Below are 144,179 nucleotides of genomic sequence, written 5' to 3'. Positions count from 1 at the left end.
GCTGGATTATCTACAAATTCGAGAGAAGTGCCATCTGATTTTAATGTGATGACTTATCAAGGCAAGGACAAGCATGGAAACCAATTAGAGGATATACAAGGGATAAAAAAGAAACGCGAGACACAAAAAATTAGGATGGAAGTCAAACCCACAAAAAGAAAACAAAAAAGAAATAGGTTGTGCAAAAATAGAAATTTCTAACCCAAGCAACAGTGAAGCCAGTGATTTTAAAATATGAATGATTATGTGAAAACATAGAGGAGGCGACACATTGGTCAATATCATCCTGAGGATAGTGGAGATCTCTGCATTGCCGTAATTTTGGGACATGGAAAGAGCCCCAAATTGATGGTTTTGAATTATCTACTTTGAAACTTCTTTTTGTGTTGATAAATATATTATAATTATTTTGAATTATAAGGCAAGAGAATCACATTGGGACATGCAGAAGATCGGGTTGTTACCCAATACGATGATGGAAATTAATAATCCTGATGAAACCCACAATTATTATTATATGGAATATAATTATAATGTCACTCGGGTGGTTGTTTTTACTTTTATATATATAAGAAGATGTTTACTACTGATGGGGGCAGATATGATTGGAGACCTTGAATAAACTGTTGCATCAGCAAGCTATGTTACCCTATTATGGATGTTGGTTCTAACAATCCAGTGGAAAGACTTCAAGAAGATATTATATGGACTATAAATTTAAAGTTATTGTCTTTTCTTTTTTTATTTAGATATAATGGAATATATATATATATATATATTTAAGTAGTGTGGGCAGTGAATTAAAGATATCAAGAATTGTTGTGTATGGTAAATTTGTAAGACAGTGGGTGAATAAGCTAGCTACAGATTGATTAGTTTAAGAAAAGGGATTTTTAAGTGATACATTTAGGGGAGTGGAGGAAATGGATAGAGTGGAATAAATGTTAAATTAGATTTTATGGGGAGCCCGCTTTGAAATGTTATTAAAGTAGGACTTATCGTATAGTTTTAAAGTGGAAGGTGGTTTTGAATTGTTGCAATAATGTATAGATATAAAACACTATTATGCTAAATTAGAAGTTATTTTATAATAGTTATAGTATAATGTGTTTGTTTTTTGTTTTGTTTTTTTCTCTTCTTCTTTTCTGAGATGTATGGATAAAGGGGGATTTATAATACTTTTAGTAAGTAAAGGTCAGTATTTTGAGGAGGGAGTAAGTAATCTGTTATGAATTAGGGTTTTTTTTTTTGTTACGAAGAAGTCACAGGGGGGGAAGGGTGGGGAGGGGGGGTTAGGGAGGGGGGGGGAGGGGGGGGGGGAAAGGGGGAAAAATTTGTATTTGAAAACTTTTTCAATAAAAAAAAAAAATGGGGGGTAACCTTCACTGAGAATTGAATGTGTGGAGTAAAACTTTTATAATTTTCTTAGAAAATAGGGAGGCTTCTCTTCTATTGACCAAGGTATCCTTTTGATGCTGTAATGCTGAATACTGTTGTAAGCTGATTCAGCTATATCCAAAATGAGATTTGGGTTAATTATTATTTAGGACAATAATCATTGCCATTTCATGTCTCTTCTTTATCATCATAAAACTGGTGACAGAGGGCCTCATATACTGAGGATTTTGATATTAATAGCTTCAGGTACACTAATTTCTTGACTTCAAATATCAAAGTTGAAGGCAATTCTGTTGACCAGGACCTGAGTTCAGCTTTGGTCTCAATCTGATAAAATGGAATCAAGACTGGATGGAAGTCCTCTTGGTCCCAATAGGAAATAAGCTTCATCTTGACCTGTTTGGAGTCAGGGGACTCCCAAAATTGCAGGTCAAGAGTCTACAATGTTTTAATCAGCTAAGACTATAGTTATACATGTCTCTCTTTAACCCCACTAGGATAGACCAGGAAGGTCAGTGGCACCATAGGGAAACCTTCTGAATTCATCCATCAAGTGGATATTTCCTTCCCACCTTTTCTTATCTTTCCAATTTGTGTTGTTGTTAAATATTGAGATAAAAACTGTTATAACACCAACAAAAAAAGGAATATATTTGTGGTTCTGAAAAGAAAAATATACTAACATACAGTGCTGGGATTAAAAGGAAGAGAAAGGAGGGGGAGAAGGAGAACTAATAAATGACCAATCTACAAATAGATACCAATGTTGAATTCATTCTCTCTTTAAAATTGTTGCCAAATTTAGAAAGGATGGAACTATATCGCTTCATCTTCTCATTTTTATTGGGTAAAAAGCCTTGGCAGATAACAAACTCAGTTCCCCTTTTGGAATTCCTTCATGAATTAATCTTCCTTAAGATCTCTTTCTTTTCAAATTTATATGGTTGTCTATTTCACACATAGGGACTTCTGGTGGCACACAATTAAATCACAAATTAAAAATTGAAACAATGAGAACTAAATGCTAAGAAAGCAAGAGAGGAGTACATCAAGATGCTACCTACCATGCAACCAGCACACAGGGCTCTGTTGTCAGGGGATCTCCAGGACTATTGGAAAATATTACATTTTAAGGGATTTGTAGAGACCCTCATAGTCTGGATATACTCTCAATTTCAGGATAGTTAATGATTTTTATCTGGAAGGGTCTGTACACTATCCCCTGAAGTAGGCAGTGTTGCAACCCTTCTCAAGAGGAATTCCATGGATCCAACCATGTTAGACAACTTTTATCCTGTGTCCAAACTTTTTAGAGCAGTTTATTGAGATCATGGTTGGTGGGTCAATCATCATTAACGGAGTTTAAACATTCTTGGGGTAAACATATGTCCATCATCTCACGAAAGATAAAAAAAATTAAATAATATAATAAATCAATAAAAACGAAGAACTCATGATAAGGTCAGTGAGAGATAAGTATCTGGTGGATAAGCTCAGAGAAGGGAGTTTGTGGCACCAGATGTTTCTTCTTTCAATTTTATTTTGTTGTTCTTGGTTTTTTTTTTTTAATAGTTGTACTGTATATATTGGGGATTTTTTTGCTGGAATGTATTTATATACAATACAATTTAATGAGGCTTTCCTGTCTTTCAGTATCAAATCTCATCTAAAGGCTTTCTTGAAATTTCAAAGATTATGAAAGAAATGTTACTTTGTTTTCTCAGATACTGAAAAATGCACCAGATGTGTAGATGAACAATATCCAACTAAGAACAGAGTCCGGTGTATCCCAAAAAGAATAACCTTCCTATCTTATGAAGAACATCTGGGTATAATCCTTGTCTTCTTTGCTCTACTCTTGTTCCTAACCACAAGGCTTGTTTTAATCACATTCCTTAAATACTTAAAAAAATCCCATTGTCAAAGCCAACAACCGAGACCTCTCCTTCATCCTCCTGATCTCCCTCCTGCTCTGTTTTTTGTCCTCCTTTCTCTTCATTGGCCAGCCAAGGAAAGCTACCTGTCTTCTCCGACAAACGGTGTTCAGCATTGTCTTCTCAGTAACTGTGTCTTCTGTGTTGTCCAAAACAGTCACGGTGGTGCTGGCCTTCCTGGCCTCAAAACCAGGAAAAAGGGTGAGAAGATGGTTGGGAAAGAGCTTGACCAACTCCATCATCCTTTCTTGTTCTAGTGTTCAAATTTTCATCTGTGTCATATGGCTGATAGTTTCTCCCCCATTCCCTGATTCCGACATGCACTCCCAGCCTGAAGAGATCATCCTTCAATGCAACGAAGGCTCTGTTACCATGTTTTATGTTGTCCTCGGCTACATGGGTTTCCTAGCTGCCGTTTGCTTCACGATGGCTTTCCTGGCCAGGAACCTGCCTGGGGCCTTCAATGAAGCCAAGCTAATCACCTTCAGCATGCTGGTCTTCTGCAGCGTCTGGGTCTCTTTCCTGCCCACCTACCTGAGCACCAAAGGGAAATACATGGTGGCCGTGCAGGTCTTCTCCATCTTGGCCTCCAGTGCTGGACTGCTGGGCTGCATCTTCATCCCCAAGTGCTACATTATTATCATGAGACCAGATCTAAACATGAAGGAACATCTAATGATAAAAGTAGGGAAGTAATAATGAAATTGTTTCTTAGACTCGTGACAATTAATTATTGATTGCAATTTGTTGTTGGTTTATATCTTTCATTTCCCTCTGTTTGACACAGAACATAGAACAATAGAGTTGGAAAGAACCTTAGAGGTCTTCTAGTCCAACCCCCTGCTTGAGCAGGAGACCCTGTACCATTTTTGAGACAAATGATTATCTAGTAACTTTTTTAGAGCCTCTAGTGCTGGAGCACCCACAACTTCTGGAGGCAAGCTATTCTACTGGTTTTGTGAGGTCCTCCATCATTGGCTTGGCACCTCACAAGCGTCCCGCCATCAAAGAATTGGGATTCGGAGTGGGGCAATTGGGTAATAAACCTATATGCTTCTATGGTAGGAATTTGGGAGGGAGGAATGTCAGTTGAAGGAGTTCCAAAGCAGTTTGGAACCAGTTCGTGCCAGGCATCTTCAAGGTCGTTCACCCTGAGTGTGGTATTTCACCAGCCCAAACACTTCAGCATTTCCCAAAACATCTCAGTGATATCCGATTGGCTAAAGACCGACTAGACATGGGGGAAGGATGGGAAACTAAGGGTTTGGTTTTTGTATTGTTTCATGGGAACTTCAGATTCCTCCTGACTTTACTGCAGCCAGCATTTTTAAATAAAAGTTATTTTCATTACAGACAAATGGAGTTGAGGGTTTTACTTTCCAAAGGGATCAGACTGGGCCAGGTCTGACATTAGGTGGAATCTGATATCGTGGTCAACCCAGAGAGGACATCATCTCTACCGTGGGGACCATGCACATGATATAGGCTCAAGGGAGCAATCAGGAGGAGATTGAATGCTGGGGGTGAGGCTTTGAAGAGGCCTCCTCCAGGACTGGATCTCTTTGAATGGACAGGGGAGGCAGAAAGCTGTGGCAATCTGCTGAGATCCAGGTGGTCTCTGGGCACTGGGCAAAAGGAGGAATGGAGGGGAAGCCCATGGTGATGACTTTCACTCATGGAAGCTGTGGCAGTTGCTGGCGGGAACAATGAGTGGAGCTGGAGGAGGAAGAAGAAGAGGGTGAAGAATTCAACCAAGATGACTGGATGATGGAGCAAGACATCAAGTTCATGTAGGGGGCTTTCAAGACCTCAAGGTGTGTGAACACCAGGCCCAGGCCATGCAATCTGATGACCAGCCATCTCCAGCCAAAACAGGAGGCTGAGTAATAACATCCACCACCACAGCCAGCACCTCAGCCAGTGTAATGGCAGCTGTGGCTATGGCTGGGTCAGCACCAGGAGCTGCCGCCTGTATCACCCCCTCTGCAGGGATAGCCCCAGGGAGGAGGACACCCACAGGACACAACAGCTGGGTGTGAAGTTTAACAGGAATCCCCTGTCAGTTTTGGAAGACAATTTTCTTTTTTGCTTCTTAACTGTCACATATTTTAGCTGGGGAAATTGGGAGGGGGCTGTTGTTTAAGCGGTAGAAAGTTAGTCATAACAACATTCCATATTCAAGGACTTTTGCCTGTGCCTGCTGGAGACTGCCTGAAGATTGTATTCAGTTGAGTGTGAGGAGTTGATTGGACAATGTGATGAACTTGTGGGTGTGGGGCAGGGCTGTGAACTGTCAACTGGGTGTGGAAAACCTGGAAGCTTTCAGATTTGGGTTTTTCCAGATGTGCCAATATGATATCTCTAATAAATTAGAACTTTGAGGAACCTCAGGCCTCAGAGCTTTATTTGACATTGCCAGCAACTGGGGTTCTTCCTGGCCCAGGTTTGGACCTACATGCAGGAGTATCATCTGGAGATAACCACTGAAGGTGCTAAGGTCAGATGTGTTACCAGGGAAGAGGCTGCAGCGCACTGGATGATCACCCTCGGAGTGGGTCAGAGGGGAGTGGCTGAGTACACAGAAGAACTTTGTGACCTAGTGTCAGGTTTCCAACCGATGCCCTAATTAAATCATGGGCCTTGAGCCAAACTTCAAAAGGAATCCAGTTATTTATTAGGAGCTTCATGTCGGCATATTCTAAGTGAAGCCAACTCTGACCTCACTTAATTTTCATCCCGGCTCTGACCCTGTTTCCCCCTCACCCCAAGGTGTGTCATCAGTCAAATCATCCGATGAAGCAATTGTTTCACTGCAATCCTGTAATCAAAGGATGGGGGGAGGGAGTGGGCAGATGGGCAATAAACCTGTATGCTTCTGTGGTGGGAATTTGGGAGGGGGGAATGACAGTTGAAGGAGTGCAAAGCAGTTTGGAAATAGTTTTTATTTTATTTTAATTTGATTTATATGCCGCCCTTCTCCGGAGACTCAGGGCGGCTTACAATGCGTTAAACAATAGCCTTCATACTTTTGTATATCTATACAAAGTCAGATTATTGCCCCCACAATCTGGGTCCTCATTTTATCTACCTTAGAAAGGATGGAGTCAACCTTGATCCTGGTGAGATTTGAACTTACAGTAATTGCAGACAGCTTGATGTTAATAAGAGTAATAACAGTGCGTTAGTCTGCTGAGCCACCAGACTCCTTATTCATGCCAGGAATCAATCAACCAACCAATCAATCAATCAATCACTAAAGATACATCAACACCAATAACAGCAATAGACCTAATCTTGAGGTAGTTGGGGCCATCTAGATCTCCAGGGAGGCTCTTCCACAAGGCAGCGGATGCCAGAGGGAAGGGCTGCTTTCTGGTCCAACAGGATGATATGGTTTCATAGAGGGGATGCTAAGAATGACCCTGTGCTAGACCTGCCCTGGGCCCTGTTGGATGCCAAAAAGTTATTCCCTTAACACATTCCACTTTCTGTTGAAGTCTTCACACACATTTAACCAAGGTGTCAAGTTCCCCCCTTCCTATCCTTCAGCTCCAGTGTGGCAACACTGAAGCCTCAAAAATGGCCTCGGTCAGGTCAGCTTCAGGATTGACACAAGCACTGTAGAGTATCCAACAAATTAGAAAAGTTTTAAAGATGGTGGATTTCATTAGGTTTACTTGCCTAGATCAGTTGAACAGGATTCATATGTTTTATATATACAAAAGTTATGCTATCCTAATTCTACCTATTTATTGATCTATCTCTAAACATGTCGATATTTTGCTGTATTTTCTCTCTCTCTTTACACACTGGTCCCCCAAAACCACCCTCTTCTGGTTTATTCTATTATTTAGTTCCACCTTTAAAGACAAATAATGGCTTTTCACCAATGTAGAAAAATGTCTAGTTTTTTTCAGAATTGAAATCTCCCAACAGTAGAACCCAAAGTCAAACTTTTGCTGACTATAATGACTAAAAGTGATTTTCAGGGATTTTGTTCTGGTCTGGAACTGTGTAAGAGAGAAGACGAAGTCCTATGAACAAAAACAGCCACCCATCTCTTAACAAAGGCAAACCAGAATCAGCTGTATCCATATTGAGGATTGACATTTCAGACTCAAGTCAAAATTCTCTCTTGAGACTGGAATGTATGGAGAGTTTTTCTAAGGGATGTGTCAGGGAAATACTTTAAGAGCTGACCAGCTGCCATGATGCTGTAATACTGTAATGCTGTAATAATGATGCAATGGTAGGAATGAGATGTTTGGGAGAAAGTTCTCCTGTCTCACTTCTGGTCTCGTTTTCAGAGTTTTCACCCCATTTGTGACTTCTCCCATTGGGCACCTGCCTGTTGACTCACTCAGAGTTTAGAGAGATGATGTCTATTCTTGTTGCCATTATCCAAATCATAGTGATTTATTTATTCTCTTGGTGCTAAATCTCAAAAGACATTTTGGATTGCTTGCAGATATCACACAAACACAGCCATAACAGGCTTCCACTTTGTCATCATATCAACAACTTGTTGGCTGATCTCTTTGTACTGGAAAATCCTGGAGGCATAAATGGCCTTGAAGAAATAGAGAACCTTGAAAGTTTTTATGACAGGCAGGGGCTGCAGATATGAAGGCTTGTATAGACTCTGTCACTATTAGGAAATCTTTGGAGCTTCTGTCTTGGAAGAAGACTTTGGTTTCTTCCACCTCTTCCTATCACTGTGTCTTCAAAGCAAGGCTGGAGACTCCATCAGGAACACAAGTCATATCGCTGCTTCTGCTGCTTCTGCTGCCCCAGGAAGTTCTGGCAAGTCTGAGAGCCAAATGTCTCCTGACTCTGAAGAGGGATGAGGTGCATCTAGAGAATTATTACAATCCAGGAGAGTTTCTCATTGGTGGCATTGTGTCTGCCACAAGGATGCTGCTTCTACCAATAAGCTTCAACAAATCTCCTTTGATTAAATCTCTGTACGTCAAATTTCGTGCAGACTTAGAGCCTCTCCATTTCACCCTAAGTTCTAAAATTTCAGCTACCTCTCTTACAATGAATCATCTCTTTGATCTGCTAGTTTTTCTCTCTTTCTGTCTTGTTTCATTCTTGGCTCGTCCTTTTTCAGCTGATGATCCTGATTTGAAATTCTCAAATAAGTAATCAGTAGAGATCTTCTTCTTTCTTGACTTCGAAGAAGAAGCATTTGCTTTTCTTGACATTCTCTCAGCAGAGTTGGACGGTGAATGGAGAAGAGAGGATAGTTCTTTTCTTCTACCACTCTCATGACCAATAAGGTCATCAGAATGCGTAGAAAAATGTAGAAATGTTGAATTTTCTCTGAAGTAAAAATGATAAAAGCTTGACAATTTTATTCTGTACCACCAATTAAATGAATGGATCCCAGTTCAGAATTGACTTTTCTTAAATGTTTGAATCTCATTTGAGTGGATGCCACCATCCCAATCATACAATGAGTTATTTGTCAGCTAAGTCTCTATGGCTAAGCTAAGTTTAGATATAGGCCATTTAAACACCTCCAGAAATTTAGCACTTACTGCACTTGTTAACAGTGATAGTTGCTCGTTTTATGTGTCATTCTGGGTGTATCTGTCTGTATGTGTCCTTTAATGATTCTATATTTCATGTGGAATAATAGGTGACACTTCTAATGATTAATTATTGGAGAAGATAAATAGGCAAATGGATAGAAAGAAATTGAAAGTTAGTCTGAAATCTTAATACAACAGCAAGAATAAGGACAATATGAAGAATAAGCCAAAACTGAATTTGAAACTGAATTATGTACAAATGGTGAACATGTAATAACAAAAATGGATAAAGTTTTAAGGATTTGAAAGAGAAGATGAAGAGGCTCAATTTGCATGACTAAATGCACTATTAAACTTGGATATTAGATAGAGATGCAACAAATTTGGGTAACTGGTATTCTGTTTATAGTCTGTCATAAATTAAGGTTTTTTAAAAAATAAAATGATGTATTCTTGGTATAGGACATCAGATAAATTATCAAAGATGTGAAACACATTTCAAAGCAAAGCAAGAATTGTGAAAAGAATAGGTAGACATGTGAGAAAGCTGTGAAATTTTGTATCAAATTAACACAACAACGCAAAGAATTAGAAAGGCTAAAAATTGTGAAGAAACCAGAATTCTTTTTTACTTGAACTTCTAAGCAAAGAATTACCGTATTTTTTGCACTATAAAATGCTCTGGGATTTAAGTTAACCTAACTTTGAGGCAGGAACACAATCTGCAATCCTTGCTATCTGGAATGGCCCAAAAATGGGATGCGCTGAGGCAAAAAATGAGGTTCATGGAGGATGAAAATGGGGCACGCAGAGGTGGTGAGAGGCAGCTGTGGTGATGGGTGGCGACAGTGGTGATGGGCAGTGGTGATCCCCACAATTGGAACAGCTGATCGGCAGTATTCTGGGAGGCCGATCCAACAGCCAATCAGCTGCTCATGCTGAATCAGGGTATGCTGAAGCTGACCGGGCTGTTTTCTGTTTGCTCCAAGGAGGCAAATTGCTGGGAGGCAGAGGCCAAAATGTGGGGGCCAGTGGGTTGGTGAGGCTTTAGCAACATTTGCTCTATAAGACACACAGACATTTCCACCCACTTCTTTGGAAGGGAAAAGTGCATTTTATAGTGCAAAAAATATGGTACATAACATTCATAGTGTTAATATAGGGTAACTGTGGCAAGATTCTTGTATGCTCAATGATGGAAGAATCAGGGAATCCTCACAGTGGAGGACTAGATGGTGAAAAATGTAGAATTTGCAGAAATGAAAAATTAAGTGTTGAAAAGAAGATGGGGAATCAGTTTCTTTTTCTTTTTTTAATTTTTTGGACCTTTTCTTCCTTTCTCTATTTTTTCATTCCTTTTTTTCTTTTGATTAATATTCCATTTTCTTAAACAATTTTTGACAAATATAAATTTAAAAAAGAATTAGAGAAAGCTAACATTTACTAGACTAACTCAGAAATAATATGCATTCGGTATCCAAAAATAAAAAGAAAAATGGAAAGTATCCCAGAAGTTCTATTCGATAGGTGAGATTTTTTTTTTGGGTGGATGGGGGGATTTTAAAATGACTCCAAGCCTCTGAGCCATAGGTGGATTAAAAATACAATTGTTAAATTTACCAGTTAAATAAAATGTTGCTTCCGCTGATTATGTCCTGATACATTCATACTTTCAGGAGACCAGGAACAGAGTACTGGAAAATGTTATCCTTCCTTTTCGCAATCCAAGCGATCAACAAGAATCCCAACATTTTGTTCAATGTCACCCTGGGATACAAAGTCTATGACGATTATTTCATATCACAAATGACCTCGGAGGGTTTGCTGGATCTGCTTTCGGAGGGGGAGGCCAACGTTCCCAACTACAGCTGTGGAAGGCAGAGAAACACCGTGGCTGTCCTCGAAGCAGCTGGTACTGACATCTCCATCCAGATTTCAACCATGTTGGGAACCTACAAAATCCCACAGGTGTGTCTTTGTTGGGAAGACCATTTTTAGACATGCAACTTACAGCCAGACATCCTCTCTTCTAAATGAAGAGCAAAGTTCTATTATAGCAATTTATGAAGTAAGGATGAAGGTTCTATCAAATGGTAGAGAAGGATCCCAGCAGACAATCCTCTCTCAGGTGCAATCATAATGCAGACTGTGCATCTCTGCTGGCGATTTGCAATAGCCAAATTCTTCACTGAAGAGCTGCAGTGGCTCAGTGGTTAGAAGGCAGTACTGCAGGCTATTTCTGCTGACTGCTACTGACTGCAATTTGGCAGTTCCAATCTCACCAACCTCAAGGTTGACTCAGCTTTCCATCCTTCCGAGGTGGGTAAAATGAGGACCCAGATGGTTGGGGGCAATATGCTGACTCTGTAAACCACTTAGAGAGGGCTCTAAAAGCACCGTGAAATGGAATAAAACTCTAAGTGCTTTTATATTTAAATTTATAAAGTTTATTGTCATTGTACGTATATACACAATATACCCATACAATGAAATTCACATAACACCAAGAGACCAAGCCCAACACACATGACAATTCCCAGACATATTTCTCCTGAAGTCTATTATATGTTATTTAGTTTTTTTGGTGTTAAGTATAAGATTATTTTCTTTACACCACAATGTCATCCCTTGTACTTCCTTTCTATAAGCAGACTCATTGTTCTTAATAATGAGCCCCACCACTGTCGTGTCATTTATTTTGTTTTGCTATTGAAGTGAGAAGAGAGGCAATGTAAACAGAATGACCAGGAATTGAAATAATAATAAAGTTAACTTTTTTTTTTCCTTTTCAGATCAGTCACGGTTTTGACTCCCAGGTTCTGAGTGATGAAAATCCTTTCTTCTACCCAATGCTCCCAGCTGAAGGAGCCCAGTACCCAGGGATGGTGAAGCTGGTCCTCCATTTCAGGTGGACCTTGGTGGGTCTCCTTGCTCCAGACACTGAGAACGGACAACGGTTCATGAGGACATTGACTTCCCTGCTGGTCAGGAATGGCATTTGCCCAGTTTTATCACAAACCTTTTGCCCAATTTCATGGGAAACGAAGATAGAGCGGCATTTATTCCTCAGTTGGAGAAAGATGAATGTCTTTATTTTTGGTGCAGACTTGAGTTCATTCAGTGTAGGAATTTTGCTTCTGAATCTAGTATTTGAAAGGCTTATGGAACCTCCTAGAGGAAAAGTCCTGCTATTCACAATCCGCTGGGACTTCACTTTTTATTTGTCAAAACGATCTTTTCCAGTCAAATACTTCCATAGCATATTTTCCTTTCGTATGCAGAAAAATCAATTTGCAAAGTATAGTAGGCATTTGAACCTTTATTCTTTTATGAGACACTATGTAGAGACCTCCTTCCTGTGTTCCTACACCAATGAAGCCTTTTCGGTGAAAGTCTGGAGATGGTGCAGGCAGAGAGAAGACCTGGAAGCTCTCAAGGAAGAGGAAATGGATCAAATCCTGACTCGGGACAGCTATTTAATTTACAACACAATCTGGGCTGTGGCAAGGGCCTTAAATGCAGCTTATTTATCCAGATCCAGGAACACGTTTAAAACTGGTAAAAAAGTGAAAATTCCAAAGATGAAGGCATGGCAGGTACTTATTTTCTATTGCAAAGCTCTCCACCACATCTGAGAATCTATCTTACAATTGTAAGAACCTGACAATAATTATACTGTATTCTGAATATAAAAATTACCTTAATTTGCAATTTTCCACCGCTCTCCTTTCTGCAATTCATTTCACCCTATTCATTTCTTTTCCAATTTCTTTTTATAAAATTCTTGGTAAAAATATTTTTCTTCCACCTCTTTCTTCTTTGACTCTTTTTTTTACAAGCAGGATAATTACCACGTCATACACTAAAAAGTGTGTTGTGTATATTAAGCTGTTTAACACCTCTGATCCTCTCACTTCCTGGGCTTTTCCCAGAGTGGGTCATTCCCACTCACTCACTCACTTCATTCCCACCCCACTCCAGGGGAAGGTTACTGAAAAATCCCCATTTCCTCCTGATCAGCTGGGACTTGGGAGGCAGAGAATAGATGTGGGTGGGGCCAGTCAGGGGTATTTACTGGTTCTCTGAACTACTCAAAATTTTTGCTATCGGTTCTGCAGAATTGCTCATAACCTGCTGAATGCCACCTCTGCTAAGAATCCCTTTGATTTTCCTTCCCCGGCTCAAAACTCCCAGTAGAAGACTCTTTGGGTCAAGAAGCTAAGCAGGCTAAGGTCACATTGTTTCTGTGTGGGGCATCTGATTTCATTTTGGCTTTATTGGCAAAATTCCTTCAGTGTTGTTGAGCACAACTTCCATATCCTTTAGGGTTTTAATTTTGGACCTCAATACTTCATACTGCATCTATCCTTTGCTTTGGTTACTTCCCATTGGTTTTCCAAACTCTGCAGTGACAACTACAAATGGAAGAGATAAAGAACATCCTTCACTCTCCTTATTTTCCATGTCGTTCTTGGTCCTTCTAACAAGATTTTTATTCCGTTTTCCTCATATAGATCTGTGAGATTTAAAAAAACAGCAAACCTCATAAAAACTAAAATGGAGATCATGAATAAGTAAAAAGTAGTTTTATTATACATACATAGATATGCACACACACACACACACACATTGTGTGTGTGTGTGTGTGTGTGTGTGTGTGTGTGTGTGTGATAAGCTTTTGCAAAAGGGTTCTCCCATGAAAGGGAGAGAACGAATACAGCCCCGAATACTGGTTTAAATACTTTTTCAGGCAATTAGCAAAACAATTGAAATGCCCCCGCTTATCATTGTTTTTCGGATGTTACATAACATTTTGGCTTTCTGAGCAACATTTGTTCCAACTTACAATTCTCTTTTGGAGGGGCATTTCCCCTCCAAAAATACCCTTTCAATATGTCCTTAACTAAGACAATTAATTGGAACAGGGTATCTTCCTTCCTTTTAATTTAGCTTAGGTCAGCCTGACCCAACTCAGAATGTACTAAAACATTATTTCCTCAGAAAAGGCATCATAAATACTTCCCCTTTCTACGTGTCTTACTCAGCTAAATAGCTTAGGGTTAACTCAGGTTATATGAAGGGTAAATATGGAATCACTTAGGCTATATTCTTTACAGGAATAATTCCGTTTCTCTCAAGATCCTTCATGCCAGCTGAGATGGAGGAGTCTTACCAAAGAACTTTCTGTGTCTCTATAACATTGCCCATTTTCTCTTCCACTCCAGTTTCATTCTTTCCTTCGAACTGCTGAGTTTTACAATAATTCCATCAATGGGGTATATTTGGATGAGAATGGAAAGCTGGTAGCAGACCTGGACATTTTGAACACGGTGGTTTTCCCCAATTACTCTGCTATCATAGTGAGACTTGGGAGGCTAGAAAGAGTGGGATCCTTGGATTTCAAGTTCATGATGAACCTGGATGCTATTGCAAAGATGGAGATGCTGAACAAGGTGGGGAAAAGACTTTATTCTGTTTTTTCTGAAGGTCTTTCCAAGACGATTGCAGAATTGGAGCAGGGACAGACTTGGGGTGTCATCTCAGTTCTCCCAGAGAGGAAACATCTTCTCATTAGATGTTCAGGTACCTATGAGAAAAATATCCCTAACTATTCCAGTTAACTGTTCATCAAACTTCTGCAAGGAAGCTTGATTTATATCATAGGACAAAGTGATTAAGTTTGTCAAAACAAAAATCCATTCTAGTTTCTTTTCAGTAGGTACATTGAGAATTTAATCTAAAATTGTAGTGGGAGAAAAATTAGAGGAGCTCTTAGTTTCTTGTAGTCTTCAAATTTAGCAAAGCTAAACCTTGAATTGGAGATCCCCAAACATTTTCTTTAATGTATTTTAGGAAAAAAAATAATTCATTTAATGGAGGTTATTTTCCCCCTCTTGCTGGCCAGCCCCAGCCTCCTTCCAGGTGTGTGGAAAGCTGTCCTCCTGGATTCATGAAGGTGGCTCAGGAAGGGAAGCTCATCTGCTGCTACAATTGTCATCCTTGTGCAGAAGGAACCATCTCCACCATGGAAGGTGGGTGACAGCAGGAGAAAGGGAGAGACTTTGTGGAGGATCATAAATCCTGAGATTCTCCATGAACATGCATTTTGGAAGGTGTGATGGGAGTGGATCCCACCTCTTGGAGTCTTGATCAAGATGTACATTTATGTCATAGTGAATTATTAGAAAATATCTTGGAGATTAATCTCATATATAGGTCAAGCAAACAGTTATACAGATCATGGATGAAGCTATGGGATAAGTGAGGGTTGAGGGTTGTGAGAGAGATGGCATCTTTTGCTCTTAATCTTTTACAACACATCTTCCATGTTTCAAATTACTATTTACTTTATTGCTCTGAATAGTGAGAGTTTCCGGATTCCAGAATATAATGATGGAACTTTGATTGGATTTTTATAGGAGGATCGATCAGATTCTTGCTAGTTTCCATGTCTCATGGCTATTTTGGGCTGCCACAGATTCACATTGTAGCTATTTGCCTTTAATCAAAAGATGTATTTCTTTGCTGAAGGAGTTGTCAGAGTTCCAAGTAATACATCCATAGCGAGCAAAACTCCGAGGCAGGTAGATTCCTCCAGGAATAGCTTCATTGGATATATCATATTGGCAAAATTCAGGAGAAAACCAACTCTGAAGGTTCCCATAGCTTGCACCTAATTAAAAATAAAAGGTTTCCCTGAAACCCCAATCAATCATGGTCCAATCAGGGCACTGTCTGGTTGCCTGGTGACATCACTCCTCCTTCCTCTGCCCAGGTGGTAGAATGTCCTTTGTTCCCAAGAGAAAGGATTTTATTTTGGCTACAAAACCCCAGCTATCTCTCATCCCCCCCTCCCTATACCTCAGCTCCAGTGTGGCAACATTGAAGCTCCAAGATGGCTGCGGTCAGGTCAGCTTCAGGGTTGACAGTTGGCCCATAGTGTGTCTTTGATGGGCTCTTCTTTCTACTTTCTGGGGAGGGGAGTTGGTAGCCTTATGTTATCATCCTTTGACTGCTCCATATGTTCAGGTGGTGCCTGTTTGGGTCTGCTTCCGGTGAATCCTCGGTTTATACTTCCTGAATCTGACATTGCAGAGTTTCTGCTGGAGACTCCTCTTAAAACAATTTTCAAAGTCATGGTCCATGAAGAGGAGGAGAGAGGAGGGGAGGGGAGGGGAGCAGAGGGGAGGAGAGGAATCATGAGATGGGGTTGAGCCAAACTTCCTTCTTGATCTTATTGGAAGATGTTGCTCTTTCTGATAATAAAAAAAAATGAGGAATGCATTTTGATGTCCTCACTCCAAATCTAACTCATGTTCAAGGGCCACTCCACCTGACTTTATTTTCTCCATGGCAAAATCAGTGTTTATCATTTTCAGCTAACATAAGCAACATTAAGCAATCCTTCACATGTACCTCATTCCACTATTGGCTGAACCTCATTGGTGCCTTAACACATTGACAAAAGGCTGGTCTCCAATTTTCAAGAGACTTAGCAGTGAAAAGATAAAATGGTGGAACTGCCTTCCTTCCTTCCTTCCTTCCTTCCTTCCTTCCTTCCTTCCTTCCTTCCTTCCTTCCTTCCTTCCTTCCTTCCTTCCTTCTTCCCTTCTTCTCTCTCAACAAGTTTGTTAATAAAATGGTAACAGTAAAAAACAAAGAATATTAAGATGTTCTAGCTGAAGGGAAATGAAGAAATATATTGATTTCACCTACACACAATCATTCACACCAAAAACAAGTTTACCCAAACAATGCAGTTTATTAAATGACATGTTAAAGGGAGTCCCTACTCTTGCTCTTTTTCAGATGCAGACAAATGTACCAAATGTCCAGAAGATCAACATCCAAACACCTATCGAGTTCACTGTATCCCCAAGATGAAAAGTTATCTTTCTTATAAGGAAAATCTGGGGATCATCCTGACTTCCATTGCCTTGTTCCTCTCTTTAACCACAGGCTTTGGCTTGGGGATCTTCATTAAATTCATGGAAACACCAATTGTCAAAGCCAACAACCAGGTCCTCTCCTACATCCTCCTGGTCTCCCTCCTACTTTCCATTTTGACTTCCTTCCTGTTCATTGGCCGGCCAAGGAAGGTGACCTGTCTCCTCAGACAAACAGCCTTCAGCATTGTCTTCTCACTTGCCATTTCTTCAATCTTGGCCAAAACCATCACAGTGGTGTTAGCCTTCTTGGCCACAAGACCAGGGAATAAAGTGCAGAGATGGTTGGGGAAGAGCTTGGCCAACTCCATTGTCTTTTCTTGTTCTGGCCTTCAAGTTGTCATCTGCAGCATCTGGTTGAGCACTTTCCCCCCATTCCCTGACTCTGACATGCACTCCCAACTTAGAGAAATCATCCTACAATGCAATGAAGGTTCTGTTGCCATGTTTTATGTTGCCCTTGGGTACATGGGCTTCCTCTCCTCTGTCTGCTTCACGGTGGCTTTTCTGGCCAGGAATCTCCCTGGGGCCTTCAACGAAGCCAAGCTGATCTCCTTCAGCATGCTGGTCTTCTGCAGTGTCTGGGTGTCCTTTGTGCCTGCCTACCTGAGCACCAAGGGAAAGTACATAGTGGCTGTTCAGGTCTTCTCCATCTTGGCCTCCAGTGCTGGACTGCTGGGCTGCCTTTTCATCCCTAAATGCTACATTATTATTTTTAGGCCAGATCTGAATACCAAAGAACATTTGATGTCAAAATAAAATACAAAAAATGACTTTTACAAATCTATTATTTTTCAAAAATGTTATTTAGTAGGCTTGATTAACGGGTTTTTATAGTTTAATTTATGTATGTTTGTTTGTTTAATTTACATGCTGCCCATCCTGGATAGGGATGACTCTAGGCAAGTTATATTCAAGTGAAAAGAAAATAAAAGATTAAAATAATAAATAGTAGCACTAACATTGGTTTAAGATTGACAGGTATGGGAAGGAATGGAGCAAGATCAAGGGTGAAATCCAGCAGGTTCTGACAGGTTCTGGAGAACCTGTAGTGGAAATTTTGAGTAGTTCGGAGAACCGGCAAATACCACCTCTGGTTGGCCCCAGACTGGGGTGGGAATGGAGATTTGGCAGTTTCCTTCCCCCAGGAGGGAATGGAGATTTTGCAGTATCCTTCCTCTGGAATGGGGAGGGAATGGAGATTTTGCAGTATCCTTCCCCTGCCATGCCCACCAAGCCACACCCACAGAACCGGTAGGGAAAAATTTTGAATTTCACCCCTGAGCAAGATGCACATGGGGAGGAGATATTCCTCTTATCTCTAAAGCTACCCATATTTATTTTCCTGTATATTCTTAAAGAAACCAATAACAATACACCAAGTCTCACTTGGAGTGACAATACTGTGGGTAAAATCAGATTCCGGATGAATGGGACTGTTTGATAGGGAAATGCAGACATAAGGAATGTGGCTTTGCAGCTCAGAGTGACCTGTGGGAAGTTTCATCATCACGTCCCTATAGCAACCCCTGAATAGGAAGATGCAAATCTTTCCTACATCTAAGACCATCTTTCTTTGCAGATAACGGGAAGGCGAGAAGCAAACTGAGGTTTATTATGCTATTGGTGGCCCCAAAATATCTCAGCCTGGTGCCAAAGCCAATCAGAGCCACATACGAGTGAGGAACTTTCCCAAAACTTTTAAAATAAAGCCACTTAGATAACTGAGATCCTGAACAACAGCATAGTACGATCTTTTATGCAGTAGATTTCTAAAAAAAAGAGAATTGAAGTTTCACAAAGCTATTACTTTTTTGGGAGTTCTATCTTGCTTTTAGTCAACGTGTCCATTTGTCTGTGGAATTGTGTCTTGTTTGAGCATACATGTTGTTTTGCCCCTGTAGAGTCCTCTCTTGGTTAAACTCCACCTCTCCTTTCGTCCCCAGTTGTGGCTTCTGCTATTTATCTTCATCTTGCCAAACCTTGCAACTTCCTATCTAATTTGAGTAGGTGTTGTAACATTTCCTTTATTTCAAACTGACATCTTTGTACAGTTAAATTCCTCTCAATTATCCCTCCCTCCCAAAATGGGGATATCTTGTTTCTTAGTAGGTGATTCATCGCTATTATTTATAAGTATGGACAGATGGATCATTTCCAGTGATAAAATTTTAAAAATTCCCCTACCGGTTCTATGGGTGTGGCTTGTTGGGGGGAGGTCATGTGACTGGGTGGGTGTGGCCAACTCAACATCACTCACATCGAGGGGCTCCTCACTGGCCCCTCCCCTCCCAGCCACTCCTTGTCACGAACTTTGAGGAACCTCAGGCCTCAGAGCTTTATTTGACATTGCCAGCAACTGGGGTTCTTCCTGCCCCAGGTTTGGACCTACATGCAGGAGTATCATCTGGAGATAACCACTGAAGGTGACAAGGTCAGATGTGTCACCAGGGATCTAGAAGGGGCTGCAGTGCAGTGGATGATCACCCTCGGAGTGGGTCAGAGGGGAGTGGCTGAGTATAAAGAAGAACTTTGTGACCTCATGTCAGGTTTCCAACCGATGCCCTAATTAAATCATGGCCCTTGAGCCAAACTTCAAAAGGAATCCAGTTATTTATTAGGAGCTTCATGTCAGCATATTCTAAGTGAAGCCAACTCTGACCTCACTTCATTTTCATCCCGGCTCTGACCCTGTTTCCCCCTCCCCCCAAGGTGTGTCATCAGTCACATTCTCCAATGAAGCAATTGTTTCACTGCAATCCTGTCATCAAAGGATGGGGGGAGGGAGGGGGACAGATGGGCAATAAACCAGGGGTGAAATGTTCCCGACTCAGACCGGCTCGGGTGAGTAGGTAGGGGAGATTGAGGCTAGTTCACCGAACTGGGAGCAATGGCTGTCTGGCCACGCCCCTGAACCGGTCCACGGCCCGCAGTCCTGCCATGCTTGCCTGCCTTCCATGCTGCCTTCCTGGTGTCCCAGTGGCCAGCTTGTGAAGGCAAGCAAGCAGAAGTCCATGTGGAAGGCAGGCCAGCATGGCAGGGCTGCGGGGAAGGAGTCACAGTCCAAGGGCAGCTGGAGCATCTCTCAATTTGCAAAGAATTGCAATTGTTCAAAAGACCAGTAAGCCTAAATATCAACAACAGAGACCGAGGCTGTGTGGGGATGGGGGTGTGTTAAGCACAAAGCCTTACAAAGCACTGGGCTACTCCTGACACCTTCCTTCCCATGTGTGTGGAAGGTTCAGGCAAGCGGGGAACAATAGCTAGCCCTCCCCCACTTTGCGCTCTGACATCCGTTCAAAGAGCAGCTTTCAAATGTTTGTTTGTGTATGTGTGTGAATTGCTGTGATTATGCTTTGATTTTATTTTTTTTCCCAATCAGGCTTTACAGCTATGCATCTCTATTGATGTGCGGGGGTGGGAAAAAAAAAAAGAAGGCTGGACACGTTTGGCTACAGGAGGAAGCCTGGATAGAAGGTGGCTTTTTCTGCAGCATCCCCCTCCCCTCTTTGGATCGCCCTACAAGGGGGAGGCTCTGCCTTTGCAGAAACGGGGTGGGCGGTTTGTATGGAGGATTGGCGGGGGGAATGTGCGGCCCTCTGGGATGAAGAGCAAGGCAAGAGATGGCTGGGAGGTTGACCTGGGCAGTCAAGCCAGAGGGAAACTCAAAGCCGTGGGGGCTTCAGAAAGGCAGAATGTGCTTCTGTGTCAGAATGTGGAGCTCCTGGCTCTAACAGTGAGTGACGTGAGTGACATCAAACTGGCCACGCCCACCCAGTCACATGACCACCAAGCCACGCCCACAGAACCGGTAGCAGAAGAATTTAGATTTCACCCCTGCAATCAATCTGTATGCTTCTATGGTGGGAATTTGGGACAGGAGAATAACAGTTGAAGGAGTGCAAAGCAGTTTGGAACCAGTTCATGCCAGGAATCAATCAATCAATCAATCAATCACTAAAGACACATCAACACCAATAACAGCAATAGACCTAATCTTGAGGTAGTTGGGGCCATCTAGATCTCCAGGGAGGCTCTTCCACAAGGCAGGGGATGCCCTTCTCTCTGGCATCCTTCTTTCTGGTCCAACAGGATGATATGGTTTCATAGAGGGGATGCTAAGGATGTCCCTGTGCTTTCCCTACCCTGGGCCATGTTGGATGCCAAAAAGTTATTCACTTAACACATTTCCTCTTTCTGATGAATTCTTCACACACATTTAATCAAGGTGTCAGGTTCCCCCCTCCCCCTTCAGCTCCAGTGTGGCAACACTGAAGCCTCAAAAATGGCCTCAGTCAGGTCAGCTGCAGGATTGACAGAAGGACTCTAGAGTATCAAACAAATTAGAAAAGTTTTTTTTTTTGAAATTTATTTAAATTTATTTTTAAACATAAAACATAAAATACATCTTTTTAGAGCAAATGTTTGATCCGGTATAAAATAGGTACAATTGTTCACACTCCCTTAACCAATTCAATTCCATATTTCATCTGACATTTGACATTCTACTGTATCACCCTAAATCTTTAACTCCAAATATACACAGCTCCTTCTTATATTCAATCATTTCCAAATGCACACCATTCTATTTTTTTTCCATTTTAACAATCAGTATTTCATATATATTCCTTAATCCTAAAACTGAATACATCAAATCTCTATTTTACCTCTCTTAAATGACCTCTAGCGTCCATAGTCTTAACATAAAATATTTTTTTCTCTCTTAAAGTCATTTCAAAGTCAATTCATTTTAACATTCATTCAACATTTCCATCTATTAGCTTATTATTAATTAGCTGTTTTCCAGCAATGCTTTTCTCTGCTCCTACCTTGATTTGTTGGCTGGTTCACATCTTTGCTTTAACTGTTCTCTAGCGTCATGCTTTCCTCCACTCCTAACTTCATTTATTTAGCTGGTTCATAGCATTTTATTTTAGCTATTATCCAGCTTTATGCTTTCCTCCACTCCTACATCTATTATTTGGCTATTAGTTTTAACTAATTCACAATATGTTACCGGTATTATTTTTCAACATATTCTCCTCCATGTCTCCTACTAATTTAAAATAGAAATGTAGTGTAACAAATATCTTCTAACCTGCTCTCTCCTAAGCTTTAAATTTTCTCTAAATTTCTCCCATTTCATGCTTATTTCTTATTTTCCTATGAAAGGCAACATTTTGAACCACTTTAAAATCAATTTTCTGTAATTGTTAAATCTATAAATAGTTCTTATTATTATTCAAAAATTCATTCATTTGCCATATTTTTTGTAATTTTTCTATAGAAATCACATTTTTCCCACCTTGAAAATCACTTTCCTCTAATTATTAAGTCTGTAAATAATACTTATTAAAAATTCAAAATTTAAATTAAGCATTAAAACATTCAAAAATCACAATCATTTATACTCTTGTTTCCTAATCAAATTAATATTTAAATGTTTATATAGTCAGCTTCAATTAAGGTAATTAAGGATAATAATAATAAGGAAACAGAAAGAGAGAGAAAAAAAGAATAAAGATATAACAGGAAAAATTATGAAGAAAATTAAAAAAGATAAGAGAGGGGAAAAGAAATAAAGGGGAAAAAAGAAAAAAAAGAAAGACCAAAGAGAAGGAGGAAGATATCTTCTAGCATTATTCAAACATCAAATACACAAAAAACGTTACATCCATTTTAATCAAACTGTAATATTTTTCTTATCTTTCTACACAATATATTCCATTTTTTCTTTCTCCAATCTGTCCAAAAATATTTATTTTCAGCTTCAATATCATCAAAATTATAAACTCTATAAGGTTAGTTCTTTTGTAATAACTTTTCCATATATAGTATCATCATGTCTTCTTCTCCTGCCATGCCCTTTCCTTTTGTTACTGCGCCCATTAGTTCAAATTTCATTGTTTCATTAAATTTCTTCTTTCTAGTCATCAATAAGTTCTCCAGTAGACAGATTAGATATCTCCAAAGTCAAACCTCCTAAGTTTTTTCTCAAAGTAATCCAGTTTGAGTAACAAGGCAAAAAGTTTCTCTTTCAAATAACAAACAATCCACAATTTGCACTTTCACTTCTCAGCTGATGACCATTTTGTCCATCTCCGTTTGTCTTTTCTCCTTGCATTGAAAAGTTCCTATTTACTTCCTCTTCTCTTTTTTCTCTCTTAAAAAGTAATCCATTCTCGTTAACGACAAGAAAAGGGGGAAAAAAAAAAAGCCAAACTTTGCAGTAGAGTCATTCCCAAACAATCAGTAATTACTATAGTCCATTAACGGGTCTTTTCCTTTTATTGTTTATTTTAAATCCTTTTGTCCCGATAGTTCTTAGCCGCTATAAAGGCTAGGGCACACTTGTTAACATCCATCATTTAAAGGCTGTTCCTGCCTGGGTTAAAATCCACTCCCCTGGCTTTCAAATGACTTGCTCTGTTCTCTGCTTCTCCTCCTGCACATCGCTTGTCCCAGTTGCCTCAATTTTGAGGCAGCCGCCATGACTGCCACTCCCACCGCCACCGGCGCAGAGGGCAATCCTCCGGTCCCGAGGAACCTGCCCGTTCCTCTCAGCCATCCGAGGGGGCCCTCTCTAACCCCCTGTCCCTCCAGGACAGGGTAGGTTCACAGACCTGCCGGCGTCAGCTTAACAGACGGGGTTTTCGCGGGGCTCCTAGGAGCCCCACAAATTCCACATCTGAATCGCTGCGGTGCCAACAAATTAGAAAAGTTTTATAGATGGTGGATTTTGTTAGGTTTACTTGCCTAGGTCAGTTCAACAGGTTTCATAGGTTCTATATCTACAAAAGTTATGCTATCCTAATTCTACCTATTTATTGATCTATCTCTAAACATGTAGATATTTTGCTGTATTTTTTCTCTCTCTTTACACAGTGGTCCCCGACAACCACCCTCTTCTGGTTTATTCTGTTATTTAGTTCCACCTTTATGAACAAATAATGGCTTTTTTTTTGATGAAGGAAATGTCTACTCTTTTTTAAAAATTGAAATGTCCCAGCAGTCGAACCCAAAGTCAAATTTTGTTGACTATAATTGATAAAAGTGATTTTCAGGGATTTTGTTCTGGTCTGGAACTGTGTAAGAGAGAAGAATGCCAAATTTATTTATTTATTTATTTGTTTAGATTTATATGCCGCCCTTTCTCACTCAGGGTGGCTCACAACAATAAAACAGAAAAATGAAACAAAAACTCCGGGTTAAAGATTACACATAAAATCCCTAAAATCAATTAAAATCCATTTAAAAAACCCCCATCAGTCCAGGCCGGCAAGGTGAAATAGCCACGTTTTTAGTTCATGGAAGAAAGAGCGAAGGTCAGGGGCCATCCGGAGCTACAGGGGGAGCTGATTCCAGAGGGTAGGTGTGCCCACACAGAAGGCCCGTTCCCTAGGGGTCCCCAGCCAACACTGTCTGGCTCACGGCACCCCGAGTAGGCCCTCTCTGTGGGAACGCACCAGGCGATGGCAAGCTGTTGCTGGCTGCAGAAGGTCCCCAAAATACCCCAGTCCTAAGCCATGTAGGGCTTTATAGGTAATAACCAGCACCTTGAATCGCACACGGAGGGCAACCGGTAACCAATGCAGGTCGCACAGGAGGGGTGTAACATGAGAGCGTCGGGACAAATGAACAAAAACAGCCACCCATCTCTTAACAAAGGCAAACCAGAATCAGCTGTATCAATATGGAGCATTAACATTTCAGACTGAAGCCAAAATTCTCTCTTGAGACTGGAATGTATGGAGAGTTTTTCTAAGGGATGTGTCAGGGAAATACTTTAAGATCGGACCAACCGCCATGATGCTGTAATACTGTAATGCTGTAATAATGATGCAATGATAGGAATGAGATGTTTGGGAAAGAGTTCTCCTGTCTCACTTCTTGTCCTGTTTTCAGAGTTTCACCCCATTTGTGATTCCTCCCATTGGGCACCTGCTTGTTGACTCACTCAGAGTTTAGAGAGATGATGTCTCTCCTTGTTGCTATTATCCAAATCATAGTGATTTATTTATTCTCTTGGTGCTAAATCTCAAAAGACATTTTGGATTGCTTGCAGATATCACACAAACACAGCCATAACAGGCTTCCACTTTGACATCATATCAACATCTTGTTGGCTGATCTCTTTGCACTGGAAAATCCTGGAGGCATAAATGGCCCTGAAGAAATAGAGAACCTTGAAAGCTTTTATGACAGGCAGGGGCTGCAGATACAAAGGCTTGTATAAACTCTGTCACTATTAGGAAATCTTTGGAGCTTCTGTCTTGGAAGAGGACTTTGGTTTCTTCCACCTCTTCCTATCACTGTGTCTTCAAAGCAAGGCTGGAGACTCCATCAGGAACACAAGTCATGTTGCTGCTTCTGCTGCTTCTGCTGCCCCAGGAAGTTCTGGCAAGTCCCAGAGCCAAATGTCTCCTGACTCTGAAGAGGGACCAGGTGAATCCAGAGAACTATTACAAGCCAGGAGAGTTTCTCATTGGTGGCATTGTCTCTGCAACGAGGATGAAATTTCTACCATTAAGCTTCAACAAATCTCCTTTGACTCAAATTTCTCTGTACGTCAAATTTTATGTACAGAATTAGAGCCTCTCCATTCCACCCTAAGTTCTAAAGTTTCAGCTGTCTCTCTTACAATGAATCATCTCTTTGATCTGCTAGTTTTTCTCTTGAGAGAAATTTCAAATCAGGATCATCAGCTGTAAAGAATGAGCCAAGAATGAAATGAGAATTTCTTTCTTGGCTCATTCTTTACAGCTGATGATCCTGATTTGAAATTCTCAAATAAATAATCAGTTGAGATCTTCTTCTTTCTTGACTTTGACGAAGAAGCATTTGCTTTTCTTGACATTCTCTCAGCAGAGGTGGACTGAGGATGGAGAAGAGAGGATAGTTCTTCTCTTCTACCACTCTCATGCCCAATAAGGTCATCAGAATGGGTAGAAAAATGTAGAAATATTGAATTTTCTCTGAAGTAAAAATGATAAAAGCTTGACAATTCTATTCTGTACCACCAATTAAATGAATGGATCCCAGTTCAGAATTGACTTTTCTTAAATGTGTGAACCTCATTTGAGTGGATGCCACCATCCCAATAATACAGTGAGTTATTTGTCAGCTAAGTCTCTATAGCTAAGCTAAGTTTAGATATAGGCCATTTAAACACCTCCAAAAATTAAGCACTTACTGCACTTGTTAACAGTGATAGTTGCTCATTTTATGTTTCATTCTGGGTGTATCTGTCTGTATGTGTCCTTTAATGATTCTATATTTCATGTGGAATAATAGGTCACACTTCCAATTACTAATTATTGGAGAAGATAAATAGGCAAAGATATAGAAAGAAATTGAACACCAGTCTGAAATCTTAATATAATATCAAGAATAAGGACAATGTGAAGAATAAGACAAAACTGAATTTGTAACTGAATTATGAAGAAATGGTGAACGTGTAATAACAAAAATGTATAAAGTTTTAAGGATTTGAAACAAAAGATGAAGAGGCTCAATTTGCATGACTAAATGCACTATTAAACTTGGATATTAAATAGAGATGCAGAGAATTTGGGTAACTGGCGTTCGGTTTATATTCTGTCATAAGTTAAGGGTTTTTTGTTTTTTTTTGAAATAAAATGATGTATTCTTGGTATAGGACATCAGATAAATTATCAAAGATGTGTAAACACATTTCAAAGCAAAGCAAGAATTGTGAAAAGAATGGGGAGACATTTTATCATGCAGGGTAGACATGTGAGAAAGCTCAGAAATTTTATATCAAATTAACACAACAATGCAAAGAATTAGAAAGGCTAAAAATTGTGAAGAAACCAGAAATCTTTTTTAATGGGACTTCTGAGCAAAAAATTACCGTATTTTTTGCACTATAAAATGTTCTGGAATTTAAGACACACCTAACTTTTAGGCAGGAAAACAACCTGCAATCCTTGCCACCTGGAACGGGCCAAAAATGAGGCAAAAAATGAGGCTCGTGGAGGACAAAAATGGGGCACACAGAGGTGGTGAGAGGCAGCTGTGGTGATTGGTGGCGACGGTGGCGATGGGCAGTGGTGATCCCCACAACCTGGAACAGCTGATCGGCAGTATTCCGGGAGGCCGATCCAACATCCAGTCAGTTGCTCGTGCTGAATCAGGATATGCTGAAGCTGACTAAGCTGTTTTCTGTTTGCTGCAAGGAGGCAAATTTCTGGGAGGCAGAGGCCGAAATGTGGGAGCCAGCGGGTGGGTGAGGCTTCAGCAAAATTTGCTCTATAAGACACACAGACATTTCCACCCACTTTTTTGGAAGGGAAAAGTGCATTTTACAGTGCAAAAAATGTGGTACATAACATTCATAGTGTTAATATAGGGTAACTGTGGCAAGATTCTTGTATGCTCAATGTTGGAAGAATCATGGAATCCTCACAGTGGAGGACTAGATTGTCAAAAATGTAGAATTTGCAGAAATGAAAAATTATGTTGAAAAGAAGGTGGGGAATCAGGTTTTTTCTTTTTCTTTTTTTTCTTTTTTTTAATTTTTTGGACCTTTTCTTCCTTTCTCTACTTTTTCATTCCTTTTTAAGTTTGATTAATATTTCATTTTCTTAAACAATTCTTTATAAATGTAATTTTTAAAAAGAATTAGAGAAAGCTAACAATTACTAGACTAACTCAGAAATAATATGCATTCGGTATCCAAAAATAAAAGAAAAATGGAAAGTATCCCAGAAGTTCTATTCGATAGGTGAGATTTTTTTGGGTGGTGGTGGTGGATTTTAAAATGACTCCCAACCTCGGAGCCTGAGGTGGATTAAAAATACAATTGTTACATTTACCAGTTAAATAAAATGTTGCTTCCATTGATTATGTCCTGATACATTCATACTTTCAGGAGACCAGGAACAGAGTACTGGAAAATGCTGTCCTTCCTTTTCGCAATCCAAGCGATCGATAACAATCCCAACATTTTGTTCAATGTCACCCTGGGATACAAAGTCTATGACAATTATTTCACACCACAAATGACCTCGGAGGCTTTGCTGGACCTGCTTTCGGAGGGGGAGGCCAATGTTCCCAACTACAGCTGTGGAAGGCAGAGAAATACGGTGGCTGTCCTCGAAGCAGCTGTTACTGATATCTCCATCCAGATTTCAACCATGTTGGGAACCTACAAAATCCCACAGGTGAGTCTTTGTTGGGAAGACCATTTTTAGATATGCAACTTATAGCCAGACATTCTCTGTTGTAAAGGAAGAGCAAAGTTCTAGTATAGGAATTGTATAAAGTAAGGATGAAGGTTCTATCAAATTGTAGAGAAGGATCCGAGCAGACAATCCTCTCTCTGGCACACTCCTAATGCAGACTGTGCATCTCTTCTGGCTATTTGCAATAGCCAAATGCTTCATTGAAGAGCTGCAGTGGCTCAGTGGTTAGATGGCAGTAATCATAATCATATCATAAGTTTATTTGTCAAGCATATATAAGATAACAGGTAACAGTATAAACATAATTTGAATTTGAACATGAAAAGAGTAAGTAAAAAGGAATATTAGGACAGGAACGGTAGGCACGTTGGTGTGCTTATGCATGCCCCTTACAGACCTCTTAGGAATGGGGTGAGGTCAACAGTAGACAGTTTTAGGTTAAAGTTTTGGGGGTTTGGGGAAGAAACTACAGAGTCAACTAGTGCATTCCAGGCATTGACCACTCTGTTGCTGAAGTCATATTTTCTGCAATCGAGTACTGCAGGCTGTTTTGCTGACTGCTGCTGATTGCAATTTGGCAGTTCCAATCTCACCAGCTCAAGGTTGACTCAGCCTTCCATCCTTCCGAGGAGGGTAAAATGAGGACCCAGATGGTTGGGTGCAATATGCTGACTCTGTAAACCACTTAGAGGGGGCTGTAAAAGCATTGTGAAGTGGAATATAAGTCTAAGTGCTTTCATATTTATATTTATAAAGTTTAATGTCATTGTATGTATATACACAGTATACCCATACAACGAAATTCACATAACACCAAGAGACCAGGTCGAACACACATGACAATTCCCAGACACACCCACACCCATCAAAAATTCCCCACCCCTAAACCACCCAAACATCCACACAGCAGACCAAGTAATGCTGTCCAACAGCTTACTGATGGTGGCCCTTTAGTTCATTGTTGTGTGCAATTATAGCTCTGGGATAAAAACTATTCAGAAAATGTGTGGTCTGCGTTTTAATTTTTCTGTATCTTCTGCCAGAAGGCAACAGTCCAAAAAGATTGTAAGCAGAATGGGAAGAGTCTCTGAGAATGTTGTGCAACTTCCTCAAACAGCAAGTACAGCCTATTCTGTGCCTTCTTAACAAGGATGTCAACATTCATAGTCCATGAGAGGTTTTCTGAGATATAAATGCCCAGAAATTTAAAACTACCAACCCTCTCCACCTCCTCACCATTTATGTAAAATGGTAAATGTACATCTCTCTTCCTCCTGAAGTCAATTATATGTTCTTTAGTTTTTTTGGTGTTAAGTATAAGGTTATTTTCTATACACCACAATATCATCCCTTGTACTTCCTTTCTGTAAGCAGACTCATTGTTCTTAATAATGAGCCCCACCACTGTCGTGTCATCTATTTTGTTTTGCTATTGAAGTGAGAAGAGAGGCAATGTAAACAGAATGACCAGGAGTCGAACAATTCCTCCATTTGGGCTTCATATTGTTTTTATGATCTCTCAAACAAAATAAAGTTAACTTTTTTTTCCTTTTCAGATCAGTCACGGTTTTGACTCCCAGGTTGTGAGTGATGAAAATCCTTTCTTCTACCCAATGCTCCCAGCCGAAGGAGCCCAGTACCCAGGGATGGTGAAGCTGGTCCTCCATTTCAGATGGACCTTGGTGGGTCTCCTTGCTCCAGACACTGAGAATGGACAACAGTTCATGAGGACGTTGACTTCCCTGCTAGTCAGGAATGGCATTTGCCCAGTTTTATCACAAACCTTTTTTCTGGCTACACGGGAAGCGAAGATAGACTGGCATTTATTCCTCAGTTGGAGAAAGATCAATGTCTTTATTTTTGGTGCAGACTTGAGTTCATACAGTGTAGGAATTTTGCTTCTGAATCTCGTATTTCAAAGGCTTATGGAACCTCCTAGAGGAAAAGTCCTGCTATTCACAATCCGCTGGGACTTCACTGTTGATTTGTCAAAACGATCTTTTCCAGTCGAATACTTCCATAGCATATTTTCCTTTCCTATGAAGAAAAATAAATTTGCAAAATATGGTAGGCCTTTGAACCTTTATTCTTTTATGAGATACTATGTAGAGACCTCCTTTCTGTGTTCCTACACCAATGATGCCTTTTCGGTGAAAGTCTGGATACAGTGCAGGCAGAGAGAAGATCTGGAAGCTCTCAAGGAAGAGGAGATGGATCTAATCCTGACTCGGGACAGCTATTTAATTTACAACACAGTCTGGGCTGTGGCAAGGGCCTTAAATGCAGCTTATTTATCGAGATCCAGGAACATGTTTAAAACTGGCAAAAACGTGAAAACTCCAAAGATGAAGGCATGGCAGGTACTTATTTTCTATTGCAAAGCTCTCCACCGCATCTGAGAATCTATGTTACAATTCTAAGAACCTGACAATAATTATACTGTATTCTGAATATAAAAATTACATTAAATTCCAATTTTCCCCTGGTCTCATTTCTGCTCATTTCTTTCCTTTCACCCTTTTACCTTTTCACTGTAAAATCTCCATTCCCTCCCCACTCCAGGGGAAGGTTACTGCAAAATTCCCATTTCCTCCTGATCAGCTGGGACTCGGGAGGCAGAGAATAGATGTGGGTGGGGCCAGTCAGAGATATTTACTGGTTCTCTGAACTACTCAAATTTTTTGCTACCAGTTCTGCAGAACTGCTCATAACCTGCTGAATGCCACCTCTGCTAAGAATCCCTATGATTTTCCTTCCCTGGCTGAAAACTCCCAGTAGAAGACTCTTTGGGCCAAGAAGCTAAGCAGGTTAAGGTCAGGTGAGAAGATGAAGGGTTGGGCTGGGAAAAGTCAGGAAGCAACAAGAGTCAAGAATATTCCACAAAATATTCCAAAGATGTTCCGTAAAATTGAAGGAGGTGACCTTAACTGGTACCAGAGATCATCTTTCACCATGAAGATATTGGGATCTCTGCTCCATGGCCAGTTGCCCACCTGTCACCTCAGAGTTTCATAACCACAACTTACTAGTAGAGCAAAGGTCCCACATTCATCCTCAAACTCAGCAAAAAATTTTCTCTTCCTAGCTTCCGATTGAACTGTAAACCAGTTTTTTTATAACATTGTTTCTGTGTAGGGCATCTGATTTCATTTTGGCTTTATTGGCAAAATTCCTTCTGTGTTGTTGAGCACAACTTCCATATCCTTTAGGGTTTTAATTTTGGACCTCAATAGTTCATACTGCATCTATCTTTTGATTTGGTTACTTCCCATTGGTTTTCCAAACTCTGCAGTGACAACTACAAATGGAAGCGATAAAGAACATCCTTCACTCTCCTTATTTTCCATGTCGTTCTTGGTCCTTCTAACAAGATTTTTATTCCATTTTCCTCATACAGATCTGTGAGATTTAAAAAAACAGCAAACCTCATAAAAAGTAAAATGGAGACCATGAACAAGTAAAAAGTAGTTTTATTACACACACACACACACACACACACACAATATACATACATACATACATACATACATACATACATACATACATACATATATATATATATATATATATATATATATATATATATATATATATGATATTTTTCCAATCAGGGTTTTTCCCTATGTTGAAAAAAGATGTTAAATGGCCATGGTGGGATGAAATCTCTATTCATCGCTTTCAGGCCTGTCAGACATTTTATGTTGTTTCTTCTGAGACTTATGGGAGACTGGGATAGCACTATTTCGGCCTTCTTGGACCTCTTCAGCCAGACACACCCATATTTTATGACTCCTCCCTGTAGAGGTCAAATATTTATTTCTTTTAATTCATAGGTATAAATGTGTGATATTTTTGCAATCAGGATTTTTTCCTATGTTGAAAAAAGATGTTAAATGGCCATGGTAAAAAAGATGTTAAATGGCCATAAGTCTCAGAAGAAACAACATAAAATGTCTGACAGGCCTGAAAGCGATGAATAGAGATTTCATCCCACCATGGCCATTTAACATCTTTTTTCAACATAGGAAAAAAACCCTGATTGCAAAAATATCACATATTTATACCTATGAATTAATATATATATATATGTACCAAATTTATATTTTGCTGATAAAGAAATAAAGAGAGACTAGTATAGATCTATTTCAAGCATTTTAGCTTTCATCAGCTAGCCATACCCTTACTTGGATTTGAACTTGGGCTTCCTGCATGTTAGGCAATTGAATTAACCTTCTGAGCCACAAGTTCTCCTCCCTTCATCAGCTTGATACACTTATACGTGTGTGTGTGTGTGTGTGTGTGTGTGTGTGTGTGTGTGTGTGTGTGTGTGTGTGTGATAAGCTTTTGCAAAAGGGTTCTTTCATGAAAGAGAGAGAACGTATTACAGCTCCGAACACATTGTTCAAATTCATTTTCAGGCAATTAGCAAAACAATTGAAATGCCCCCGCTTATCATTGTTTTTTGGAGGTTACATAACATTTTGACTTTCTCAGCAACATTTGTGCCAACTTAGAATTCCCTTTTGGAGGGGCATTTCCCCTCCAAAAATACCCTTTCAATATGTCCTTAACTAAGACAATTAATTGGAACAGGGTATCTTCCTTCCTTCTAATTTAGCTTAGGTCAGCCTGACCAAACTCAGAATGTACTAAAACATTATTTCCTCAGAAAAGGCATCATACATACTTCCCCTTTCTAAGTGTCTTACTCAGCTAAATAGCTTAGGGTTAACTCAGGTTATATGAAATGTAAATATGGAATCACTTAGGCTATATTCTTTACAGGAATAATTCCATTTCTCTCAAGATCCTTCATGCCAGCTGAGATGGAGGAATCTTACCGAAGAACTTTCTGTGTCTATATAACATTGCCCATTTTCTCTTCCATTCCAGTTTCATTCTTTCCTTCGAACTGCTGAGTTTTATAATAATTCCATCAATGGGGTATATTTGGATGAGAATGGAAAGCTGGTAGCAGACCTGGACATTGGGAACACGGTGATTTTCCCCAATTACTCTGCTATCACAGTGACACTTGGGAGGCTAGAAAGAGTGGGATCCTTGGATTTCAAGTTCATGATGAATCAGAATGCTATTGCAAAGATGGAGGAGATAAACAAGGTGGGGAAAAGACTTTATTCTGTTTTTTCTGAAGGTCTTTCCAAGATGATTGCAGAATTGGAGCAGGGACAGACTTGGGGTGTCATCTCAGTTCTCCCAGAGAGGAAACATCTTTCCATTAGATGTTCAGGTGTCTATGAGAAAAATCTCCCTAACTATTCCAGTTAACTCTTCATCAAACTTCTGCAAGGAAGCTGGATTTATATCATGGGACAAAGTGATAGATTTGTCAATCACTTGAATTGGAGATCCCCAAACATTTCCTTTTATGTATTTTAGAAAATAAAATAATTCATTTAATGGAGGTTATATTCCCCCTCTTGCTGGCCAGCCCCAGCCTCCTTCCAGGTGTGTAGAAAGCTGTCCTCCTGGATTCATGAAGGTGCCTCAGGAAGGGAAGCCCATCTGCTGCTACAATTGTCGTCCTTGTGCAGAAGGAACCATCTCCACCATGGAAGGTGGGTGACAGCAGGAGAAAGGGAGAGACTTTGAGGAGGACCATAAATCCTGAGATTTTCCATGAACATGCATTTTGGAAGGCGTGATGGGAGTGGATCCCACCTCTTTGAGTCTTGATCAAGATATATATTTATGTCATAGTGAATTGTAAGAAAATAACTTGGAGATTAATCTGGTAGAGTATATAGGTCAAGCAAACAGTTATACAGATTATGGATCAGGGATATAGGATATAGAAGATATGGAATAAGTGAGGGTGAGGGTGGTGAGAGAGATGACATCTCTTGCTCTTATTCTTTTACAACACATCTTCCATGTTTCAAATTACTATTTACTTCATTGCTCTGAATAGTGAGAGTTTCCAGATTCCAGAATATAATGATGGAACTCTGATTGGATTTCTATAGGAGGATCAATCAGATTCTTCCAAGTATCCATGTCTCATGGCTATTTTGGACAGCCACAGTTTCAGGTTGCAGTTACTTGCCTTTAATGAAAGGGTGTATTTCTTTGCTAAAGGAGTTGTCAGGATTCCAAGTAACACACCCATAGCAAGCAAAACTCTGAGGCAGGTAGATTCCTCAAAGGATAGCGTTATCATATTGTCACAGATCTGATGAAAATCGACTCTGAATGTTCCCACAGTTTTCATCTAATTAAAAATAAAAGGTTTCCCTCAAACCCTAAACAATCAGTCACATGGTCCAATCAAGGCACTGTCTGGTTGCCTGGTGACATCACTCCTCCTTCCTCTGGCCAGGTGTTAGAATGTCCTTTGTTCCCAAAAGAAAGAATTTTATTTTAAATGACATGTTAAAGGGAGACTCTACTTTTGCTCCATTTCAGATGCAGACAAATGTACCAAATGTCCAGAAGATCAACATCCAAACACCTATCGAGTTCACTGTATCCCCAAGATTAAAAATTATCTTTCTTATAAGGAAAATCTGGGGATCATCCTGACTTCCATTGCCTTGTCCCTCTCTTTAACCACAGGCTTTGGCTTGGGGATCTTCATTAAATTCATGGAAACACCAATTGTCAAAGCCAACAACCAGGACCTCTCCTACATCCTCCTGGTCTCCCTCCTGCTTTCCATCTTGACCTCCTTCCTGTTCATTGGCCGGCCAAGGAAGGTGACCTGCCTCCTCAGACAAACAGCCTTCAGCATTGTCTTCTCACTTGCCATTTCTTCAATCTTGGCCAAAACCATCACAGTGGTGTTAGCCTTCTTGGCCACCAAACCAGGGAATAAAGTGCAGAGATGTTTGGGGAAGAGCTTGGCCAACTTGTCTTTTCTTGTTCTTGCCTTCAAGTTGTCATTTGCAGCATCTGGTTGAGCACTTTCCCCCCATTCCCTGACTCCGACATGCACTCCCAACCTAGAGAGATCATCCTACAATGTGATGAAGGTTCTGTCACCATGTTTTATGTTGCCCTTGGGTACATGGGCTTCCTCTCTTCTGTCTGCTTCACGGTGGCTTTTCTGGCCAGGAATCTCCCTGGGGCCTTCAACGAAGCCAAGCTGATCTCCTTCAGCATGCTGGTCTTCTGCAGTGTCTGGGTGTCCTTTGTGCCTGCCTACCTGAGCACCAAAGGGAAGAACATGGTGGCTGTTCAGGTCTTCTCCATCTTGGCCTCCAGTGCTGGACTGCTGGGCTGCATATTCTTCCCTAAATTCTACATTATTATTTTTAGGTCGGATCTGAATACCAAAGAACATTTGATGTCAAAATAAAATACAAAAAATGACTTTTACAAATCTATTATTTTTCAAAAATGTTATTTAGTAGGCTTGATTAACGGGTTTTGATAATTTTATGTATGTATGTATGTATGTTTGTTTAATTTACATGCTGCCCATCTTGGCTAGGGATGACTATAGGCAAGTTATATTCAAGTCAAAAGAAAATAAAAGTTTAAAATAATAAATAGTAGCACTAACATTGGTTGAAAATTGACAGGTATGGGAAGGAAGGGATCAGGTCAAGGGTGAAATCCAGCAGGTTCTGACAGGTTCTGGAGAATGGAATAATGGAGCTATGGTCAAGCTATGCTCCTCCTTGTAAGGATGGACTTGCCCAAACCTCAGTTCTCTCTTGTGGGCCAAGTTGTACATATTAACATCCCCCTCCAGATAAGAAAAATAATTCATCAACAATCGATCAAGATAAACCAGAACATAGGGACTCCTAACTGTAAGCACTTGAAGGTCTTCTGGGGAGGATAAACAAAGCCTCAGAGATAGGAATGTCACAATAGTCATACCATACCAAGTGCATTTACATAACCAGAAGAACTGCCACCACATCCCCCTAAACCAGGGGTCTGCAACCTTAAATACTCAAAGAGCCATTTGGCCCTTTTTCCCACAGAAAAGAAAACACCAGGAGCCAAAAACCTGGGTGGGCATGACCAACTCAATGTCACTCACTTCCACCAGTCACATAACCCCCTAGCCATGCCTACCCAGCCGGTCATTAGGGCAGAGAACCAGTTGTTAAAAAACACCGGGAACCACAAAATCCTTTTGACATATCTCTCTCCCCTCTCTCCCCCCCTCTCTGTATCTCTCTGTCTCTGCCCTGGCCGCTTCTCCATCCCCCACCATCACCCTTACCTTCTCCAGTCAGGCAAGGAGTGACTGGGAGGGGAGGGCAAGGGGCGGGGCCAGCCAGTGGTGGGATCACCTGACAGGGAGCCACAGGAGAAGGCTCAAAGAGCCGCATGCAGCTCTGGAGCTGCAGGTTGTTGGCCCCTGCCCTAAACCAACTTCTGGATGGTTGTGGCAAGAAATCAGGTCACACCATCCACTGCAATGTGGGCGCTGTCAAAATCTCAGTTGCAGACCTCACAGCACGCTGTTTATTTAAGAAACCAAGAAAATTCAATATTTAGAGGCTCTCAGTGTTTTTGTCAGTAGGCAAAGACAACACAAAATATGTCCAGAAAACTAAAATAATAACCTTGACTCCATTTATAACTCCACTTATAATTTGCCAATGATGTGGTCAACAGTCATCACTTTCCTGCCTCTGTCAGCTCTCATACAAAAATTGATATTTTTTGAACAGGTGGCAAATAAAATTTCACTTCAGTTTCAAGGAATTCTAAAATCACTTCCAGTTTAGGATTAATACATGGAGATCTCATTGAAAAGAAAATCCCAAACAGGCCCTATTCTTAACATTAGGCTGGGTTCAAGGATACGGAGTGGTTCCAATGGAGTTAGAACACAGCCATCACCAGTGTTAAGTGCCACCAATCTAAAGTGGCATCAAACTCCATAGCTCTGATTGACCTTCCTAGCAGTCTCTAGATCAGTCTCTAGGGGTGTCAAACTTGTGGCCCACGGGCTGGATGTGTCACAAGCTGGCCATGCCCACCCCTGGTTTAGTGAAGGGAGAAAAAGTCATGATACATCATGTGAGGATGACATGATGAGGTCTGTAAGGGGTGTGCATAAGTGCACCAGCGTGCCTACCGTCCCTGTCCTAATGTTCGCTTTTATTCGTATCCTTATTAGGGATGAAATGCTCCCGACTCGGACCGGATCACCTGATCTGGTAGCGATGGTGGCGGGTGGTTTGGAGAACCGGTAGCAAAAATCCCTGCGCCCGCCCCCGCCCCCCCATGCCCAGCTGAAAAAAATATGCTTTTAAAAGCCTCTGACGATCCCAGCTGAGTTGCCTGATTGTCAGAGGCTTTTAAAAGCATTTTTTTCTGCAACCTCTTCGGCCGAAAGAACCGGTAGTAACAAATTTTACATTTCACCACTGATCCTTATCCTGTATTCATAATCATGTCTATATTTATATCGGTAATCTTATATCTGTTTGACAAATAAATAAAATAAAATAAAATAAAATAAAATAAAATAAAATAAAATAAAATAAAATAAAATAAAATAAAATAAAATAAAATAAAATAAAATAAAATAAAATAAAATAAAATAAAATAAAATAAAATAAAATAAACATTCAAATAATGTACCTGGGATATTGCTCATCCTGTCCTCCTGATTGTAAGGATGGACCTGCCTATTCCATTTGCCTCTCACTCAACTCCCTTCCCCCATTTTTCCCTTCTAGGCCAGCTGTAATATTAATATTCCCCCTCCAGATAAGAAACATGATCCATCAACAATTGACCAAGAGAAACCAGAACACAAGAAATCCAAACTGGCCCTTTGAAACACTTGGAGGTCTTCTGGGGTGGAGTTTCAAATAAAGCCTCAGAGATGAAAATATCACAGGAGTTGCAACAAGTGCATCTACAAAACCAGAGGTTCTTCCACCAGGTCCTCCTAAACCAACGACTGGGTGGTTGTAGCAAGAAATCAGGCTACACCATCCATCACGCTCTGGGCACTGCCACCATCTCAGCTGCAGACCTGTGGTTGTTAAGAAACCATGAAACTTAAAAAATGTAAAGGCTCTCAGTGTGGAAGAGACAACACAGAAAGTGAAAAGGAAACTAAAATAAAAACTTCTATCCATTGTTCTATAACCATCTCTCTATTAGCCAATGATGCCGTCAACAGGCCATCTCTTTCTTGTCTCTTAGTCTGCTTTCATGCAAACATTGATATTTCTAGAAAAAATGGAAAATTAAATTTCTCTTCAGTTACAAGGAATTCAAAAATAAAGCTCCAATTTGGGATTCATATATGGAAATCCCATTGAAAAGAAAATCCCAATCTCTTAACATTAAATTGGGTTCAAGGATAATGATTGCTTCCATGGCGTTAGAGCACAGGCAGCACTAGAGTTAAGTGGCACCAATGTAGAGTGGCACCAAACTCCTCAGCAGTCTCTGGAGGGAAAAGACCACACTGAAGGACAGCAGAAGTCACTTTTCTGGCTGTTGAGGTCTCTTGATGCAGCATCACTTTCTGGACATGTCCGAACAGGAAGGACTCTGGCCACTACACAACACTGCCCCAAGAGTTCGATCTGTGATTTTTCACTAATATGTTTTTCTCCACCTGCCCCTCACCAGATGGAAGAGGTTCAGGATCCCAAAAGGACAAGATCCTTCTCATTGTAATTATCTCCTCACAGGCCTTGAGACCTCTTCTCCTCCCTCTCCAGTGACTGCCTTTGGTGTAAACATCACATTGAAGTGACATGGAAGGGATCTTGTATTAGAAAAGGATAAATGCCACAGGTTATGCTTTTTGTGGCCCAAGTTACAGGACAGGCAGGAGCTGTGACCTTCAGCGTAGTTTCTCTCTCTTCCAGGTGAATCTTGGTTTGTCACTATTTGAATCCAGAAAGCCATTGGAGATTCCATCCTGTATGACTGCATCCAATTCTTCTAATTCTTCTTTAGAAACGGGAAGGAGATTGATTCAGGCCCATGAATTATGGACCTCCTGCTTCTGCTTCTGATGCTGCTGGTGCCCCAGTCAGTCTCTGGGAAACTTAGAATGAAGTGCCCACTGAGTTTGGACCACCAGGATGGAGAAAAGCCACGGAGCTATTATAGGCCAGGAGATTTTCTCATTGGTATAGTCATCTCTGCATCAAAAATAGTACCTGCAACATTACCTTTCAACATGGGTCCTTCTAGTCAGATTCAGTTGTAAGTTATTCACTGTGATGGAGTTTCATTCCCTCCATATGCAAGTCTAACACCTTCTTTTTTTTCTTCTTATTTTAGTTACTCTTATAAAGCAGAACCTGATTAATTTCTTGAATCCTTTTGATTTCCTGGCCTCTCATTTTTGTCTTATTTTCTAGGAGAGGCTCAAATCCAAATTAAGGGGAAAAGAAAGAAATCCACATTATTTTCTTTTTCCTGTTCAATCCTCAGTTTATGACTTGAATATTAAATTTTCTTGAAAGTAGTGATTGTTGTAGTTTCCTCTGGCCAGGTCATTTCTATATTTTTATAACTGTATATTGATATTCAATCCCTTATTTTTTAGGAATAGAGGATGGCATGTTTTAGAACAGCTTTTCTGAATCACTTCTTAAAAATCCTCCTCAATGTATTCTGTTTTTCTTTTAATGACTGAAATATTCTGCAACTTGATTACTGGGCTGATGAAAATTAATTCTGCTACAAATAATAGTACATTTCTTAATTTTAGTCCTTTTGGAGAACTATCTCCATCCTGAACATTCACAGTATTAAAGAGTGATTGGTTACTAATAATTTGTCTTTGATTTGGATCCATATTGACTTAAGTCTCAGTTAGTTTATGGAGGAAAAGAGGAATAAATATAGAAAAAGTGTATTTGCTATTGTTGATCCTAATATTAACATGGTTTTACAGTAGTTTACGTGATGAAAAGGAAAGAATACTATGCATGATTTTCAATATCGAGGTGGTTAACAAAAATCTCCGGCTCCTGCACAATCTCACCCTTGGCTACAACGTTCATGACAACTATGATAACACCCTCGGCACTTCAGATGCCTTGCTGGACATGCTGTCTACTGGAGAAGCCAATGTTCCCAACTACAGCTGTGGAAGAAAAGACAACCTTTTGGTGATTGTTGATGGAGCTAACAGGGACATCTCCATTCAGATGTCAACATTAGTCGGCCCCTACAAAGTTGCCCAGGTTTGTGTTTGTGTTTCTCTATCTGGTAAAGCAAGTGAGTTGTTGGTGTGTGTCTGAGTGAATGATAGATCCAACCATTTCATCTCTATGGAATTCAAACTCTGCTTTTCACCATGGCATTTTAAGTGTCATGACTCAGGATTGGGATAACAGTGGGGAAGGAGCAATGTGGAAAACTGAAATATTTACTCATCACACCATCCTCATTGCTTTGAGGGCTTCTGTTGCATGATTGTGAAAGTGAGGAGAGGCTCTGTGTTCAATCAAAGGGTCTCCTAAGCAATAGGAAGGTATAACACCAATTGAAAACTCACATTTTCCCCATGATATTAGCCAATGTAATGATATTCTCAGACATGAATTAACCATTTTATAACAGAATTATAAATATGTAATTCTAAAAGATGGCAGTTGTAGTTCCCATAAATAAAAAAGAGAAGAAAATGGATTCTGCCATTCCAGGCTTATAGAAGTCAGGGTCCAGGCATTTGCTCTGTGTGAAGATGTCTCTCCTTCGCAGCGTTTATTGCTTTTTTATACAGTTTTTTACAAGCAGAAAAGGCAAACCAGCAACAGTGTTTTAATTGGTAGAAACTATTCACCCTGCTCTTAAGATGCCATCATCCTGGTGGAGAAGGCAAGGTGAGATAATGCAGATCAGTTCCAGAATGAGATCATATAAGCAGGCAAGACTCATAGCGTCTGAGCCAAAGCGGTGTGCTGCTCTCGGCTTGACACCATGACCTTTTACCTACCTCTACACAGGCCCATTTATTTAACAGATGTGACTAAAATCTATGTTAGCTTCCCCTTGAATAGAGTTGAGAGTAGGTAGATGAAAAGTGCATTTCTTTTAGAAGAACCAGCAGTCTTAAGCAGATGTGGTCCACTATTGACAATTGTTTTATTTTATTTATTTATTTTATTTTATTTTATTTTTATACCGCCCTTCTCCTGCGGACTCAGGGCGGTGCACAGCCGAGATAAAACATAACATATAAAATTTAAAAACAGTTTAAAAAACAATTAAATAATTTCGTCCCAGTAATTAAAATAACCCAATTAAAACCAAATTCAATTAAAACTAAGAGGATGGGATCAAGCCAGCCCGGCTAGATGGAATAAGTGTGTTTTCAGGGCCCGACGAAAAGTCCGGAGGTCGGATATCGTGCATATCTCAGGGGATAGGTCATTCCAGAGGGTGGGTGCTGCCACAGAGAAGGCTCTCCTCCTGGGGGTCGTCAGCCGGCATTGTCTGGCCGACGGCACCCTGAGGAGGCCCTCTCTGTGGGAGCGAACTGGCCGGTGGGAGGCTATTGGTGGCAGAAGGCGGTCCCGTAAGTACCCTGGCCCTAAGCCATGGAGCACTTTAAAGGTGATCACCAACACCTTGAAGCGCACCCGGAAGTCCACCGGAAGCCAATGCAGCTCGCGCAGGAGAGGAGTCACATGGGAGCGCCCCGTCGCTCCCATAATCCCCTGCGTAGCCACATTCTGCACCAGTTGGAGCCTCCGGGTGTACCTCAAGGGGAGCCCCATGTAGAGAGCGTTACAATATAAGCAGGCAAGACTCATAGCGCCTGAGCCAAGGCAGTGTGCTGCTCTTGGCCTGACACCATGACCTTTTACCTACCTCTACACAGGCCCATTTATTTAACAGATGTGACTAAAATCTATGTTAGCTTCCCCTTGAATAGAGTTGAGAGTAGGTAGATGAAAAGTGCAGTTCTTTTAGAAGAACCAGCAGTCTTAAGCAAATGTGGTCCACTATTGACAATTGTTTTGTCTTGAAACATCACACCATCTAAAACATATCAGTCAGAGGAAAGAATGCTTTGCTGCCTTTATAGCATTTGACAGAGTAAACAGAGAAATATTATGGAAGAAAGTGATTGCTCTTAAAATGGAACTCAGAATGTTGACCCTGCTCCAAGACCTTTCTACAAGCTACTGACAACAATTAATCAGTGAAACTGTTTGCCTCATGAAGCTGTGTGTGCTCCATTACTGGAGATTGTCAAAAACAGCTAGACATTCCTTTTGTCTGGAATGGTATACAATCTCCTCTGTGAGCAGAGGGTTGGACTAGAAGACCTCAAAGATCCCTTCTATCCCAATTATTCCATATTCTATGTTCATTTGCTTGAGAGTATGTTTTAGGACAGAGTTCCCCAACTTTTCCAGTTTTGCACACCAGTGGGGGTGCGGGAGGAAGAGGGGATGGTTCCATGTGAGTGGCTGGCTTAAGTGGACTGTGAGGATGCGTGTGTGCACATCCATGCTTGCTGGCTGTTTCTGTGGTCTGGTTGCAAACCCCTCATGGCCCACTAGTGGACTTTGGCTCATAAGTTGAGGACCCTGTTTTACGACCAATGGAGCATTGAGAAGTAAGACTAATCCTTACCAGAAAGTAAGACCAGGGCCCAGCCAATATGACATTACAGGTTGCATATGCTGTTAACATATGATCGGGATTCCCTGTGCACAGTCACTCACACCCTCGTCACCTCTCGCCTTGACTACTGCAATGCTCTCTACATGGGGCTCCCCTTGAGGGGCACCCGGAGGCTCCAGCTGGTCCAGAACGCAGCAGCGCGGGTAGTGATGGGAGCAGCATGGCGCTCCCATGTAACACCGCTCCTGCGCGAGCTGCACTGGCTCCCGGTGGTCTTCCAGGTGCGCTTCAAGGTGTTGGTTATAAGCACCTTTAAAGTGCTCCATGGCATAGGGCCTAGCTATCTCCGAGACTGCCTGCTGCTACCGACGACCTCCCAGTGACCCGTGCGCTCCCACAGAGAGGGCCTCCTCAGGGTGCCATCAGGTCTTCCGGGTGCGATTCAAGGTTACCACCTTTAAAGCGCTCCATGGCATAGGACCCGGGTATCTTCGAGACCGACTTCTGCCACCAATGGCCTTCCACCGCCCTGTCCACTCCCACAGAGAGGGTCTCCTCAGGGTGCCATTGGCCAAGTTATGTCGGCTGGTGACACCCAGGGGGAGGGCCTTCTCTGTGGGAGCCCCTGCCCTGTGGAAAGAACTGCCCCCAGAGATAAGGAGAATCCAAGACCTCAGTGCCTTCCGCCGTGCCCTTAAAACCCACTTTTTCCAGCAAGCCGGGCTGGCTTAGGAAGAAATTTTTTAAAATTTTTAAATGTTTAATTGGTTTGAGGTTTTTTAAATTTTGGGCCAAATTTATATAGATTTTAATTGTTTTTAATATTTGTATTTCATGTTTTTAATTCTGGCTGTGCACCGCCCTGAGTCCTCAGGGAGAAGGGCGGTATATAAATTGGAAAAAAAAACAAACAACAACAACAAAAAAAAACACGACTTGGCTCCTTCTCTCATAAGAATTATCTGATTATGGATAAATCAGAGTCAAAAGTTATGGTCTTTGGACAGCATTGCCAAATAGGACTAGTTGATGAGGACCAACAGAGCCTTGGTAGTACAGTGGTCTAAGGCACCCTGTTATTAAGCTGGTTATTAAGACCAGCTGCCTGCAATTACTGCAGGTTCGAATCTCGCCAAGGCTCAAGGTTGACTCAGCCTTCCATCCTTTCTAAGATAGATAAATTGAGGACCCAGTTGTGGGGGCAATAAGCTGACTTTGTATAAAATATACAAAAGGATGAAGGCTATTGCTTAGCACATTGTAAGCTGCACTGAGTCTCCAGAGAAGGGCGGCATATAAATCAAAATTAAAAAAAAAAAACAGAGCAAGTTCACACATTTTCTTACCTGGGGTAGTTTTCTCTGTGACTGGTGTCAGTTTTGGAAACAATTATCTTTTTGCTTCTCAACTGCCACATATTTTAGCTGGGGAAATTGGGAGGGGGTTGTTGTTGGAGCGGTAGGAAGTTAGTCGTAACAACATTCCATATTCAAGGACTTTTGCCTGTGTCTGATGGAGACTGCCTGAAGATTGTATCCGGTGGAGTGTGAAGAGTTGATTGCACAATGTGATGAACTTGTGGGTGTGGGGCAGGGCTGTGAACTGTCAGCTGGATGGGGGAAACCTGGAAGCTTTCAGATTCGGGTTTTCCCAGATGTGCCAACATGACATCTCTAATAAATTGGAACTTTGAGGAACCTCAGGACTTCTTCCTTTCGCAGAAGTGGCTTACAATAATGCTCAGGACGCATTGGACAACTGGATCTTGGCTCCCTTAGCATCAAAGGAGCTCATTTAGACCAAAGGGACAAGTGGATGCACTGTTAAAAGCATTTTTAAAAAATCACAGCTATGCAGCTTTCTTAGCCTGAAATATTACAGTACAAAAGGCCAATGTTACCACTATGCACCTATACTGAACTGAACTCTGGGATTTAATTTATACAATTACTAAAACTGAGAAGTAAACCAGACTTACTTAAAAGTTTTTGAAAGAAAGAATTGTGAACTTGGGAAATGTGTAATCAATAGCTTATTTTTAGGAGTCATAATTTAATTGTCAAGTTTTTCTACCTCGGAAAAGAAAATAGAGGGTGCAGTTCACATAATCAATGTAGTGTATCTCTCACTACATTGTGCTCAGTGTATCTTTTAAATTGATTACTATTAAAAAAAGTGACATGGGAAAAAAAAGGACTTCAGCTGCTTTCTTGAGAACTGAATTGGGAATTTATACAATACAATATACTGTATAAAATTAGAGCATCCTTTTTTTTATATAAAATTAATGGCATGGAAACTGTCAAAGTCTCAAAACTGTGTTAGAAAAACCAAATTTCAATTAAAAAGCTCTTGAAGGGTACAATTGACAAATTATATTAGGAATTCTGGTCTCCCTGTCTTTTTACAACTGGAGACAAAACTAAAACACTCGCTGCACAAAGAATCCAAGATTTTCAAAACAGAGAAAAATATGGCCATCCTCAGCAAGATTGGCACATTTAAATGCATTAACTACTACAAAGGTACTGTCAGCCTCAGCTTTGCCTGCTTCAGCTGCCATAAGAAACGGGGGGGAGGGACCAGTTAAGGGGGCGAAGGGGGGGAAGATTGCAGGAGGTGTCTTTCCAATGCAGGAGGTGTCTTTCCAAGAAACGAAACTGAATCTCCAAAGGGGCCGGCTGACCAACTGCCCTACATTCCTGATGGATGACGTTGCCAGGCGTGATGCCACCTGACCTTTGGGAGACCTTTGGATTGGATGATGGTCAATGGACACGGGGGGGGGGGAGAAGCTTACTAGATGCTATTTCGCGCGTTTTGCTCACTTCCAGCTTTACCTGGGTTGCGATCATTTCATATTCAGTAAAAGTACTAATCTCTTTTAAAATATTGAGTTTGGGTTTTCTTTCCTGGATATTGAAGGAAGCATACCTGACAGGTACCTTCAAAATTGCCAAGTATTGAGTTAAATCTTTCAAATCCTTTACAACGAATAAATTTGTTTTTGTGGAGTTCCAGAGGTAGAAGATGTAATACATCTATTACTTGGATGTCAATTATATAAAAAAGTGAGAGATCAATATCTTGGACTGCACTTTAGAGAAACGATCTATTGGGATCCTAATATTAAATCAATATATTTCCTGTGTGATCAGAATCCAACAATTATATATAATATGATGCTTTTTTGGAGGAAATTAGTTCAGTTGAGCTTCTCTTATGTAGTCTGTTTGTGAATTGTGAGGGATGATAAAAAAAATACTATTTTTATTCTTAATACTTATTCCATTTTACTTTTTAATTTTTTTTAAAAAAATCTTTTTTCAGATCAGTAATAAAATTGTTTCGGATGATCTGAGTGATATGAGTCAATTCCCTTTTTTCCGTCTGATGCTCCCCAAAGAAACGGCCCAGTACTCAGGAATTGTCCAACTGCTCCTCCATTTTGGATGGACCCTGATTGGTCTCTTTGCTTCGGATACAGAGAAGGGAGAGAATTTCATGAGGACTTTTACTCCTATGCTTGTCAGGAATAGAATTTGTGTTGTTATATCACAACAATTCTCAGCGACTGGAAATACAGCAGCCCTCAGGGATGCCCTCTCTAAGTGGAAACAAGTCAATGTCTTTGTTCACTTCATAGGATTTGACTCCATTTGGGATAGAATTCTTCCCTTTCATTTAACGCTCAGGCGTTTGCCAGGACCCATTGAAGGGAAAGTCTGGATCATGACAACGCTTGGATAGTATGTAATGAAAAAGCAGAGGCTTCTCAAGTATGTCCATAGTATTTGGACCTTTCCTCTTCAGTGGAAAAAAAGTTGGTACAAAGATGATGCCTATAAACATCCTTTCTTTGTGAAACCTGAATTTCAAGCTGAGTATTTTCACTGTTCTGTTTCAAAGCACATATTTTCTATCAAAGGCCGGAGAAGATGCACCCAGAAAACACCACTGGAAAATGAAGAGAAAAGGATTAGGATGTGGATCCCAAATGACGGCAATACTTACAGTGTCATTAAGATTCTGGCCCATGCCTTAAAAGGTGCATCCAAACCCCAGAGGAGAAGGAAGGAGGGAGAAGAGAGGCTGGGGGCTCCAAGGCTGCAACCATGGAAGGTATAGGGTCCCAACAAGGATCCATCAAACTAAATTCCTTTTCAGGGTCTTTGGGGCTCTCTGAGCTTGTTTGTTTAAGGTCTTAAGCTTCTGTACAACATCTCGTACTTATTGGAAGAGCATTGCATCTTCCCTTCTACAACCATTTTGTATATTCAAAAAAATATTCCTAGATTCCATCTGATTTTCAGCTCCTGTAAAATGAAATGGCTCTCCTCCTTGTCTTTCCTCAAGGCTAAAAGAGGTTCCTTTGATCTCTTCCTTGCCTTCTTTGTCCTTGCCTAAAGCTGATGAATATTTTTGTACAATGTCTTCTGTAAGTGTGTTTTCTACAAGAGGACATGAAATGATTCAACTGGATCATTAATAATATGGTTATTATCATATTATTAAAATATTACTGCTACTTTATTATAATCAGTATCCATTATCTATATAGAATAATGTGAGAAAAATTACAAAGGAAATCTTAAAGAAAGATATAGATTGTGACTGCCACTAATTTGTTTTATACAAGATACTGTCATCTATCAGGTACTAAATGCTGAAAATTAGTTAGTTTCCAAATGGATTTTACTTATACACTTCTCTCTATCACAAAATCATATTTTTATTTTCTGGAAGCTGGAAATTTTTTTAAAGGAGTTCGAAATAACTTTGCCTAAGCATTATTATAATGTTTGCATCACGAAATCATGATTTATCTATTTCTTTTATCAATGAAAATACACTTGTTCATAATTCCCATTTTTATCAGTAAGATTAAAATGTATTTGAATATAATTTGTAAAACAGTTGTATCCATTTAATTATCATGCCATCCAGCAATCAATTAACTAGATCCCCATTCATCACATCATGAAACATTTTGTTAATTCTTTGCTGAAAACAAATTCTACCACCAGCATTCACACAATCCATTAAGGAAGTGGGATATTTAGGAATTAGTTTGGAAGACCAGAGAAAGAGATGCAGGGAAGGATCAGATAAAATTGGGGGGGGGGAGGATGAACCAGCAGCTGTGTTACAGGGAGAGAAAGAAATTCAGAGAAGGTCCTCCCAAATGTTTAGACTGTAAAAAGAGATAGTGAAAGATTTGTATTTTCATACTTGCAAGTTTCTGTTAATAATAATTTAAAAAGCCAACTACAATCTCATAGACACTGACCTAATTCTGTTCTCTGACTAACACTGCCAAAGACCATTATAATATTTTCTTTCTCGAAGTTAATAGAGTTATTAAACTATACGTACCACTAATCACTACCAAAACCAGGAAAAACAAATTACCCATAAAAATCCCTCTGGTGAGAAAACAAAACTGGTAATGTAGCTAACTTTGAAAGCCGCTACAAAAAATATGTCACCAAATAAAGACTGAATGCACCAACTACCATATCAAACAAGAAGAAAACCTGCACACAAAATCCAACTGCACCTTCTATAATTTTGTAAACAACAAACTTAAAGACTCAAGATCCATTTTACCCCTAAAAGGACCTAACAGTAATGATTGCAATGATGAAGCAATTAAAGCAAACCTCTTTAACACATTCTTCGGCTCAGTCTTTGTAAACAACAATGGCTCATGCCCAACATTCCCTAATCATGCCACAAATAACTACAGTGATCTAACACAAATAGATTTCACAGAAGATAACATTGAAAAGGCACTACATAGACTAAAACCATCTCTATCTATCGGACCTGATGGACTATGTGCATACTTCTTAAAAAAGCTTTCCACTGATATAGCAGAACCCCTAAGCATAATCTTTGAAAAATCTTTCAAGACCAGCTCCCTACCCAGCCCATGGTCACGAGCCATGGTCATCTCTATCTTCAAAAAGGGAGACCCCAGCCTAGTAGAAAATTACAGACCAATCTCTTTATGCTGCGTCACCTGCAAAGTCATGGAATCAATCATCAACCAATCCATTACCCTCCACCTAGAAACAAACAACCTACTCTCTAATAAACAATCTGGTTTCAGAAAAAAAAATCCTGTAATCTACAACTTCTACACTGCAAAAACATGGACTACAAATCTTGATCAAGGCAAAGCAATAGATACAATTTACATAGACTTCTATAAAGCCTTTGATTCAGTGGTACATGACAAACTACTTCTAAAATTAAAATCCTATGGCATCTCCAGACCCCTCCATAATTGGATAACCACGTTCCTGTCAAACAGACAACAATTGATCAAAATAGGGAGTGCCCTATCAAATCCTGCACCTGTTAATAGCTGTGTCTCCCAAGGCAGCATTCTAGGACCAACACCCTTCATACTATACATAAATATTTTTTAGATGGTGTGATGTTTCAAGATGTTTCTAGGACCAACACTCTTTAACCTATACATAAAAGATCTTTGTGATCATATTATAAGTAACTGCGTTCTCTTCTCTGATGATGTAAAACTATTTAACATCACCAACAATGTTGTTACCCTTCAAAAAGACCTTGACTTTGTGTTGGAATGGTCAAAAAATTAGCAACTCCAAATCTCAACCAACAAATGTTCTGTCTTACACATTGGCAAAAAGAATCAGAACACAAAATACAAGCTGAGAGGACACGACCTTGTAGATGACCCTCACTCTATCAAAGACCTTGGAGTACTCATATCAAATGATCTAAGTGCCAAAGCCCACTGTAACAACATTGCCAAAAAAAGAATTAAGGGTTGTAAACCTAATCTTGCGTAGCTTCTTCTCTGGTAATTTTACACTACTAACCAGAGCATACAAAACATTTGCTAGACCAATTCTCGAATACAGCTCATCCTCTGGAACCCGCACTGCATATCAGACATTAATACAATTGAACGTGTCCAGAAATATTTCACAAGAAGAGTCCTCCACTTGTTTGCTCGCAACAAAATAACTTATGCCACCAGACTTGAAATTTTGGGCTTAGAAAATTTAGAACGATGCCGTCTTTGTATGACCTAAGCATAGCTCATAAAATCATCTGCTACAATGTCCTACCTGTCAATGACTACTTCAGCTTCAACCACAACAATACACGAGCACACAATAGATACAAACTTAGTGAACCGCTCCAAACTCAATTGCAGAAAATATGACTTCAGCAACAGAGTGGTCAATGCCTGGAATGTACTACCTGATTCTGTGGATTCATCCCCAAACCCCCAAAATTCTAACCTTAGACTGTCTAATGTTGACCTCACCCCATTCCTAAGAGGTCTGTAAGGAGCGTGCATAAGAGCACCAGCGTGCCTACCGTCCCTGTCCTAATGTTCCCTTTAATTGTATTCATTTTATGTATTCAATTCATGCTTATACTTATATATATTATCTAATACGTACTCGATAAATAAATAAATAAATAAATAAATAAATAAATAAATAAATAAATAAATAAATATATTGTCTTGCAGTAAAATAGAATTAGTTCATCTGGTTATTTTCCTGTCTTAGCCTTGCAACTTTCTTCTTAACAAATCCTTACTTTCTGATAATCACCCTCTTGTTTTCAAAGAGTTTATGAATGCTCTTGTTATTTGGGTTTTTTTTTTAATTGATTTATGACCTTTCCTAAAATGTTTCTTGTAATTGACAATTTTTGCCAATTATATCTTCTCACTATACTTTTTGTCAATATACTGTATGATTGAGAATTATTACTGAACCTTTGTTCTTGAGTTTTGAAGAGAACGGCCACATGCCAACTCACAATATTTGCAAGTTAAACAACCATAGAAGAAAGATTCAAATAATCTTTCTCTAACAAAACAAGATTTCTGCTTTTAAAGTTCCTGGATGTTTCCATTCTAGTTCCATCTATTTCTAAAGAAGAAGGAATTGTTCAATCTTTCCCTGATGAAAGTGTACGTGGATCAAAATGGAGAGGTAGCAGCAGATCTGAAGATCTTGAGTAGGGTGTTTCTCCCCAAGAAGAATCCCATCGAAAAGGAATTGGGGTATTTTGACAGGCAGCAACTGATAATCAACCAAGATGCTTTATCACAGCTAAAATTGCTCAACAAGGTGGGGAAAATAGTGATGTGTTTTTTTCATTTTCCCAAAGAATTAGGACCCTTTTCAAGTGGGCTAACCCTAGTCTATATGGGGGGAAACCTTCACTGAGAATTGAATGTGTGGAGTAAAACTTTTATAATTTTCTTTAAAAACAGGGGAGCTTCTCTTCTGACCAAAGTATTCTTTTGATGCTATAATGCTGAATACTGTTGTAAGCTGATTGAGCTATATCCAAAATGAGGATTGGGATTATTATTATTTAGGACACAAATCATTGCCATTTCATGTCTCTTCTTTATCACCATCAAACCGGTGACAGAGGGCCTCATATACTGAGGATTTTGGTGTTAATAGCTTCAGGTACACTAAATTCTTGTCCTCAAATATCAAAGATGAAGGCAATTCTATTGACCAGGGCCTGACTTCAGGTTTGGTCTCAATCTGATAAAATAGAATCAAGACTGGATGGAAGTCCTCTTGGTCCCAATGGGAAATAAGCTTCATCTTGACCTGCTTGGAGTCAGGGGACTCCCAAAATTGCAGGCTCATAGTCTGGGAGGTTTTTAATCAGCCGAGACCTGGTCATAGTTATACTCTTTAATCCTGCTGGGATAGTAGAATTTAGGGAGGAGATCCAAGGAATTCAGTTCACACGAAATAATAGTGCCTGGTCTGATGTGAGCTTATGTATTCATTCATTGATTAAAATTATTTGCTGCCCATCTCACCACAATAATTATCTGAAAACTGAAGTACTGAAACACGACTTTGGTGCAAAAAAAAAAAAAATCCCGATATCAGAAGTAATAAGGGACAATTTCAAGGGAAATATTACTTAGGTTTCAGCATTGGCTTTTAAGAGTGAACGTCATCTGAAAATGCCTTGAATGCAATTGTTTATCTTGATTGTTAGCTCCCTTCAGGCACCCTAGGAGGCTCCAAATCACACTAAATGTCAGAATTGTTCAGCCCTAGTTTCCCATAAACCCTGGAGGGAGGGCGGAACAGAGGGTGGGAATGCATGATGGGAGGAATGTAAAATTGTTGGTCAGAGAAAGCCCCTTCAAGGCTCCAGATCAAAATAATAATGAAGATGGGTGTGTATTTCCCTGCTAGTTTGTGTTACCTAATTGTATTCTTTTCACAAAAAGGACCTTGTGTTGGATACCTTGTGTTGGACATCCCATTCCCACACACAGCTCTCACTCATGACCCACGAGATGCATCAAAAGATCCCTGACTCACCCTTTTTGACGGACACGTTCTCATGACCTCACCTCAATCTCACCTCACTATTATTTTAGAAACTAGTTAGTTTTAGTTTTAGTTTACCAGCATGGCAGCCATATAAACGGAACAAATAAATATACAAATAAGGAACATCAAGTTTAAGGTTGACAGCCTTTACTTGTAAGGAATTTTTTTCTTCGTATCTTAACTAGGAGATAGTTTTGGACTATTTTTAAAAGGAGCTTTGCACTCCAGAAGAAACCATTCCACATCTTACTGATCAGAGGTTTCTTTCTTCTGTTTTAGTCTATTTTAAATAAATTAAAAATAAATAGCATTTTAAATAAGTAAATTTATGCATAAAAGATACATCAATCAATCATTCAATTAGTCAGTTAATCTTTATAAAGATGATAAATGGAATAGAAATTTAATACATCTTTACAATAAAGTTTAGCCTAAAATTTAAAATAAGTGCATTTCGTAATTTAAAATCATGTATGTATCAAGAATGGAGGAATGCTTAATGCTTCAATATTTTCTCAAATTCATTCCTCCAGACTTCATTAAGTAGAAAGGTCCATTTTTGCAATCTGATATACCCCAAGAAAAAGGAGGAATTAAATGAGGTACGTGCCTGCAATTGTATTCTTGTAACCATTTGGAAGTACCATGTATCCCCAAAAATAAGGCCCTGTCTTATATTTTTTTGAACCCTGAAATAAGCACTTGGCCATGCACTCAAAAGCCCAATTGGGCTTGTTATCAGGAAATGTCTTATTTTGGGGGAAACAGGGTAGTCAGGGATTTCATATTTTTCATATGTGAAGCCCAGAGACTACTTGGCTAATGTTCCTGTCTACCTCCATGTTACATAGATGGTGAGTGTAACATCTTTCCTTTGGCATTTTTTCTTTCTCTTCTCAGTCTCTTCCTCAGTCCAAATGTGTGGAAAAATGTCAGCCTGGATTTGTGAAGAAGGCTCGAGAAGGAGAGCCATTTTGCTGCTATGACTGCGTTCCTTGTCCAGAGGGGACCATCTCCACTCAGGAAGGTGGGTGACACCAAAGGGAAACCTTCTGAATTCATCCAGAGCACTTTGATCAATATGCATCTTAAAGAGGCACATAAGTTTGATGGTTTTGTTTTTAATTTTCATGGTGTCCAATTCTTACCTAATGGCAGGGAAAAGAGCCTTGATGGTACAGTGGTCTAAGCACCCTGTTATTAACACAGCTGCCTGCAATTACTGCTGGTTCGAATCTCTCCACAGCTCAAGGTTGACTCAGCCTTCCATCCTTTCTAAGGTAGGTAAAATGAGGACCCGGTTTGTGGGGGCAATAAGCTGACTTTGTATAAAATATACAAAAGAATGAAGGCTATTGCTTAACGCATTGTAAGCTGCCCTGAGTCTCCGGAGAAGGGCGGCATATAAATCAAATTAAAAAAAGAAAAGAAAAGAAAACTATCTTTAAGGATGGGTTAGGAAGAAGGATGTTATGGATGGGGTAGGAAACCTTTCTTTTATTTGCCAGTTTGGATGTGTCTTTCCATATTTATCTTTCTTAGAAATATTTGAATTATTTGTAACTTGAGGTATGTTTTTGGATCAATGTGCTTTGTTCATCCAAATCAACCTTACATTAGAGGCTGAAAGATACATCAGTCATACATTTAATCAATTACTCTTTATTAAGATCATAAATCCTTATCAGCTGAAATATCTAATTGGGAGGAAGAATGGAGGGAGAGAAGTTGGATTCAAGGAACAAATGAAAATCAAAGAGAGGACCCATCATAAAGGATGGGTCCTCATAAAGGATATTTCCTTCCCACCTTTTCTTATCTTTCTAATTTAAATATTGAGATAAAAACGATTACAACACCAACAAAAACTGAATATAGTTGTGGTTTTGAAAGGAAAAAAATACTAATGTACAGTACTGGGTTTAAAAGGAACCAAAAGGAGAGGGAGAAGGAGAACTAATAAAAGACCAATCTACAAATAGATACCACTGTTGAATTCATTCTCTCTTTAAAATTGTTGCCAAATGTAGAAAGGATAGAAATATATTGCTTTATCTTCTGCCAAGACTTGGCAGATAACAAACTCAGTTCCTCTTCTGGAATTCCTTCATGAATTAATCTTCCTTAAGATCGCTTTCTTTTCAAATTTATTTATTTATTTATTTATTTATTTATTTATTTATTTATTTATTTGTTTGTTTGTTTGTTTGTTTTGTTTGTTTTATTTGATTTGTATACCGCCCTACTCCCGAAGGACTCAGGGCGGTGAACAGCCAAGCAATAAAATACATAAATACAAAAATTTAAAAAACCAGTTAAAATCAAATTAAATCATTTTGGCCCAGACAAATTAAAACACCCCAATAATTTAAGAACAGATTTAAAATTTATATATTAAAAGAGGGAGGAGATTAGGCCAAGCCTGCTTGATGGAATAAAAGAGTCTTCACAGCGCGGCGGAAGGTGCGCAGATCCGGGATCCTCTGTATCTCTGGGGGGAGCTCATTTATTTATTTATTTATTTACTCACTACCAATTAAAACATTTAAAACATTTAAAAACATTTAAAAATTTCTTCTTAAGCCAGCCCGGCTTGCTTGAAAAAATTGGTTTTATAAAAAAATTTATATGGTTGTCTATTTCACACATAGGGACTTTTGGTGTCACACAATTAAATCACAAATTAAAAACTTAAACAATGAGAACTAAATGCTAAGAAAGCAAGAGAGGAGTACATCAAGATGCTACCTACCATGCAACCAGCACACAGGGCTCTGTTGTCAGGGGAACTCCAGGACTATTGGAAAATATCCCATTTTAAGGGATTTCTAGAAGGCTTTACAGCTTGGAGATACTTTCAATTTTGAGATATTTGATGATTTTTAACTAGAAGGGTCTGTACAATTTCCCCTGAAGTAGGCAGTATTGCAACCCTTCTCAAGAGGAATTCCATGGATCCAACCATGTTAGACAACTTTTATCCTGTGTCCAAACATTTTATAGCAGTTTACTGAGATCATGGTTGGTGTGTCAATCACCAGTAATGGAGTTTAAACATTCTTGGCAGAAACATATGTCCATCATCTGACAAAAAAATAATAAACAAACAAACAAACAAACAATCTGGTTAGAGCAGTTTATTGAGAATATAGTTGGTGGGTCAATCATCAATAACTTAGTTTAAACATTCTTGGAGTAAACACATGTCCATCATCTCACAAAAGATTAAAAAAAATTAAATAATATAATAAATCAATAAAAACAAAGAACTCATGATAAGGTCAGTGAGAGATAAGAATCTGGTGGATTAGCTCAGAGAAGGCAGTTTGTGGCACCAGATATTTCTTCTTACAATTTTATTTTGTTGTTGTTCTTGTTTTTTTTTTTTTTTAAATGGTTGTACTGTGTATATTGGGGAATTTTTTGCTGGAATGTATGTACATACAGTACAATTTAATGAGGCTTTCCTGTCTTTCAGTATCAAATCTCATCTAAAGGTTTTCTTGAAATTTCAAAGATTATGAAAGAAATTTTACTTTGTTTTCTCAGATACTGAAAAATGCACCAAATGTGTAGATGAACAACATCCAACTAAGAACAGAGTCCAGTGTATCCCAAAAAGAATAACCTTCCTGTCTTATGAAGAACATCTGGGCATAATCCTTGTGTTCTTTGCTCTACTCTTGTTCCTAATGACAAGCCTTGTTTTAATCATATTCCTTAAATACCTAGAAACTCCCATTGTCAAAGCCAACAACCGGGACCTCTCCTTCATCCTCCTGATCTCCCTCCTGCTTTGTTTTTCATCCTCCTTTCTCTTCATCGGACAACCAAGGAAAGTCACCTGCCTTCTCAAACAAACAATGTTCAGCATTGTCTTCTCAATAGCTGTGTCTTCTGTGTTGGCTAAAACTATCATGGTGGTGCTGGCCTTCCTGGCCTCAAAACCAGGAAACAGGGTGAGAAGATGGTTGGGGAAGAGCTTGGCCAATTCTGTCATCCTTTTTTGTTCTAGTGTTCAACTTTTCATCTGTGTCATATGGCTGGGAGTTTCTCCCCCATTCCCTGATTCCAACATGCACTCCCAGCCTGGAGAGATCATCCTTCAATGTAATGAAGGCTCTGTTACCATGTTTTATGTTGTCCTCAGCTACATGGGTTTCCTAGCTGCCGTTTGCTTCATGATGGCTTTCTTGGCCAGGAACCTGCCTGGGGCCTTCAATGAAGCCAAGCTAATCTCCTTCAGCATGCTGGTCTTCTGCAGCGTCTGGGTCTCTTTCCTGCCCACCTACCTGAGCACCAAAGGGAAATACATGGTGGCTGTGCAGGTCTTCTCCATCTTGGCCTCCAGTGCTGGACTGCTAGGCTGCATCTTTTCCCCCAAGTGCTACATTATTATCCTGAGACCAGATCTAAACACTAAGGAACATCTAATGATAAAAGTAGGGAACTGATAATGAAATTGTTTCTTAGACTCATGAGAGTTAATTATTGATTGTAATTTGTTGTTGGTTTATATATTTCATTTGTCTCTGTTTGACACACAACATAGAACAATAGAGTTGTTCTATGGAAGGGACCTTGGAGGTCTTCTAGTCCAGCCCCCTGCTCGAGCAGGAGACCCTATACCATTTGAGACAAATGATTATCTAGTAACTTCTTAAAAGCCACTACCGCTGAAGCAGCCACAACTTCTGGAGTCAAGCTATTCCATTGGTTTTGTGAGGTCCTCCATCATTGGCTTGGCACCTCACAAGCATCCTACCATCAAAGAATCAGGATTCGGGGGGGGGGGCAGTTGGGTAATAAACCTATATGCTTCTATGGTGGGAATTTGGGAGGGGGGGAATGACAGTTGAAGGAGTGCAAAGCAGTTTGGAACCAGTTCGTGCCAGGCATCTTCAAGGTCGTTCACACTGACTGTGGAATTTCACTAGCCCAAACACCTCAGCATTTCCCAAAACATCTTAGTAATATACTGCAGCCAGCATTTTTAAATAAAAGTTCTTTTCATTGCAGATAAATGGAGTTGAGGGTTTTACTTTCCTAAGGGATCAGACTGGGCCAGGTCTGACATTAGGCGGAATCTGAGATTACATCGGTAGAGGACATCATCTCTACCGTGTGGACCATGCACATAATATCGGCTCTAGGGAACAATCAGGAGGAGATTGAATGCTGGGGGGAGGCTTTGAAGAGGCCTCCTTCAGGACAGGATCTGTCTGAATGGACAGGGGAGGCAGAAAGATGTGGCAATCTGCTGAGATCCAGGTGGTCTCTGGACATCGGGCAAATGGAGGAATGCCAAGGGAAGCCCATGGTGATGACTTTCACTCATGGAAGCTGCGGCAGTTGCTGGCGGGAACAATGAGTGGAGCTGGAGGAGGAGGAAGAAGAAGAGGGTGAAGAGTTAGACAAAGCTGACTGGATGATGGAGCAAGCCATCAAGTTCATGCAGGGGGCTTTCAAGACCTCAAGGTGTGTGAACACCAGGCCCGGGCCATGCAATCTGATGACCAGCCACCTCCAGCCACAACAGGAGGCTGAGTAATAACATCCACCACCACAGCCAGCACCTCAGCCAGTGTAATGGCAGCAGTGGCCACTGCTGGTCCAGCACCAGGAGCTGCCTCCTGTATCACCCCCTCTGCAGGGATAGCCCCAGGGAGGAGGACACCCACAAGACACAACAGCTGGGTGTAAAGTTTAACAGGAATCCCCTGTCAGTTTTGGAAGACAATTTTCTTTTTTGCTTCTTAACTGCCACATATTTTAGTTGGGGAAATTGGGAAGGGGTTGTTGTTGGAATGGTAGAAAGTTAGTCATAACAACATTCCATATTCAAGGACTTTTGCCTGTGCCTGCTGGAGACTGCCTGAAGATTGTATCCAGTTGAGTGTGAAGACTTGATTGCACAATGTGATGAACTTGTGGGTGTGGGGCAGGGCTGTGAACTGTTAGCTGGGTGTAGAAAATTTGAAAGCTTTCAGATTCGGGTTTTCCCAGATGTGCCAACATAACATCTTTAATAAATTGGAACTTTGAGGAACCTCAGACCTCAGAGCTTTATTTCGTTGGGGGTGTTTCTTGGAACCCTGACATTCCCAGCAACTGGGGTTCTTCCTGCCCCAGGTTTGGACCTACATGCAGGAGTATGGTCTGGAGATAACCACTGAAGGTGCCAAGGTGAGATGTGTCACCATGGCCCTAGAAGGGGCTGCAGGTCCTCCTCAACCATGACACTCTGGAGCTGAGAAATTTCAACTGCTTCCTGGCAGCACTCTATGAATGTTTGGAGGACTCCCTGGCTGGGTACAGATCTAGAGATCACATCAAAACCATGAGCCAGGGATGGAGGGGAGTGGTTGAGTACACAGAAGAACTTTGTGACCTAGCATGCAGGCTCACCGACTGGCCACAAGCTATCCTCATTGGCTGTTTCAAAGATAGGCTGAATGATGAGATCAACAACATCTGCATTTCCAGGGGTGCCCCCCCCACTCTCCATGGCTGGTATATTTTGGTGGAGGTGGTGGAAATCGACCTAACCCAAAACAAGTACCAACTGGGGCCACAACACTCTCCCTCTCAAACCAAATTTTTCCTTGTTTTTTTCCCCCTCTTTTCTTTCTTCCCTGAAGGACTAATGTGCCTGTTTTGGGGAGAGGGGGCACATGTCAGGTCTTCCATCATCAGCTTGTTGTCTCGCTGAAATCCTGTCATCAAAGGATGGGGTGAGGGAGGGGGACAGATGGACAACAAATCTGTATGCTTCTGTGGTGGGAATTTAAGAGGGGGGGAATAACAGTTGAAGGATTGTAAAACACTTTGGTACCAGTTCATGCCAGTCATCAATCAATCAATCAATCAATCAATCAATCAATCAATCAATCACTAAAGACACACCAATAACAGCAATAGACTTAATCTTGAGGTAGTTGGGGCCATCTAGATCTCCAGGGAGGCTCTTCCACAAGGCAGCGGATGCCAGAGGGAAGGGCTGCTTTCTGGTCCAACAGGATGATATGGTTTCATAGAGGGGATGCCAAGAATCTCCCTGTGCTAGGCCTGCCCTGGGCCATGTTGGATGCCAAAAAGTTATTCCCTTAACACATTTCCACTTTCTGATGAATTCTTCGCACACATTTAACCAAGGTGTCAGGTTCCCCCCTTCCTATCCCTCAGCTCCAGCGTGGCAACACTGAAGCCTTTAAAAATGGTGAATTTTGTTAGGTTTACTCGCCTAGATCAGTTAAACAGGATTCATAGGTTTTATGTCTACAAAAGTTAGGCTATCCTAATTTTACCTATTTATTGATTTATCTTTAAACTTGTAGATATTTTGCTGTATTTTCTCTCGTCATCTGTTTTCTTTTGTTATTTAATTCCACCTTTACAAAAAAAAATGGCTTTTTTTCAATGAAGGAAAATGTCTACTCTTTTTTAAAAATTGAAATGTCCTAACTGTCGAACCCAAAGTCAAACTTTTGATGACTATAATGGATAAAAGTGATTTTCAGGGATTTTGTTCTGCTCTGGAACTGTGTAAGAGAGAAGACGTAGTCCTATGAACAAAAACAGCCACCCATCTCTTAACAAAGGCAAACCAGAATCAGCTGTATCCATATTGAGGATTGACATATCAGGCTCATGCCAAAATTCTCTCTTGAGACTGGAATGTATGGAGAGTTTTTCTAAGGGATGTGTCAGGGAAATACTTCAAGAGCTGACCAGCTGCCATGATGTTGTAATGCTGTAATGCTGTAATAATGATGCAATGGTAGGAATGAGATGTTTGGGAGAAAGTTCTCCTGTCTCACTTCTTGTCTCGTTTTCAGAGTTTCACCCCATTTGTGACTTCTCCCATTGGGCACCTGCCTGTTGACTCACTCAGAGTTTGGAGAGATGATGTCTCTTCTTGTTGCCATTATCCAAATCATAGTGATTTATTTATTCTCTTGGTGCTAAATGTCAAAAGACATTTTGGATTGCTTGCAGATATCACACAAACACAGCCATAACAAGCTTCCACTTTGATATCACATCAACACCTCGTTGGCTAATATCTTTGCACTGGAAAATCTTGGAGGCATAAAAGGCCCAGGAGAACCTTGAAAGCTTTTATGACAGGCAGGGGATGCAGATATGAAGGCTTGTACAGACTCTGTCAGGATTACAAAACCTTTGGAGCTTCTGTCTTGGAAGAGGGCTTTGGTTTCTTCCACCTCTTCCTATCACTGTGTCTTCAAAGCAAGGCTGGAGACTCCATCAGGAACACAAGTTATGTTGCTGCTTCTGCTGCTTCTGCTGCCCCAGGAAATTCTGGCAAGTCTCAGAGCCAAATGTCTCCTGACTCTGAAGAGGGACGAGGTGCATCCAGAGAACTATTACAAGCCAGGAGAGTTTCTCATTGGTGGCATTGTCTCTGCAACGAGGATGAAACTTCTACCAATAAGCTTCAACAAATCTCCTTTGACTCAAATTTCTCTGTATGTCAAATTTTATGCACAGACTTAGAGCCTCTCCATTCCACCCTGAGTTCTAAAGTTTCAGCTGTCTCTTTTACAATGAATGATCTCTTTGATCTGCTAGTTCTTCTCTCTTTCTATCTCAGTTCATCCTTGGCTCATTCTTTTCAGCTGATGAACCTGATTTGAAATTCTCAAATAAATAATCAGTAGAGATCTTCTGTTTTTCTTGACTTTGAAGAAGAAGCATCTGCTTTTCTTGACATCCTTTCAGCCGAATTGGACTGTGGATGGAGAAGAGAGGATGGTTCTTCTCTTCTAACACTCTCATGCCCAATAAGGTCATCAGGATGGGTAGAAAAATGCAGAAATGTTGACTTTTTTGTCTGAAGTAAAAATGAGATAAGCTTGATGATTTCATTCTGTACCACCAATTAAATGAATGGATCCCAGTTTAGAATTGACTTTTCTTAAATATGTTAATTTCATTTGAGGGGATGCCAGCATCCCAATCATACAATGAGTTGTTTGTCAGCTAAGTCTCTATGGTAGACATGTGGGTCCTATAAACACCTCCAGAAATTTAGCAATTACTGCATTTGTCACAGTTTCTCATTTTATGTGTCATCAGGGGTGTCTCTGCCTGTATGTGTCCTTTAATGATTCTATATTTCATGTGGAATAATAGGTCACACTTCCAATGATTAATTATTGGGAAGATAAATAGGCAAAGGGATAGAAAGAGATTAAAAATTTAAAACAACAGCAAGAATAAGGACAATATGAAGAATAAGCCAAAATCGAATTTGAAACTGAATTATGTAGAAATGGTGAACATGTAACAACAAAAATTTATAAAGTTTTAAAGATTTGAAACAGACGATGAACAGGTTCAATTTGTATGACTGAATTCACTGTTAAATTCAGATGTTAAAGGAAGATGCAGAGAATTTGTGTAATTGGTATTCAGTTTACCCTCTGTCATAGGTTAAGAGATTTTTTTTTTAAATAAAATGATGTAAATATATTTCAAGCAATGCAGGAATTGTGAACAACATTGGGAAACATTTTTTCATGCAGGGTGGACCTGTGAGAAAGCACAGGAATTTTAGATACAAATTGACACAACAATGCAAAGAGCTTGAAAGGCTAAAAATTGTGAAGAAACCAAAAAATTTTTTTTTACTGGGACTTCTGAGCAAAGAATTGAAAAACATTCATAATGTTTATAAATGGTAACCTCTCAACCTTAGGTGGATTAAAAATACAGCTGTTAAATTAACAGTTAAATACTCTGTTGCTTCCATTGATTATGTCCTGATACATTCATACTTTCAGGAAACCATCATCAGAGTACTGGAAAATGCTGTCCTTCCCTTTTGCAATCCAAACGATCGACAAGAATCCCAACATTTTGTTCAATGTCACCCTGGGATACAACATCTATGACAATTATTTCAGACCACAAATGACCTTGGAGTCATTGCTGGACCTGCTTTCGGAGGGGGAGGCCAATGTTCCCAACTACAGCTGTGGAAGGCAGAGAAACACTGTGGCTGTTCTCGAAGCGGCTGGTACTGATATCTCCATCCAGTTTTCAACCATGTTGGGAACCTACAAAATCCCACAGGTGTGTCTTTGTTGGGAAGACCATTTTTAGACATGTAACTTACAGCCAGATGTCCCCTGTTATAAATGAACAGTTCTATTGTGAGAATTGCATGAAGGAAGGATGAAGGTTCTATTAAACGGAAGAGAAGGATCTGAGAAGATAATCCCCTCCCTGATACACTCATAACAAAGACTGTGCATCTCTACTGCTCTTTGCAACAGCCAAATGCTGCACTGAAGTGAGAAGAGAAACGATGTAAGGCAGAATGATCAGAGACTCCTTATAAAAGGTTCTTCATTGCAAGGAGTGGAACCATTCCTCCTTTAGGACTAGATTTTCTTTCATGGTCTCCAATAAAATCAAGTTAACTTTATTTTCCCTTTTCAGATCTATCATGGTTTTGAGTCCCAGGTTGTGAATAATGAAAATCCTTTCTTCTACCCAATGCTCCCTGATGAAGGTGCCCAGTACCCAGGGATGGTGAAGCTGGTCCTCCATTTCAGATGGACCTTGGTGGGTCTCCTTGCTCCAGACGCTGAGAACGGAGAAAGGTTCATGAGGATGATGACTTCCCTGCTGGTCAGGAATGGCATTTGCCCAGTTATATCACAAACCTTTTCCTCAGCTTCTTGGAAAGCCAACATAGACTGGGATTTATACCACAGTTGGAGAAAGGTGAATGTCTTCATTATTGGTGCAGATGTGAGTTTATTCACTATAGGAATTTTGCTTATGTATATAGTATTTGAAAGACTTACTGAACCTCCTAGAGGAAAAGTCCTGCTCACCACAATCCGCTGGGATTTAACTGTTGATTTGTCAAAACGATCTTTTCCTGTCAAATACATCCATAGTATATTTTCCTTTCCTATGAAGAAAAATCAATTTGCAACATATTTGAAGATTCGTTCTTTAATGGTGCACAAAACAGAGACCTTCTTCCTGTGTTCCTACACCAATGATGCCTTTTCGGTGAAAGTCTGGAGACGGTGCAGGCAGAGAGAAGATCTGGAAGCTCTCAGAGAAGAGGAGAGGGATCGAATCCTGACTTGGGACAACTATTTCATTTACAACACAGTCTGCGCTGTGGCAAGGGCCTTAAATGCAGCGTATTTATCCAGATCCAGGAACACATTTAAAACTGGTAAAAATGTGAAAACTCCAATGCTGAAGGCATGGCAGGTACTTATTTTCTATTGCATAGCTCTCCATTGCAGTTGAGAATCTATGTTACTATTGTAAGAATCTGACAATAATTATATTGTATTCTGAATATAAAAAATACATTAAATTCCAATTTTCCATTGCTCTCCTTTAATTTATTTTATTATCTTTTTTAATTTTTAAAAAGTTTTTTATTTTAAACGCACTAAAAACACATTAAAAATACATATACATATACATACAACAAAAAATAACACAAAAAAGAAAAATATCACTTTTCTTTTCAGCTATACACAGCAGTCTGCTCTTTCTATACATCAATATTTACAAATATTTAAGTATAAACTTATTTATTTTTTTATTTTTATTTTATTAAATTTGTATATTGCCCTTCTCCTACTGGACTCAGGGCGGTGCACAGCCAAAAAAATAATAAAAATAAAAAATAAAAAACATCCCAATACAAAATTTAAAATTTGTTAAAAGAATTACACACTTTGGCCCAAAATTTAAAACATCCCAACTAAAACCCATAGACAATTAAAATCTAACATCTAAAAAAAAAAGGGGGGGTACACCAGCCCTGCTTGGTGGAAAAGAAAAGTTTTTAGGGCACGGCGAAAAGCCCAGAGATCTGGTATTATGCGTATCTCTGGGGGCAAGTCATTCCAGAGGGCAGGTGCTGCCACAGAGAAGGCCCTCCCCCTGGGGGTTGCCAGCCGACACTGCCTGGCTGATGGCACCCTGAGGAGTCCCTCTCTGTGGCAGCGTACTGGCCAGTGGGAGGCTATCAGCGGCAGAAGGCGGTCCCGCAAATACCCAGGCCCTATGCCTTGGAGCGCTTTAAAGGTGGTAACCAACACCTTGAAGCGCACCTGGAAGACCACCGGAAGCCAATGCAGCTCACACAGGAGAGGCATCACATGGGAGCGCCCCCTCGCTCCCATAATCCCCCACGCGGCCGCATTCTGCACCAGTTGGAGCCTCCGGGTGCTCCTCAAGGGGAGCCCCATGTAGAGAGCATTGCAGTAGTCCAGGCGGGAAGTGACGAGTGCCTGAGTGACTGTGCGTAAGGAGTCCCGATCCAGAAAGGGACGCAACTGGCAAATCAGGTGAACCTGATGAAAAGCCCCCCTGGCCATGGCCATCACATGCTCTTCTAAAGACAGCCGTGCATCCAGGAGGATGCCCAAGTTGTGAGCCCTCTCTGTGGGGGTCAATAACTTGCCCCCAATAGCCAGCGATGGCACTAGCTGGCTATATCGGGACGCCGGAAGCCATAGCCACTCGGTCTTGGAAGGGTTGAGTCAAAGCCTGTTACTCCCCATCCAGATCCGCATGGCCTCCAGGCACTGGGACATTACTTCAAAGGCAAAGGAAAATCAGTGGGATTCTTTCATGGCTCAAAACTCTCACAGATAATGTTAGATGTTTTTGTGCCAGCCATGGCAGTTTCTTAAAAGGCCACCAGATGGGAGCAAAGAGGCATCTTTGGTCCCACTGGTGGGTCAGGGCCCCCCGGCCCCTGCAGCCCTATTGGGGAGAGTTAATGGCCCTCCGGCCCCCTCACTCCCATTGGTAAGGGAGGGCCAGGGGCCCCCATAAGAACCCCTGCGCAGGGGCTGCTCCCCGGCTCTTGTTCTAGCTCCCTTTGGGAGAGATCCACGGGCTCAGTCCAGGCATGGATGCCTCCATGCCAGGGAATTGACTTTCTCTGCTTCACATTTAAAGAAAGCTTTAACTGATTTGCATCCTCCGCGTGATGCCTCTTTCTTGGAAGCGCCCCAATGAACCATCCACCTCGTGAGGATTCTCACAGATAACAAAGGGTCTCATCAAGCAGCAGCATATGGAGAAGCCTCTTTGGGCCAGGAAGCTAAGCAGGCTAAGGTCAGGGGAGAAAATGAAGGGTTGGACTGGGAAAATGTCTAGCAGCAGCAAGAGTGAAGAATGCTCTGTAAAATATTCCATCAATATTCACTAAAATTGAAGGAGGTGACCTTAACTGGTACCCGAGATCATCTTTCACATTCTTTCTGGAGTCTCTTATCCATGCCAAGTGACCCATCTTCACCTCAATGTAGAGTTTCATAACCTACTCTGTAACCTGCTAGTAGAGCAAGGGCCCCCTTAGTCATCCTCGAAGTGAGCAAAGACTTTTCTCTTCCTATCTGCCCATTGACCTGCACAACAGTTATTTTCAGCATTGTTATTTCCCAATGCAGAACCTTCATTCCAGCTCAATTGGAGGAGTCTTGCCAGAGAGCTTTCTGTATCTATGTAACATTGCCCATTTTCTCTTCCATTTCAGCTTCATTCTTTCCTTCAAACCTCTCAGTTTTATAATAATTCCATCGATGGGGTATATTTGGATGAGACTGGAGAGCTGGTAGCAGACCTGGACATTGTGAACATGTTGATTTTCTCCAATCGCTCTTTTATCCAAATGGCTGTTGGGAGGCTAGAAAAAGTGGGTTCCTTGGATTTCAAGTTGATGATGAACCAGAATGATATTGCAAAGATGGAGATGATGAACAAGGTGGAGGAAAGACTTCATTCTGGTTTTTTTTTTTTAAAGTCTTATCAAGAGGATTGCAGAGTTGGGAGTAGAGACAGGCTTGGGATGTCATCTCACTTTTCCCAGAGTGGAAGTATATTTCTTTGTTAAATATTCAAGTCTCTATCAGAAAAATATCCTTAGCTATTCCAATTAACTGTTTATCAGACTTCTGCAAGGGAGCTAGATTTAAATCATGGGGGGAAAGGGTTAATTTTGCCAAAGCAGCAATCCATTCAACTTCCTTTTCAGTAGGTTAAAATAAGATTGTATTGGGAGAAGAATTGGAAGAGAAGATAAATAGGCAAACAACAAGCAGCTAAATCAGTTTGATCAGCTCTAATATTCTTGGAGACTTCAAATTTAGCTAAACCTTGAACTGGAAATCTCTAAACTTTTCCTTTTACCTCTTTTAGGAAATAAAATAATTCATGTTATGGGTGTTATTTTTCCTTTCTTTCTGGCCAGCCCCAACCCCCTTCCAGGTGTGTGGAAAGCTGTCCTCCTGGATTCATGAAGGTGGCTCAGGAAGGGAAGCCCATCTGCTGCTACAATTGTCGACCTTGTGCAGAAGGATCCATCTCCACCATAGTAGGTGGGTGACAGTAGGAGGAGAAAGGGACAGACTTTGGGGAGGACCAGAGATTTCCCCTAAGAATCTCCATGAACATGCACTTTGGAAATCTTGGCCACAGTGGGTCCCACTTTCTGAGTCTTGATCAAGATATACATCTATGTCATCGTGAATTATAAGAAACTATCTTGGAGATTAATCTAGTATATAGGTCAAGGAAACAGGGATACAGATCATGGATAAAGATATGGGATAAGTGAAGTTTGAGTGTTGTGTGAGAGATGACACCTTTTACTCTTTGTCTTTCCCAACACATCTTCCATGTAATCTTTCAAATTGCGCCAAATAGTGAACAAAAAGAATTTTATCGAAAACTGCATGAAAAGATTATAGAACAAAATATAGAAAATGTACGTCTGTTGGGAGACCTCAACGCAATTGTGGACCCAAAAAAGGATTATAAGAGTGATCAAAATAATAATAATAAAAAAGAAAAATTTGCTGCCAAAAACATTTTTTAATTTAACAGAAGAATTAAACTTAGTAGATATATGGAGACTATATAACCCAAAAGAGGAAAGGTACACATATTATTCCAACCCCCACAAATCCTGATCAAGGATAGACATGGCATGGGCTACAAAGTGTTTAATACAGGAGATAGAATCAATAGAGATTGTGACGAATGACTGGGCTGATTATAATCCAATAACGATAGAATGGAGAGGGCAAAGAAAGAAAAGGAGCAGATGGATGATGAATGTTCAAATAATGAAAGAAAAGGAGTATACTGAAAGGATAGAAAAAGAATTGAAGGGGTTTTTCAAAGATAACAACAAATATCAGACATCCCTCCAAAACCTGTGGGACACAACAAAGGCTTACATTAGAGGCTTAACAATAGCCTATAATAGTAAATGGAAAAAGGAGAAGGAAAATGAATATAACAAAATTCGAGAGGAGATCAAAAATTGGGAAGGGAAATTACATGAGAGGCCAGGGGATGAACAAATAAGAACTAATTGGATGGCAGCTAAACACAAATTGAATTTACTTGAGCAAGAAAAATATGTCAATACAATGAAATTTGTAAAACAAAATCAATTTGAACAGGCAAACAAACCAAGGAGGTGGATGGCTTATAAATTAAGAAAAGAAAGAGAGAATCGAACAATTCATCAACTGCAGGATAAGGATGGTAAATTATGTCAGAATCTAGAAAAGAAGAAAGAGATAGAGATAAGAAAGAGATAATTTTTTTCAAAATTTATGCATATTAGGAAACAAAAAAACAATAAAACTCCGGGAACAGACAGGTTACCAATAGAACTATATAAAGGATTAGGGGAATCACTAAATTGGATACTATTAGAGGTCTACAATGAGGCATTGAAAGAGGCAAAGCTGCCAGAATCTTGAAGGGAGGCATATATCTCGCTAATCCCGAAGGAGCGGGCAGATACAACACAGATAAAAAATTATAGGCCGATTTCTTTACTAAATTCAGATTATAAGATTTTTATGAATTTGATGGCAAACAGATTAAAGACAATATTAAACCACAGAATACATTCAGACCAGAACGGATTCCTGCCGGCAAGACAAATTAAAAACAACATAAGGACAGTGATCAATGTGATAGAATACTATGAGGTGCAGCCAGAGAAACAAGTAGCCCTGATTTTCCTGGATGCACAAAAAGCGTTTGATCGGGTCAACTGGAGATTCATGACACAGCAAATAAAGAATATGAAATTCGGGGAGAAATTCGAAAAGATGATAGTTTCAATATACACAAAACAGAGAGCAAGGATACTAGTCAATGGGGAACTAACAATTTTTTTGAAATAAGTAGAAGAGTACGACAAGGGTGCCCACTTTCACCACTACTTTTTATTCTAACACTAGAAAATCTACTTAGAAAAATCAGACTCAACAAAAATATAAAAGGACTCAAGGTTAAAGGAGAAGAATACAAGGTCCAAGCATTTGCTGATGATCTTGTATTCTTCATAGAGGATCCACTAGAAACGGAATTAAAATTAACAGAAGAAATAGAGAATTTTGGTAAGGTGGCAGGTTTAAAAGTCAATAAGGATAAGACTAAAATATTAACTAAAAATTTAACAGCAAAACAAATAGAAGAGTTAGAAAAACAATCAGGATTACAAGTAGTTAAGAGGATAAAATATTTAGGTATTAATCTGACAACTAGGAATGTGGCTATAAAAGATAATAATTACGGAGAGTTAGTACAACAAATTAAAGATGATTTAGAAAGATGGGGGAAACTAAAGATATCATTGCTAGGAAGAATTGGGGCGATAAAGATGAATATACTCCCGAGGCTCCTCTACTTATTACAAACTATTCCAGTTAAATTAGAGAAAAACTTTTTTACAAATTTGAATAAAATAACATCAAAATTCGTATGGGAGGGAAAAAAAATCAAGAATAAATTTAAACATATTACAGGATGATAGATCTAGAGGGGGTTTTGGCCTACCAGCGTGGGAAAAATACTATAAGGCAGTGAGTTTAACATGGATTAAGGAGTGGGTCAATTTGGATAATTACTGACTATTAAAATTGGAAGGCCACAATCTATTAAAGAGGTGGCATGCCTTCTTGTGGAATGCCGGGAACAAAACCTATAAACATTTTAAAAGCCACATAATAAGAAATTCACTGATTGACACTTGGTTCGAAATTAAAAATAAACATTATATAAAGGTTCCCAGCTGGATATCTGCATTGGAAGCGGCAACGCACCCCAACACACTAGCCCCCCCCCATAAATTAATAAGATATAAAGAATTACTGGATCCCCAAGGAAGATTAAAAACACGGCAGGAACTCAGAGAACAAAGTATAGAAATAGATTGGTGGCCCTACCTACAAATACAAACTAGATACAATAAAGATAGTGAGGAAGGAGGAATCGAAATAAATCCCAACTGACTAGATAAATTATTAGGAGCTAAAGATGGAAATTTGATTTCAAAGATTTACAAATACTTATTAGAATTCGACCTAGCAGAAAATCTAGTCAAAGGACAAATGATAGCTTGGGCAAGGAATATTGGTAAAAACATACAATTGGAAGAATGGGAAAGGGTATGGGAAACCAACTATAGAATAACAAAATCCATAGCATATAAGGAGAACCACTACAAGATGTGGTACAGATGGTATCTAGCCCCTGCGAAATTGGCGAGGATGTATGCAAATCTTAATTCAACGTGTTGGAAATGTAAGCAAGCACAGGGAACCTTCTTTCATGTCTGGTGGTTTTGCCCAAAAATTAAGAAATATTGGATAAAAATAAAAATTTGGATATCAGAAATAATTGCGGAGGATATTGAGTTAGAACCAGAAATTTTTTTGTTAGAAATGCTTAAACAAAACATTAGAAAGGAAAAAAAGTACCCAATATTACATATAATTATGGTAGCTAGGTTAGCCCTAGCACAAGTCTGGAAAACAGATCAATTGCCAACGGAGCAGCAAATAATTCAAAAAAATTTACACATGTGCAGAAATGGATAGACTAACATTGAAATTGAAAGATAAGGAAGACTCACAGTATTTTAAGATATGGGACAGTTGGTATGAGTGGATAAACCAATGGAAAAGAAGGTAAAGTCAAAATTTGAAAAAAGGAAAAATAAGTTTTTGTATATATGTGTACTTATATACATTATATATACTTTGTTGTTTGTTGATACTGTTGATTGTATTTTAAGGTTGTGAATGTTTTATACAATTTTATTTCTTTTAAATCTAATAAAATTTGTTTTTTATAACTAAAAAAAAGGAAAAAAAGAAAAAAAGAAAAAGAAAAGGCAGCTTTCCAAGCGAGATAATTTCTGAATTGATAAATATTCCTCTGAAAGACTGCTTACCAGGCCTTGCTGACTGTGAAAGAAAGGAATTCAGAATCGTGCAAATAAAAGGGGTTTTGCTTGGTCCAAGACTTTGCTTTGTGCTTGTTAGGGAAGCCCAGGTTAGAACACCTGGATTGATACGTCCTTAGTCTGAAATTGCAGAGGTTCCTCTTAAAGTAATTTTCAAACTCATGGCCCATGGAGAGGGGAGGGCTGTGGAAGGGAGGGGACAGGAGGGGAGGGGATGAGAAGAGAGGAGAGGAATCATGAGTTGGGGTTGAGCCAAACTTCCTTCTTGATCTTATTGGAAGATTTTCCTTTTCCTGATAACAAAAAAATGAGGAATGCATTTTGATTTCTACACTCCATATCCAACTCATCTTCAAGGGCTACTTCACCTAACATTTCTTTCTCCATGGCAAAATCAGTGTTTATCCATTTCAGCTAGCTTAAACTACATTAAGCGATCCTTCACATGTACTTAATTGCACTATAAACTGGATCTCATTGGTGCCTTAAAGAATTGACAAAAGGCTGGGCTCCAATTTTCAAGAGGTTCAGCAGTGAAAAGGTAAAATGGTGGAACTGCCTTCCATCCATCCTTCCTTCCTTCCTTCCTTCCTTCCTTCCTTCCTTCCTTCCTTCCTTCCTTGAATCCTCCCTCCCTTCCTTCTTCTCTTTCAACAAGTTCAATTGATGAAATGGTAACCATAAAAAAGAAAAGAAAAAAATCAAGCTATTCTAGCTGGAGGGGAATGAAGAAATATGTTGACCTCACGTACACACAGTCATTCATTCTAACAAGAAGTTTATCCAAACAATGCATTTGATTAAAGGACATGTTAAAGGGAGACCCTACTCTTTTTCATTTTCAGATGCAGACAAATGTACCAAATGTCCAGAAGATCAACATCCAAACACCAGTCGAGTTCACTGTATCCCCAAGATTAAGAGTTATCTTTCTTATAAGGAAAATCTGGGGATTATCCTGACTTCCATTGCCTTGTTCCTCTCTTTAACCACAGGCTTTGGCTTGTGGATCTTCATTAAATTCATGGAAACACCAATTGTCAAAGCCAACAACCGGGACCTCTCCTACATCCTCCTGGCCTCCCTCCTGCTTTCCATTTTGACTTCCTTCCTGTTCATTGGCCAGCCAAGGAAGGTGACCTGCCTCCTCAGACAAACAGCCTTCAGCATTGTCTTCTCACTTGCCATTTCTTCAATCTTGGCCAAAACCATCACAGTGGTGTTAGCCTTCTTGGCCACAAAACCAGGGAATAAAGTGCAGAGATGGTTGGGGAAGAGTTTGGCCAACTCCATTGTCTTTTCTTGTTCTGGCCTTCAAGTTGTCATCTGCAGCATCTGGTTGAGCACTTTCCCCCCATTCCCTGACTCTGACATGAACTCCCAACTGAGAGAAATCATCCTACAGTGCAATGAAGGTTCTGTCACTATGTTTTATGTGGCCCTTGGGTATATGGGCTTCCTCTCTGCTGTCTGCTTCACGGTGGCTTTTCTGGCCAGGAATCTCCCTGGGGCCTTCAACGAAGCCAAGCTGATCTCCTTCAGCATGCTGGTCTTCTGCAGTGTCTGGGTGTCCTTTGTGCCTGCCTACCTGAGCACCAAAGGGAAGTACACGGTGGCTGTTCAGGTCTTCTCCATCTTGGCCTCCAGTGCTGGACTGCTGGGCTGCATATTCTTCCCTAAATGCTACATTATTATTTTTAGGCCAGATCTGAATACCAAAGAGCATCTGATGTCAACATAAAATACAAAAAATGACTTTTACAAATCTATTGTTTTTCAAAAATTTCATTTAGTAGGCTTGATTAACGGGTTTTGATAATTTAATGTATCTATGTGTGTTTGTTTGTTTAATTTACACACTGCCCATCTTGGCTAGGGATAACTCTAGGCAACTTATAATCAAGTCAAAGGAAAATAAAAGATTAAAATAATAAATAGTAGCATTAACATTGGTTGAAAATTGACAGGTATGGGAAGGAAGGGAGCAAGATGCACATGGGGAGAAGGTATTCCTCGTATTTCTAAAGCTACCCATATTTATTTTCCTCTATATTCTCAAAGAAACCAATAACAATACACCAAGTCTCACTTGGAGTGACAATACTGTGGGTAAAATCAGATTCCGGATGAATGGGACTGTTTGATAGGGAAATGGAGACATAAGGAATGTGGCCTTGCAGCTCAGAGTGACCTATGGAAAGTTTCAGCATCACATCCCTACAGTAACCCCTGAATCGGAAGATGCAAATCTTTCCTACATCTAAGACCATCTTTCTTTGCTGATAACAGGAGAGCGAGAAGCAACCTGAGATTTATTATGTTATTGGTGGCCCCCAAATGTCTCAGCCTGGTGCCAAAGCCAATCAGAGCCACATACGAGTGAGGAACTTTCCCAAAACTTTAATTGAAGCACTTCAGCAAAAGGGTCCCAGACATTTAGGGAACTGAGACCCTGAACAACAGCATAGTATGATCTTTTATGCATTTCATTTCCAGAAATAGGGAAGTAACACTTCACAAAGCTACTACCTTTTTTGGGAGTTCTATCTTGCTTTTAATCTACATGTCCATTTGTTTATGGAGTTGTGTCTTGTTTGAGCATACGTGTCGTTTTGCCCTTGGAGAGTCCTCTCTTGGTTAAACTCTATCTCTCCTTTTGTTCCCAGTTGAGGTTTCTGCTGCTTATCTTCATCTTGCCAAATCTTGCAACCTCCTGTCTAATTTGAGTAGGTGTTATTACATTTCCTTTATTTCAAACTGACATCTTTGTACAGTTGCATTCCTCTCAATTATCCCTCCCTCCCAAAATGGGAATATCTTGTTTCTTAATAGGTGATTCATTGCTATTATTTATAAGTATGGACAGATGGATTATTTCCCCCTTTTTTGCATCATTTCCCCTCCTTTCTGAGATGTATACCTAGTTATATATTTATTTAATAAACAAATTTATATGGACACCCCACACGATGTCAGCGTTCCAAATTATGATCTCCTCCAGCGCTGACATGAATGAAAGAGGGAGAAGCTTTGCTTTAATGCTGAGATGAACTTTTACCTAGTTCTCTGCTCTTTAGTAGATAGTGTTACCTGGGTGACAGAGGGAGGGGGGAAATTCCTGTGAAAAGAAAGTGCTTGGGACGAAGAGATGGATCTGCACAATGACCTTGTACCTGCTTACAGAAGGGGGAAAGGCTCTATTACCATGTTTTATGTTGTCCTCGGCTACATGGGTTTCCTAGCTGCCGTTTGCTTCAGGATGGCTTTCTTGTCCAGGAACCTGCCTGGGGCCTTCAATGAAGCCAAGCTAATCTCCTTTAGCATGCTGGTCTTCTGCAGCGTCTGGGTCTCTTTCCTGCCCACCTACCTGAACACCAAAGGAAAGTCCATGGTGGCTGTGCAGGTCTTCTCCATCTTGGCCTCCGGTGCTGGACTGCTAGGCTGCATCTTCTTCCCCAAGTGCTACATTATTATCCTGAGACCAGATCTAAACACAAAGGAACATCTAATGACAAAAGTAGGGAACTGATAATAAAATTGTTTCTTAGACTCGTGACAGTTAATTATTGATTGAGATTTGTGGTTGGTTTATATATTTCATTTGCCTCTGTTTGACACAGAACATAGAACAATAGAGTTGAAAAGGGATCTTAGAGGTCTTCTAGTCCAGCCCCCTGCTTGAGCAGGAGACCCTGTACCATTTGAGACAAATGATTGTCTAGTCACTTTTTTAAAGCCTCTAGTGCTGGAGCACCCATAACTTCTAAAAAAGCTGACTAAAAAAGTTCTAAAAAACTTGACTAAGTGGCTAAGACACTGCGCTTGTCGATCAGGAAGGTTGACAGTTTGGATGTTCGAATCTCTAGTACAGATCTCCTGTGTGAGCAGGGGGTTGGACTATATGATGTCCAAGATCCCTTCCAACTCTGCTACTTCTGGAGGCAAGCTATTCCATTGGTTTTGTGAGGTCCTCCATCATTCGCTTGGCACCTCACAAGCACCCTCCCATCAAAGGATCGGGATTTGGAGGGGGGTAGTTGGGTGATAAACCTATATGCTTCAATGGTGGGAATTTGGGAGGGGGATTGACAGTTTGTTTATTGATTGATTGATTGATTGATTCAATTTATATGCCGCCCTTCTCCAGAGACTCAGTGCAGCTTACAATGCATTAAGCAATAGCCTTTATACTTTTGTATATACCTGCTTAGTAGGGCTTTCGGGGGCCTCCTAAGTGGTGTTCTTTTTTATACAAAGTCAGCTTATTGCCCCCACAATCCGGGTCCTCATTTTACCTACCTTGGAAGGATGGAAGGCTGAGTCAATCTTGAGCCTGGTGAGATTTGAACTCGTAGTAATTGCAGGCAGCTGGCAGCTAAGTGCTACTTAACAGCACTTTAGTCTGCTGCTCCACCAAGGCTCATCAGTTGAAGGAGTGCAAAGCAGTTCATGCCAGGCATCTTCAAGGTCGTTCACCCTGAGTGTAGAATTTCACCAGCCCAAAAATCTCAGCATTTCTCAAAACATCTCAGTGATATCCGATTGGCTAAAGACCAACTAGACATGGGGGAAGGATGGGAAACTGAGGTTTTGTTTTTTGTATTGCTTCATGGGAACTTCAGATTCCTCCTGACTTTACTGCAGCCAGCATTTTTAAATAAAAGTTATTTTCATTGCAGACAAATGGAGTTGAGGGTTTTACTTTCCAAAGGGATGAGACTGGGCCAGGTCTGACACTAGGTGGAATCTGATATTGTGGTCAACCCAGAGAGGACATCATCTGTACTGTGGGGACCATGCACATGATATTGCCTCAAGGGAGGAATCAGGAGGAGATTGAATGTTGGAGGGAGGCTTTGAAGAGGCCTCCTCCAGGACTGGATCTCTCTGAATGGACAGGGGAGACAGAAAGCTGTGGCAATCAAGCAATTAGCAATTAGCAATTAGCTGTACCTAATCTTGAGGTAGTTGGGGCCATCTAGATCTCCAAGGAGGTTCTTTCACAAGGCAGGTGATGCCAGAGGGAAGGGCTGCTTTCTGGTCCAACAGGATGGTATGGTTTCATAGAGGGGATGCTAAGAATGTCCCTGTGCTAGGCCTGCCCTGGGCCATGTTGGATGCCACAAAATTATTCCCTTAACACATTTCCACTTTCTGATGAATTCTTCACACACATTTAACCAAGAGGTCAGGTTCCCCCCTTCCTATCCCTCAGCTCCAGTATGGCAACACTGAAGCCTCAAAAATGGCCTCGGTCAGGTCAGCTTCAGGATTGACAGAAGGACTATAGAGTTTCAAATAAATTAGTTTTGTTTTATAGGTGGTGGATTTCATTAGGTTTACTTGCCCAGATTAGTTCAACAGGTTTCATAGGTTTTATATCTACAAAAGTTATGCTATCCTAATTCTACCTATTTATTGATCTATCTCTAAACATGTCGATATTTCGCTGTATTTTCTCTCTCTCTTTACACACTGGTCCCTGACAAACACCTCTTCTTCAAAACAGCCACCCATCTCGTAACAAAGGCAAACCAGAATCAGCTGTATCCATATTGAGGATAGACATTTCAGACTCAAGCCAAAATTCTCTCTTGAGACTGGAATGTATGGAGAGTTTTTCTAAGGGATGTGTCAGGGAAATACTTTATGAGCTGACCAGCTGCCATGATGCTGTAATGCTGTAATGCTGTAATAATGATGCAATGGTAGGAATGAGATGTTTGGGAGAAAGTTCTCCTGTCTCACTTCTTGTCTCGTTTTCAGAGTTTCACCCCATTTGTGACTTCTCCCATTGGGCACCTGCCTGTTGACTCACTCAGAGTTTAGAGAGATGATGTCTCTCCTTGTTGCTATTATCCAAATCATAGTGATTTATTTATTCTCTTGGTGCTAAATCTCAAAAGACATTTTGGATTGCTTGCAGATATCACACAAACACAGCCATAACAGGCTTCCCCTTTGACATCATATCAACACCTTGTTGGCTGATCTCTTTGCAGTGGAAAATCTTGGAGGCATAAATGGCCCTGAAGAAATAGAGAACCTTGAAAGTTTTTATGACAGGCAGAGGCTGCAGATATGAAGGCTTGTATAGACTCTGTCACTATTAGGAAATCTTTGGAGCTTCTGTCTTGGAAGAGGACTTTGGTTTCTTCCACCTCTTCCTATCACTGTGTCTTCAAAGCAAGGCTGGAGACTCCATCAGGAACACAAGTCATGTTGCTGCTGCTTCTGCTACTTCTGCTGCCCCAGGAAGTTCTGGCAAGTCTCAGAGCCAAATGTCTCCTGACTCTGAAGAGGGACGAGGTGCATCCAGAGAACTATTACAAGCCAGGAGAGTTTCTCATTGGTGGCATTGTCTCTGCCACGAGGATGGTGCTTTCATCATTAAGCTTCAACAAATCTCCTTTGACTCAAATTTCTCTGTACGTCAAATTTTATGTACAGAATTAGAGCCTCTCCATTCCACCCTAAGTTCTAAAATTTTAGCTGCCTCTCTTACAATGAATGACCTCTTTGATCTGCTAAAGCTAAATTTAGATATAGGCCATTTAAACACCTTCAGAAATTTAGCACTTACTGCACTTGTTAAGAGTGATAGTTGTTCATTTTATGTGTCATTGTGGGTATTTCTGTCTGTATGTGTCCTTTGATGATTCTATATTTCATGTGGAATAATCGATCACACTTCCAATTACTAATTATTGGAGAAGATAAATAGGCAAAGGTATAGAAAGAAATTAAAAACCAGTCTGAAATCTTAATACAATAGCAAGAATAAGGACAATGTGAAGAATAAGACAAAACTGAATTTGTAACTGAATTATGTACAAATGGTGAACGTGTAATAACAAAAATGTATAAAGTTTTAAGGATTTGAAACAGAAGTTGAACAGGCTCAATTTGCATGACTAAATGCACTATTAAACTTGGATATTAAATAGAGATGCAGAGAATTTGGGTAACTGGTGTTCGGTTTATATTCTGTCATAAGCTTTTTTTTTTTTTAAATAAAATGATGCATTCTTGGTATAGGACATCAGATAAATTATCAAATATGTATTTGACATTTCAAAGCAAAGCAAGAATTGTGAAAAGAATGGGGAGACATTTTATCATGCAGGGTAGACATGTGAGAAAGCTCAGAAATTTTATATCAAATTAACACAACAACGCAAAGAATTAGAAAGGCTAAAAATTGTGAAGAAACCAGAATGTTTTTAGTGGGACTTCTGAGCAAAGAATTACCATATTTTTTGCACTATAAAATGTTCTGGAATCTAAGACGCACCTAACTTTTAGGGAGGAAAACAATCTGCAATCCTTGCCACCTGGAACGGGCCAAAAACGGAATGTGCTGAGGCAAAAAATGCGGCTCATGGAGGACGAAAATGGGGCATGCAGAGGTGGTGAGAGGCAGCTGTGGTGGTGGGTGGCGACAGCGGTGATTGGCAGTGGTGATCCCCACAACCTGGAACAGCTGATCGGCAGTATTCCGGGAGGCCGATCCAATAGCCAGTCAGCTGCTCGTACTGAATCAGGGTATGCTGAAGCTGATTAGGCTGTTTTCTGTTTGCTGCAAGGAGGCAAATTGCTGGGAGGCAGAGGCCAAAGTGTGGGGGCCAGTGGGTGGGTGAGGCTTCAGCAACATTTGCTCTATAAGACACACAGACATTTCCACCCACTCTTTTGGGAAGGGAAAAGTGCAAAAAATACGGTACATAACATTCATAGTGTTTATATATGGTAACTGTGGCAAGATTATTGTATGCTCAATGATGGAAGAATCATGGAATCCTCACAGTGGAGGACTAGATGGTGAAAAATGTAGAATTTGCAAAAATGAAAAATTGTGTGTTGAAAAGAAGGTGGGGAATCAGGTTTTTTCTTTTTCTTTTTTTAATTTCTTGGACTTTTTCTTACTTTCTCTATTTTTTCATTCCCTTTTTCTTTTGATTAATATTTCATTTTCTTAAACATTTCTTTATAAATATAAATTTAAAAAAGAATTAGGGAAAGCTAACAATTATTAGACTAACTCAGAAATAATATGCATTCGGTATCCAAAAATAAAAGAAAAATGGAACGTATCCCAGTTCTATTCGATAGATGAGATTTTTTTGGGTGGGTTGGGGGATTTTAAAATGGCTCCAAGCCTCTGAGCCTTAGGTGGTTTAAAAATACAATTGTTAAATTTACCAGTTAAATAAAATGTTGCTTCTACTGATTATGTCCTGATACATTCATACTTTCAGGACACCAGAAACAGAGTACTGGAAAATGCTATCCTTCCTTTTCGCAATCCAAGCGATCAACAAGAATCCCAAGGTTTTGTCCAATGTCACCCTGGGATACAATGTCTATGACAATTATTTCAGACCACAAATGACCTCGGAGGCTTTGCTGGACCTGCTTTCGGAGGGGGAGGCCAATGTTCCCAACTACAGCTGTGGAAGGCAGAGAAACACCGTGGCTGTTCTTGAAGCGGCTGGTACTGATATCTCCATCCAGATTTCAACCATGTTGGGGACCTACAAAATCCCACAGGTGTGTCTTTGTTGGGAAGACAATTTTTAGACATGCAACTTACAGCCAGACATCCTCTCTTCTAAATGAAGAGCAAAGTTCTATTATAGGAATTGTATGAAATAAGGATGAAGGTTCTATCAAATGGTAGAGAAGGATCCCTGCAGACAATCCTCTCTCAGTCATAATGCAGACTGTGCATCTCTGCTGATGATTTGCAATAGCCATAGCTTTTATATTTATAAAGTTTATTGTCATTGTACGTATATACACAGTATACCCATACAACGAAATTCACTTAACACCCAAAGACCAGGTCCAACACACATAACAATCCCCAGACACACTCCCACCCACCACAATTCTCCACCCCTAAACCACCCAAGCATCCACACAGCAGACCAAGTAATGCTGTCCAACAACTCATTGATGGTGGCCCTTTAGTTCATTGTTGAGTGCAATTATAGGTCTGGGATAAAAACTATTCAGAAAATGTGTGGTCTGAGTTTTAATTGTTCTGTATCTTCTGCCAGAAGGCAACAGTCCAAAACGATTGTAAGTAGAATGGGAAGAGTCTCTGAGAATGTTTTGTTTTTGGTTCAAAAATTTTTATTTTAAAACAAACTTAAATCTTAAAACATAAAACAACTATCATCCATTACAATTACAGAAAGTGTATTGATCAGTTACAAATCTTTTGTGCTTAATCCCCTATCCAACATTTTCTTATTTGACGAATTATTACATTATTATTCTCATTTACCAATTATTTAACAATAGTTTATCTCCCATGAAAAAAAACCTTCTTTATATGTTTTATCATTTTATCCATTTCATATTTCATTTCCATGCTTTGTTGTCTAGCCATTGATAAAATAAACCCCATCTCAAATAATAATGTTTATCTTCCTGTTCCCTAAATTCAAATGTCAATTTACTCATTTCAGCACATTCCAAAATTTTCTTAATAACATCATCATCAGTAGGTATCTTCTCTCCTTTCCAGTTTTTAGCAAATACAATTCTAGCTGCCGTTAAAACATTCATAATTAAATATCTCAATTCTCTATTGTATGTTTCTGGTAAAATCCCTAATAAAAATATCTCTGGTTTAAAATCAATATGTTTCTTTATCATTTTTTCCAGCCTTGTGTGGATTTTAGTCCAATATGTTTTGGCTTCTGCACATGTCCACCACATATGGTAGCATGAACCCGGAGTCGGATGACACGTCCAACACTTCTCCGATTTGTTCTTGAACATTCTGGCAATTCTCGCCAGGGGTAAATGCCACCTGTAAAACATTTTATACAAGTTCTCCTTATATGCTGTTGACATTGTCATTTTGTAATTCTGTGACCACAGTTTTCCCATTTCTCTAAATCAATCCCATGACCAAAATTTTTCCCCCATGCAATCATTGTTTCCTTAACTTGTTCTTCTTCTAATTTTATTTCTAATAAATAACCATACAGTTTTTTAATTACATAGTCATCAGAACCTGTTAAAATTTTACTTAAATTTGTCAAATTACTGTAAAAACCTTCACTTTTAGAATCTTCATCGTGCCTAGACTGTATTTGCATATATGAAAACCAATCCATTTCAATCTCTTGTTCTTCTAATTCTTGCTTCAATTTAAGTTCACCCTTTTCATTCAATAATTCACCATATCTAATAATTTGTTCCTTTCTAAATGTTATTGAGTTTGAGGCTGCTTCAATAGAAGATAGCCAGACTGGAATTTTTAAATAATGGCATTTTTTGATCTTCTCCCAATTTAATAACAAAGATTCTCGTATCATATGTCTTCTAAAATAACCCTGTGTTTTTGTACTTTTATACCATATAAAAGCATGCGAGCCCAACAACAAATCATGTCCTTCTAAAGTCAACAATCTAATATTTCTTAACATTATCCATTCTTTTATCCACATCAAATTACAAGCTTGATAATATCATTCCCAATCCGGCAGACCAAAACCTCCTCTTGATCTAACATCTTGTAGCAGTTTTAATTTTATCCTTGCCTTTTTGCCCTGCCATATATATTTTAACACAATTTTATTTAAATCTTCAAAATATTCTTTTCCCAACTTGATTGGAATTGTCTGGAATAACTATAAGAGTATATATATATTCATTTTAATAGTTGATATCCTCCCTATCAATGATAATTGCAAATTCTCCCATTTTGCCAAGTCTGTTGCTATCTGTTGTTTAAGCTTATTATAGTTATTCTCCTTAAGCACATCTTGCTGTCAAATGTATCCCCAAATACTTAACCTTGTTCGTGACCTGCATCCTTGATACATCCACCAATTCTTCTTTTTGTTTTTTTAGCATATTTTTTGTCAAGATCTTCGTTTTATCTTTATTTATTTTCAAGCCTGCCACCTTCCCAAAATCTCTTATTTTGTCTATCAGTTTATTTATTGACTGAAATGGATCTTCCAAAATAAACACCAGGTCATTCGCAAATGCTTGCAATTTATATTCCTGATTTTGAATGTTCATTCCTTTTATTTCTTTTTCTTCTCTAATGTTTCTGTTTAGTACTTCTATTTTTTTTTTTATTAAGTTGCATAGTAATACAATACATGAACTATCGGTTAGACAGTGTTAATATAAATACAGATTGAATACATTCTTAACTTATTATATCTCATATTTTACTCCCTTATTTAGGTATCTAAGTTGTTCCTTTTCCTTTCTTTATTCTATCTTCCAACCATTTGTACCATAGTCCCCACACCATATAATATTCTGATTCCTCTTTCTCATCAATCTCATATGTTAATTTACACATTTCAGCGCATTCTAAAATTTTCCAAATTAAATGCTCTTCCGGTGGTATTCCTTTTTCTTTCCAATACTGTGCATATGTTATTCTGGCTGCCGTGATAATGTGTATTATTAAGTATCTCTTTCTCTTCTCATATGTCCTCTTTAGAACTCCCAGGAGAAAGGTTTCAGGTGCCAAATCTATATTTTCTTCGATTACTTCCTAGATCCAAATTCGAATCTTTTTCCAATATTTGATCACTTCGGGGCATGTCCACCACATATGAAAGAAGGTACCCTATTGGTGGTCACATTTCCAACAATTTGGTCTCAAATTTGGATAAATTTTGGCTAATCTTGAGGTGGCTAAATGCCATCTGTACAGCATTTTATACTGATTTTCTTTAAATGTTACCACTCTTGTCAATTTATAGTTCCTATTATTTCCCAATCAGCCAAATTTATATTATGCCCTAAGTTTTTTGCCCATACAATCATTTGTTTCTTTACCACCTCCTCGGTTCTGTCATATTCTAATAAGTAATTGTATAATTTGGATAGTATTTTATTTTCTGTGCCCGTCAATAATTTGTCAAATCTGTTTAATCCCGTCTCTATACCAAATTCCTCCTTATCTTTTTGATACCTAGATTTGATCTGTAAATATGGGCCACCAGTCAGTGTAGATGCCCTGTTCTTTGAATGATTCATTTGTTTTGAGATTTCCGCAACTATCTAAAATATCCTTGTACCTGTACATTTTATCTATTGCCTAGGGCATTGGGATATATCATGGCTTCCATTACTGAAAGCCAGTTTGGAATCTTCATGTGTTGTTTTAGCCCAATTTCCTTCCACGTTTATAATAGCGTATCCCGTAGCCTGTGTCTGTGGAAGTATGATTTTCTCCTCTTTTCCTTGTCCCATAAATACGCGTGCCAGCGTCTCTGTAGATCGTGCCCTTCTAGAGTCAAAATTCTTTTGTTTTCTAAAGTGATCCATTCCTTTATCCAAACTAAATTGGCTGTTTTATGGTAGATTTCTCAGGCTTCTACTGTCCTGTAACGATTTTAGCGAAATTCTGGGTTTTTTCCCTCCCCAAACAAATTTCCTAGTAATTTTGTTCAATTCTGCAAAGAATTTTTTATCTAAATTTATCGGCGTAGTTTGGAATAGCTATAATAATTTAGGCAGGATGTTCATCTTTATTGAGGCTATCCGGCCTAGGAGTGATAATTGTAGGTTCCCCCATCTTTCTAAATCTTATTTGATTTTCCTAATCAGGGGTATATAATTATCCTCTTTCAGGGCTGAACATCTTGACATTATCCATATTCCTAAGTATTTGATTTTTTTGACAATTTGTAAGTCCATTATCTTCTCTACTTCCTTTTGTCTCTCTGTCAAATTCTTTACCAACGTCTTTGTTTTTTCTTTGTTCAACTTAAATCCAGACATCTCCCCATACCTGCCTAATTCATCCAAGATTTTTTATTCCCCCAGAGATACGTACAATATCAGACCTCCGGATTTTTCGTTGGGCCCTGAAAACTTATTTATTTCAACTAGCCGGGCTGGCTTGATCCCACAGTTTTTGGGTTAAATTTAATTGATTTTAAATTGGGTTTGTTTTTAAACTGCAGCCAAAAATATTTAATTATTTTAAATTGTTTTTAAATTTTATATGTTCTGTTTTTATTCTGGCTCTTCACTGCCCTGAGTCCTGTTGGAGAAGGGCGGTATACAAATTGAAACAAAATAAAATAAAATAAAAATAAAAATATTTGCCTTTGTTTATTATAGATTGTTTTTATCATTTTCTCAAAATTCATGCCAAATTTCATTATTTTAATTTGTTCAATCATAAAATCCCAATTTAAATTATCGAATGCTTTTTGGGCATCTAAAAAGACTAGGGCTGACTTCCGTTGGCACCGCCGGCGTCGCAGACGGTTTTTTCAGATCGCGAGCCCCGCGATTCCATTGGAGCCATTCTGACAGCGCTAATCAGCTGTCAGATGGCTTGAAAACCTCTCCTTCGGGAGAAGAAGGAGAGGAGAGCCAGTGGGCGAGGGTAGAGCTCCCCGGGAGCCCCTGAAGCAATTCCAGGGGCTTGGAGGGTGAGAGCTCCCCGCTCAGCCCACTGAAGCTCCAGATCCGTGGTGACTCCGTTTTAAATGGAGCCAGATGCCGACGACCAACTCTGCTGTCAACAAGGAGACTAATTGAGTCCAAAACCAGGCAGAACGGAAGCAGGAGAACAAGCCTTTGCAAGTATGTTGCTTAACTCCTGGGATACATTGTTTCTACTTGATTTTGTTGAGCTGAAGGAGGAAATTGTGTCTTTATTATGGCTGGACTGAAAGTGAAAGTTAAGTGCTTGTTAATAGATTTGTGCTTAGAGACTGGACTTAAGCTGCTAGGATTTGAGAGCTGGGTGTAGAAAAGACTATCTTGCTTGATAAACTACAAATAAATTTGAGAAAGTTGCTCAAGAAATGTTTTGGCTTTGAAAAGAAAAATTTTCTTAAAATAATATGGCTTCCAAGCAAGGAGTTTTTGAAAGTGGTGGAAGCTCTCTAATGGCGTCAGAAAGGACACAGAGAACTGACTCACAGAGCCAAGAGGATTTTTTCAGAGACTTTACAGAATTTATAAAGGAAGCCATGAATAACCAAATGGCAATTATTAATAATTTTACAGCAATCATGGAACGAAAATTTATAGAATTGGTGGAGGATATAAAAGCAAATGAGGATGTTTTTGAAGGAAAGCACAATGACAATGAAGGAGACGTTTTGGTTAAAACAGAGAAGCTGGATTTGGCTGATTCTCAAGAATCTTCAAACTTTCTTCCTGCCCTTGTGGAATTAACTGACAGAACTTTTCAAAAATATAATTTGGAGCAGAAAGAAGAAGAAACTGATCAGCCCTATAAGGTTTTGGAAGATTTGGCAGAGACTTTCACACAATTAATTGAAATGCAACAACTGGACTTTTTTTTCCAAACTCATCGAGTTAACTCTTCGTTCTATGAACTGACTGATTATATAAGCAAGAAGAGTCGATATGGGGGCTCCAAATCAGAGGAAATGATTCCAGAAAAGGGGCAAGTTTTAAAGATACATCAACCTCCAGTTGAAAATCAAAACCTCCTCAAAATAAAAGTAAGAGGGAAGAAGAAAGATTGGAAAAAATATAGAAAGAAAGGAAGAAGGGAAGATTAATTTTCTTTGGTCTAATAATTGATGTATTAATGACTAATTACAATGATTAAGTAAATGAATTTTCAATTAATGATTAATTAAGGTTTAAGAAAAAATATTTGAATTCTGAGAATAAAAGTAGGAGGGAGAGTAAAATGATTAAGAAAATGAACTAAGAATATTTTACAGATGTATTACGAGAATTCTAGGCTCTGAATGATCTATTAGTGCTTGTTAATGTTTTTAAAACTCTTAGGCCTAAAGGATTATATGTTATTTTGAGTTTAAAGGGAGGTTGATGAATAATCTGTAGAAGGGGAGTTAAGGGGTCTAGGGATTTATAGTCTTGCATTAACTTAGCATATTTTAGCGTATGTTTGATAAAATTTATACCCTGTTTTTCTTCTGGGAAGTCAGGGGAGGGGAGTGGGAAGGGGGGGTGGAAGGTTGGGTTTATAAATGTTTAAATATACAAGTGAAAATGTTATTTGTTTGATTATAAAAAATAATAAAAACTTTTTTTTTCAAAAAAAAAAAAGACTAGGGCCATGTGCTTTTCGGGGTGGGCCTCGTAGTATTCTAAAGTGTCAATGACTATTCTTAAGTTGTTTCTTATTTCTCTGCCAGGGAGGAAGCCGTTCTGATCTGTGTGTATTAGGGCATTTAATATTGTTTTCAATCTTTCCGCCACTATACTCATGAAAATTTTATAATCCGAATTTAAAAGTGAAATTGGCCTATAATATTTTATTTGTTTTGGGTCGGTACCTTCTTTTGGTAGTAATGTGATGTACGCTTCCCTCCACGAATCAGGTATTTTGGCATCCAGTAGGGCTTCATTATAAATCTCCAATAATTTGGGTAATAATATATCTTCCAATTTTTTGTATAATTCTCCTGGGAGACCGTCTGGACCTGGTGATTTGTTATTTTTTAGTCTGGAAGTTGCCCTCTTTAATTCTTCCATCGTAACCTCTCTATTTAACATTTCCCTTTCCTCTTCTCCTATCAGTACAAGTTCATCTTCTGAGAGGTACTGGACAATACTTTCTCTGGAAACTTCTTCCTCTTTATAGAGTTCCGTGTAGTATTCACGAGCAATTTCGAGCTTGACTTCTTCTTTATTTTGCAGCTCTCCCTTCTTATCTTCCAATTGGTGGATATTCCGTCTCTTGTTTTCTTTCTTTAATTTATACGACAACCATCTGCCCGGTTTGTTGGCATTTTCAAAGTAGTATTGCTTTGATTGAATTTTGTAAGCCAATTCCTCCTGCTCTAATATGTTCAATTTATGTCTTAACGTTATCCAATTCTCTTTCGTCACTTTGTCTCCCGGATTTTGCTGCATCTCCTTTTCCACTTTCCCCAATTCTTCCTGGAGGGTATCTTGCACCTTCCATTGTTTTTTTTTGTTGTTGTTGTTCTTATATGTATTATATGATATCATTATCCCTCTTAAATATGCCTTCATTGTGTCCCATACATTAACTCGGGATGTTTCTTGATTTTCATTTTCTTTGAAGAATATTTTAGTTCTCCCCTAATTTTATCTATGTAATCTTTATCTCTCAAGAGTTGTGTATTTAATCTCCACCTCCTCCTTTTTTTCCTCTGTGAGACCCTCCACCTAATTTCTAGGGGGTTGTGGTCTGCCCATATATTAGGTGTGATTTCTGCAGTATTGATTTCTAAACCCAATTGTTTGGTGACCCACATCATGTCTATTCTGGACCAGGATATTTGTGGGTTCAAGTAAAAGGTAAATTGTCTCTCATTTGGGTGTAGGGTCCGCCAAATATCTATTAAGTTCATTTCCTCCACTAAGTCAAAAAACAGTTTGGGTAGGGCATCCCCCCTTTTTTCCCCCTTTGCCGCTCCTATAGCCTTTGTCATGGTCTACAACCCCATTAAAATCACCCACAATACAAATTTTGCTATGTTCCATTTTACTTATTTGTTCATGAAGTTTTTTATAATAATTTCCCTGATTTTTATTTGGGGCGTATATAGCTACCAATAATATTGATAAATTACCTCTTTTTATCTCAATCATTAACGTCCTCCCTTTTGAATCGGCATATTTTTTTCCCACAATTATCCCTCCCTTAATGTATATTACTACCCCCCTCTTTTTTTTTTTCTGCTAGTGAAGTGAAGGCTTTCCCTAATTTATTATATTCTAAGTATCTTTCATCCTGCTTATGTATGTGGACTTCTTGAAGGCATATAATATCAACATTTTGTTTGACTAGTTTTGTAAATATTTGTTTTTTTTTCTACTCTCATTCAATCCGTTAACATTAATTGATATTAATTTCCAATCTTCTATATACTATTCTCCTGGGCAACTTTAATATTTATTTGCTTGTAACTCTTTGGGTTCTTGGTTTCTTTTCTTTTGTGTCTTTGCTTTCTTTTTCTTCTAATTCTTTCTTTTCCAGAGATCCTTCCTTGGGTTCCCGTTGGGAATATATTTCCTCTTCTTGAGCTGCTGCTTCACTGTCTTCTTTACTGCTCTGCTCTTCCTCCATTCCCACTAGCTGATCAAGAATGTTTTGCACAGTTACTAAGCTGTCAATCTTAGTAATTTTCTTCCCTAGCCATGTAATTATCATGCCTTCTGGCAGAATCCATCTAAATAAAATATTTCTCTTGGTTAATTGCATGGCTAGAAATCAATAGTCCCTTCTTAGTTCCCTAACATTTCTAGGAACTTGTTTCAATGTTGTTACTTCCTTCCCCTTATATATCATCGGTTCCTCCCTTGTAATATTATACAGTATGTCTCTGACTTTCTTCCTAGCAAACCTGATGTGGACCTCCCTTGGCAGCGTGTTCCTTCTAGCGAAATTGGTCTGCACTCTGTAAACTTAATTCAGCTCCCTTATTATTTGCTGCTTATCTTGTTGCAGGGCTTCCGCTATCATCTCTGCCATCACTTGCCTCAGATCTTCCTCTTTGTCTTCCGTTATATTTTGAAAACGCAAGTAGAAAGCCATCCGATCCATCTCTAGTTGGATGATTGAGTCCTCTAATTCTCTAGAGCTTTTTCTCATTCTGTTCCACCCTTGTTTCCACTTTCTTTATCTTTGGTTCATTATCGTGGATCAATTCTTGTATCTCATTCATCTTGCAATCTAGAGCTTGTATATCTGTCTTCAACTCAGCGTGATTGTTAGACATTTTCTCTTGCATTTTCATCATTGTTTCTTGGATTAATGTCAGGGTGGATGCATAGCTTGCATTGTCGGAATAACCACAGATTTTTCTGCTTTAGATAATCCTTCCGTCAATTTTTGGGTTGCAGGAGAAGTCATGGTGATTGTAGGATTAGACGTTGTCTTCTTTCCTGTTTTCAATACTTGAAATGTCATATCTTTCAGGATTTTTTTTTTGGTCTCTCACTATCCTGTCAATGTTCCTCCAGATTAACATCCACTGGTATTACCTGTTCTACTTGCTTCCCTTGGCTATCGTTGTTGCACTTTTTAATATCGTGCTAGACAATCCAAATAACAGTCTATAATAATTAATCAATTTGCTTATAGTTATAAATATATAGAACTGTGGTATAAATAAACATAGATATAAATATAGTTTAGTTATAAGTATAGTTAATCAATATATCTAGTTAATTCAATAAATTAAAATATACAATTGATCTTAATTTGCTACTATCTGATTCCTAATTGGTTAACAATCAACTACTAACTTATATCACAAATATATTTCTACTTATTTACTGGATAATAATTAAATATTACTCTATCAACCAAAAAAAGGGAAAGAGAAAAGGGAAAGGAGGGGGAGATAGAGGTCACCAAGGGATATCAAAGTAGAAATGAAATGCTTTGTCTTTAAAGGCTAGATCCAATGTTCTTTTACTGTGCTTTGTTAGTGAAAGTCACCATTGTTTAAACTTTCAAAGTCCTCTTAACCTCAATCTTCTTTTCCACTCTAAAAAGTCAATTTCTTAGTTTTATCCAAGTTAGTTACAAGTCCACATAAAATGTTTTTTCCAGATGTATTTCTTAGATCTCAGTTCTTTTAATTCATTGATTAGTCTCCCTTCTGTTTCTTTCTCCATCAGTTCCTTGCAATGGCTGTACTTCCTGCTTCCTTCCTCTTCAATTACCGCCTAAAGGTTCTGTCTGACATTCCATTGAGTCTCTTCTTGACAGCAACATTTTTTTCCCTTCCCACTTTATTGCTACTTACAGCGTCCCGCCGGTCTTTCTCTTTGTGCCGTAACACCTATAAAGAGCTCTTCTTATTCTCCCATGCCGACCTGTCAGTTCTCCGCTTTTTCAATCTGTCTCCTTCCTTCCAGTCGCTGCTCAGTTCCTTTCTGCGAGTCCTTTCATCCGATGCGATCGACCTCGTTCTCTTCCCGATCTGAGTCTCTACAATCTCTACGGTGGTCAGGGCAGTTAAAAATCCCTCATCTCACACTGTTTCCTCCGATCTTCTTCTTTGCTTCCCGTCTCTTTGCTGGTTTATTGTGGCCTCGGGTCTGCCATTAAATGACAGACACACCCGTGTTAGGATCAACAAAGGCGTCCAGTGAAGTGAGAAGTGCTTGCTCTGCAATTTCCCACTCACCTGACTCCCTCTCTCATTCGCCAAGCTCTCTGGGCTTTGTGCCCCTCAAGGTCTCCCAAAACACGGTGAAAAATGGGGCAAGAGAGCAGAGATCGCTCTCTTGTCACCCTGTCACCGCGACTCACCAACCGGAAGTCCCCCTGTTTAGTACTTCTAATGTTAACACAAACAACAGTGGTGACAATGGGCAACCTTATCTCATCCCTTTTTGTATTTCAATAAATTCTGTCAATTCTCCATTTATCATTACTTTTGCTATTTGCTTATGATATATAGCTTCTATGGCTTGAATAAATTTATCTCCAAAGCCCATCTGTTTCAATTGTAATATCATAAATTGCCAGTTCACATTGTTGAAGGCTTTCTGTGCATCTAAAAACATCAAAGCCATTTGCTTTTCTGGATGTGCCTCATAATATTCCAAAGTGCCCAGAATTATCCTCAAATTGTCCCTAATATGCCTTTTTGGCAGGAATCCGTTTTGATCTGAATGTATAAAATTATTTAAATATCTTTTAAATCTTTCTGCTAGTATTGTAGCAAATATTTTATAATCTGAATTTAGTAGAGATATAGGCCTGTAGTTCTTAACTTGTTGTAGATTGGTATCCTCTTTTGGAATAAGTGTAATATATGCTTCTAACCATGAGTTGGGTATTTCCTTCTTTGACATTATTTCATTCATAACTTCTAATAGTGGGAGACTCAATGATTCCTGTAAAGTCTTATAATATTCTGCCGGCAATCCATCTGGGCCTGGTGCCTTCCCAGTCTTTCGTTTTTTGATTGCTTCAGTCAATTCCATCATCATTATATTTCCTTCTAACATCATCTCAATGTCTTTTGGAACCTGGGGTAAATTCGCCTTATGTAAATATTGTTTAATACTTTCCTCTTCTATCTTGTCTTTTTCATATAGTTTTTTATAATAGTCTTGTACAATATTTTTCTTCTCCTCGTTTCCAAATCTAATTTGTCCTTGTTCATCTATTAGCTGTGATATTTTCCTTGAATCACTCTCTTTTTTTCAATTTATATGCTAGCCATCTGCCTGGTTTATTAGCATCTTCAAAATATTTCTGTTTAGCATTCCTGATTTTTTGTGCTAGATCTTCTTTCTCTATTAATCCCATTTTATGTTTAGTTGCATCCATTTTCATTTTAATGTCTTTTTTTGGTGGAAACTTCTGTAATTCTTTTTCAAATTTCTTATAATCATCCTCTAACATTTTATATGCTTGTCTTTCCTTAATATTTCTTTTTCTTGTATAGTCAATAATCAGGCCTCTGGCATAAGCTTTCATAGTGTCCCACAGTTTCTGTATTGATGTGTCCTCTTTTCTGTCAAATCCATTGTCATCCATATCATATCTATTCTAGACCATGATAAATGTCTGTTAGAATAAAAAGTGTATTGTCTATTTTTTGCATTTCTTTCTCTCCATATATCTTTTAAGTTTATTTCCTCTATCATCTTGAAAAAGGATTTTGGCAAAGTTCTTCTACTTTGTTTTGTTATCTTTTGTGTATTATAGTCCATTTTCTCATCTACTATTCCATTAAAATCTTCCATCATACAAATATTATCATAGTCCAACTCTATTAATTTCATGTGTAATTTTCTGTAAGAATCTTCTTGGTTGTCGCTTGGAGCATATATTGCTATTAACAGTATTTTTCTATTGTTCTCTATCATTTCCACCATCAGAATTTGTCCTTCTCCATCTTCATAATTTTTTTCCGCTGGTATTGTGTCTTTGATATACAAAACCACTCCTCTTTTCTTACATTGTGGCAATGAAGCAAATAATTTCCCTAGTTAGGCTTTACCAATAGTAATTCATGTTGTTTTTTAATATGCACTTCTTGTAAACAAATTATGTCCATTTTCAATTTCTCCAATTTATGGAATACGTTTCTTCTTTTAGTTGCTATACTGAGTCCATTTATATTAATTGTAATTATTTTTTTCTCCTCCATGTTTATACTTTGTATATGGGCTTTACTGATCTAGTGGATCTCAATTCACACTGTTCTTTATATTCTATAGCACCTCCTACTGCACCTTCTAGTGCAACTTCCTCCTTTTCCATCATCACTAGATCCTCTTCTTGCAATTGGAGCAATGTTTCCTCCCTTCTTGGCTCAACGTCTTTTTCTCTTAAATATTCCACATAAAATGCTTTCGCTTTGTTAATTGAATCTATTTTAAATCTTTGCATTTGCCATGTAAACACCAAGCCTTCTGGTGTCAGCCATCTGTAATTCACTTCTTTCTGGAGCAATATTTTTGTCAGAAATTGATATTCTCTTCTCAACTCTCTTACTCTTCTCGGTATTTGCTTCAGCACCATAATTTCCTTGCCCTTATATTGCAGTGCTTTCTTTTTTGCAATCTGCAGTATTTGCATTTTAATTGACTTTTTGGTAACTCTTATATGGACTTCTCTTAGTAGTTTATTTCTCATTGCATATCTAGTATATACTCGGTACATCTCATCAACACCATCCAGCATTTTTTCTTTAGGAATTTCTAGAGCTCCTGCAAGAATTTCTATCATTTTCTCAGCCAAATTTTCTCCTTTTTCTTCTTCCACATTTTGAAATCTTAAGTAAAATTCTGATTTGTCCATTTCCCATCCTAAGCCACTTTTATCACGTTCAACTTCTTCTAATCTGTTGTCCATGTCTCTCATTTTTTTTATCTCTTTGTTCCTTTTTTTCTTCAATTTTTTCAAGTCTGTCCTCATATTTCTTCATCATCTGTTGTATATTCTCCACTTTTCATCTGTTTTCTCTATTTTTAATTTTATGTCTTGTATTCCTTATAAGATCATCTGCATTGTCACATCTTTTTATTTCTCACATTCCTTCTCCTTTTCTTGCTGCAACATTGCCTGTATTGATCGTTATCCTCCCGCTGGTGATGAAGAGGGGGTCGATCCTGCAGAGCTATTAACTGCTGCTTTTTTACTCATTTTTATAGGTAATCCAAATCAAAGCAGTAGGATAAAGTGTCTTCAGGTTCTTCTCAACCCTAATCCGTTTTTATAAATGTCAGGGAATCAGAAAAAACAAGGAAAAACCAAAAGGAAAGAAAAAAACCCCCAATCTTCAAGCTCTTGTGTGCCCTAATCCCATCATGCATCCAATTAGCCAAAAACAAATTTAAATAACAATCTCCAATCAATAGAGGAAAAAGAAAAAGACTGTAAAAAGAAAAAAAGGTTAAAAAGGAAAAAAGTGTTGAGAAAAAAAAAGTAATTTCTTCAGGCTCTTGTATGCCTTAATCCAATTGAGTAAACACGTGTTGTGGAAGAACGAAAGGAGAAAAAAGAAGAGGGAGACATGATATACATACATACATACATATATATGTCTTCTTAAGTTTTTGCGGGTGTGTGTATGCAAAAAAATTGAAATCTCAGGTGTTTTCCCGCGTCATGTTAAATAAGTTAGTTAAAAAGTTTAAAATTCTGGTTAAAATCCCAGCTTAAAATCTTCTAAAAATCCTTACAGAGCAGTCTGCAAGGACCTTTAAAACCTTAGCTAAAATCCTTCCAATACCTTAAAACTTTTTCTTTATAGTAACGTTTTGACAGGCTCACAACCCTGTCATCTTCAGGCTCTTATCTAGTTTAGAAGCTGTGTTCTGACCTTGCAACACACCCACAGCTTCTTCCAACAATTTAAAAATAAAAATATTTGAGAAGTGAAGAAGTAGAAATAGAAAGGGGAAAGCTTTCTGTCTAATTTAAAAGTCCACAACTGTGTAACATTCAAAATCTCTTTCTTGTATCTCACTTAATTTAACAGCTCTTTTCCAGAGTTGCTGTTATCTTCCTCTTTTCAGTTTTAATCACCTTTCAGCAATATTTTTTCCAACAGGGCTCCTGTATAAACAATCCTGTAAACACTCTTTGATGCTCTTTTAAATTTTATCTGTAGGCTGGTACATTGACTTTGAAAAATAACACAGTTGCTACTTTTTTATTTACTTTTTCCCCCAGTTAAAAAAGGAAACAAAAAAGGATACAATGTTTCAGTCCACTAGATGGCAATGTTTCTTATTTTTTCCACTTCTCTTTGTTCTATTTCCAATTAACAATGAATCCAATATATAATAAAGTTCAAAAATAAAAATCAACCAAGAAAGAAAGAAAGAAAGAAAGAAAGAAAGAAAGAAAGAAAGAAAGAAAGAAAGAAAGAAAGAAAGAAAGAAAGAAAGAAATAGCAAAGCTGGTTCCAAAATTTATAAACTCAAAATGCATCAAGGGTTTAGTATTCAAACAAATAAAAAAGTGAACCTCCTTTACAATCCAGTCCAGTCCAATTTAAAATGAAACTTATCACAGGCATCCACACATAAGAATAGTTTATATTTTAGGAAAATTAACTTAAATTTAAGTTGGAGGTGACACGAGGCTGGCTCCAGAAGATTGTTAACGCTGGCCTGAGTTAATTTTAAATTGATTTTAAATTGGGTTTTTTAATTTACGGCCAATAATATTTAATTATTTTAAATTGTTTTTAAATTTTGTATGTATTGTTTTTTTACTCTGGCTGTTCACCGCCCTGAGTCCTATTCTGGAGAAGGGCGGTATAGAAATTTAAATAAATAAATAATAAATTAAATTCAAGCTCAATTCCACCGCTAAATTACTTCAAACTTCAATTCTAGTTGCCTTTGCACTTCAGGGTGTTCTTGAAGTCCAAATTTAAAAAGTCTATCACCAGATCATAACACTTTCACTCATTCTCTTCTGTTTGGAGTTGTCCCGACTTCAGCAGATTAATGGCTGCCTCTTCAGCGCCGGAAAAAAAGAGCTTCTCCTGGATCAAACAGAGACTTTGCGGTGTCCCTGGGATCAGCAGGATGTGCCCTCCTCTATCACTGTCTCTACAGGACAGTGAGGTCCAGTTTAGACCATCCAGCAGTGGAGATATCGGTGGTAATTCCGGAGCACCGAAACTTCCTACCGTCTCATCATGACACCAGCCCCGCCCCTCCCCAGTCTCTGAGAATGTTGTGCAACTTCCTCAAACAGCAAGTACAGCCTCTTCTGTGCCTTCTTCACAAGGATGTCAACATTCATAGTCCATGAGAGGTTCTCTGAGATATAAATGCCCAGAAATTTAAAACTACCAACCCTCTCCACCCCCTCACCATTTATGTACAATGGTAAATGTACCTCTCTCTTCCTCCTGAAGTCAATTATAAGTTCTTTAATTTTTTTTTGGTGTTAAGTATAAGATTATTTTCTTTACACCACAATGTCATCCCTTGTACTTCCTTTCTATAAGCAGACTCATTGTTCTTAATCATGAGCCCCACCACTGTCGTGTCATCTATTTTGTTTTGCTATTGCTATTGAAGTGAGAAGAGAGGCAATGTAAACAGAATGACCAGGAGTTGAACAATTCCTCCATTTGGGCTGGATATTGTTTTTATGATCTCTCAAAAAAAATAATAAAGTTAACTTTTTTTTCCTTTTCAGATCAGTCACGGTTTTGACTCCCAGATTGTGAGTGATGAAAATCCTTTCTTCTACCCAATGCTCCCAGCCGAAGGAGCCCATTACCCAGGGATGGTGAAGCTGGTCCTCCATTTCAGGTGGACCTTGGTGGGTCTCCTTGCTCCAGACACTGAGAATGGACAACAGTTCATGAGGACGATGACTTCCCTGCTGGTCAGGAATGGCATTTGCCCAGTTTTATCACAAACCTTTTCCCCAGCTTCACGGGAAGCAAAGATAAAGTGGCATTTATTCCTCAGTTGGAGAAAGATCAATGTCTTTATTTTTGGTGCGGACATGAGTTCATTCAATGCAGGGGGTTTGCTTGTGTATCTAGTATTTGAAAGGCTTATGGAACCTCCTAGAGGAAAAGTCCTGCTATTCACAATCCGCTGGGACTTCACTGTTTATTTGTCAAAACAATCTTTTCCTGCCAAATACATCCATAGCATATTTTCCTTTCCTCTGCAGAAAAATCAATTTGCAAAGTATAGTAGGCATTTGAACCTTTACTATTTTATGAAATACTATGTAGAGACATCCTTCCTGTGTTCTTACACCAATGAAGCCTTTTCGGTGAAAGTCTGGAGATGGTGCAGGCAGAGAGAAGACCTGGAAGCTCTCAAGGAAGAGGAGATGGATCCAATCCTGAGTCAGGACAGCTATTTAATTTACAACACAATCTGGGCTGTGGCAAGGGCCTTAAATGCAGCTTATTTATCCAGATCCAGAAACACATTTAAAACTGGTAAAAAAGTGAAAACTCCAAAGATGAAGGCGTGGCAGGTACTTATTTTCTATTGCAAAGCTCTCCACAGCATCTGAGAATCTATCTTACAATTCTAAGAACCTGACAATAATTATAATGTATTCTGAATATAAAAATTACATTAAATTCCAATTTTCCACCGCTCTCCTTTCTGCAACACATTTCACCCTGCTCATTTCTTTTCCAATTTCTTTTTACAAAATTCTTGGTAAAAATATTTTTCTTCCACCTCTTTCTTCTTTGACGTTTTTTTTTTTACAATCAGGACCATTACCATGTCATACACTAAAAAGTGTGTTGTGTATATTAAGCTGTTTAACACCTCCGATCCTCTCACTTCCTGGGGTTTCCCCAGATTGCGTCTTATTCTTGGGCTAAGAATCAGTGGTGGGATTCAAAAATTATTACTACCGGTTCTGTAGGCGTAGCTTGATGGGAATGGCATGGCTTGGTGGCATGGCTTGGTGGGTGTTGCAGGGGAAGGATACTGTAAAATCTCCATTCCCACCCCACTCCAGGGGAAGGTTACTGCAAAATCCCCATTTCCTCCTGATCAGCTGGGATTCGGGAGGCAGAGAATAGATGTGGGTGGGGCCAGTCAGGGGTATTTACTGGTTCTCTGAACTACTCAAAATTTTTGCTACCGGTTCTGCAGAACTGCTCATAACCTGCTGAAAAACACCTCTGCTAAGAATCCCTTTGATTTTCCTTCCCTGACTCAAAACTCCCAGTAGAAGCCTCTTTGGGCCAAGAAGCTAAGCAGGCTAAGGTCAGGTGAGAAGATGAAGGGTTGGGCTGGGAAAAGTCTGGAAGCAACAAGAGTGAAGAATATTCCACAAAATATTCCAAAGATGTTCCGTAAAATTGAAAGAGGTGACCTTAACTGGTACCAGAGATCATCTTTCCTTCCGAGGTAGGTAAATTGGGGACCTGGATTGTGGGGGCAATAAGCTGACTTTGTAGAAACACCACTTACGGGGGGCCAAAAATCCTAATAAGCAGGTATATACAAAAAGAATGAAGGCGATTGCTATAGTGCATTGTAAACCACCCTGAGTCTTCGGAGAAGGGCGGCATATAAATTGAAATAATAAATAAATAAATAAATAAATAAATAAATAAATAAATAAATAAATAAATAAGTAAGTAAGTAAGTAAGTAAGTAAGTAAGTAAGTAAGTAAATCTTTCATCATGAAGATATTGGGGTCTTATCACATCACTTATCACATCAATGCACAGTTTCATAACCACAACTTACTAGTAGAGGAAAGGTCCCCAAAGTCATCCTCAAACTCAGCAAAAAAATTTCTCTTCCCAGCTGCCGATTGACCTGTAAACCAGTTGTTTTATAAGATTATTTCCTCAGAAAAAGCATCATACATACTTCCCCTTTTTAAGTGTTTTACTCAGCTAAATAGCTTAAGGTTAACTCAGGTTATATGAAGGGTAAATATGGAATCGCTTAGGCTATATTCTTTACAGGAATAATTCCATTTCTCTCAAGATCCTTCATGCCAGCTGAGATGGAGGAGTCTTACCAAAGAACTTTCTGTGTCTATATAACATTGCCCATTTTCTCTTCCATTCCAGCTTCATTCTTTCCTTCGAACTGCTGAGTTTTATAATAATTCCATCAATGGGGTATATTTGGATGAGAATGGAAAGCTGGTAGCAGACCTGGACATTTTGAACATGGTGGTTTTCCCCAATTACTCTGCTATCATAATGACACTAGGGAGTCTAGAAAGAGTGGGATCCTTGGATTTCAAGTTCATGATGAACCAGGATGCTATTGCAAAGATGGAGATGCTGAACAAGGTGGGGAAAAGACTTTATTCTGTTTTTTCTGAAGGTCATTCCAACACGATTGCAGAATTGGAGTAGGGACAAACTTGGGTTGTCATCTCAGATCTCCCAGTGAGGAAACATCTTCCCGTTAGACGTTCAGGTGTCTATGAGAAAAATCTCCCTAACTATTCCAGTTAACTGTTCATCAAACTTCTGCAAGGAAGCTGGATTTATATCATGGGACAAAGTGATTGATTTTGTCAAAACAAAAATCCATTCAAGTTTCTTTTCAGTAGGTACATTGAGAATTTAAAATAAAATTGTAATGGGAGAATAATTAGAAGAGAAGGTAAATAGACAAACAGCAAGCAACCACATCGATTTGAGGAGCTCTTAGTTTCTTGTAGTCTTCAAATTTAGCAAAGCTAAACCTTGAATTGGAGGTCCCCAAACTTTTCCTTTTATGTATTTTAGGAAATAAAATAATTCATTTAATGGAGGTTATTTTCCCCCTCTTGCTGGCAAGCCCCAGCCTCCTTCCAGGTGTGTGGAAAGCTGTCCTCCTGGATTCATGAAGGTGGCTCAGGAAGGGAAGCCCATCTGCTGCTACAATTGTCGTCCTTGTGCAGAAGGAACCATCTCCACCATGGAAGGTGGGTGACAACAGGAGAAAGGGAGAGACTTTGGGGAGGATCATAAATCCTGAGATTCTCCATGAACCAATGTCCTTGGTTACCAAGAGAAAGTATTTTATTTTGGCTACAAAACCCCAGCCATCTCTAATCCCTATCCCTCAGCTCCAGTGTGGAAGCACAGCTGTCAGGTCAGCTTCAGGGTTGACAGGAGACACATACCGTGTCTTTGATGGGCTCTTCATTCTACTTGAATGAATGAATTTATTTATTGATTAGCCCTTGGGCCATATCAAAGTGCAGAGTTCCAGAAACAAATCATTACAAAAGTTTGGTAAAACAATTTAAATGAAATTGGAATAACGCACGATTAAAAATGCAATTAGAATAAAATACGATCTAAAATGAAATCGGAATAAAATACAATCATTTGAGATACAATTTAAATATGATTAAAATTATATTATAATGTCACCCCTGCATCTATCCAATCAGTCTTAAAACTACTATTAAAATTACATTATTAGAGCAAATGGTCTTTCCTACAATCTACCACATTCTGCTGCACCAACTTTGTCCTTTTTTCCATCAACTTTACTGCAAATTTGGCAATCCATTTCACCAACTGCAAGTTAGAACCTAACAGACAATGTTGCAAGAAGTGCTCTTTAGACTTAGGGTGCTGGTATAAAAGATCCTGCCCAGTTGATGTTCCCTCAAAACTGAGTATAGGGGGCAATCAAAAATTACATGGGACATTGTTTCAACTTCCCCTGTCCCACATAACCAGACTTTTTCTCTTACAGGGATAACCTTATACCTACCCCAAAGCATGTTTGTTTGAAGTTGGTCTAATCTCAATTTGGTAAAAAATCTCCTTAGGACGGGAAATAAAGGCACAGTTAAATATTTTTCTATTTTAAACATTTGTTTATTGGCTGATAACCAGGGGCAAACTTTTACTGCTGTCACCTGTGCAATATCCCAGTGCTCTTCTCGTTCCCCAGGTGGCACAGACCCTCAGGCCCTGGGCCTTCGGCTGATGCTATGCAATGCCAGGTCCGTGGTAAATAAAGCCCCCCTCATTTGTGATCTTGTTCAGGAGGGGGGAGCGGACCTGGTGGGTATTACGGAGACCTGGTTGGGCCAGGAGGGGGGAGTCCCTCTCGTAGAGATGTGCCCACCCGGTTTCCGGGCATTTCATCAGCCAAGGTCACAGGGAAGGGGCGGGGGAGTAGCGGTTATTATTAAAGAGGGTCTTAGTCCGAGGGAGGCCACTGTTCCTCAGACGGCCGGATGTGAGTCCCTCCTTGTGAAGTGGGGTCATGGGGTGCAGATGGGCCTGCTGGTTACATACCTGGCTCCCTGCCATGTGGCAGTGGCCTTGCCTGAACTACTCAACGTTATAGCCGCGGTGGCGATTGATACCCCTAGACTTATGGTCATGGGGGACTTCAACCTGCCATCCGTCGGTGAGGCGTCTGAGGTGGCTCAGGAGTTCATGGCTTCCATGACGGCCATGGACCTGACCCAATTAGTTCATGGCCCTACTCACACGGGGGGAAACACACTGGACCTGGTTTTTGTCTCTGGTCAGTGGCTGAATGGTCTCGAGATAGGGGATATAGCGATCGAGCCCTTGTCATGGTCAGATCACTCCCTCCTTCGCTTTGACCTTCGAACCACCACACCCCGCCGCAGGGAGGCGGAACCGATGAGGTGGTTCCGCCCCAGGCGCCTGATGGACCCGGATAGGTTCCAGACGGAGCTTGGGCCATTTCCTGAGGCTCTGGCACACGACTCGACTGAAGACCTAGTGGCTGCCTGGGATAGGGCGGCCACTGGAGCTTTGGACTGGTCGTGCCTTTGCGGCCTCTGACCCGGCGTCGATCTCACCTGGCTCCCTGGTTCACCGAGGAGCTGAGGTAGATGAAGCGCCGGAAAAGACGCCTGGAGAGCAGTTGGAGGGCCAGCCGTTCTGAATCTGACCGAACACTGGTAAGGTCTCATATTAAGATCTATCTGGTGGCAATACAAGCAGCAAAGTGTAACTATTTTTCCGCTCTTATTGCGTCATCAGATAATCGCCCGGCCGCCCTGTTTAGGGTGACCCGCTCCCTGCTCCACCAGGAAGCGCGGGAAGACCCCTTGGAGGGTAGAGCCGAGGACTTTGTACAATATCTGTATGACAAAATCGCTCAGATTCGGGAAAATTTGGACTCTGACTGGGTAGATTCGGGAGGGAGGATGGAGGCAAGTCTTGAGAATATTACTTGGGAAGAGTTTGATTCTGTGACTCCAGAAAACGTGGACAAGATACTGGGCAGACTGAGCGCGGCCACATGTTTATTGGACCCGTGTCCCTCCTGGCTGGTGCTGGCCTCTCGGGAGGTTACACGAGGTTGGCTCCAGGGGATTATAAATGCTTCCTTGAGAGAGGGTGTCTTCCCTGCCGCCTTGAAGGAGGCGGTGGTGAGGCCTCTCCTCAAGAAGCCTTCCTTGGACCCAGCAGTGTTGGCTAATTACCATCCAGTCTCCAACCTTCGCTTCGTTGCGAAGGTTGTTGAGAGTGTGGTAGCGCGACAGCTTCCTCAGTACTTGGATGAATCGGCTTATCTAGATCCATTCCAGTCGGGCTTCAGGCCTGGATACAGCACGGAAACGGCATTGGTCGCATTGGGAGATGATCTCTGGAGGGCCCGGGACAGGGGTTGTTCCTCTGTCCTGGTCCTATTAGACCTCTCAGCAGCTTTTGATACCATCGACCATGGTATCATGCTGCACCGGTTGGAAGAGTTAGGGGTGGGGGGCACCGTGTTGCGGTGGTTCTCCTCCTTTCTCTCTGATCGGTCACAGTCTGTGTTGACAGGGGGGCAGAGGTCGACCCCGAGGCCCCTTATATGTGGGGTGCCACAGGGGTCGGTTCTCTCACCCCTTCTGTTCAACATTTATGTGAAGCTGCTGGGTGAGATCATCCGTGGTTTTGGGGTGAAGTATCATCAGTATGCTGATGATACTCAGCTTTACATCTCCACCCCAGACCACCCCAATGATGCCCTTAAAGTGATGTCCCAGTGCCTGGAGGCTGTACAGATCTGGATGGGGAGGAACAGACTCAGGCTCAACCCATCCAAGACCGAGTGGCTGTGGTTTCCGACGTCCCGATATAGTCAATTGGTGCCATCACTGACTATTGGGGGCGAGTCATTGCCCCCCACGGAGAGGGTTCGCAACTTAGGCGTCCTCTTGGACTCACGGCTGTCTTTAGAAGAACACTTGACGGCTGTGGCCGGGAGGTCTTTTTATCAGGTTCGCCTGATTCGCCAGTTACGCCCCTTTCTGGATTGGGACTCGTTAAATACGGTCACTCATGCCCTCGTCACTTCACGCCTGGACTACTGTAATGCTCTCTACATGGGGCTCCCCTTGAGGAGCACCCGGAGGCTCCAGCTGGTCCAGAATGCGGCCGCGCGGGTAGTTATGGGAGCAGCATGGCACTCCCATGTGGCTCCCCTCCTGCGTGAGCTGCACTGGCTCCCTGTGGTCTTCCGGGTGCGCTTCAAGGTCTTAGTTACCACCTTTAGAGCGCTCCATGGCTTAGGACCGCGGTACTTACGAGACCGCCTTCTGCCACCAATAGCCTCTCACCGTCCAGTATGCTCCCATAGAGAGTGGCTTCTCAGGGTGCCGTCAGCCAAACAGTGTCGACTGGCGGCCCCCAGGGGGAGAGCCTTTTCTGTGAGGGCACCCACCATCTGGAACGAGCTCCCCCCAGAGATACAGAAGATTCCGGATCTGCGCACTTTCCGCCGTGCCCTCAAAACATTCCTGTTTCAGCAGGCCGGCCTGGCCTAACTGTCCCTTTATATTGCTTTTTGATTTTATTTTAAACTGGGATGTCTTGAATTATCTAGGACCAGAGTGTTTAGTATATTTTAATTGGTTTTTTATTAACGTTTGTATTACATGTATTTTTATCGTTCGCTGTTCACCGCCCTGAATCCCTTAGGAATAGGGCGGTATATAAATTTAATAAATAAATAAATAAATAAATAAATAAATAAATAAATAAATAAATAAATAAATAAATATCCGATTGGGCACTTATGTCCTTAAATCTCTGTGCAATCCAATTTCGAATCTGCCTATGATCGTACTGCCGCCAATTTAAAGGAATACCAGAGCTAGATACCTGCTTCAGAACTCTTGATAACCAGTTATTTTTATTACTTGGGATAAACTGCTCCATTAGCGCTAATTTTGGTAAGCTCCCTTCCTCCATCTCGATTATTCTTAACCAATAATAAACAGTCTTCAACAAGGCCCTAGTGCCAATCACATAGACTCCCGTTTCTGCCCTTACTACACATGCTGGGGTTCCAGGGGACACTGCCAAAATTCTCCTCAGGAACTTATTTTGAGGAGTTTCCAGCCCAGGCAACTTAACCGACCCCCATATTTCTGCCCCATAGGTAAACACTGGTTCAATTTTTGCCTGGAATACCTTTAGCACTGGGATTAATGAAGATGGAGTTTTCTCTAAAATAAGTTTGTTTAATTGAGCCATCCGAGCCATGGCCTTCCGAGCTCCAGCTTTTACCTGCTTATTCCATTTGCCATTTGTCTGAAATACTAGCCCTAAATAGGTAAATGACTGAACTTGTTCTATTCTTCTGTCATTTAAAACCCATCTCCTCATATTTTGTTGCCTGCTAAATATCATTACCTTTGATTTCTCTATGTTAATTGTCAAGCGATTTTTTATACAATATGCTGCCAACCTTCCGAGTGACCTTCATAGCCCCACCTGTGAGGCCGACAGCAAAATTATATCATCGGCATATAACAAGCAATTGACCTGTCTTGTTCTTATACTAGGCCCATGGAGTAATGTATCTTCCAAACATTTTGGAAGGTCATTTAAATATAAGTTGAAAAGTGTTGGGGCTAAGATGCAACCTTGTCTGACACCCTTCTTTATTGGGATTGCAATTTTTACTGATCCTGTCCTATTCACTGGAACTCTTACTTGTGTTTCCGTGTATAACAATCTAATTAGATATAACAATTTCTTTTCAATTCCCATGGCCTCTAATTTATCCCATAAAATTTGTCTATCAATTGTGTCGAAGGCTGCCTTCAAGTCTATGAATGCCACATACAGTGTTTTTTTCCAAAACTTAAACTTTGTTATTAGATGGTCCAGCACAAAACAATTATCCATAGTAGATCTTCCACTCCTGAAACCTGACTGTTCTTCAGCTAGAAGGGGCGTTGGTCCTACCTGACATGCACCTTCTCGTTGGGTGGAGACAGCAGCCAGAAGTGGGTTCAGCTCATGCAATCAGATGAAGGACTGAGCCTGTCAAAGCTAAATCCCGCTCCTGTTGCTAGGGGCTCCCACCTTTGTGAAGGATGAAGACAGGCTTGACGTGTGGAATAAAAAACAGAAGAATAAACACATTAATGTCCAGACTGACAGGGTGGGACTGGCTGCTGTCTCCACCCAATGAGAAGGTGCGTGTCAGGTAGGACCAACGCCCCTTCTCCATTGTGGGGTGGAGACAGCAGTCAGAAGTGGGACATACCCAAGATCACCGTCCCAAGTCTAGGGAGGGAACAGTCTGGGCAAGTAACTCCCCGTTCCCCCAAAATCCTTGGAGAACTCTCCGCCCGAAGGCAGCCTCTGCAGAAGCAAATTTGTCTATCTTATAATGATGAATAAAGGGGGAAGGAGAGGTCCAGGTAGCTGCTCTGCAGATTTCGAGTAGTGAAGCCTGCGTGGACCAGGCTGCTGAGGTTGAAGCACTTCTCGTCGAGTGCGCCGTCATGTGGTAGGAGGCGATAAGGAACAAAGTTTATATGCTGTAGCGATCGTGCACCGGATCCAATGGCCAATAGTCGACGATGACACCTTGGCACCTAGCGAAGCAGGGAGAAAAGACACAAATAATGACTCAGACCGACGAATGTCCGCAGTCTTTGTCAAGTAGATTCAAAGAGCCCTCCAGACATCCAGCATGTGCCATCGACGTTCTAACGGATGAGACAGGTGAGGGCAGAAGTCTGGAAGAACCAGTTCCTGTAAACAGTGAAAGGGAGAGTTAATCTTAGGCACAAAGGTGGGGTCGAGTCGAAGGACAACCCGGTCCACATGAAAGACACACAAATCGTCCCTCATAGAAAGTGCAGTGATCTCCGAAATACCTTGAGCAGACGTTATAGCCACCAGGAAAGCTACTTTGTATGACAAAAGACGTAGATTGTCCGTCAGCAACGGTTCATATGGTGGCTCAGTAAGAGAGTTCAACACAAGTGAAAGATCCCAAGTGGAATATCTATGAAGAACTGGGGGAGACAAGTTGGTGGCCCCCCATAGGAAACGTCGTATAAGCGGCTGGTGAGACAAAGGTTGAAGAGAGTTGTAAGTCAAAACAGACGAAATCGCTGCCACCTGCCTCTGTAAGATGTTGGGCGAGAGCCCCTTGTCCAAGTCTGCCTGAAAAAATCTCAGGACTTGTATCACTGAAGCCTCCAGTGGTGAGATGTCCTGGGAGGAGCACCAAGTACAAAATGCCCGCCACGTTGATGAATAAATTGGATTCGTGGAGGGGCGGCGAGAAGCCTGGATAGTTCGAATTATTGAAGGAGGGACGTTGTCTCATTGAAGATCGCACCACTCAATCTCCAAGTGGTCAGTCTCAGCCACAGCAGGTCCGGATGCAGAATCTGCCCTTGACTGAGGCAATTGGAGGGGCACGGAAGTGTCCAACGAGAAGCCACTGATAAGTGCATGAGGTCGGTGAACCATGACCTCCGTGGCCAATGAGGGGCGATGAGAGTGATCTCCGCCCTTTCCAGAACAATCTTTCGGAGGACTCTCAGAAGGAGGGGAATCGGCGGGAATACAAAAAGCAGACCCGGAAGCCATGGGGAGCGCAGAGCATCCACTGCCTCTGCCTGAGGCGTCCGGAAACAGGAGAAAAATCTGGGGAGCTGTGCATTCTGAGGTGAAGCAAATAGGTCCACAATAGATTGCCAAAGTGACTTGTCAACTTCTGGAAGATACAGGGATTCAGATGCCACTCAGAATGGTCTATCAACTGGCGACTGAGCCAATCCGCTCATACGTTTGCCTCTCCTGAAATGTGTTCTGCCTTCAGGGAGATCAAGTGGCATTCCGACCAAACACAAAGTCATCTGGCTTCCAACATCAGCAACTGGTGCCCCCCTGGCGATTTATGTGGGCTTTGGTTGAAACGTTCGGTGAGAACCAACACGTGTATTCCGCCCACCAGATGACGAAAAGCCCGAAGAGCGAGAACGACAGCTCGTAGTTCTAGCCAGTTTATACTGCGGGAGGCTTCGGTGGCCGACCATGTGCCCTGAGCCACTTGTGCTTCGCAGTGAGCGCCCCAGCCAAACATGCTGGCATCGGTGGTGACAACAACCCAGCGACGGTCCAGGAAAAAACAGCCCTTGGCAATGGCCTCGGAGCGCCACCATCGAAGGGATGCCAACACCTCCCTGGGAATGGAAATTCTGGTCGACGAGGTGCCTTTCCCCGCCTTCTGCAAAGGCAAAAGAAACCACTGAAGGTCTCTCAGGTGCAGTCTGGCCCAGGGAACAATATCAATGGCTGAAACCATCTTCCCTAACAATTTAGATAGAAGCAAAGGGGAAGCCCGCTTTTCCCAACTAACCTGAGCTGCTAGAGTCCTCAGCCCCTCCTGGCATTCCCCGGATAAATAGACCTTGCCCTTGACAGAATCAATGACCGCCCCTAGGTGTGTGATTCTAGTAGAAGGGATGAGATGGCTTCTTTCCACGTTAATGGAAAAACCGTGGGCAGCCAGGGTCTGAATGGTGAGGTGAAGGTCTGAATAGGCCTGAGGCGTAGAAGTGAACATGATAAGGATGTCATCCAGATGACACTGGAGACGAATTGACCTAAGCCTAAGGGAAGTGGCTAAAGCTGCCAATATCTTGGTGAAACTACAGGGAGCTGAGGAAAGACCAAAGGGCAAAGCCCTATGCTGAAAATGATTCCCTGCATAGTAGAAACGTAAGAATTTTCTATGGGAAGGTCGAATGGGTACATGAAGGTAATCTTCAGTTAAATCAATTGAACAGAGGAGATAGCCCTTCCAAACACTGTCTAAGATAGAACGTAATGATTGCATTTTGAACCTTCTATAGACTACAAAATGGTTCAAACGTTTAAGGTCCAGAATAGGTCTCCACCCACCTGATGATTTAGGTACCAGGAAAACCCGAGAGTAGAACCCCTGACCCAATTGATTCTGGGGCACAGGTTGGATGGCCCTGATGGAGAGGAGGTGATCTATAGCTGAATCCATAAGGGATCTACGCTCGGGGCTACCCGACCGGGGACAGTGGAGAAAAACAGGAGGAGGGGTGGAGACAAATTCGATGGCTAGTCCAGACTGAATGGAAGCCCGGACCCAGCAATCAGATGTAGTGCGATCCCAAAGAGCAGCAAAGAGACCCAATCTGCCACCCACGGGAGGAATGGGAGCACTATTAATGACGGCGACGGATGGAATGACCCCCTCCCCCTCGAAAGGGCCGTCTAGTCATAAAGGACCTGCCCCTCCCAGGTCTATCCTGAAACCCCCTCTGCCTGGGAACAAAATTATTCATACCAAGAGAGGATCCCGAACCCCCATCTGAAGGACGAAATTGGGCACGAGAGGAATAAGGTAAGTATCTGGACTCCCCCTCCCCCCCACGGTAAGCCGTAGGTAATACTTTTCTCTTCTCCTTGGTTTCTATTAGGAAGGTCTCCAAAGGATCCCCAAACAACTTCTCCCCCAGAAAAGGAACGGAGGCCAACCGCCATTTATGCCGGGTGTCAGCTGGCCAATGACGCAGCCAAACCAGGCATCGGGCTGCAACAGTAGAAGCTAACGATTTGGATGCGAAGCAAGCTTCATTCAACGTCGCATCAGCCGAGAACTGTACTGCCGCCACAATTTTGTTGATGTCTTGTCTGAATTTGTTATCCTTGGTGGATAGTTTGTCTTGGATCTGACAAAGCCAGAGAAGGGTCGATCGGTTAAAAAAGGAGGCCATCGTAGCTGATCGAATGGCCCAGGCAGCTGCAAGATGAGCCCGTTGGAGAACTTGGTCGGAGCGACACTCTTCAGGGCGAAGGTTTTCTTCAGGATCACCTGGAACTGTAGAATGAGAAAGCAATGCCGCGACAGGGGCATCCACCTTTGGAACCTGAAGCAGGGAGGCCAATTCAGATGAAACAGAGAAGTTCTTCCTATCCGTGGTGGATGGTACGGGAGCAGTAGCAGGAGAAGACCATTGCCTCCGTATAACGTCCATAAAGAGAGGGGGAGTAGGCACAGCCGTCACAGGTTTAGGTGGTTCTGTAAATAAGGGATTTAGCGTGCCCTCAGTCGTAGGCAGAGTTGGTTGAGTGGAAGTCCCAAGTTGAGCCGTATTCATGGCTTTAAACAGGAGAGACTTATACAGAGCCTGCGGAAAAAGGCCCGTAAAGGGAGGTTGATCCGGAGGGAGACCCTCGTCTTCAGACAGCTCTGGTTCTTGGAAATCAGCATCACCAAAGGCAGAAGGTCGGCTCACACAGGACGGAGCAGGAGAGTGAGATTCCGCTATAGGCAACAGTTCGTCCTCCTCTTCCTTGGCCGAGGAGACGGAGGAGTATGATGCTACCGACAAGGTCACAGAATGTTTGGATCTGGAAGATTTATGTGCAGCCAAAGACTGATGCACAGCTGCTGCAATCATCTTTTGAATGTCCTCAGCATGAAGAACAGTCTGTATATGGTCAGTAGCTCGTCTGACTTCCGTAGAAGTACGAACCGGAGCAGAAGATGAGACAGGAGGAGGCTGAGCAGGTGGAGCCTGGGATGAAGGAGCAGATGCCAGAGAGGCAGCAACTGGGCCGGAGCCCCACAAGTCCGCACTATGAATGTCCAAAGGGCAATCTTGAAGTGAGATTTGATCCGGTGTAGGAGGAGACTGATGAGGCCTTGCTTCAGGGAGTAGAGAATGAGACACTGGTGCTGGTGAATGAAGGCTGCTGGTGTTATTGCACGACTGCTTCAGAACTTTATCCCTGCGCCGTTCAGTACGCGATGGGATGGAAGAAGAGCCCTTGTCATGTGAACAGGCCTTTTTGGACTTGGAAACAGCCAGGTTGTCAGCCTCAGAAAGGGATTTGGTCCCCAAATCTCTGTGGATGTCTTGCGCCCACGCTTGCTCTTAGCCACTGCCTTAGGCATGTTGGGCAGAAAAAGAGAAGGCCTCGATTAAAGAGAGCCCTTGAGGCCGCTCCTGGACTGCCCTCAGCTATGCCTCAACAAAATGGCCGCCAGCCACAGAAAAACAAAGGATCTTTAAGCAGGACACCTCAGTGTCTCAGCGTTAAGGAAATAGAGGGTGCAGTAGTGGTATAAATGCCCTGGAGGCAATAAACCTGGCCAAGCCTCTACAGGGATCAGCGGCACTTTCAAAGCCTGGGGACCGCAGGAGAAAAAATGCCTCACCAGAAACCATGACTTGCACAGTGAATTAAAATGGCGGATGCGCCCCAGCCGCAACGGGAGCGCAAAGCTCCACAGGATACCCCAAAAGCCGACCAAGCGACAGAGGGGTGAAAACGCTGCTCTAGCCGGTAAGGGCGAGCGAAATTGGCCAGGGACCTGCTAATTAAAGCCGGTCCGACAATCAGCTGAGGCTGCAAAAGCCGACAAGTGGCAATTCAAACTGCAAGAAATTTTTCCCTCAGCAAAAGTGGCTCTCAAAATGGCGGTCCGACCAGCGTTAGGGAGCGTAGCAACTCCACAGCGGTAATTAGGCTAGCTCAGTAGAAACAGGACAGGTCGATGTCAAAGAAAGTGGCGAAAATCGCCACCTCCCCCACGGGAGCGCGAGGCTCCACAATCCCCACTTACTGACCAATGGAAGGATGATCGTCAACAGTCCAGGGGGGAGGAAACAGGCAAGGAGGAAAATTCACCTCACTGTTCAAATAAGCAGGCATCCAGCAGGCAGAAGAATAGTCAGTATCACAGTCCAATTTTTAAAGCCAAAAGAATCCGAAAGTATTAAGAAAGGTGAGAAAAACTATGGAGAGAAATTCCACACTGCAGTCCAATCTGAAGGACTGAGCAAAGCTGGGAGCCCCTAGCAACGGGGGCAGGATTTAGCTTTGACAGGCTAAGTCCTTCATCTAATTGCATGAGCTGAACCCACTTCTGGCTGCTGTCTCCACCCCACAATGGAGAATGTTATTTCTCATTATCCAGTCCTCTAATTTATAAAGCAAATGCTTAGCATAAATTTTTGCTGAAATATCGATTAGACTAATTAATCGGAAATTATCTGGGTTATCTCTAGAGCCTTTTTTATGTAAGGGAATAATTATTTTTTTTTATAAAAAAAGTTTTTATTTTATAAACAAACAAGCAAACAATACATAATCAATCATTCAATGTATCATCTAAGTACATCTTTTGTGTCTTCTTCTTACTCCTCCAATATTTATCATATCTTAATATTATAATTTCATTTATTATAACATTTCCCCCACATTTCTTACTTCTCTATTAATACACTTATCTTTTTATTTTATTAAAAATTTTACAACAATTTCAACCCCACACAACCTTCAACCCCCCCTCCCCACACACACCCGACTTCCCAAAGCAAAAATGTGAAACTTAGATACAAAGCATTATGTGGTGTTGAAAGCCCCTGTTTAAAAGAAGAGGATTTTATTTTAAAAGGAGAAGGATTTAAAAATTATATCTAAGGGAAAAAAAATGGCTGGCTTTTTTTGAAAATGGTGAAGGCTCACAAATGCTGACTGTGGATCTTTTGGAAGAAGTTTTGGAATCATTTGTCTCTGTGTTCGTGGAAAGAATTGAAGGGTTTCTTAAGAAGGATTTTAGTCAAATCCCAAACAAGGATATAAGTGAAGAGGAGGCGGAAGAAAAAACCCAATTTATTGTGCCTTTGGAAAATGAAATAGAGGCTTTTCAAATTGAAAGGAGCAGAGAGGCTTGAAGGAGTGTAACCAGGAAGTATTGAGAGATATTCCTCCAGAGGTTCTGATACAGGCAAATGGAGAATTGTCAGGAGGTGTTGGGATTTTTTATACAAAAAGGAAGATTGGAAGTGGAACTTTACAATTGCAGTTAAAAAGGTGTTCTTACCGAGAGGAAGAGAACAGGATTGTGGCGGAGAAGTGAGACTGGAGAAGAAAGAAAGAAAGAAGAAAGTTTGTAAAAAAGCCAAAAAAAAAAAAATGGAGGAGAGAAAAATTCTCGAAAATAAAAGCAGGGGGAGGAGCAATGCTGAAGAAGAAAGTATTATTGAAGAAGAAGGACTGGAAAAAATATAGAAAGAAAGGAAGAATTGAAGATTAATTTCTTTTGGGGAGGATCTTAGTAATAAATCTGGAAAGTTTATTGAAATTAGTATTTTTTGAGACAATGATATAAAGGAAGTGTTTTATTATATTTAGCTTTGGATATAATTTAAGGGATAGCCTTTTGAGGGTTATATTTTGAAGAATGTCTTATTGAAGTAAAAATGTTTAACTAAAAATGGATAGCTTTTTAAAAGTTATTGAGGTATCCAAATGCTTAATTTAAAATTTAATGGATAGCTTCCTGAAAGTTTTGAAACTTATAAATTGAAGAATGAATTTAAGATTTAGAAATAACTTAACCCAATGGATTAACAGTATCTTTAAGGTTGTATTGTGAAGAATGTTTTATTACAATCAGAAATTGGCAAGTGGTTTATGAATGACCAAAGAGGATAAATGTTTAATTTAGAATTTTACTAGGGAGTAATGCTGAAAAAGAAGGTATGGAAAGGATTTTAGTAATAAATGTGAAATGTGATAAGAGAATCTATAAAAGGAAGGCTGAGGAATAACTTTTAAAAGGGGAGTTAAAAGAATGTGAGGGAGTTTTGAATCTTTTAGTAAGTTAGCATATTTTAGCTTAGGTTTGTTTGTTTATTTATTTATTTATTTTATTCAATTTGTATACCGCCTTTCTCCTAGTGGACTCAGGGCGGTGCACAGCCAGAACTAAAACACATACCAATACAAAATTTAAAATTATTAAAAAGAATTACATACTTTGGCCCAAATTTAAAACAATTCAAATTAAAACCCATTGACAAATTAAAAGCTAAAAAACTAAAAAAAAAAGGGGGGGGGGGTTCATGCCAGCCCTGCTTGATGTAAAAGAAAAGTTTTCAGGGCACGGCGAAAGACCTGGAGATCCGATGTCCTTCGTATCTCTGGGGGCAAATCGTTCCAGAGGGCAGGAGCTGCCACAGAGAAGGCCCTCCCCCTGGGGGTTGCCAGCTGACATTGCCTGGCTGACGGCACCCTGAGGAGTCCCTCTCTGTGGAAGCGTACTGGTCGGTGGGAGGCTATCGGCGGCAGAAGGCGGTCCCGTAAATACCCAGGTCCCATGCCATGGAGCGCTTTAAAGATGGTGACCAACACCTTGAAGCACACCCAGAAGACCACTGGAAGCCAATGCAGCTCATGCAGGAGAGGTGTCACATGGGAGCGCCCCCTCGCTCCCATAATCCCCCATGCGGCCGCATTCTGCACCAGTTGGAGCCTCCGGGTGCTCCTCAAGGGGAGCCCCAGGTAGAGAGCATTGCAGTTGTCCAGGCGGGAAGTGACGAGTGGGATGACCTGGGGTGGAGATGTACAGCTGCGTATCATCAGCGTACTGATGGAACTCCACCCCAAAGCCACGGATGATCTCACCCAGCGGCTTCACATAAATGTTGAACAGAAGGGGTGAGAGGACCAAACCCTGAGGCACCCCACCAACAAGGCGCCTCGGGGTCGACCTCTGCCCCCCTGCTAACACCGACTGCGACCGGTCAGAGAGATAGGAGGAGAACCACCGCAGAATGGTGCCCCCCACTCCCAACCCCTCCAACCGGCGCAGCAGGATACCATGGTCGATGGTATCAAAAGCTGCTGAGAGATCTAAGAGGACCAGGATAGAGGAGCAACCCCTTTCCTGAGCCCTCCAGAGATCATCTACCAATGCGACCAATGCCGTTTCCGTGCTGTGCCCAGGCCTGAAGCCGGCCTGGAGTGGATCCAGATAGACAGCTTCATCCAGGTACCCAGGAAGCTGTCACGCCACCACACTTTCAACAACCTTCGCCAAGAAGGGAAGATTGGAGACCGGATGGTAGTTAGCCAAAACAGCCGGATCCAGAGCAGGCTTCTTGAGGAGGGGCCTCACCACCACCTCTTTCAAGGCAGATGGCAAGACTCCCTCACTCAAAGAAGCGTTGATAATCCCCTGGAGCCAGTCTCGCGTAACCTCCCGGGAGGCCAGCACCAACCAGGAGGGACACGGGTCCAATAAACATGTGGTCGCATTCAGCTGCCTCAGTATCCTGTCCATGTCCTCGGGAGCAACAGGGTCGAACTCCTCCCAAATGGCAGTCTCAAGACCGGCACCCATCATCCCATTTGTATCTACCCAGTCAGAGACCGAGCCTTCCCGAATCTGAGTGATTTTATCGTGCAGATACTGGACAAAATCCTCAGCACAACCCTGCAAGGGATCCTCCCACGCTCCCAGATGGAGGAGGGAGCGGGTCACCCTAAACAGGGCGGCTGGGCGATTATCTGCCAATGCGATAAGAGAGGAAAATGTTAAATGTTATACCCTGTTTTAAGGGGATAATTATTGATGAACGCCAACTGGCAGGAATTTGCCCTGTTCTATTGATAAAAGTAAAGAGACCTGCCAGGACAGGCGCCCACCAGGCTATGTTATCTTTAAATAATGATGCCGGGAGCGCATCCTATCCTGGAGCTTTGTTTGTCTTCAGGGAGGAGATTAAACTCCTCACCTCTGTGATTGACACTTCTTCCCACTGGGGTAAGGCTTCATATTCCTGTATCAAGCTCGGAGAGGATATAGCCTCATCAGAGCTTTCCGCTACTGCTGGAGTGGCCAAATGCTTCTCCCACCTTTCTGCACTAATGTTTGGTTTTCTATCTCTAATAATTTTTGAGACCTCCAACCAGAATAGTGTGGGTGAGGCCAGTTTTGCTGCCTGTTCTAGGGCAGCCCATAAGTTGTCAATATAGGAGGCCTTTTTTCTCTTCAGTAGCTGCTTATATTTCTGCCTTATGGTAATATACTCCTTCTGTAATTCCATGTTTGGGCTGATTAAGTATCTCCTAAGTGATTTCCTAAACCGTTTTTTCTTTTCCTTACAGTTGTTATCAAACCATGTTGAGTAACTAGAATCAGACTGGCCCATTGGCTTGGTAGTCATGGAAAAATGCTTCAATTTATGGCATATTTCCGCAAAAACTACTATAAGCTCTTGTTCACCCGTACTGTTTGAGCATATATGCACTAAGGCTTCCATACATGGTGAATTCATGAATTCAGTCACTGCTTTGCTATCAACCCTCTTCCATGTTAGTCTTCTCTCATGGGCTATTTCTAAATTGAAGCCTATTTGTTGAATTGTTTGATTCCTTTTCCTTAAGTCGGAAGGGATTGCCAGGGACGTCTCAATCGGAAGATGATCACTTTCTGGTCTTGGTAACGTCAAGACCGAAGTTGCCCCTGATACTAAGCTGTGAGAAACACAAAAATAATCAATAGAACTACATGCCTTAGGGCCAAAAAAAGTTGTGGGGTACCTTCTAACCTCTGAATACTGGCCTACAATTTGAAGGTTACAGTTGTATACCGCTGTTAGAAATTTCCCCCCATCTTTGTTCTTTTTCCTATCTTGGGAGACCCATGATTGTTGGTTATGTAAATATCCATCTGGAATTGTACCAATTTCAATAAAAGGTTCCAACGAGGGACCCACACGCGCGTTAAAGTCTCCTGCCAAAATTAGAGGTGTTTTTATAATTTTTTTACGTATATCTAATATTTTTACCTCTAGAGCCTCCCACAAATGGCACATTGCTGGATTAACATACACATTTACAAATACCATTGACTTCCCTTCATATGCCAAATGGATTGCTTGAAAAAATAAAGGGCCGGAATCCGAGCATATCTCATTTCCCTTCCATCCTAGTTCGGCTTTTACCAAGATGCCCAATCCTCCTGAGGCTCTCCCCTTTTTAGCTACTCTCTTTGCTGGCAGCTGCCAAATATTAAACTTGGGGAGCTCAATGGGGGTCTCATCACTGCTAACCCAAGTCTCCTGCGAGGCAATTACATGGTACCTGTTTAAAAATTTAATACAGTCGTCTGTGCACCAACTTCCTCTCCATCCTGCCACATTCCAAGAGAGGAAGTGCACTCTTGAAGGAAGTGATTGCTTGCTATTTCCTAGTCAGGCTTCTTGGATAATCTCTCCCACCCGTCCTCCCTCATTTACACTCACACACCCATTTAATCGCCTGAGCTCCATACAAGTCTGTTTGGGCATCATTGCACTGCCTATTACTTTTGGGCTTGCAGGTCCATGGGCTCTATTAATCTCTGCCTCCACGATAAATGATTTTACATGAGGCACCGCGTTTGTGTCATTTCTTGGTATCATCTTTGCCACTAAGGGGGACAGGGGGATTCCTTCCTGGGTGCCTTCCATCTCCGATGTTTGTCCCACAACACTTTGCATTATCAAATCTGCTGTCTCTGGCACTTTGTGCTGTATAGACGTGGGCATCAGGCTTCCTGGGCTTATAGGCTGCTGACTCTCCGGAATTGCGTCATGCCTTGAAGGGGGTAGAACAATTGACGCCAAAGGAGCGGCAGAGGAAATGGTCTGCTTCAGCAGCTTCCTCGTCTCTTTAAGTTTTTTAAGTACTTCTTGCTGCTCCGTTAGTGAAAGTGAGGAAAAAGTTTCCAAACAGGCAGAATCAAATGTCTCATCTTGCACCAAACCAATTGAAGGAAGTTTCACATCAGCTGGATCCAAAACCCTAACCGACATTTCCTCTGTAACACTAAATCTCCTCCCTGCCTCGGCCAGCCTGCTTTCCCTATTCAGCCCACTTTCCCAATCAGCTGTCCCATGCACTGCCACGCTCTCCCTAGGGGCTCTCTGGATCAGCGGGCTGACCTCACCACTAGAAAAAACTCGGGAAGGTAAAATTTGATAAAAAGCCAAGAATCCTCTCATTCGCATAAGCAGGCTTGGAAAGAGCTGTTGTTTGAATTCTGAAATAATTGTCACGTTGTGGAAGATATTCATATGCTGCCAAATCTAGTGCCCCCTTGTCACTCCGAGTAAGCTGAGACAAAGAGGTCACTATCCGTCTTTTTGAAGACCATCTACCCGCATTTATCTCAGAATTATATATATTCAATACAATCTGCTCCTTCAACAATCGCCTGTTCCCCCCCCCCCACTCCTGTACCCTGGGATTTCAGGCCCAAGCAGCTCACCATCTCTTTTTTTTCCTCCACGCTTACAGTCAATATCCTGTCTGCTTGCTCTTTCCCTCGGTTGCACCATTGATGGTATCTGGCCAGGTCGTTCTGTCTGGCAGCCAGTTGAACATACCTGCGGCTTTTTCATCTGTGCCACAGCAATAAAATTAATCACAGAGTCCAACTTTAAACGCACCTCTGCAAACTGGTCAAAAATGGCCAAGACTGTCTGAGAAGTGAGCATACTGTGCCGGCTAATAAAATCCCTTGTACTATCACTTAGCTGGTTTTCAAGTCCTAAAGCTAATTCACTGTGGTTGTAAAACTCCGACTCTAGGCCCTTATCCCGGCCTGGAGCTGATTCACTTAAAGTTGCTGAGTCATTTGTCATCTGATTTCGCAGAGGGGTTCGCAAGCCTCTTAACTGGCTTCTTGACTGGCTCTCCTCAGCCTGCAGTTCCCATTCCAGGGGAGAATCCCCAAACAATGCCAAAGCTTCACAGCTATCTGGCAGGGAAATGGGGGAGGATGCACGACCCACTGTTGATTGTATAGGCTGACAAAATCCGTCAATTTTCTGTTGTTTTTGTGGATTGGTTCCACCTTCCTTACTGTTTGGTGAGCACTGTGCCGTCATTCTTTTCTTCCCCTTGGGAGAGGCCATCTGAATTCCAGTTATACACAGCTACAAAGGTTCTTCCAAGGGGCAAATTAGTCACTGCATGAAGAAGCCACAGTCAGTATCATAGGTTGTCTGTGCGTTGGATAGCTGCCATGGATAGCTGGTTTGCTTAGTAGGGAAGGCTTTCCTCTCATTCACTAAATGCTTTACTAGCTGGAGTAAAAAGCTGAGGTAAAAGCTGGAGTAAAAAATGAACCTTTCAAATAGTAAAATTGAGACTTTTTAAATTTAAAAGTTAAAAATTAAAAATTGATTTAAAAGCTGCTACTCACTCCCATCCCTGGTTATTGTAGCCTTATGTCATAATCCTTTGACTGCTCCATATATTCAGGTGGTGCCTTTTTCGGTCTGCTTCCGGTGACTTCTGGGTTTATACTTCCTGAGTCTGACATTGCAGAGTTTCTGCTGGACGCACCTCTTAAAACAATTTTCAAAGTCATGGCCCATGGAGAGGAGGAGAGAGGAGGGGAGGGGAGGGGAGGGGAGGAATCATGAGTCGGGGTTGAGCCAAACTTCCTTCTTGATCTTATTGGAAGATGTTGCTCTTTCTGATAATAAAAAAAAAATGAGGAATGCATTTTGATGTCCTCACTCCAAATCTAACTCATGTTCAAGGGCCACTCCACCTGACTTTATTTTCTCCATGGCAAAATCAGTGTTTATCATTTTCAGCTAACATAAGCAACATTAAGCAATCCTTCACATGTACTTCATTCCACTATTGGCTGAACCTCACTGGTGCCTTAAAGCATTGACAAAAGGCTGGGCTCCAATTTTCAAGAGATTTAGCAGTGAACTGCCTTTCTTCCTTTCTTCTTCCCTTCTTCTCTCTCAACAAGTTCATTGATGAAATGGTAACAGTAAAAAACAAAGAATATTAAGATGTTATAGCTGGAGGGAAATGAAGAAATATATTGACTTCACATACACACAATCATTCACACCAAAAACAAGTTTACCCAAACAACGCAGTTTATTAAAGGACATGTTAAAGGGAGACCCTACTCTTACTCTTTTTCAGATGCAGACAAATGTACCAAATGTCCAGAAGATCAACATCCAAACATCAATCGAGTTCACTGTATCCCCAAGATGAAAAGTTATCTTTCTTATAAGGAAAATCTGGGGATTATCCTGACTTCCATTGCCTTGTTCCTCTCTTTAACCACAGGCTTTGGCTTGGGGATCTTCATTAAATTCATGGAAACACCAATTGTCAAAGCCAACAACCGGGACCTCTCCTACATCCTCCTGGTCTCCCTCCTGCTTTCCATTTTGACTTCCTTCCTGTTCATTGGCCGGCCAAGGAAGGTGACCTGCCTCCTCAGACAAACAGCCTTCAGCATTGTCTTCTCACTTGCCATTTCTTCAGTCTTGGCCAAAACCATCACAGTGGTGTTAGCCTTCTTGGCCACAAAACCAGGGAATAAAGTGCAGAGATGGTTGGGGAAGAGTTTGGCCAACTCCATTGTCTTTTCTTGTTCTGGCCTTCAAGTTGTCATCTGCAGCATCTGGTTGAGCACTTTCCCCCCATTCCCTGACTCTGACATGAACTCCCAACTGAGAGAAATCATCCTACAATGCGATGAAGGTTCTGTCGCCATGTTTTATATTGCCCTTGGATACATGGGTTTCCTGTCTGCTGTCTGCTTCACGGTGGCTTTTCTGGCCAGGAATCTCCCTGGGGCCTTCAACGAAGCCAAGCTGATCTCCTTCAGCATGCTGGTCTTCTGCAGTGTTTGGGTGTCCTTTGTGCCTGCCTACCTGAGCACCAAAGGGAAGTACACGGTGGCTGTCCAGGTCTTCTCCATCTTGGCCTCCAGTGCTGGACTGCTGGGCTGCATATTCTTCCCTAAATGCTACATTATTATTTTTAGGCCAGATCTGAATACCAAGGAACATTTGATGTCAAAATAAAATACAAAAAATGACTTTTACAAATCTATTGTTTTTCAAAAATGTCATTTAGTAGGCTTGATTAACAGGTTAGGATAATTTAATGTATGTATTTATGTATATATGTATGTGTAATTTACATGCTGCCCATCCTGGCTAGGGATGACTCTAGTCAAGTTATATTCAAGTCAAAAGAAAATAAAAGATTAAAATAATAAATAGTAGCACTAACATTGGATTAAAATTGACAGGTATGGGAAGGAAGGTAGCAAGATCAAGGGTGAAATCCAGCAGCTTCTGACAGGTTATGGAGAACCTGTAGCGGAAATTTTGAGTAGTTCGGAGAATACCACCTCTGGTTGGTCCCAGACTGGGTGGGAATGGAGATTTGTTTGTTTCCTTCCCCCAGGAGGGAATGGAGACTTTGTCTGGAGTGGGGAGGGAATGGGTATTTTGCAGTAATCTTCCCCTGGAGTGGGGTGGGAATGGGGATTTTGCAGTATCCTTCCCCTGCCATGCCCACCAAGCCACTCCCACAGAACCAGTAATAAAAAATTTTGAAACTCACGACTGCTGTGTGTGTTTTCTGGATTTAATTTCTGCAACAAACTCTGACAACTTTAGAGAAATGATCTATTGGGATCCTAATATTAAATCAATATATTTCCTCTTTGATCGGAATCCAGCTATTATATATAATATGCTGCTTTTTTGGAGGAAATTAGTTCAGTTGAGCTTCTCTTATGTGGTCTGATTGTGGTATATTCAGGGATGATTTTAAAAATACTATTTTTATTCTTAATGCTTATTCTATTTTACTTACTTATTTATTTATTTATTTATTTTTAAATCTACTTTTTTCAGATCAGTAATAAAATTGCTTCGGATGATCTGAGTGGTAAAAGTCAATTCCCTTTTTCCCATTCAATGCTTCCCAAAGAAACGGTCTGATACCCAGAAATTGTCCAACTGCTCCTCCATTTTGGATGGACCCTGATTGGTCTCTTTGCTTCGGACACAGAGAAGGGAGAGAATTTCATGAGGACTTTTACTCCTATGCTTGTCAGGAATAGAATTTGTGTTGTTATATCACAACAATTCTCAGAGACTGGAAATACAGGAGCCCTCAGGGATGCCCTCTCTAAGTGGAAACAAGTCAATGTCTTTGTTCACTTCATAGGATTTGATTCCATTTGGGACAGAATTCTTCCTTTCCATTTAACCCTTAGGCGTTTGCCAGGACCCATTGAAGGGAAAGTCTGGATCATGACAATGCTTGGAATATATGTAATGAAAAAGCAGAGGCTTCTCAACGGTGTCCATAGTATTTGGACCTTTTCTCTTCAGTGGAAAAAGAGTTGGAACAATGATGATGCCTATAAAAGATATTTCTTTGTGGAACGTGAATTTCAAGCTGAGTATTTTCACTGTTCTGTTTCAAAACACATATTTTCTATCAAAGGCCGGAGAAGATGCACCCAGAAAACACCACTGGAGACACAAGAGGAAAAGAATAGGATGTGGATCCCAAATGACGGCCATATTTACAGTGTCATTAAGATTCTGGCCCATGCCTTAAAAGCTGCATCCAAACCCCAGAGGAGAAGGGAGAAGGGAGAAGAGAGGCTGGGGGCTCCAAGGCTGCAACCGTGGAAGTTATGGGGTCCCATCAAGGAGCCATCAAACTACATTCCTTTTCAGGGTCTTTGGGGCTCTCTGAGCTTGTTTGTTTAAGATCTTAAGCTTCTGCACAACATCTTGTACTTATTGGAAGAGCGTTGCATCTTCCCTTCTACAACCATTTTGTATATTCAAAAAAATGTTCCCAGATTCCTTCTGATTTTAAGCTCCGGTAAACTGAAATGGCTCTTCTCCTTGTCTTTCCTCAAGGCTAAAAGAGGTTCTTCTGATCTTTTCCTTGCCTTCTTTGTCCTTGCCTAAAGCTGATGAATATTTTTGTGCAATGTCTTCTCTAAGTGTGTTTTCTACAAGAGGACATGAAATGATTCCACTGGATCATTAATAGCATAATCGCCAAATTAATAATATGGTTATTATCATATCATTAAAGTATTACTGCTACTTTATTATAATCAGTAACCATTATCTATATAGAATAATGTGAGAAAAATTACAAAGGAAATCTTAAAGAAAGATAGATTGTGACTGCCATTCATTTGTGTTATACAAGATACAGTCGTCTATCAAGTACTAGATGCTAAAAATTAGTTAGTTTCCAACTGGATTTTACTCATGCACTTCTGTCTATCACAAAATCATATTTTTATTTTCTGGAAGCCGGAAATTTTTTTAAAGGAGATTGAAATAACTTTGTCTAAGCATTATTATAATGTTTGCATCACAAAATCATGATTTATTGATTTCTTTTATCAATGAAAATACACTTCTTCATAATTTCCAATTTTATCAGTAAGATTAAAATTTATTTGAATACAAGTTTTAAGACAGTTGTATCCATTTAATTATCATGCCATCCAGCAATCAATTAACTAGATCCCCATTCATCACATCATGAAGCATTTTGTTAATTCTTTGCTGAAAACAAGTTCTACCACCATCATTCACACAATCCATTAAGGAAGTGGGATATGTAGAATTTAATTCGGAGGACCCAAGAAAGAGATGCAGGGAAGGATTAGATAAGATGGTGGGTGGAGGATGAACCAGCAGCTGTGTTATAGGGAGAGAAACAAACTCAGAGAAAGTCCTCCCAAATGTTTAGACTGGAAAAAGAGATGGTGAAAAATTTGTATTTTCATACTTGCAAGATTCTGTTAATATTGTCTTGCAGTAAAATAGAATTAGTTCATCTGGTCATTTTCCTGTCTTAGCCTTGCAACTTTCTTCTTAACAAATCCTTTCTTTCTGATCATCACCCTCTTGTTTTCAAAGAATTTATGAATGCTCTTGATATTTGGGGTTTTTCTTCAATTGATTTATGACCTTTCCTAAAATGTTTCTTGTAATTGAAAATTTTTGCCAATTATATCTTCTCACTATACTTTTTGTCAATATACTGTATGATTGAGAAATATTACTGAACCTTTGTTCTTTTTTTTTTTAATTTGATTTAAATGCCGCCCTTCTCTGGAGACTCAGAGCGGCTTACAATGCGTTAAGCAATAGCCTTCATACTTTTGTATATTTATACAAAGTCAGCTTATTGCCCCCACAAACTGGGTCCTCATTTCACCTACTGAGTCAACCTTGAGCCTTGGAGAGATTCGAACCAGCAGAAATTGCAGGCAGCTGTGTTAATCATAGGGTGCACTAAACCACTGTACTATCAAGGCTCTTTCTTGAGTTTTGAAGAGAATGGCCACATGCCAACTCACAATATTTGCAAGTTAAACAACCATAGAAGAAAGATTCAAATGTAAAAAGAGATTAAGAAACCAAGATTTCTGTTTTTAAAGTTCCTGGATGTTTCCATTCTAGTTCCATCCATTTCTAAAGAAGAAGGAATTGTTCAATCTTTCCCTGCTGAAAGTGGACTTGGATCAAAATGGAGACGTAGCAGCAGATCTAAAGATCAACAGTAGGGTGGTTCTCCACAAGGGGGATCCCATCGACAAGGAATTGGGGAGTTTCGAAAGGCAGCGAATGATAATCAACCAAGATGCTTTGTCACAGCTAAAATTGCTCAACAAGGTGGGGAAAATAGTGATGTATTTTTTTTGTTTTCCCAAAGAATTAGGACCCTTTTCAAGTGGGTTAACCTAGTCAAAATGGGGAGGGGGGCAACCTTCACTGAGAATTGAATGTGTGGAGTAAAACATCTATCATTTTCTTAGAACATAGAGAGGCTTCTCTTCTATTGACCAAGGTATCCTTTTGATGCTGTAATGCTGAATACTGTTGTAAGCTGATTCAGCTATATCCAAAATGAGATTTGGGATAATTATTATTTAGGACAATAATCATTGCCATTTCATGTCTCTTCTTTATCACCATAAAACCGGTGACAGAGGGCCTCATATACTGAGGATTTTGATGTTAATAGCTTCAGGTACACTAATTTCTTGTCTTCAAATATCAAAGTTGAAGGCAATTCTGTTGACCAGGACCTGAGTTCAGCTTTGGTCTCAATCTGATAAAATGGAATCAAGACTGGATGGAAGTCCTCTTGGTCCCAATGGGAAATAAGCTTCACCTTGACCTGGGTGGAGTCAGGGGACTCCCAAAATTGCAGGCCTAGAGTCTGCAATGTTTTTAATCAGCTGAGACCATAGTTATACATGTCTCTCTTTAACCCTACTAAGATAGTAGAATTTAGAAAGGAGGTCCAAGGCATTCAGTTCACACGAAATAATAATGCCTGGTCTGATGTGAGCTTATTTATTCATTGATTGATTCAATTTATTTGCTCTCCCATCTCACACAATAATGGTCTGAAAACCGAAGTACAGAAACATGACTTTGATGCAAAAAAATCCTGATATCAGAAGTAATAAGGGACAATTTCAAGGGAAATATTACTTAGGTTTTGGCATTGGAAGTAATCAGAGATTTCATATTTTTCTATCTGAAGCCCAGAGACTACTTTGCTAATGTTCCTATCTACCTCCATGTTACATAGATGGTGAGTGTAACATCTTTCCTTTGTCATTTTTTCTTTCTCTTCTCAGTCTCTGCCTCAGTCCAAATGTGTGGAAAAATGTCAGCCTGGATTTGTGAAAAAGGCTCGAGAAGGAGAGCCATTTTGCTGCTATGACTGCGTTCCTTGTCCAGAGGGGACCATCTCCACTCAGGAAGGTCAGTGGCACCATAGGGGAACCTTCTGAATTCATCCATCAAGTGGATATTTCCTTCCCACCTTTTCTTATCTTTCCAATTTGTGTTGTTGTTAAATATTGAGATAAAAACTGTTATAACACCAACAAAAAAAGGAATATATGTGTGGTTCTGAAAAGAAAAAGATACTAACATACAGTGCTGGGATTAAAAGGAAGAGAAAGGAGGGGGAGAAGGAGAACTAATAAAAGACCAATCTACAAATAGATACCAATGTTGAATTCATTCTCTCTTTAAAATTGTTGCCAAATTTAGAAAAGATGGAAATATATCACTTAATCTTCTCATTTTTATTGGGTAAAAAGCCTTGGCAGATAACAAACTCAGTTCCCCTTCTGGAATTCCTTCATGAATTAATCTTCCTTAAGATCTCTTTCTTTTCAAGTTTATATGGTTGTCTATTTCACACATAGTGACTTTTGGTGGCACACAATTAAATCACAAATTAAAAATTTAAACAATGAGAACTAAATGCTAAGAAAGCAAGAAAGGAGTACATCAAGATGCTACCTACCATGCAACCAGCACACAGGGCTCTGTTGTCAGGGGATCTCCAGGACTATTGGAAAATATCACTTTTTAAGGGATTTGTAGAGACCCTCATAGTCTGGAGATACTCTCAATTTCAGGATAGTTAATTATTTTTAACTGGAAGGGGCTCTACACTATCCCCTGAAGTAGGCAGTGTTGCAACCCTTCTCAAGAGGAATTCCATGGATCCAACCATGTTAGACAACTTTTATCCCATGTCCAAACTTTTTAGAGCAGTTTATTGAGATCATGGTTGGTGGGTCAATCATCATTAACGGAGTTTAAACATTCTTGGGGTAAACATATGTCCATCATCTCACGAAAGATCAAAAAAATTAAATAATATAATAAATCAATAAAAACGAAGAACTCATGATAAGGTCAGTGAGAGATAAGTATCTGGTGGATAAGCTCAGAGAAGGGAGTTTGTGGCACGAGATGTTTCTTCTTTCAATTTTATTTTGTTGTTCTTGGTTTGTTTGTTTTTTAATAGTTGTACTGTATATATTGGGGATTTTTTTGCTGGAATGTATTTATATACAATACAATTTAATGAGGCTTTCCTGTCTTTCAGTATCAAATCTCATCTAAAGGCTTTCTTGAAATTTCAAAGATTATGAAAGAAATGTTACTTTGTTTTCTCAGATACTGAAAAATGCACCAGATGTGTAGATGAACAATATCCAACTAAGAACAGAGTCCGGTGTATCCCAAAAAGAATAACCTTCCTATCTTATGAAGAACATCTGGGTATAATCCTTGTCTTCTTTGCTCTACTCTTGTTCCTAACCACAAGGCTTGTTTTAATCACATTCCTTAAATACTTAAAAAAATCCCATTGTGAAAGCCAACAACCGAGACCTCTCCTTCATCCTCCTGATCTCCCTCCTGCTCTGTTTTTTGTCCTCCTTTCTCTTCATTGGCCAGCCAAGGAAAGCCACCTGTCTTCTCCGACAAACGGTGTTCAGCATTGTCTTCTCAGTAACTGTGTCTTCTGTGTTGTCCAAAACAGTCACGGTGGTGCTGGCCTTCCTGGCCTCAAAACCAGGAAAAAGGATGAGAAGATGGTTGGGAAAGAGCTTGACCAACTCCATCATCCTTTCTTGTTCTAGTATTCAAATTTTCATCTGTGTCATATGGCTGATAGTTTCTCCCCCATTCCCTGATTCCGACATGCACTCCCAGCCTGAAGAGATCTTCCTTCAATGCAATGAAGGCTCTGTTACCATGTTTTATGTTGTCCTCGGCTACATGGGTTTCCTAGCTGCCGTTTGCTTCACGATGGCTTTCGTGGCCAGGAACCTGCCTGGGGCCTTCAATGAAGCCAAGCTAATCACCTTCAGCATGCTGGTCTTCTGCAGTGTCTGGGTCTCTTTCATGCCCACCTACCTGAGCACCAAAGGGAAATACATGGTGGCTGTGCAGGTCTTCTCCATCTTGGCCTCCAGTGCTGGACTGCTGGGCTGCATCTTCATCCCCAAGTGCTACATTATTATCATGAGACCAGATCTAAACATGAAGGAACATCTAATGATAAAAGTAGGGAAGTAATAATGAAATTGTTTCTTAGACTCATGACAATTAATTATTGATTGCAATTTGTTGTTGGTTTATATCTTTCATTTGCCTCTGTTTCACACAAAACATAGAACAATCGAGTTGGAAAGAACCTTAGAGGTCTTCTAGTCCAACCCCCTGCTTGAGCAGGAGACCCTGTACCATTTTTGAGACAAATGATTATCTAGTAACTTTTTTAGAGCCTCTAGTGCTGGAGCACCCACAACTTCTGGAGGCAAGCTATTCCATTGGTTTTGTGAGGTCCTCCACCATTGGCTTGGCACCTCACAAGCATCCCGCCATCAAAGTATCAGGATTAGGGTGGGCAGTTGGGTAATAAACCTATATGCTTCTATGGTAGGAATTTGGGAGGGAGGAATGTCAGTTGAAGGAGTGCAAAGCAGTTTGTGCCAGGCATCTTCAAGGTCGTTCACCGTGAGTGTGGAATTTCACCAGCCCAAACACTTCAGCATTTCCCAAAACATCTCAGTGATATCCGATTGACTAAAGACTGACTAGACATGGGGGAAGGGTGGGAAACTAAGGGTTTGTTTTTTGTATTGTTTCATGGGAACTTCAGATTCCTCCTGACTTTACTGCAACCTAAATTTTTAAATAAAAGTTATTTTCATTGCAGACAAATGGAGTTGAGGGTTTTACTTTCCAAAGGGATCAGACTGGGCCAGGTCTGACATTAGGTGGAATCTGATATTGTGGTCAACCCAGAGAGGACATCATCTCTACCGTGGGGACCATGCATATGATATTGCCTCAAGGGAGCAATCAGGAGGAAATTGAATGCTGGGGAGGAGGCTTTGAAGAGGCCTCCTCCAGGACTGGATCGCTCTGAATGGACCGGGGAGGCAGAAAGCTGTGGCAATCTGCTGAGATCCAGGTGGTCTCTGGGCATTGGGCAAAAGGAGGAATGGAGGGGAAGCCCATGGTGATAACTTTCACTCATGGAAGCTGTGGCAGTTGCTGGCGGGAACAATGAGTGGAGTTGGAGGAGGAAGAAGATGAGGGTGAAGAATTCAACCAAGCTGACTGGATGATGGAGCAAGCCATCGAGTTCATGTAGGGGGCTTTCAGGAACCTAAAGGTGCGTAAACACCAGGCCCAGGCCATGCAACCTGACGACTTGCAGCCACAACAGGAGGCTGAGTAATAAAATCCACCACCACAACCAGCACCTCCGCCAGTGCAATGGCAGCAGTGGCTACGGCTGGTCCAGCACCAGGAGCTTCCCCATGTATGGCCTCTCTGCAGGGATAGCCCCAGGGAGGAAGACCACCTGCAAGATACAGCTGCTGTGTGTGAAGTTTAACAGGAATCCCCTGTCAGTTTTGGAAGACAATTTTCTTTTTTCCTTCTTAACTGCCATATATTTTAGCTGGGGAAATTGGGAGGGGGTTGTTGTTGGAGCGGTAGAAACATTCCATATTCAAGGACTTTTGTCTGTTCCTGCTGGAGACTGCCTGAAGATTGTATTCAGTTGAGTGTGAGGAGTTGATTGGACAATGTGATGAACTTGTGGGTGTGGGGCAGGGCTGTGAACTGTCAACTGGGTGTGGAAAACCTGGAAGCTTTCAGATTTGGGTTTTTCCAGATGTGCCAATATGATATCTCTAATAAATTAGAACTTTGAGGAACCTCAGGCCTCAGAGCTTTATTTGACATTGCCAGCAACTGGGGTTCTTCCTGGCCCAGGTTTGGACCTACATGCATGAGTATCATCTGGAGATAACCACTGAAGGTGCTAAGGTCAGATGTGTTACCAGGGAAGAGGCTGCAGCACACTGGATGATCACCCTCGGAGTGGGTCAGAGGGGAATGGCTAAGTACACAGAAGAACTTTGTGACCTAGTGTCAGGTTTCCAACCGATGCCCTAATTAAATCATGGGCCTTGAGCCAAACTTCAAAAGGAATCTAGTTATTTATTACGAGCTTCATGTCGGCATATTCTAAGTGAAGCCAACTCTGACCTCACTTAATTTTCATCCCAGCTCTGACCCTGTTTCCCCCTCCCCCCAAGGTGTATCATCAGTCAAATCATCCGATGAAGCAATTGTTTCACTGCAATCCTGTAATCAAAGGATGGGGGGAGGGAGTGGGCAGATGGGCAATAAACCTGTATGCTTCTATGGTGGGAATTTGGGAGGGGGGAATGACAATTGAAGGAGTGCAAAGCAGTTTGGAAATAGTTTTTATTTTATTTTAATTTGATTTATATGCCGCCCTTCTCCGGAGACTCAGGGTGTTTTACAATGCGTTAAACAATAGCCTTCATACTTTTGTATATCTATACAAAGTCAGCTTATTGCCCCCACAATCTGAGTCCTCATTTTATCTACCTTAGAAAGGATGGAGTCAACCTTGATCCTGGTGAGATTTGAACTTACAGTAATTGCAGACAGCTTGATGTTAATAAGAGTAATAACAGTGCTTTAGTCTGCTGAGCCACCAGGCTCCTTATTCATGCCAGGAATCAATCAACCAACCAATCAATCAATCAATCAATCACTAAAGATACATCAACACCAATAACAGCAATAGACCTAATCTTGAGGTAGTTGGGGCCATCTAGATCTCCAGGGAGGCTCTTCCACAAGGCAGCGGATGCCAGAGGGAAGGGCTGCTTTCTGGTCCAACAGGATGATATGGTTTCATAGAGGGGATGCTAAGAATGACCCTGTGCTAGGCCTGCCCTGGGCCCTGTTGGATGCCAAAAAGTTATTCCCTTAACACATTCCACTTTCTGTTGAAGTCTTCACACACATTTAACCAAGGTGTCAAGTTCCCCCCTTCCTATCCTTCAGCTCCAGTGTGGCAACACTGAAGCCTCAAAAATGGCCTCGGTCAGGTCAGCTTCAGGATTGACACAAGGACTGTAGAGTATCCAACAAATTAGAAAAGTTTTAAAGATGGTGGATTTCATTAGGTTTACTTGCCTAGATCAGTTGAACAGGATTCATATGTTTTATATATACAAAAGTTACGCTATCCTAATTCTACCTATTTATTGATCTATCTCTAAACATGTAGATATTTTGCTGTATTTTCTCTCTCTCTTTACACGCTGGTCCCCAAAAACCACCCTCTTCTGGTTTATTCTATTATTTAGTTCCACCTTTAAAGACAAATAATGGCTTTTCACCAATGTAGAAAAATGTCTAGTTTTTTTCAGAATTGAAATGTCCCAACAGTAGAACCCAAAGTCAAACTTTTGCTGACTATAATGACTAAAAGTGATTTTCAGGGATTTTGTTCTGGTCTGGAACTGTGTAAGAGAGAAGACGAAGTCCTATGAACAAAAACAGCCACCCATCTCTTAACAAAGGCAAACCAGAATCAGCTGTATCCATATTGAGGATTGACATTTCAGACTCAAGTCAAAATTCTCTCTTGAGACTGGAATGTATGGAGAGTTTTTATAAGGGATGTGTCAGGGAAATACTTTTTAGAGCTGACCAGCTGCCATGATGCTGTAATACTGTAATGCTGTAATAATGATGCAATGGTAGGAATGAGATGTTTGGGAGAAAGTTCTCCTGTCTCACTTCTAGTCTCGTTTTCAGAGTTTTCACCCCATTTGTGACTTCTCCCATTGGGCACCTGCCTGTTGACTCACTCAGAGTTTAGAGAGATGATGTCTATTCTTGTTGCCATTATCCAAATCATAGTGATTTATTTATTCTCTTGGTGCTAAATCTCAAAAGACATTTTGGATTGCTTGCAGATATCACACAAACACAGCCATAACAGGCTTCCACTTTGTCATCATATCAACAACTTGTTGGCTGATCTCTTTGTACTGGAAAATCCTGGAGGCATAAATGGCCTTGAAGAAATAGAGAACCTTGAAAGTTTTTATGACAGGCAGGGGCTGCAGATATGAAGGCTTGTATAGACTCTGTCACTATTAGGAAATCTTTGGAGCTTCTGTCTTGGAAGAAGACTTTGGTTTCTTCCACCTCTTCCTATCACTGTGTCTTCAAAGCAAGGCTGGAGACTCCATCAGGAACACAAGTCATATCACTGCTTCTGCTGCTTCTGCTGCCCCAGGAAGTTCTGGCAAGTCTGAGAGCCAAATGTCTCCTGACTCTGAAGAGGGATGAGGTGCATCTAGAGAATTATTACAATCCAGGAGAGTTTCTCATTGGTGGCATTGTGTCTGCCACGAGGATGCTGCTTCTACCAATAAGCTTCAACAAATCTCCTTTGATTAAATCTCTGTACGTCAAATTTCGTGAGAGCCTCTCCATTTCACCCTAAGTTCTAAAATTTCAGCTACCTCTCTTACAATGAATCATCTCTTTGATCTGCAAGTTTTATAAGTAATCTGTTTATATCTTCTTCTTTCTTGACTTCGAAGAAGAAGCATTTGCTTTTCTTGACATTCTCTCAGCAGAGTTGGACGGTGAATGGAGAAGAGAGGATAGTTCTTTTCTTCTACCACTCTCATGACCAATAAGGTCATCAGAATGCGTAGAAAAAAGTAGAAATGTTGAATTTTCTCTGAAGTAAAAATGATAAAAGCTTGATAATTTTATTCTGTACCACCAATTAAATGAATGGATCCCAGTTCAGAATTGACTTTTCTTAAATGTTTGAATCTCATTTGAGTGGATGCCACCATCCCAATCATACAATGAGTTATTTGTCAGCTAAGTCTCTATGGCTAAGCTAAGTTTAGATATAGGCCATTTAAACACCTCCAGAAATTTAGCACTTACTGCACTTGTTAACAGTGATAGTTGCTCGTTTTATGTGTCATTCTGGGTGTATCTGTCTATATGTGTCCTTTAATGATTCTATATTTCATGTGGAATAATAGGTGACACTTCTAATGATTAATTATTGGAGAAGATAAATAGGCAAATGGATAGAAAGAAATTGAAAGTTAGTCTGAAATCTTAATACAACAGCAAGAATAAGGACAATATGAAGAATAAGCCAAAACTGAATTTGAAACTGAATTATGTACAGATGGTGAACATGTAATAACAAAAATGGATAAAGTTTTAAGGATTTGAAAGAGAAGATGAAGAGGCTCAATTTGCATGACTAAATGCACTATTAAACTTGGATATTAGATAGAGATGCAACAAATTTGGGTAACTGGTATTCTGTTTATAGTCTGTCATAAATTAAGGTTTTTTAAAAAATAAAATGATGTATTCTTGGTATAGGACATCAGATACATTATCAAAGATGTGAAACACATTTCAAAGCAAAGCAAGAATTGTGAAAAGAATGGGTAGACAGGTGAGAAAGCTCTGAAATTTTGTATCAAATTAACACAACAACGCAAAGAATTAGAAAGGCTAAAAATTGTGAAGAAACCAGAATTCTTTTTTACTTGAACTTCTAAGCAAAGAATTACCATATTTTTTGCACTATAAAATGCTCTGGGATTTAAGTTAACCTAACTTTGAGGCATGAACACAATCTGCAATCCTTGCTATCTGGAATGGCCCAAAAATGGGATGCGCTGAGGCAAAAAATGAGGTTCATGGAGGATGAAAATGGGGCACGCAGAGGTGGCGAGAGGCAGCTGTGGTGATGGGTGGCGACAGTGGTGATGGGCAGTGGTGATCCCCACAATTGGAACAGCTGATCGGCAGTATTCTGGGAGGCCGATCCAACAGCCAATCAGCTGCTCATGCTGAATCAGGGTATGCTGAAGCTGACCGGGCTGTTTTCTGTTTGCTGCAAGGAGGCAAATTGCTGGGAGGCAGAGGCCAAAATGTGGGGGCCAGTGGTTTGGTGAGGCTTTAGCAACATTTGCTCTATAAGACACACAGACATTTCCACCCACTTTTTTGGAAGGGAAAAGTGCATTTTATAGTGCAAAAAATATGGTAACATTCATAGTGTTAATATAGGGTAACTGTGGCAAGATTCTTGTATGCTCAATGATGGAAGAATCAGGGAAAGACTAGATGGTGAAAAATGTAGAATTTGCAGAAATGAAAAATTAAGTGTTGAAAAGAAGATGGGGAATCAGTTTCTTTTTCTTTTTTTAATTTTTTGGACCTTTTCTTCCTTTCTCTATTTTTTCATTCCTTTTTTTCTTTTGATTAATATTCCATTTTCTTAAACAATTTTTTACAAATATAAATTTAAAAAAGAATTAGAGAAAGCTAACAATTACTAGACTAACTCAGAAATAATATGCATTCGGTATCCAAAAATAAAAAGAAAAATGGAAAGTATCCCAGAAGTTCTATTCGATAGGTGAGATTTTTTTTTGGGTGGATGGGGGGATTTTAAAATGACTCCAAGCCTGTGAGCCATAGGTGGATTAAAAATACAATTGTTACATTTACCAGTTAAATAAAATGTTGCTTCCACTGATTATGTCCTGATACATTCATACTTTCAGGAGACCAGGGACAGAGTACTGGAAAATGTTATCCTTCCTTTTCGCAATCCAAGCGATCAACAAGAATCCCAACATTTTGTTCAATGTCACCCTGGGATACAAAGTCTATGACGATTATTTCATATCACAAATGACCTCGGAGGGTTTGCTGGATCTGCTTTCGGAGGGGGAGGCCAATGTTCCCAACTACAGCTGTGGAAGGCAGAGAAACACCGTGGCTGTCCTCGAAGCAGCTGGTACTGACATCTCCATCCAGATTTCAACCATGTTGGGAACCTACAAAATCCCACAGGTATGTCTTTGTTGGGAAGACCATTTTTAGGCATGCAACTTACAGCCAGACATCCTCTCTTCTAAATGAAGAGCAAAGTTCTATTATAGCAATTGTATGAAGTAAGGATGAAGGTTCTATCAAATGGGAGAGAAGGATCCCAGCAGACAATCCTCTCTCAGGTGCAATCATAATGCAGACTGTGCATCTCTGCTGGCGATTTGCAATAGCCAAATTCTTCACTGAAGAGCTGCAGTGGCTCAGTGGTTAGAAGGCAGTACTGCAGGCTATTTCTGCTGACTGCTACTGACTGCAATTTGGCAGTTCCAATCTCACCAACCTCAAGGTTGACTCAGCTTTCCATCCTTCCGAGGTGGGTAAAATGAGGACCCAGATGGTTGGGGGCAATATGCTGACTCTGTAAACCACTTAGAGAGGGCTCTAAAAGCACCGTGAAATGGAATAAAAGTCTAAGTGCTTTTATATTTAAATTTATAAAGTTTATTGTCATTGTACGTATATACACAATATACCCATACAATGAAATTCACATAACACCAAGAGACCAAGCCCAACACACATGACAATTCCCAGACATATTTCTCCTGAAGTCTATTATATGTTATTTAGTTTTTTTGGTGTTAAGTATAAGATTATTTTCTTTACACCACAATGTCATCCCTTGTACTTCCTTTCTATAAGCAGACTCATTGTTCTTAATAATGAGCCCCACCACTGTCGTGTCATTTATTTTGTTTTGCTATTGAAGTGAGAAGAGAGGCAATGTAAACAGAATGACCAGGAATTGAAATAATAATAAAGTTAACTTTTTTTTTTCCTTTTCAGATCAGTCACGGTTTTGACTCCCAGGTTCTGAGTGATGAAAATCCTTTCTTCTACCCAATGCTCCCAGCTGAAGGAGCCCAGTACCCAGGGATGGTGAAGCTGGTCCTCCATTTCAGGTGGACCTTGGCGGGTCTCCTTGCTCCAGACACTGAGAACGGACAACGGTTCATGAGGACATTGACTTCCCTGCTGGTCAGGAATGGCATTTGCCCAGTTTTATCACAAACCTTTTGCCCAGTTTCATGGGAAACGAAGATAGAGCGGCATTTATTCCTCAGTTGGAGAAAGATGAATGTCTTTATTTTTGGTGCAGACTTGAGTTCATTCAGTGTAGGAATTTTGCTTCTGAATCTAGTATTTGAAAGGCTTATGGAACCTCCTAGAGGAAAAGTCCTGCTATTCACAATCCGCTGGGACTTCACTGTTTATTTGTCAAAACGATCTTTTCCAGTCAAATACTTCCATAGCATATTTTCCTTTCGTATGCAGAAAAATCAATTTGCAAAGTATGGTAGGCATTTGAACCTCTATTCTTTTATGAGACACTATGTAGAGACCTCCTTCCTGTGTTCCTACACCAATGAAGCCTTTTCGGTGAAAGTCTGGAGATGGTGCAGGCAGAGAGAAGACCTGGAAGCTCTCAAGGAAGAGGAAATGGATCAAATCCTGACTCGGGACAGCTATTTAATTTACAACACAATCTGGGCTGTGGCAAGGGCCTTAAATGCAGCTTATTTATCCAGATCCAGGAACACGTTTAAAACTGGTAAAAAAGCGAAAACTCCAAAGCTGAAGGCATGGCAGGTACTTATTTTCTATTGCAAAGCTCTCCGCCACATCTGAGAATCTATCTTACAATTGTAAGAACCTGACAATAATTATACTGTATTCTGAATATAAAAATTACCTTAATTTCCAATTTTCCACCACTCTCCTTTCTGCAATTCATTTCACCCTATTCATTTCTTTTCCAATTTCTTTTTGTAAAATTCTTGGTAAAAATATTTTTCTTCCACCTCTTTCTTCTTTGACTCTTTTTTTTACAAGCAGGATCATTACCACGTCATACACTAACAAGTGTGTTTTGTATATTAAGCTGTTTAACACCTCTGATCCTCGCACTTCCTGGGCTTTTCCCAGAGTGGGTCATTCCCACTCACTCACTCACTTCATTCCCACCCCACTCCAGGGGAAGGTTACTGCAAAATCCCCATTTCCTCCTGATCAGCTGGGACTCGGGAGGCAGAGAATAGATGTGGGTGGGGCCAGTCAGGGGTATTTACTGGTTCTCTGAACTACTCAAAATTTTTGCTATCGGTTCTGCAAAACTGCTCATAACCTGCTGAATGCCACATCTGCTCAGAATCCCTTTGATTTTCCTTCCCCGGTTCAAAACTCCCAGTAGAAGACTCTTTGGGTCAAGAAGCTAAGCAGGCTAAGGTCACATTGTTTCTGTGTGGGGCATCTGATTTCATTTTGGCTTTATTGGCAAAATTCCTTCAGTGTTGTTGAGCACAACTTCCATTTCCTTTAGGGTTTTAATTTTGGACCTCAATACTTCATACTGCATCTATCCTTTGCTTTGGTTACTTCCCATTGGTTTTCCAAACTCTGCAGTGACAACTACAAATGGAAGAGATAAAGAACATCCTTCACTCTCCTTATTTTCCATGTCGTTCTTGGTCCTTCTAACAAGATTTTTATTCTGTTTTCCTCATACAGATCTGTGAGATTTAAAAAAACAGCAAACCTCATAAAAACTAAAATGGAGATCATGAACAAGTAAAAAGTAGTTTTATTATACAAATATAGATATGCACACACACACACACACACACACACACACACACACACATTTTGTGTGTGTGTGTGTGTGATAAGCTTTTGCAAAAGGGTTCTCCCATGAAAGGGAGAGAACGTCTTACAGCTCCGAATACATGGTTTAAATACATTTTCAGGCAATTAGCAAAACAATTGAAATGCCCCCGCTTATCATTGTTTTTCGGATGTTACATAACATTTTGGCTTTCTGAGCAACATTTGTTCCAACTTACAATTCTCTTTTGGAGGGGCATTTTCCCTCCAAAAATACCCTTTCAATATGTCCTTAACTAAGACAATTTATTGGAACAGGGCATCTTCCTTCCTTTTAATTTAGCTTAGGTAAGCCTGACCCAACTCAGAATGTACTAACACATTATTTCCTCAGAAAAGGCATCATACGTACTGTTGCAATATTTTCAGGATCAGACTCAATAAAGATAATAAGAATTAGAGATTTAAATATATTTCTCTTTAATAATAATAGGCATTCTATATTCGCTGAATATTCAAGATAGAAGCAAAGAAAATGGTGAGGGTGGCTCCTTATATATACAAGGGGTGGAGCCAGGAATGGGAGTGGTAAATTATGAATACATTAAAATCCAAAGAATAAGTTAACCCCTGATGTCCCATATATACATTATTTACACAATAGAGAATAAGGCATTTACATCTGACAAATCCCCCTCTAAATGCCGGTTCGCTATACAACACCAATTGCATTCAGATTCAGGACAATATAATACATACAATTTAGAAGTTAAATATTTGTGCTGTTTAGAAGGTAAAGGCTTCGTTAATATATCAGCTAATTGTTCAGAAGTATCACAATGTATTGCTTTGATGAATCCATCTTGAGATAATTGTCTCACGTGCTTAAATTTTATATCAATATGCCTGGACCTTTGTCCAATGGCATCGGATCTGGATATTTCAATGGCTGCTTTATTATCTTCATGCACAACAAAAGGTAATGCAGGTTTTTTCCAAACATCTGAGATCAAGTCATTAAACCATACAAGGTTATTTGCAGCTTTAGATAAACAAACATATTCCGCTTCTGTGGTTGAAGTGGCTACCAGTTCTTGTTTACCAGTGTACCAGTAAACTGGACAATCATTCAATAGAAAAATATAACCAGAAGTACTCTTTCTGCATGATGTATCACCAGCCCAATCTGCATCTGCATAACAGGTAATTTTTGGTTCTTTGTCATTATTAGGTTCTAATACTAAACAAAAATCTAATGTACTTTTCAGATATCTTAGAATTCTTTTGACAGCTTCCCAATGATACATGGTTGGTTTGCTAACATATCTTGACAATAAATTGAGAGGTAATGCAATATCTGGTCTGGTCCAATTAGATATATAAAGGAGTGAGCCTATAACTGATCTGTAAAATGTATTATCTTTAAATTCAGGGGAAGACTCATCAGTGTTTCTAAGGAAATCAGTTTGCATAGGAGTGTCACAGGTTTTGGCATTGTTTAAATTACATTTGTTTAGAAGTTCAATGATCTTATCTTTCTGAGTAAGTTTGAATCCCCTTCTAGTTTTGTTAATTTGTACACCAAGGTATTTATTCACTTTACCTAGAGATTTCAACGAGAAATGTTCGTTTAACTTATTTACAAAGATTTCTCTGCTCTCTTTGTGTTTTCCTATATATAAAATATCATCCACATAAATTAATACAAATTCAATGTGATCATCACTCTTTTTTACAAAGAAACAGTTATCAGCAGTGGTAGCGTTGAAATCCATGGTCTTTAGTACTTTTACCAAGCAATCGTACCATCTCTTGCCAGATTGCTTTAATCCGTATAGACTCTTGTTTAATAACCAAATTTCATTCTTATTAGTGTATTGACTATGTGGTGCTCTTACATATATTTCCTTATCTAGTTTTGCATGTAAATACGCAGTCTGTATGTCATATTGAAATACGTCCAGATTGAGTGCAGATGCTACTACTAGAGCTGTTTTAACACTCTCTGTCCTCACCGTGGGGGAGTATGTGTCAGTATAGTCTTCTGGATATTTTTGTGCATAACCTTGTGCAACTAGTCTAGCCTTGTATAAAGTATTGCCTCCTTCTAGGTTCTTAATTTTATAAATCCACCTGGTACCTATAATTGTTTTATCCTTAGGTGCGATCGCAGGAGTGAATACATTTAATCCTTGCAAACTTTCCATCTCTTTTTTCATAGCTAGTTCCCATTTTTCTCTTTCTTCACGAGGGAGTTTTAATACTTCCTCATATGTATTAGGTGTTATTTGTTCTCCATTCATATGCATTATGTAATCTTTGTATTTACTTGGTATTTGATTTCTATTGTTTCTAATAGCTCTTTCAGGTTTGCTATGGTTGTCATGCAAATATCTAGCTTCCTTTTTTGTTAATGTGTCTGTCTTTATTTTATGCTGACTATTTGTCCAAGTTTTGGTTTTGTTCTTATTTTTGTTAATGTTTTGATTTTCTATTGTCCCTTCCTCGCAAGATATCGCATCTTTGCATTTATTTGGAAATATTTCATTAAGGTGCAGTTTAGACCAATTGGCCTGCTCATGGAACACAGCTGTTCTGGAGACTATAAATTTGTTATTATTATCAATGAATCTGTACCCTTTGGTTCCAGTTTCATATCCCATAAATCTTAATCTTCTGGATACGTTTTCTCCCTTTCTCCTCAACTGCTTAGGTATGTGCACATCTGCAGTGACTCCAAATATGTGCATGTGTGCTAATTTAGGTTTCCTATTGTACATCACCTCATACGGTGTCTTATTCACAATACTGGACCAGGTTCTATTTTGAGTGTAATTTGAATAATGTAGGGCTTCTGACCAGAATTGTTTGCCTAAACCAGCATCCTCTAATGTGCATCTAATCATGGTTTGTAGTGTGGAATTCTTTCTCTCTGCAATCCCGTTTTGAAACGCAGAAAATGGATTGGACGTGAAATGTAGCATTCCTCTATCCTTTAACCATTGGGAGAATTCTTTAGACATGAATTCACATCCCCTATCTGTCATAATTTGTTTTATTCTGATATTATGTTGTGTTTCTATGCGTTTGTAGAATTCCTTAAATTTCTGAAAGGTTTCATCCTTGTGCTTTAATGTGTAAACAAAACCATAGCGACTATAATCATCCACTATTGTTAGAAAGTAACGTTTTCTATAGGTAATTGATGGAGTTAATGGACCAACTAAATCCATATGTACTAAGTCAAAAATATTGTTAGTTGATCTGTTAGATTTTTTTGGTCTGGGACTGGTTTTTAGTTTGGTGGATTTACATACTGAGCATTCCAAATAATTTTCACAATTTTTTATTTTGACACCTTCTGCGTGTTCAGTCATTTTTTGAACTACAGGAAAGCTTGCATGCCCTAACTTCCTATGTAAGATGTGAGCACACTCATCATGAATTGGTTTACCTATTTTTGGTTTCTTCTCATTGTGTGTATTTTTGTGATCATGAGGTATTTTACATTCATCATTGTCACTGTTACTAACATTTTCATCATCTGCTTCAATACAATCTTCCATATTTGAATCAATGTTATGTAACCATCTTTCTTTTGTTATCAGATAGGGTAGACCTCCTTTTATCATCACAGTGCCTATATTTGTTTTGTCCTTCTCTAAAGTTGCTTTCCCCTTTGAGAAAACTATATTGATGTCAGAATCTCTGCTTAGTTTTATAGCACTTAGTATGTTATGAGGTATTTCTGGGATTAATAATACCCCCTCTATTTTACCTAAACCAGGCAAGGTCACATTTCCTCTGCCTAATACTTGAACCTTTTCTTGATTAGCTACCTTTATCACAAACTTATCTTCTGTAAATGAAGATAATATACTTTTGTTGTTAGTGGTGTGATTGGTTGCACCAGAATCAATAAGCCAATTATTGTTCTCATTTTGTTGTGTTTTGGTGCTTTCTTGTTTGTTTAGTCCATTTAGTGACCCAGATTTTCTCTCTTTTGAATTTTCTCTACCCCCTCTACTTTCTCTGTAATTTGGTGGGCTTCTATATTTGTGTCTATCTGTGGAAGACTGTCTATAATTGCATTTGCTCCTATATTCTGGCCTATGTCTCTCCCTTGAGACTTTGGGACAGTCTCTTCTACTGTGTTCCCTGGACCCACAATTGTGGCATCTAAAGGCTTCATTATATTTTTCTTGGAAAGCTACTTTCCTAAAAGATTTGTGTTCTGTTTGATTACTGGAACGATTTTTTCTTGAATTGTCTTCTGCTATCAATTTGTTAGATAGACTTTCTATGGTTAAATATCCTAAATTAATAGTATCTAAGTGTGACATAAAGCTATCCCATGATGGATCAAGTGAATTGATAATAACACTTTTCATTGTTTGATCTGAAATCACTTCCCCCCTCAATTGCAGCTCAGCTCTTATTTTGTTTAGAGATATCAAATGCTCACTTATAGAAACCCCTGGTTTCACTCTAGAAGAAAAGAAATCCTTAGACATTCTTGTAGTTGTAGCTACGCTATCGCTGTGAAATAGATTAAACATGCATTGAATTATTTCTGACACAGTTAGGTTTGATTTGATGCTATGATACATTGCAGGAGACACGCTAGATATTATTATGAAAAATGCTCTATGATGTAAACAATCTATTTTTAAAGTCCAAGGTCTTCTTGGAGGACTAGTTATAAAGAATAGTAAATTTTCTTTCATAAAGACAACCTGAAGCTGTTGGTACCACTCTTGTAAATTAATGCCATCAACTCTAAGTTTTGGGAAGTCACTGGGTAAGTTCCCCACATTATTTTGTCCATTACTTACAACCTGAGGCAGTCCGTGGTCTCGCAAGTGCAGGAAATTACAGAACGGCATGGGGATGCTCGCAACGAGTCTGCGCGGTTCTCTGGCCAGTTCAAGTCTTTCGGGGCCGTCTACGTAGCTTTGCACATGCGCGTTGCTCATTTCTTCCTTGGCGTCGTCGTGGAAGGTTCTCTCCATTTCAGCTCTCTCGTTCCGCTCCTCTTCAGATGAGTCGGTCTCTGGTTCGGTTTTAGGGGTTCTGGTGGTGGCGACAGCTCTTCTCTTTCTTTCGTGTGCGTTGGCACTTGATCCGGTCTGTGGTGTAGGACGGAATCGGCATGGCTCTCTGGGCTCAGGTGTCGTCGCCTTCGAAGTCAGGATGGGAGCGTGCAGGTCTCGAGTTGTCGGTTTGATCTCTTGCTTCTTCGTTGGTGCCTTGGAAATTTTCAATCTTGGCCCAAAAGCAGCAAAAAGCGTTTTCATTGCTGACTTTACTTGAGACTTTGTTAAATCGTCTTCACTTTCTGATTCTGGTTCTTCTGAAGAGTTTGAGTCTTCTTTTTCACTTTCGTCGTCTGATAGCGTTTTTCGCGCCAGAAATTTTGAACTGAGCGTTTTGATTGGCTCTGCTTCACTCTCTTTTGAAGTTCGTTGAAACCAAGATGGCTGCCATTCAAAATTTCGCGCGGGATCACATCTTTTCTTTTTCACAACGACTTTCTCAGTATTCATTTCACTCACAGTTTTTTGATCTTTGGGTTTTTCTTTAACGACGTTTTTCTCTCTCGCTGCTCCGTTGTTCTTCAGCATTTCTTGGAGGTTCGCGATGAGGCTTTCATCGTTCTTCTGGCTTTTTAGTATCTTCAATATCTCTGACCTGAGTTCGTTATTTTCTATTTCGATTTCTTCCTGGTCATTATTTTCATTTATCAGTTCTTCTTCTTCAGTGGTGTATTCTTCGGATTCTCTCGAAATCGCGTTAGTGAATTCGTTGATCATCTCTTGTTCAGTTTCTATTTCCTTGCTGTAGGCCCTGGTGTTGGGCCTATCCTTCTTAGACATTTTTAATTATTTATTGAGTCAATTAACCATCCTCTGCTACCAGCTTGTTGCAATATTTTCAGGATCAGACTCAATAAAGATAATAAGAATTAGAGATTTAAATATATTTCTCTTTAATAATAATAGGCATTCTATATTCGCTGAATATTCAAGATAGAAGCAAAGAAAATGGTGAGGGTGGCTCCTTATATATACAAGGGGTGGAGCCAGGAATGGGAGTGGTAAATTATGAATACATTAAAATCCAAAGAATAAGTTAACCCCTGATGTCCCATATATACATTATTTACACAATAGAGAATAAGGCATTTACATCTGACACGTACTTCCCCTTTCTAAGTGTCTTACTCAGCTAAATAGCTGAGGGTTAACTCAGGTTATATGAAGGGTAAATATGGAATCACTTAGGCTATATTCTTTACAGGAATAATTCCGTTTCTCTCAAGATCCTTCATGCCAGCTGAGATGGAGGGGTCTTACCAAAGAACTTTCTGTGTCTATATAACATTGCCCATTTTCTCTTCCACTCCAGTTTCATTCTTTCCTTCGAACTGCTGAGTTTTACAATAATTCCATCAATGGGGTATATTTGGATGAGAATGGAAAGCTGGTAGCAGACCTGGACATTTTGAACACGGTGGTTTTCCCCAATTACTCTGCTATCATAGTGAGACTTGGGAGGCTAGAAAGAGTGGGATCCTTGGATTTCAAGTTCATGATGAACCAGGATGCTATTGCAAAGATGGAGATGCTGAACAAGGTGGGGAAAAGACTTTATTCTGTTTTTTCTGAAGGTCTTTCCAAGACGATTGCAGAATTGGAGCAGGGACAGACTTGGGTTGTCATCTCAGTTCTCCCAGAGAGGAAACATCTTCCCATTAGATGTTCAGGTGCCTATGAGAAAAATATCCCTAACTATTCCAGTTAACTGTTCATCAAACTTCTGCAAGGAAACTTGATTTATATCATAGGACAAAGTGATTAAGTTTGTCAAAACAAAAATCCATTCTAGTTTCTTTTCAGTAGGTACATTGAGAATTTAATCTAAAATTGTAGTGGGAGAAAAATTAGAGGAGCTCTTAGTTTCTTGTAGTCTTCAAATTTAGCAAAGCTAAACCTTGAATTGGAGATCCCCAAACATTTCCTTTCATGTATTTTAGGAAATAAAATAATTCATTTAATGGAGGTTATTTTTCCCCTCTTGCTGGCCAGCCCCAGCCTCTTTCCAGGTGTGTGGAAAGCTGTCCTCCTGGATTCATGAAGGTGGCTCAGGAAGGGAAGCTCATCTGCTGCTACAATTGTCGTCCTTGTGCAGAAGGAACCATCTCCACCATGGAAGGTGGGTGACAGCAGGAGAAAGGGACAGACTTTGTGGAGGATCATAAATCCTGAGATTCTCCATGAACATGCATTTTGGAAGGCGTGATGGGAGTGGATGCCACCTCTTGGAGTCTTGATCAAGATGTACATTTATGTCATAGTGAATTATAAGAAAATATCTTGGAGATTAAGCTCATATATAGGTCAAGCAAACAGTTATACAGATCATGGATGAAGCTATGGGATAAGTGAGGGTTGAGGGTTGTGAGAGAGATGGCATCTTTTGCTCTTAATCTTTTACAACACTTCTTCCAAGTTTCAAATTACTATTTACTTTATTGCTCTGAATAGTGAGAGTTTCCGGATTCCAGAATATAATGATGGAACTTTGATTGGATTTTTATAGGAGGATCGATCAGATTCTTGCTAGTTTCCATGTCTCATGGCTATTTTGGGCTGCCACAGATTCACATTGTAGCTATTTGCCTTTAATCAAAAGATGTATTTCTTTGCTGAAGGAGTTGTCAGGGTTCCATGTAATACATCCATAGCGAGCAAAACTCCGAGGCAGGTAGATTCCTCCAGAAATAGCTTCATTGGATATATCATATTGGCAAAATTCAGGAGAAAACCAACTCTGAAGGTTCCCATAGCTTGCACCTAATTAAAAATAAAAGGTTTCCCTGAAACCCCAAACAATCATGGTCCAATCAGGGCACTGTCTGGTTGCCTGGTGACATCACTCCTCCTTCCTCTGGCCAGGTGGTAGAATGTCCTTTGTTCCCAAGAAAAAGGATTTTATTTTGGCTACAAAACCCCAGCTATCTCTCATCCCCCCTCCCTATCCCTCAGCTCCAGTGTGGCAACATTGAAGCTCCAAGATGGCTGCGGTCAGGTCAGCTTCAGGGTTGACAGTTGGCACATAGCGTGCCTTTGATGGGCTCTTCTTTCTACTTTCTGGGTAGGAGAATTGGTAGCCTTATGTCATCATCCTTTGACTGCTCCATATGTTCAGGTGGTGCCTGTTTGGGTCTGCTTCTGGTGACTCCTGGCTTTATACTTCCTGAATCTGACATTGCAGAGTTTCTGCTGGAGGCACCTCTTAAAACAATTTTCAAAATCATGGTCCATGAAGAGGAGAGGAGAGGAGGGGAGGGGAGGGGAGGGGAGGAGAGGGGAGGAGAGGAATCATGAGTCGGGGTTGAGCCAAACTTCCTTCTTGATCTTATTGGAAGATGTTGCTCTTTCTGATAATAAAAAAAAATGAGGAATGCATTTTGATGTCCTCACTCCAAATCTAACTCATGTTCAAGGGCCATTCCACCTGACTTTATTTTCTCCATGGCAAAATCAGTGTTTATCATTTTCAGCTAACATAAGCAACATTAAGCAATCCTTCACATGTACTTCATTCCTCTATTGGCTGAACCTCATTGGTGCCTTAAAGCATTGACAAAAGGCTGGGCTCCAATTTTCAAGAGATTTAGCAGTGAAAAGATAAAATGGTGGAACTGCCTTTCTTCTTCCCTTCTTTTCTCTCAACAAGTTCACTGATAAAATGGTAACAGTAAAAAACAAGGAATATTAAGATGTTCTAGCTGGAGGGAAATGAAGAAATATATTGACTTCACCTACACACAATCATTCACACCAAAAACAAGTTTACCCAAACAATGCATTTTATTAAATGACATGTTAAAATAAGACCCTACTCTTGCTCTTTTTCAGATGCAGACAAATGTACCAAATGTCCAGAAGATCAACATCGAAACACCAATCGAGTTCATTGTATCCCCAAGATTAAAAGTTATCTTTCTTATAAGGAAAATCTGGGGATCATCCTGACTTCCATTGCCTTGTTCCTCTCTTTAACCACAGGCTTTGGCTTGGGGATCTTCATTAAATTCATAGAAACACCAATTGTCAAAGCCAACAACCAGGACCTCTCCTACATCCTCCTGGTCTCCCTCCTGCTTTCCATTTTGACTTCCTTCCTGTTCATTGGCCAGCCAAGGAAGGTGACCTGCCTCCTCAGACAAACAGCCTTCAGCATTGTCTTCTCAATTGCCATTTCTTCAATCTTGGCCAAAACCATCACAGTGGTATTAGCCTTCTTGGCCACAAAACCAGGGAATAAAGTGCAGAGATGGTTGGGGAAGAGCTTGGCCAACTCCATTGTCTTTTCTTGTTCTGGCCTTCAAGTTGTCATCTGCAGCATCTGGTTGAGCACTTTCCCTCCATTCCCTGACTCTGACATGAACTCCCAACTTAGAGAAATCATCCTACAATGCAATGAAGGTTCTGTCACTATGTTTTATGTTGCCCTTGGGTACATGGGCTTCCTCTCTTCTGTCTGCTTCACGGTGGCTTTTCTGGCCAGGAATCTCCCTGGGGCCTTCAACGAAGCCAAGCTCATCTCCTTCAGCATGCTGGTCTTCTGCAGTGTCTGGGTGTCCTTTGTGCCTGCCTACCTGAGCACCAAAGGGAAGAACATGGTGGCTGTTCAGGTCTTCTCCATCTTGGCCTCCAGTGCTGGACTGCTGGGCTGCATATTCTTCCCTAAATTCTACATTATTATTTTTAGGCCAGATCTGAATACCAAAGAACATTTGATGTCAAAATAAAATACAGAAAATGACTTTTACAAATCTATTATTTTTCAAAAATGTCATTTAGTAGGCTTGATT

General features: G+C 40.3%; 5 protein-coding genes and 1 pseudogene across 5 annotated transcripts; all 6 read left to right on the top strand.

Moving 5' to 3' along the window:
* The first annotated feature begins 7,955 nt into the window (after positions 1–7,955).
* On the top strand, positions 7,956–17,574 carry LOC139309813 (vomeronasal type-2 receptor 26-like). Its single transcript, XM_070934015.1, has 6 exons — positions 7,956–8,296; positions 10,546–10,837; positions 11,662–11,853; positions 14,095–14,322; positions 14,775–14,901; positions 16,679–17,574. The coding sequence occupies exons 1-6, from the start codon at positions 7,956–7,958 to the stop codon at positions 17,572–17,574; spliced, it is 2,076 nt and encodes a 691-aa protein (XP_070790116.1).
* Positions 17,575–26,878: 9,304 nt separating this feature from the next.
* Positions 26,879–35,340, top strand: LOC139309812 (vomeronasal type-2 receptor 26-like; annotated as a pseudogene).
* Positions 35,341–39,919: 4,579 nt separating this feature from the next.
* LOC139309811 (vomeronasal type-2 receptor 26-like) lies at positions 39,920–56,415 on the top strand. Its single transcript, XM_070934014.1, has 3 exons — positions 39,920–40,177; positions 52,862–52,988; positions 55,511–56,415. The coding sequence occupies exons 1-3, from the start codon at positions 39,920–39,922 to the stop codon at positions 56,413–56,415; spliced, it is 1,290 nt and encodes a 429-aa protein (XP_070790115.1).
* Positions 56,416–58,105: 1,690 nt separating this feature from the next.
* Positions 58,106–71,994, top strand: LOC139309810 (vomeronasal type-2 receptor 26-like). Its single transcript, XM_070934013.1, has 8 exons — positions 58,106–58,147; positions 60,278–60,450; positions 61,768–62,059; positions 62,429–62,620; positions 65,025–65,162; positions 65,517–65,744; positions 66,231–66,357; positions 71,099–71,994. The coding sequence occupies exons 1-8, from the start codon at positions 58,106–58,108 to the stop codon at positions 71,992–71,994; spliced, it is 2,088 nt and encodes a 695-aa protein (XP_070790114.1).
* Positions 71,995–76,334: 4,340 nt separating this feature from the next.
* On the top strand, positions 76,335–118,096 carry LOC139309809 (vomeronasal type-2 receptor 26-like). The gene is made up of 6 exons (XM_070934012.1): positions 76,335–76,681; positions 78,512–78,803; positions 94,873–95,064; positions 97,251–97,478; positions 97,975–98,101; positions 117,201–118,096. Exons 1-6 carry the CDS (start codon positions 76,335–76,337, stop codon positions 118,094–118,096), a joined length of 2,082 nt encoding a protein of 693 aa, XP_070790113.1.
* A 6,162-nt stretch (positions 118,097–124,258) lies between these two features.
* LOC139309808 (vomeronasal type-2 receptor 26-like) lies at positions 124,259–128,874 on the top strand (the record flags this gene model as incomplete). Its single annotated transcript, XM_070934011.1, has 2 exons — positions 124,259–124,783; positions 128,716–128,874. Coding segments are annotated over 2 exons (684 nt in total), but the record flags the coding sequence as incomplete, so codon positions are not given.
* Positions 128,875–144,179: the final 15,305 nt, after the last annotated feature.

This window comes from Pituophis catenifer, unplaced genomic scaffold, assembly GCF_029215685.1.
Source record: "Pituophis catenifer annectens isolate HBS135680 unplaced genomic scaffold, rPitCat1.0.hap2 SCAF_2, whole genome shotgun sequence".
NCBI classification, from domain to species: Eukaryota; Metazoa; Chordata; class Lepidosauria; order Squamata; family Colubridae; genus Pituophis; species Pituophis catenifer.
Note: the sequence above shows the minus strand (reverse complement) of the source record. Positions and strands in the feature narration are given on the sequence as shown.

Bases quoted from the DNA above. Each gene is read 5' to 3' on its own strand.
- LOC139309813 (XM_070934015.1), top strand. From the start codon at position 7,956: ATGAAGGCTTGTATAGACTCTGTCACTATTAGGAAATCTTTGGAGCTT. The intron at 10,838-11,661 runs GTGTGTCTTTGT...TTTCCTTTTCAG, and splicing joins GAACCTACAAAATCCCACAG to ATCAGTCACGGTTTTGACTC. The intron at 14,323-14,774 runs GTGGGGAAAAGA...CTTGCTGGCCAG, and splicing joins AGATGGAGATGCTGAACAAG to CCCCAGCCTCCTTCCAGGTG.
- LOC139309810 (XM_070934013.1), top strand. From the start codon at position 58,106: ATGCAGGAGTATGGTCTGGAGATAACCACTGAAGGTGCCAAG. The intron at 58,148-60,277 runs GTGAGATGTGTC...CTGCTGCCCCAG, and splicing joins TAACCACTGAAGGTGCCAAG to GAAATTCTGGCAAGTCTCAG. The intron at 66,358-71,098 runs GTGGGTGACAGT...TTTCATTTTCAG, and splicing joins ATCCATCTCCACCATAGTAG to ATGCAGACAAATGTACCAAA.
- LOC139309811 (XM_070934014.1), top strand. From the start codon at position 39,920: ATGATTTTCAATATCGAGGTGGTTAACAAAAATCTCCGGCTCCTGCAC. The intron at 40,178-52,861 runs GTTTGTGTTTGT...TTCTCTTCTCAG, and splicing joins GCCCCTACAAAGTTGCCCAG to TCTCTTCCTCAGTCCAAATG. The intron at 52,989-55,510 runs GTGGGTGACACC...TTGTTTTCTCAG, and splicing joins GACCATCTCCACTCAGGAAG to ATACTGAAAAATGCACCAAA.
- LOC139309809 (XM_070934012.1), top strand. From the start codon at position 76,335: ATGAAGGCTTGTATAGACTCTGTCACTATTAGGAAATCTTTGGAGCTT. The intron at 76,682-78,511 runs GTACGTCAAATT...TCATACTTTCAG, and splicing joins CCTTTGACTCAAATTTCTCT to GACACCAGAAACAGAGTACT. The intron at 95,065-97,250 runs GTCAGGAATGGC...CTTCCATTCCAG, and splicing joins GGACGATGACTTCCCTGCTG to CTTCATTCTTTCCTTCGAAC.